Source organism: Lynx canadensis, chromosome A1 (genome assembly GCF_007474595.2).
Source record: "Lynx canadensis isolate LIC74 chromosome A1, mLynCan4.pri.v2, whole genome shotgun sequence".
Lineage (NCBI taxonomy): Eukaryota > Metazoa > Chordata > Mammalia > Carnivora > Felidae > Lynx > Lynx canadensis.
In genome coordinates this window covers 135,192,115-135,336,293 of record NC_044303.2, presented here as the reverse complement: position 1 = coordinate 135,336,293, position 144,179 = coordinate 135,192,115, and the positions used below count along the sequence as shown (strand labels likewise).

The following is a 144,179-nucleotide window of genomic DNA, read 5'->3' as shown; positions in this document are numbered from 1 at the left end:
GGTTGCTAGAAAGAGTGACTGGTGCTTGTACTTTCTTTTTGGTGTTGGACAAGAATATCCTCGGAGTAGCAGTTCTCTTTCATCACAAAACAATGTCGGGTAACATTCAGAAAAAACACAAAATGAGTTCTCTAAGAACGCTAAGGATCTCACAACCAGGGTAGGGAAGGGGAGAGGACGTGTGTGGGGAGAGGCATTTGTTCAGAAGAAGGCCAGACACATGGCTTCTGTGTGTTCCAGAATCGAGTCAGTAATGTGAGTAGAGTGTGCTCCTGAAGGGCAGAGGGGATTTCTTCAGCCACAGTGGTTATAGAAGGCTGATTTGATGGTTTATTTTATTATAAATCAAGATAGTTCTCATTTTCGAGAGGAAAAGACAATCTTATATTTGGTTAAAGTGGAGAGCAAATTAGGGAAATAAAGTAAAATTCAACAGTATCGCTTATCTCTTTGCTCTTATGAAGCATTCCATCTGGCTCCTAGACTTGAATGAGAAAAAAAGAGATTTAATAGTAATAGCTAACATTTATTGAATGGCTACTTGGTTCCGGGTGCTATGTGATGCCATTTATGTATCAGCTCATTTAATCCTTACAAACTTTACTAAATAGGTCCCCATTTTTTTAAAGATTTCATTTTATTTTTTAAATGTTTTTATTTATTTTTTTTTAGAAAGAGAGAGAGACAGAGCAAGTGGGAGAGGGGCAGAGAGTGAGAGGGAGACAAAGAATCTGCAGCCGGCTCCAGGCTCTGAGCTGTCAGCAGAGAGCCCCACGCGGGGCTCGAACTCACAAGCCGTGAGATCATGACCTGAGCTGAAGTCGAACGCTCAACCGACTGAACCACCCAGGCGCCGTAAGATTTTATTTTTTAAGTAATCTCTACACCCAGGGAGGGGCTCGAACTCACAACCCAGAGCTCGAGAGTCTCATGTTCCACCGACTGAGCCAGACAAGGACCCCACGTATGCTTTTATTATATGCCTTTTTCAAATGGGGAAGGGGCTGCGTGGAAAGAGTCTACTTTGTTCTCCAGAAGATTTGCTTCGCTGTCACATGACCCCCATGATTAGACTCTGACCTGTCCTGTCCTTTGTTTCAGCCACCGTTTCCACCGCTTTTATGAGACTAATAACCTTATGTTTGGGAAGCTTCAACTGCGGGGACCCTTAAGCTCTAGCCGAGGCAGATTTGTGGATTCCCTCTCAGTGTTGTCACCCCCTAACTGTCGTGGATCCAGGTGTGTTGTTTGGGCACTTGTAACGGTCTCTGCTGCCAGCGCCACCCTGCGGTGCTCCCAGGCCTGGTCACCTGTGTGCTGCCAGGGACACCCGCGTGCAGGTCAAGAAGCCAAGGGGTGGAAGTTGCTGAGGTCTGCGTGGGTCCTGTGCTTCTTCAGCTCTTGTGATCATTGTTGAAAATGTCGGCAGCACATCATATTTCAGTCACTTCCCGTTCTTCCACTTATTGGCTGTGTGATCTGGGCAAGGTATTCAACTAACCATCACTTTCCCTACCTTTCACATGAGGATGAAAATGGTACGTCCCTCGTAGCGTTGTGTGGTTAAGTACGTAACCGTAAAGCACTTAGAATAATGCTTGGCACGTAGCAAGTGCTCAGTCGGTGTTTGTTGATTACTACTTCCCGAGCTTCCTCAGTGTTTGTGGGGGATACTGGGTGGGTTCAGGCACTAGAATCAATTCATGACTTAGGAACTGTAGATAATTATATGCAAGAACAGGTTGTCGCGTGGTGACAGAGCAAGACTGCCAGGTAACTATTTTACGAGTAAAGTACCTTGGGCTGCAACTTAAGTTTCTTTATCAATCAGGAAGGAGAACAAAAGCGACGACAGACAGCACTGTAAGGAGAGCCTGGTACCTCTGATTTACGTGTGATGAAGGTTGTCATAGTGCTGATCAGAGTGAAGTCTCTTGCCTGGGTACTTCTAAAAAGGTCAACTCTTGGATCCTGCTGATTCAGAAGCCCTGGGAATTTCTTTCTTCTCTGCGTCTCTCTCTTGATGCCTCTGTCTGTCTGTCTATATCTTTCTCTCTCTTTTAAACAAGTACCCTGGCTGATTGTTAGGTGCTTGAAAGTTTGGTCGTCATTCGTCCAAGGATTAAGAAATGGCATCTCACCAGGTTCAAAGTAGTCATGCAGCTGGGCAAAAGCAAGCCTGAGCCTTGAAGTTTGACAAAACGATCCCAATTCCTGGGCCTTCAGGACATCAATTGACCAGAAAGATAATAACAAACTGGCCCTGTGGGACATTTATTGAGTAAAGAGCATTGATCATCTTATGATCCCACCTTGCCTGATACCAGCTCTGTAGGACACCCAATGATCAAGGGACATGGGGCTTAACAATAGCTGAGTAACAATGGCTTAATCTCCTCTCAAAACTCATCCCGTTAACAACAAGAATTACAGGCAACAGCAACACTGTCATCCACATTACTAGAGCCCAAATAAAACCCTGAAACGTGAGATACGGGGACAAAAAGAAGATGGAAACTTGGTAAATGACTTAGTAAAACAGTATAGGGTCGAAACTAAAGGTCTACAGAGGAAGAACTAAATCAAGTCAATTCACCTCTAGGACTCTGGAAAGCCATCAAAATTGGAGATACCAGGTATTATAAAAAATGGGAAAAGATTGGGTGGGAAAGGCTGAAAAAAGATGTGGGGGCTAATAACAAAATATTAGCAGAACAAACCTGTTTTTAAATAGATATATTAACCAGGAAGCTTCTTTCTCTCTCTCTCTCTCTCTCTCTCTCACACACACACACACACACACACACACACACACACACACACACATAGTTCTTTTTTCTCGCCCTCTCAGCTCACAGGAACCACAAGCCATGTGGCGTCCTTTTTGGGATCCCCTGGATTCCAAATAACTACCCTACCCACTTTTCCTGGAAACTATTAGAGGATGTACTGACCAAAAGAGGGTATAAACTAAGAAGGAGGAAGACAGGCTTTTAGGAAACAGGAGATCCACACAGGAAGGAGACGAAGGGAATTCCCTGGATGATAGCATGGGGAAGTCCCTGCACAACAGCTGTGCAACAAGAACAGAGAACAGCCAGCCCAAAGCGGAGCAGGAGAACAGAGGACTCTGGGAGGAATGTCTCCAGGGAGGGGTATTGAAACTTACAGTTATCTGAGGGGTTTGGGGATATGAGAAAAGGTATTGAAAGCCATGGTGCACAGCTACAGAGACACATGGAAAGATTTTGCCATTGATTAAAAAAAAAAAACTAAGCAAATAAAAAATTAGGTAATAATTAACTTCAGGAAACACAAAAAGTTATACAGTCTAGGGAATGTAAATAGTGTATATTATTTGGCTTAGAAGTGAATAGTCATCAAAAAATGAAAACACTGAGTATGAATTTAACCAACAATTATGATTATAATTATATTGAAAGAATATGAAGAGTGAAAATGCTCATTGTGAGAATTATGTAGATTTTCCAAAATTAAAAACCAAGAGATAGAATTATATGAATATCATTTAGAACTATAGTAGTAAATATCCAAAGACACACCCTCAGAGAGTTAAAAGTAGATGCTTGTGAGGAGTAGGACAATGAGGAGAAAGAGAGTGTGAGAGGGAGAGTTAGGAATCTGCTGCTTTTTTTTTCCAAGACTCTAAACTCTAAACTTTTATTATAAACTTTCTTGAAGCAGAATACCATAATATTAAATGTACTAATGCCAGAGAAAAACTGTTGAAGTTCAAATTCTAATGCCACTGCTAAGTAGCATGGTGACCTTGAGAAAGTTACTTATGATCTATGTGCCTCCGTTTTCACATCAGTACAATGGGACTGACATGACGCAGGGGGGTTGAGAATTAAGTAAGATAACGCTTGTAAAGTACCTAGTACAATTCTGGCATTCAACAACACACCCTATCCATTATCATTTCACTCTTTAAGTGACATTCATGTCTTACTTTGATAAGAAAAAAAAAATTTTTTACAAGCAGATAAGACACACAGAGATTCTTGACAAGGGAGTTTGGGAAAGTCTTTCTAGCCACCCCGACACTTCACCCCTACTGCATCCTGATTCACCATGCCAAAAAAGGAGAGTCCATGGGTTGTGCTTCCTGTGAGCTGACAGGGAAAAAGGAATGCCATGTTTGTGCACGTGCGTGTGTTTGTGGGTGAGAAAGAATGAAGCTTCCTGGTTAATGTGCCTGCTTCAAAACAGGTTTGTTTCACTAACGTGTTGTCATTAGCCTTCCTCTCCTAAGTCTTCACGTGTGTAGAAACATGCCCTCTCCTAGAGAGTAGGAAGGAGAACAGTCTGGCAACTCCCGATGAATTCACTCAGGCCCCGGCATAGTCCCGCCGTTCGCCTGTGGTGGGCATGTGCAATTCACAGGCCTGGGACAGTGGGGTTTCTGGTGGTGCTGTCTCTCCACTTGTCTAGCTGGGGAAAATGACAAGTGAAGATTGGAGATAGGCCGAGCTCGGGGTTGTTTTCCTGACTGCTGCTAAATCAAAACAGCTAATTGGTACCTTTTGCAGCTCACTCTAGGTGCAATTGGCTGAAAATCAACCATAATAGCTGATACAGCTGGAACTTCATTTTGTTTCTCCTGGAGAGGTCTGTCTGCAGGGCTCTTATTAGGAGCAAATAGCATCTGCTGACTCACTCTGCTCTGAAGTTTTTCAGGCCCGCACCCCCCCACCCCCTTAAGGCTGTCCTCCTGGGGACCCATCACACTGCAGGTGTCTGGAGAACAGCTTCTCTTACTCACTACGCCCTGCAAAGAGGTTCGTTGACGTCCATGAAATGCCACCTTTCACAAAACTCTTGTCAGCGCTGACCACTGGAACGGAGATAACTTCTCACTTCTTCCTGCCCAGGCTTGGAACTGTGGGCCCTCCTCCCTCCCCACCCCCAGCTCCTCAGCCTGGCTCCTCACCTTTCCTGAACTTATCCTTGATTTAAATGGGCCCATTCTTTTTTTTATCTCTTCAGCATTTCATGTTTAGGTTTAATATGTCCTAGCTTGTCCATGTCTTAGATTGTGAATGCCCAAGGGTCAAGGACTTGAATCTCTGCAATTCTCTCCTTTGGGCAGTTGACACGGCAGGAAGGTGCTTCTGTAGCTGCTTTTGTAAATGGGGAGAAGTGGAAAACTTTGAAGCTCAAAGAGTGTTTAGAAGAGTAAGACAAAGTACCTGACTTTTGGGTAAGAGAACATGAAGACCGAGGTCAGGGACCAAGTGGCATTGTGCATTTGGGCTCTTTGCAGTGCCTCCATGCATGTTGAGAAATTCTCATCAAATAAGGCATCAGGCCGGAGCTGCTGAACCCCTTGGGGGGACAGGTCAGGCTTGGCTACTTGCTGGCCTTCAGCAAGTCCCTCGTGTCTCTGTCCTTAGATATCCTTCCAAAAACGTTCCAAGACCAATGGCCAGCTGTAGAGGGTGAGATCAGCTTGAGGAGTGTTTCTGAGGGCCCCTGAGCATGGAGGGTTTAAACCTCAGCAGTGTCATGATTTGGCAAGTAGAAGAGAGAGGGGAAAGAAGTGGAGATTAACTCAAAGGTCGATAGAAGTGGGGTTGCATGTGTGGCTTCAGCCAGGGAAGCTGGGACACCAAGCCAGAGGAAGGCTGGATGGGGCATGGGAACTGAGGACTCCTCCTTTCTGCCATAGAAATCCAGAGCAGAAGTTCCTGATGCGCCATCGTATGTCCAGACGAGCAGTAGACACTCCCTTATAGCTCATCAACTGGAGGGGCACAAGGAGCAGCCTTCTGATCCCTGCTGTCTTCGTCTTTCCATAGCTGCTGTAACAAATGACAATAAAGGTAGTTATCTCACAGTTCCGGGGGTCAGATCACAAACAGCTCTACAGTCAAGGGAGAACTGCCTTCAGGAAAACCTGGTGGAGAACCCATTCCCTTGCCTTTTCCTGTAAAGCCATCCTGCCTCTTTGGCTTGGGACCCCGCCTGCCCATTTCTCTGACCTCTGCTTTGTCCTATCTTCTTTTTGACTGTGGTTCTTCTGACTCCCTCCCTCGTATGAGGACCCTTGTGACCACGTTGCGCCTCTCCCCCAAGTCATTCATGCTAACCTTCCTATCTCAGGAGCCTTAATTTAATCACACCTGGGAAGTCCCTTTTACCAAGGAAGGTAAGTATATTCAGAGGTCCTGGATGATGGAGTAGAAATCTCTATTATGTCACCACACTCCCCAGGGAAGCTCATTCCCTTCGTTAACTAATTTTTTTTTACAGTGGTAAAACCATGACCCTCTACCAATATAAAACAGACATGTCATAGATGTTATTTAACTCACTAATTAATTAAGGAGCTGGTCACATGACACAACTGTTGCAAAGATTAATTAAAAACCCATACAATAAGGACTCCTGAGTGGCTCACTTGGTTAAGCATCTGATGCTTGATTTCAGCTCAGGTCATGATCTCATGGTGCGTGAGGTCAAGACCCACACTAGGCTCTGTGCTGACAGTGCGGAGCCTGCTTGGGATTCTGTCTCTTCCTCTCTCTCTTAGTCCCTCCCTTGCTCTCTCTCTCTCTCAAAATAAATAAACTTAAAAAAAAACCACAGAATATACATAGGCCCTCAGGAATCCTGAAATGAATTTAATCAATTGATATAAAGTTGTCAATATAGAACAATAATTGAGTACATCTCCTCATAATCTGCCTGTACATTCTTTCTACGAAGAAAATGGTTTGTATCACTATTTGTATTCTACAATTGACAAGAGTTGTGGTTTCATTGAAAGGCAGAGATAACCCAGTGTACTATCCCAGATACCCAATCACCTTTTTTTTGCCCATTTCCATCTTTCCCACTGTTTCCTGACACCTCCTATGACTGAAAAATTCCCTGTAATCCTCAAAGAAACATGGGGCAACCCCAGATAAGACTTGAAACACCCATGGTGTGGCATCAGCACCTCCCGCCTCCCAGCTGCATAGAACTTCTACTGTCTTCCCACCCTTCTGAAATGCCTCTGTTCTCCCCACCCTTGTGTCACTAAGCCACCTCATGGACAGGCATTTACAATGGCCCAGTACACTCTTGAGCGAATGTAAAACAAACAGGACTTCAAGTATTGTAAATCGAATGCAATAAAGTTGAAAGTGTAGGCAACAGGTTTCACCCTAGTCAGAACTACCTAGAAGATTTTTTTTTTTTTTTTCTGAGTGCAGTGCTGGGATGCAACCTTAAACCTACTGAATCAGCATTTCTGTGGGTGGGCTTGAGCCCTGATAGTCTATAAATCTCCCTGGATGATTTTCCTGTGAATTCTTATGCGAATCACTGATGTGGAGCTCTGCTAGTTAAAGTGCTGTCCGGACACCAGGGCATAAGGAGCTAGAAGTTCATTAGATGTCTCGGGCCTCACCTAGACTTTCTGAATCAAACCCTACAGATTAACACACTGTTAGGTATTTTGTATGTAGGTTAAAGTTCCAAGAACACTGGTGTTGACCAATGGTTCTCAAACTTTAGCCAAGCATGAGAATCACCCAGATGGCTTATTATAACATTGATTGCTGGGTCCCATCCCCAGAATTTCCAATTTGGTAAGTCTCAGTGGGGTCCAAGGATGTGACTTTCTTACAAGTTCCTGGGGAAACACATTTCGAGAACCACTTATATAGAGCATGAAAAAGTTCTGAGGAGGCATCGCTTCTTCTAGGCAAACCACACCATGTTCTTGGCTTATCTATTCCGTTGAGCTAGTTGGTTCTCCGAGCAAATAAATGAATTCACATACCCCAAACTCTTCAGGGTGACCCTAGAAATTGTTGCAAAGCCAGGCAGGGAGATGGTCCTAAGAGCAGGAATGTACAGAATGAGTCTTGGGCAGAATTTACTCACCTTCCCCTTGAAAGTCCTTCGATGTCCGTCATTCTTTAGGTTTTCTTGGAAGTAGAAAGCCAATGTCTTCTTTCCCCTCAGGCTATAGTGTAGGAATGACTCCACTTACATCGCAGTTACCTTAGCATTTTAAAAACATTTCTTCGTTCCTTCCTTCTTTCCTTTCTTCCTTTCCTCCCTTCCTTCCTTCCTTCCTCCCTTCCTTCCTTCCATCCGTCCTTCCTTCCTCCTTCCCCCCTCTCTTCCCTCTGCTCCACTTCTCTCTTTTTCCTCTCTTTTGCTTTTTTGCCCACCAGAGAGTCCTAGTTACATCAGAATGGCTTGCAATTAACTGCCACCTTGTCCTGTGGCAATCTCTTTTAAAATTTTCCTGATCCAAACCTCTTTCCTGGGATAACAGCAGCCATAAGTCTCATTTTATAGATGTGGCGTCTACGGCTAAGTTACCTGCCCAAAGTTACTTAGCAAGTTGGTGCTAAGGCCTGGTCACTACCCTCAAACGCCCCTAAGGGCTTTTCAACAAATAAGCCATCCATTCAGGCTTGCTTGCTCCAGCTGTCCTCCTGGGAGAAAATGTCACTGAGGTAAGTGGAGGAGCCTGGAGTGTTGCTTGCAGAAGTGGGCAAGGAGGAATGGGATTCTGCATGCTTCCAGGCAGGAGCCCACGGCTGCCCCTGGCGTCTGTCTAGCAGCCCCCAGGGAAGTGGAATGTTAAGGCTGAGAGAGAGTGAGTGGGGAACTCCAATGATACGGGGGCCTGTTGGTGGGTCCCAGCCCAGTGACTGCTTCCCAGAGAGCCTGGTAATAGGTGGGTAGCCCAAGGATTTCACTGCCATCAGTCGTGCGTGTTTCCTTTATCCCTTCCTTCTTCCTCACAGGGCTTACCTAAGGGAACCTTCTCAGGGTGGTTAGGAGGATAAAGGCTTTCTTCCAGCTGCCCCGGAGAGTTAAAATGTAAACGTGTCGGCCTGGTTCTCCGTTTCTTTTCCCCCTCTCGTTCATTTGGTCTGCTTGCCTTCTCCCACCTGCTGGCTGCTTCCTCGGATCCTCCCCTTACAGGGGCCTCTCTTTTCCCCTTGGCCTGATCTAGCCCTCTTGTAATATTGTGTTGGCTAGAACAACTTTTGATAAATGCTCTGAGTAATGGCTCTTTGTATGACTCTTCCTCCTTGGTACATCTTCACTACTCCACAGAGATGTCTTCTCCGTGTGATTGTTTCTTATCGATGCCACAGTCCCTGGCCACTCTCTGCATGCCAGGCACTGAGCTAAGTTTGTTTGTTTGTTTTGTTTTTTTAAATTTTTAAAAAAAATTTTTACCTTTATTTTTAAGAGACAGAGAGAGAGCACAAGCGGGGGAGGGGCAGAGAGAGGAGACACAGAATCCAAGCAGGCTCCAGGCTCCGAGCTGTCAGTACAGAGCCCGACACGGGGCTCGAACTCACAAACCGTGAGATCATGACCTGAACCGAAATCTGACGCTCAACCGACTGAGCCACCCAGCCACCCCCGTTGGTTTTGTTTTTTAAATTTTGTTAATATCTATTTTTGAAGGAGAGAGAGAGAGAGAGAGAGAGAGAGCGTGAGCAAGGAGGGGCAGAGAGAGAGGAAGACACAGAATCCAAAGCAGGTTCCAGGCTCCGAGCTGTTAGCACAGAGCCCAGTGTGGGGCTCGAACCCACAAGCTGTGAGATCATGACCCGAGCCGAAGTCACATACTCAACCAACTGAGCCACCCAGGTGCCCCACTGAGCTGTTTTTTACATAGGTTTATTTGTTTCCATTTAATTCTCCTAACACTGCATGAAACAGGTATTATTATTGAACCCATTTCACAGATGAAGAAGAAATCAGAGGGGTCACAGAGAGTTTAAGTGACAGTTTTTTAGTAAATGTGTTATGTTCCAGAATGTTATAGCAGATTCCCATTGAGGAGGTCCTAAGGGTAGGTTACTCCCAAACTTTCATGTGGTCAGTCCCCATACTGTGAGCTTCAGGTAGAGGGATGACAGAAAAGGAGCTATTCTGAGTTATCTGTTGGCAAGGTGAGTAGGTTATAGGGAAGGCCATACCATGTGTGGGGAACAAGCACAAGACACAGTGCCACAGGCCTCTCGTCAACCCCAGATGTGTCTTGTTTAGTAAAATGCAATGGTTGAGCTATATTACTTCCAAGAATGTGTCCAACTATGAAAGCCTAAAATATACAAAAGCTTTAGAAAAGTAGAAGTCCCGTTTGATCTTAGCTGCTCCCCTTTTGTGTTTGTAAACAGGGAGTCCAGCCTTCCTGTGGACTAGTAGACCAGTGAGGCTTATGACCTTGAGTGACGCAGAGGGTGTGGCTGATCATTCTCTGCCATGAGGGGAGTATCCAATGGCAGAAAGGAAAATTTAGCTGAAATGGTTTGCTAACACTCTACTCAACTAAATTCCTGTTTTATAGTCCTGCAGACAGGGATGCTTAAAGCTCTTACCTCTACGTGCCTTCTCTCTTTGCTATGGTCCAAACTGGGAAAACATGTTTCACATCCAAAGCCTTGAGAGCTGCCCTCTAATCAGGGATTTACAAAGTGTGAGCCCGATCCTGTGGCCAAGTGCCATTTCCTATCTCCTGGAAACTGGGTTCTTCTGGAAATGGAGGTAGCATTGGAAAGAAGCTATGATGGGGAGAATGTGGAAAAAAGAAATCATAGAAAGCATGGGGGCTTCTTCTCTACCCAAAGCTTGGCTCCAAATAGCTGGGAAGCTCTTGAACCGGGTGAGAATGGCATATTCTAATGGGAACTGTGAGCTAAGAGGAAGCAACCTGAGTCATCATCTTTCCGTCTGACTTCAAAACCTTCTTTGGAGAGAGACAAAGATGTCCAGAGGAAGGCTGAGGCTAAAGAAGGAGAAGGAAAAGAAATTTAATTTGGAGATAGCGTGTACATTTCCATCACCTAGCTCAGGTAGCATGGCTCCTGTGCTCAGGATGCCCAGACAATAGGTGAATTGTCTGTGATCCCAGTGAGAGGCTAGAGATCTAAGCTGGTGTCAGCTTGAACCCTACTCAGTCTAGTAGTTACGCCAATGATCCATTACTCAGGGGCAGGGAATGAAATGAAAGCTCTGTTGCTACTTTCCTTACACCCCACTTGTTTAACAGAGGGCCATGGTAGAAAATATCCCAAACTAGAAGTCAGATGACCAGGGTCCTTGGCCAGGCACTATCATGCATTAGCAATGTGATCCTGGCCATCCTGCCTCGTCTCTCTGAGCCTGTGCATGCTCGTTTGTGAAGTGTAGATTGTTGTACCCATTCCTCCTACCTCGTATCAGGTAGTTATGAGGTTGAACTTGAAAGGCTGAATATTAAACACTGAGAGAATGAGTATGGTAGTGTCTTAGGATTAGTGGCTTCCAAAAAACAATAAACGTTTATTGTAGTATGTCAGAAATTTGGGGGGAGTTAAGCTGAGTGGCTCAGGTTTGAGAATTCTCAGGAATTTGCAGTCAATATAGCTTCCAGGGCTGTGTCATCTGAGGTTTGACTAGGGCTTGAGGATTTGGTTCTCAGACAGTGTCCTCACATGGCTGGCAAGTTGTTGCTGGCTTTTTTTTTTTTTTTTTTTTTTTTTTTTTTTTGACAGGAGGCCTTAGTTCTTCACCATATGGACCTCTCAGGGCTACTTGAATGTTCTCGGGACATCCAGCATGTTTCCCCCAGTGCAGACTTCCCCTGGTTACATGGGTCAGCCAGATTCAGTGTGGAAGGGACTACCTAGGACCATAAATACCAGGGGTCAAGAATCCCTGGAACCATCATGGAGGCCATTCCGTAAGCTGGCTACTGCCATTGTCATCAGCTTTATCACTGAGAATATTGCTGTAAGGTGGAACTTTTCCAGCTTACGTGTTGACTTTGGCTAAAATTCAGGCTTTCTTTCAGCACAGCATTTCTTTCTGTTCACTGAACTTATGACTCCAAAATGTATTATTTATTTATTTATTTTTCAAAATGTATTTTTTAAAGGCCATTTCGAGAGCAGGGGCGAGTAGGGAGGCAATGCAAATTATGGGAAAGAAAAGGCAAGGAAGTATCGTGGATACTTAAAAAGAGCAATGACTAAGGAAGGATTGGGTAAAGGGGCTCAGAAAAGTTTCAGGAATGCTAAGTCAATATTGTCTTTGCGAGCCTTCACTGTGCCTACCCTTGAGACAAAGCAGTAACAGAACCAACCTTAACCAATAGTTTCAAATTTCCACCTCAGCAAACCTGTGATTAGTTCTGCCAACAAAAGGCAAATGCAGGCTTGACTTCTCGTGGTGTGTCCAGCGCAGGCTCCGTAAGCGGTCAGCCATCATGGAAATGGTTGGCAAAAGTGGCCAAATCAGAAAAGAAAGCGTTAGGTTCAGCGACCTCCCTTCTGCTCTGAGAATTGCATGGTTTTTTTTCACAATAGTGAAATACAATCAAATCTTGACGGGGGCGCCTGGGTGGCTCAGTCAGTTAAGCATCTGACTGCGGCTCAGGTCATGATTTCACAGCTTGTGAGTTCGAGCCCCGCGTCGGGCTCTGTGCTGACAGCTCGGAGACTGGAGCCCGCTTCGGATTCTGTGTCTCCCTCTTTCTCTCTGTCCCTCCCCTGCTCACACTCTGTCTCTCTCTCTCTCTCTCTCTCAAAAAATAAACAATAAAAAAAAATTTTTTTTAATCTTGATGGAATTTCTCAAAGGTTTCCTTTCACTTTTTGTGTCTCAATCAAAATTAAAAAAAAAATAAAAAGTCAAAAAAGAATGCTCCTTATATTTATAGGTATTTTTTTAAACTTAATAAATGAATTTCACAGGTATTTATATGATACCACTAATGTGCCCGAGGCCTTTGTGAGAGTGGGGAGGGGGCACAGTGAAGAGAGAATTAAAAACACTGCCTTCAGGAAATGTATGGTGTGTGTGGGAATGACAGAGGATTAAACGAAAAGAGCTGAAAGGGACTATGAAGCCACAGGGGCAAACACCATTCACTGGCTGACCCAGGAGTCAGTCTAGTACCTTCTCCTTGCCCACCTTCCACTATAGATTAAGAAGTGACGTACTCTCTTTCCTGGCCTCACTGGAAGCTGGGAATGCCCACATAACCCAGTCTTGGCCAAGGAGATATAAAGTCTGCTGAAGGCATTTAGGAAAGTTTCCTTTCCTTTATAAAAGGGACCCAGTGTAAGAAGAGGACTCATTCCTTCCTCTCCTTCCTGCCTTGAATGTGGATCTAATGGCTAATATGGAGGAGTTATCTTGTGACCATGAAGCATCAAAGGTGAGGCCAAAAAAACTATATGTAAAGCATGAAAGGAACCTCAGTCATGGATGGCATTGTTGTATCACCAAACTGACCCCAACTGCCTGCCTCCAGATTTCTAGTAATATTTGTTTCATCATTTTTTTTTAACATTTATTCATTTTTGAGAAAGAGAAAGAGAGTGTTAGTGGGAGAGAGGCAGAGGAGACACAGAATCCGAAGCAAGCTCCAGGCTCTGAGCAGTCTGCCCAGAGCCCAAGACGAGGCTCGAATTCATGGACTATGAGATTATGACCAGAGCTGAAGTTGGACGCCCAACCAACTGAGCCACCCAGGCGCCCCTCTGATAATATTTATTGAAGCCACTTTTTAGGTGGCTTTTCTCATATTTGAAAATTATTCCTAACTGAAATGGAAGATAGAACTTAAGGCCAAATGAGAGTGTTAGAAAGTAAATGTAATGAAAAATCAGTGAGAAGGAGTGGAGAGTAAAGAGAGGGCTGGTTAGAGGAATCGGAGTCCATGGGGAGCACTTGGATAGGTGGAAATGTAGCTCAGGGATGAAGAATGGCATTCTAGAATGGATGCACTGAAATCTGTTTACTGTTGTCACCAAATCTGTATCTTTGAGGACGAGGTTGTTGTGAGTCCCTGTTCCCTAAGATGTGACACATGGCTAAAGACATTTCATATAATTGAAGATAATACAGGCTTCTCGTGTCTGAACACAGGCTCTGGCCTGAGGTAGACATGGTTTTGGGTCCCAGCTGTATCACAAACTGGCTGCATGAGTTTTTAACATTCTATACAGCCTTGTTAAAGCTTCAGCTTCCTCATCTGTAAACTCCAGGCAAAAAAAATTAAGTAAGGTAACACAAATATGGCACATAGAGCTCAGTGCAAAGCAGTCAAGACAATGAGTGGCAGTTATTATCATTACTGTGACCAGATATTATATTGTCCTTCTTTACATGCCATCATAGGGATGCTTTCTTTTTTTTTTTTCAATATATGAAGTTTATGGTCAAATTGGTTTCCATACAACACCCAGTGCTCATCCCAAAATGTGCCCTCCTCAATACCCATCACCCACCCTCCCCTCCCTCCCACCCCCCATCAACCCTCAGTTTGTTCTCAGTTTTTAAGAGTCTCTTATGCTTTGTCTCTCTCCCACTCTAACCTCTTTTTTTTTTCCTTCCCCTCCCCCAAGGGTTTCTGCTAAGTTTCTCAGGATCCACATAAGAGTGAAAACATATGGTATCTGTCTTTCTCTGTATGGCTTATTTCACTTAGCATCACACTCTCCAGTTCTGTCCACGTTGCTACAAAGGGCCATGTTTCATTCTTTCTCATGGCCACGTAGTACTCCATTGTGTATATAAACCACAATTTCTTTATCCATTCATCAGTTGATGGACATTTAGGCTCTTTCCATAATTTGGCTATTGTTGAGAGTGCTGCTATAAACATTGGGGTACAAGTGCCCCTATGCGTCAGTACTCCTGTATCCCTGGGTAAATTCCTAGCAGTGCTACTGCTGGGTCATAGGGTAGGTCTATTTTTAATTTTTTGAGGAACCTCCACACTGTTTTCCAGAGTGGCTGTACCAATTTGCATTCCCACCAACAGTGCAAGAGGTTCCCATTTCTCCACATCCTCTCCAGCATCTATAGTCTCCTGATTTGTTCATTTTGGCCACTCTGACTGGCGTGAGGTGATATCTGAATGTGGTTTTGATTTGTATTTCCCTGATGAGAAGCGACATTGAGCATCTTTTCATGTGCCTGTTGGCCATCCGGATGTCTTCTTTAGAGAAGTGTCTGTTCATGTTTTCTACCCATTTCTTCACTGGGCTATTTGTTTTTCATGTGTGGAGTTTGGTGAGCTCTTTATAGATTTTGGATACTAGCCCTTTGTCCAATATGTCATTTGCAAATATCTTTTCCCATTCTGTTGGTTGCCTTTTAGTTTTGTTGGTTGTTTCCTTTGCTGTGCAGAAGCTTTTTATCTTCATAAGGTCCCAGTTGTTCATTTTTGCTTTTAATTCCCTTGCCTTTGGGGATGTGTCAAGTAAGAAATGGCTACGGCTGAGGTCAGAGAGGTCTTTTCCTGCTTTCTCCTCTAGGGTTTTGATGGTTTCCCGTCTCACATTCAGGTCCTTTATCCATTTTGAGTTTATTTTTGTGAATGGTGTGAGAAAGTGGTCTAGTTTCAATCTTCTGCATGTTGCTGTCCAGTTATCCCAGCACCATTTGTTAAAGAGACTGTCTTTTTTCCATTGGATGTTCTTTCCTGCTTTGTCAAAGATTAGTTGGCCAAACGTTTGTGGGTTTAGTTCTGGGGTTTCTATTCTATTCCACTGGTCTATGTGTCTGTTTTTGTGCCAATACCATGCTGTCTTGATGATGACAGCTTTGTAGTAGAGGCTAAAGTCTGGGATTGTGATGCCTCCTGCTTTGGTCTTCTTCTTCAAAATTACTTTCACTATTCGGGGCCTTTTGTGGTTATAGAGATGCTTTCTTAACCCTCTGGAACCTGAATGTTCCATCTATCAAATAAGAATGTCATCTCTCACCCTTTCAAAGTAACACCAGCATTCTTCCCGGAGCTAGAACAAATAATCCTAAAATTTGTATGGAACCAGAAAAGACCCCAAACAGCCAAAGCAATCTTGAAAAAGAAAACCAAAGCAGGAGGCATCATAATCCTGGACTTCAAGCTATACTACAAAGCTGTAATCATCAAGACAGTATGGTACTGGTATAAGAACAGACACTCAGATCAATGGAACAGAATAGAGAACCCAGAAATGGACCCACAAACGTATGGCCAACTAATCTTTGACAAAGCAGGAAAGACTATCCAATGCAATAAAGACATTCTCTTCAGCAAGTGGTGCTGGGAAAACTGGAGAGCGACATGCAGAAGAATGAACACAAAAATAAACTCAAAGTGGATGAAAGACCTCAATGTAAGACAAGAAGCCATCAAAATCCTCGAGGACAAAGCAGGCGAAAACCTCTTTGATCTTGCCCGCAGCAATTTCTTACTCAACATGTTTCCGGAGGCAAGGGAAACAAAAGCAAAAATGAACTACTGGGACCTCATCAAAATAAAAAGCTTCTGCACAGCAAAGGAAACAATCAGCAAAACCAAAAGGCAACTGACAGAATGGGAGAAGATATTTGCAAATGACATATCAGATAAAGGGTTAGTATCCAAAATCTACAAAGAACTTATCAAACTTAACACCCAAAAAACAAACCATCCAGTGAAGAAATGGGCAAAAGACATGAATAGACACTTCTCCAAAGAAGGCATCCAGATGGCCAACCAACACATGAAAAAGTGCTCAACATCACTCATCATCAGGGAAATACAAATCAAAACCACAATGAGATACCACCTTACATCTGTCAGAATGGTTAACATTAATAACTCAGGCCACAACAAATGTTGGCGAGGATGTGAAGAGAGAGGATCTCTTTTGCATTGTTGGTGGGAATGCAAGCTGGTGCAGCCACTCTGGAAAACAGTATGGAGGTTTCTCAAAAAACTAAAAATAGAACTACCCTATGACCCAGCAATTGCACTACTAGGCATTTATCCAAGGGATACAGGTGTGCTGTTTCGAAGGGACACATGCACCCCAATGTTTATAGCAGCACTGTCAACAATAGCCACAGTATGGAAAGAGCCCAAATGTCCATCGATGGATGAATGGATAAAGAAGATGTGGTATATATATGCAATGGAGTATTACTCAGCAATCAAAAAGAATGAAATCTTGCTATTTGCAACCATGTAGATGGAACTGGAGGTTATTATGCTAAGTGAAATCAGAGAAAGACAAAAGTCATATGACTTCACTCATATGAGGACTTTAAGAGACAAAACAGATGAACATAAGGGAAGGGAAACAAAAATAATATAAAAACAGGGAGGGGGACTAAACAAAAGAGACTCATAAATATGGAGAAGAAACTGAGGGTTGCTGGAGGGGTTGTGGGAGGGGGGATGGGCTAAATGGGTAAGGGGCATTAAGGAATCTACTGAAAGCATTGCTTCACTATATACTAACTAATTTGGATGTATATTTTACAAAATAAAAAAATAAAGTTAAATTTAAAAAAAAGGATGTCATCTCTCAAAGGTGCATTAAATATTCATGAAGGTCCTTGTGAAATTGTGTGAAGCAATTTTGCCTATATATAACATGAAATTTTATTTTATTTTATTTTATTTAGTCCTTTAAATACACTTTTGAGCTAAAAAATCACTATGTGATTTTTTTTTCCCCAGCAGAGGATATAAGAATTAGACAAGCAGACAAAGATCAAGTCTTTAAACAATGACCTTTACATTCAGTGAATGTTTCAGGGTTGCTATAGTCCGAAGTAAACTGTCTCAGATATTAACAGTTTCTAAAGGAGTTTGGACCTCAAGGCATGCTCTGGAAAATTCTGGGTCATGAAGTTGTCTCTTTTAGTAAGACTTTCTTGTATTGTATCCGGTGTTCACTGTTAACAAAAGATGAAGGATATATGGGGAGATTGAGAGTAGGAAAAAGATGCCAAGTCAAGAAGAAACCTGGAAGCTGCCATCTGAATGTGCTTTTGAATTCTTGAAAACTCTCCAAGGGTTTCCAGATGATGGTTACTCAGGTAAGTGATTGAACTCTCTGAGCATTAACATGAACAAACGCATACATTTTCTCACCTCCACGCATTTCTTCCTGCTTCAAACTGGGTGCCTTTCAAAATTTTCCCCTCCTTTATCCATGGTATTTCTTAAAAGCCTGTATGACACCCCCAATCAAAATGTACTACTTTTGTTCTCCCTTAGATACTTGCTTTTCACATTTCAAAATCCCACAGGTATTCCATGCTCCCTGAAGGAAAATAAATAGATTAAAGAAGACAAGAGATAAAACACCAAAGGCAGTATCCCTCAAAGAATTGATAAATTCGGCTTCATTAAAATAAAAAACTTCTGCTCTGCAGAAGACATTATCAAGAAAATACAAAGGGAAGTCACAGACTGGGAGAAAATATTTGCAGAAGACATGTTTGATAAAAGATTATTATCTGAAATATACAAAGAACCCTTAAAACTCACCAATAAGAAAGCAACCCAACTAAGAATGAAGCCAAAAACCTTACAGACGTCTCACCAGAGGAGATATACAGATGGCAAGGGAGCATGTGAAAAGATGTCCCACGTCATATGTCATCTGGAAAATGCAGATGAAGGCAACAATGAGATGCCACTACATATCTGGTAGAAAGGCTGTTTCCGACTGCCAGCGGTTATGCTGGAGCTGACTCAAAACTCAACTTGCTGTATTTTCACTTATTTCGCAAGCTGGTTGTTCTACACGGCTGTTATTAAAAATTGAAGGATACAAACTTAAAATCAGATAAATTATATCTTAGGTAACAATGAAATCATATAAACTTATAACCAAATAAATATCCAACACTCATCACTTCCCCAATGTTTTACTATATGTTATTGTATGTGACCTTGAGGGCATTTTTCATGTGGAGTATCCGTATGGTGACAATGCTCTGTATTAGTGTGCTGCTTTGCATATCTTCCCTATTCCACATTCAGTGACATTTGGGAGAGCTGATGGTTGAATATTTTCCATCATACCCTGCTGACCTACCCTTACTTCTAGCCTCAGTTTCTCTGAACTGGGGAGGGGTGGGATATGTTTTGGAATTCTGTTGAGGTTCGATAGCCACTTCATTCCCCAAGACACCTTTCCTTCTAACGCCTTTAATCATAGGCTGGTCAGAACCTCCTTCTACCCTATCCTGTCCTCAAAAATTTTTACCGAAATTCTTCAAAAGTTCTACGTATTGATGAAGGCTCTCTCCCCGAACCCTGCCCCCACCACCTCTCCAAGGAAAAGGCCAGAATACTTGGACTTCCAAAGATTCAGGGGTGTTGATGAGCTAAAATGTATCATTGGCATCTATCTTTGAGAGATGAAGTAAAAAAAAAAAAATAAAGGTGACGTTAAAGATGAACTGAAACTAGGAAATCCCATAGGAGAATGATGAACAGAAAGTAGCTGCCTGTGGAGGCGGGCTCCAAACCAGACCAAGCTGACGACTAGATAAGAGGAGGCAGTGTCTGGTTCCCATAGCTTTGAGACCTGCCTCCGCCACAGATGTCACAAGGACCTCTTGAAAAGTTGCATTAACTTTCATTTTGCACTAACGTTTATTCCCCATGTGCCAAAAGTAATGTTAATTGGCAAAAGAGATTTACCACTGAGATTCTGGCCTGGAACAGTCTAGGGAATGAGCTGTGGTCTGCAATTTTGTTGGCCTTTCCTCTTGAAGAGCTTTGCAGATCAACTTTTTCAGGCATGTTAAGGTGAGTGCTGCCCAAGGGTGCTAGGAAATGGACAGGTACCATGAACAGGGTTTTAGAGCCAAGCCAAAGGACCTCCTTTCTAGATGAGCACCAGGCTTCTGCCACAGTTTGAATAAGAAAGCACTGTATGGAATAGTTCTCAGACGTTTTTAAATCAAGAACATTGTGTAAGAGCTACTGTGGTTTTTACAAAGGTCCCGTAGGCAGATTCCTCTCAAGTATTATCTGGACAAGGCAGATGCTTAACTCACAATGAACTACAAGTTCCTCTTATTGGAGCATTAAGTCTATGAAACCATAGCGTGGTTCTTTTTTTGCTTGGCTGATAGGAAGCTCTGTTTTCCTTTAATTATTGGAACTTTCCTTAGACATGATTTGTTTTCATTCTTAATAACTTCTCCCTTCTCCTCCTCCTTCACTACTTGTTTTGTGTCTATTTTATGTTGGCCTTTTTTTTTTATCTTGTCATACTTGTATTTGTTATATGTTAAATGTTATAGAATATTTTTAAAGGATAATTACATAATAGAACAGCCAATGGATCAGTGAAGTTAGCGTGTTGGATTATGGGTAATGCAATGTGGGTACCTACGATCTAATGAAAGTAAAACAATAAAATATTTTTTTGGAAGTCATTAAGGTTGTAAATAAATACTTTAGAAGTTAAGTAACTCATTTTCAATGGTCTACCGTATGTCCAGCCCAATGCTAAGAATGATAGTAAATCGTAAGTTGTAGATACAGTTTACTGAGAATCTAATTTTATTGGATGGGGAAGTCTTACCAACAATTATAATTATTAGCTTCCATTAATAGATGCCAGCCATGTTCCAGGTGCATTCTAGACATTATCTTATTTACTCTACACCCTCGAGATTCTATTTCAGAAGGTCAGTTTTCCTATTAAATCGCTACCTACAGGCGGAACTGAGAGTTTCTAATCCAGAATAAAAGGAAAAGGTGTAACTGCATGCACTTCATGTCTGATGCCAGGCAGAAGCCAGTGAGGCCGTGACATATGCCCATGAATGGAGGACAGCAGCCTGCCTGGAGAGAGGAAAGTATGAGGTCAGCTGATGGAACCACAAATGGGGACATTCAATTCTGGAGGAGAACTGGGAACGAAGATAATGCCTGTGACAGCACTTAAGGAAAAAGCAAAACCACTTCACCTTAAAAGTGATTGTGCTAAGAGGCACTGTGGCCTTGCCCACAAAAATAGTAGCTCTCCTGAAGGCTGGAGAGGAGTGTTAAGGGCTGAAAACCCTAGCCCCCATTGTGATATTTGGAGATGTGTTGCAGACTGAGTCTCGAGTTCTCTCTTGTCCAGCAAGAGAGCGGACACAGAATTGAATAGGGGAGTGCGGTAGGGTCCCCACCCTAAGGAGAGGAGAAAAAACCCCAAACCCTCAAGGCAACCGGGCTATATGCGTAGGTGACAACATCCCTCACAACCTTGTAACATGAGACCACTTCATCAGACTGCATGTTTGTGTGTTACCATATAGGGGAGACAAAGAAATAGAAAATGTATTAAAAAAAAACCCATGCCACATGGCGTTTAGGGCTCACTTCTTTGGGTACAAACCCAGCTGAGCCGAGTTGGCAGGAATAAAGTTGCTTCCTGGAAAGAAAAGCCTCGGTGTCACGACTCTCTGTGTAAGAATCCTGCTACAAGAGAGCCTAATGTCCAGGAGGAGACAAGAGTCCCAAACCGGGCTTTCATCTCCATATTTATTGAGCTCACAAGATGTTACCCACATGGCGAACTTGAGGAAAACAAGATCTTACACACGTGAACGTGGAGAAAAACAATCAGACAGTAATCATTAACTTGTGTGTGTAAGAAGCAAAGGGTCAGGGTGGGGGGGGGGGGGTTGGAGTGGAGTTTGTGATCAAGGTAGATTGGCGCCAGGTGGAGGGTAATTTCCTGCAGGTGATGTAACAAGTTACTCCTCATCCCATTATAGTATCTCACTCGCTAACCTCAGGCGCTTTCGCCCCATGGTGGCGGCTTTCTGCCCCAAGCTTTTTTCTAACCCGTTTATGTAAGTATAAGGAATTCTTGAACCTATGTCCCCACAGAGATGGACTTTTGGGAGGTAATTAGGGTCAGAAGAAGTAGGGAGATACTCAGGTAGGTGTCCTTTATGTAGAGAGACACCTCAGCTTTTGCTCCCTATACCCACGCACACACGCACGCACACACGCATGCGTGCAGGTCCAACAGAGGTCGTTAGAGCATGTAACAGACAGAGGCTGCCTGCAAGCCAGGAGAGGAGGCTTCGTCGGAAGCCTACCTTGCCAGCCTCTTGATCTTGGATTTCCCAGACTCTGGAATGGTAAGAAATACACTTTTATTCTCTTATTTATAAGCTACCCCAGTTATGGTGTTTTGTGATGACAGCCAGAATGAAGACAGGGAGTTTTTCTAAACTAGGTAAGGTTTCAGGTATCTCCTTTCTGAACCTTTGCCCAACTCCTCACTCTGGCCTCCTGTAACTTACTGTTCATTCCTCTCCACTACATTTCTTACCACGATGATAGAGTTTGCTTTCACTAGCAGCAGACTGAGATCTTTGATGGCAGCCACCTGTCTTCTTGGTCATTGGGCTTCCAGAAAGCCCAGTGTCCTGAATAAAATAGGCACTCAATAAAGTTTGTCAAATAAATCAGGAAGCCCTAGTTAGACCTCTCATCCTCGGCAGTGCAAGGAAACAGATCATCACCATGCCAGCAAAACCTATTTAAAGCCCTAAACCACGTGTTACTGGGCCTCTCATAAGATGACAGAAAATCGGAAGTAAAGTGACCAACACATTTTCTCCAGTGTGATGAAGTTATCCATACTTTTTGGTCTGGAAAGGCTTGGACTATAAATCACTGAAACCTGAAATAAACTCGTAAATAAATTGATTCCAGTAGGTTAGTCATAGAACGTATGGTATATTTTCCAGTCAAAACCATAATTCTCATGAGCAGTCTTGGTGATGAATGGAGCGGTCCTGTAACTTTGCTCTTAAGGTGATGACGGTTGGTAGTTGGAGGTTGATTGTCCTGTTCTCGTATTATAGGCCAGACCTCTACATGTGTCAAGCTAGGTGTAGCTTTAGAATTTTTTTATTTAACAACAAGCTAAGTCTGAGGTCATGCTTCAGACAGTTGTGATTGAGTGCTACACAAAGCAGAGAGAATTTCTAAATTTCCTTCTGGAGAGCAAATGCACGTAAGCATGTTGGTGATTACTCATTTATCCCCCTTCCCTGCAAAGCCTTAGTAGTTCTCTGGGGAGCTGATTTATGACAGCAGTATCAAGCTGGAGAGAACAAAGTTCTCTTGTTCTTCTATCTGAAGTTTAGATGGTTATCAATTGTATCTGTTTACACGTAAACGAATACACCAGGATTCTTCTACTGTTTTAGTTTTATTGAGATATAATTGACACATGGCACTGTATAAATTTAAGGTCTACAGCATGTTTTGACTTACATATATTATGAAACAATCGCCACAGTCAGTTTAGTTAACATGCATCATCTGATAAAAATACAAGAAAGGGGCGTCTAGGTGGCTCAGTCCTTTGAGCGTCTGACTCCTGATTTCAGCCCAGGTCATGATCCCAGGGTGGTGGGTTGGGGCCTTGCTTGAGGCTCCCCACTGAGCATGGAGCCTGGGTAGGTTTCTCTCCCACTTCCCCTTCCTCTCCCCCTCCCCCATGCTCTCTCTCAAATATATTATATATAGATAATATATTTTTCCTTGTGATTTAATCTTAGGATTTGTTCTTAGGATTTATTCTTCTAACAACTTTGAAATATACCATACCTTGTTAACTCCAGCCATCACATTGTACATTACAATGTGTAATTACATTACAGTACTTGTTTATTTTATAACTGAAAGTTTGTAACTTTTGACTACCTCACCCAGTCATCCCCCGCCCCTTCTCTAATAACCTTTCAACAAGTGTGAGGTGATTTTGTGGTTTTGATTTGTATTTCCCTAATGACTAGAAATGTTGAACATCTTTTCACGTACCTATTGGCCATTCATAGATCTCATTTTGGAAAAAATGTCTATTAGGTCTTTTGTACATTTTCAGTTAGATTAATGTTGTTTTGCTATTGAGTTGTGTGGGTTTTTTTAATATATATTTGGATATTAACTGCTTATCAGGTATATAGTTTGTAAATCTTTTTTCCCATTTCATACTCTGTGTTTTCTTTTGTTGACTTTCTTTTGCTCTGCAGAAGCTTTTTAGTTTGATATAGTCCCCTTGTTTACCTTTGGTTTTGTTGCTTATGCTTCAGGGGTCATATCCAAAAACCACTGCCAAGACCATGTCAAGGAGCTTTTTTCCTGTTTTCTTCTAGGTTTCTGATGGTTTTCAGTCTTAAAATTTAAATATTGAATCCATTTTGAGTTAATTTTTGAGTGATGTAAGATAGGGGTCTGGTTTCATTCTTTTACACATGAATATCGAATTTTCCCACCACCATTTATTGAAGATACTGTCTCTTCTCCATTGAGAGTCCTTGGCTCCCTTAGGGTTCTTTGTGGGCTTTCATTTCTGTTCTATTGATCTATTTTCCTTTGTGCCAATACCATCATATTTTGATTACTGTATCTTTATAGCATAACTTGAAAGAGGAAATGTAACATCTCCCACTTTGTTCTTTTTCAGGAGTACTTTGTCTATTCAGGGTCTTTTGTGGTTCCACATAAATTTTAGGATTTTTTTTTCCATTCCTATAAAAATACCTTTGGAATGTTGATAGGAATTGCATTGAATCTATACATAGCTTTTGATAGTATTAATTCTTTCAATCCATGAACACTGATAGCTTTGCGTTTATTTTTATCTTCTTTGCTTTCTTTCATCAATGACTTGTAGTTTTTAGACAGAGTTTATTCACCTCCTTGGTTAAGTTTATTCCTAAGTATTTTATTGTTTTTGATACTTTTGTAAATAGAATTGGTTTCCTTATTTCTTGTAAGGACAATCTGTTGTTAGTATATAGAAAAGCTGCTGAATTGTGAATGTTAATTTTATATCCTGCAATTTTACTGAAATCATTGAGGAGATAGAGCAATTTTTTGGTGGAGTCTTTAGGATTTTCTTCATGTAAAATCATGTCATCTGCAAATGTAGGCAATCTGACTTCTTTTCCAATTCTGATTGGAAGTTCTCTGGCAAGGACTTCCAGTATTATGTTGAATGAAAGTGGTGAGACTGGGCATCCTTGTTTTGTTCTTGATCTTAGAGGAAGAACTTTGTACATTTCATCATTGAATATGATGCTAGCTGTGGGTTTATCATTTATGACCTTTATTTATGTTGAGAGATACTTTGTTAAGAGTTGTTGATCATGAATGGATGTTGAATTTGGTCGAATGCTTTTTCTGTGTCTGTTGAGATGATAAGTTTTTTTGTTCTATTAATGTGTATTTCACATCGATTGATACATATGTTGAACATTCCTTGCATCCTAGGTATAAATCCCACATTATCATGGTGAATGATCCTTTTAATTACTGCTGAATTTGGTATACTAGTATTATATTGAGAATTTTTGTGTCTATATTCATCTGAAATGTTGATTTGTAGTTGTCTTTCTTGGTAGTGGGCTTTCTAGCTTCGGTAGAAGGCTAATGCTAGCTTTATTTTTTTTTTTAATTTTTTTTTAATGTTTATTTTTGAGAGGGAAAGAGAGAGAGACAGAGTGTGAGTGGGGGAGGGGCAGAGAGAGAGGGAGACACAGAATCTGAAGCAGGCTCCAGGCTCTGAGGTGTCAGCACAGAGCACGACATGGGGCTCAAACTGATGAACCATGAAATCATGACCTGAGCCAAAGTCAGGTGCTTAAGCAACCAACTGAGCCACCCAGGTGCCCTGGCTCTTGCTGGATTTTTAAAATGAGTTTGGGAGTGTTCCTTCCTCTTCATTTTTTTGGGAGAGTTGGAGGATTAACGTTAATTCTTTAAATAGTTGTAATATTCACTAGGGAATTTATCTGGACCTGGGCTTTTCTCTATTGGGAGATACTGATTCAGTCTCTTTACCAGTAATTTTGGTTTTTCTTTTTTTTTTCTTTTTGTTTATTTTTGAGAGAGAAAGAGAGAGATCATGTGTACACACAGGGGAGGGGCAGAGAGAGAGGGAAATATGGAATCCAAACAAGGCTCCAAGCTCTAAGCTGTCCTCACAGAGCCGACATGGGGCTTGAACTTGCCAACCGCGAGATCATGACCTGAGCCAAAGTCGACACTTACCTGACTGAACCAACCAGGCACCCCTATTAATAATTTGGTTTATTCAAACATTGTATTTTTTCCTGATTCAGTCTAGGTAGTTTGTATGTTTCTAAGAAATTTGACCTTTCTTTTTCTTCTAAGTTGTCAGTTTCTGCACAGAAGGTGCCCTGGATGCAAGCTGGGGGATGCTGGGGCTCCCACTGCAGAGGGTGCCCTGGCAGGTGAAGCTTATAGGGGCATAGATAGGGCATTCTGAGGCACTCTACCTGGAGGCACCCTGGCAGAGGAGCTGTAGCCAAAGCAGGCACAGGCCAGAGGTTTCTAGGTGCTTCATGAGGGGGTTGCCCTAGTGGGGCAAGCAGGCATGGGCTGTGAGGTCCTTGGGTGCTGTATACTGGGAGTGCCCTGGCACATTGTCTGGAGCTAAAGTTGTAGAGGTCTAGAGTGTTCGAGTATGCCTTGAGTCTGTGTCTTTGGCAAGATGGCTGGAGCTGTGGTGAGCACTGACCGTGGGTGTCCTGATGTACACCACCCTGGGGCCACTTTGGTGGAACAGCTGGGTCTGGTGAGCGCTAGGAGCTGGGGGCTCCTGGAGACAGTAGGCTGGGTAGGGCTCCTGAACCCTCCCCCTGTCTTTGATATTAAAGTGGAAGGGGAGTGTAAACTGTGGCATTTCCCAGTTCCACTGACCCAAAGAGAGTTTCAGCAGCTCCTCCGCTGTTTGGCAGGGTTTTAGGGCTGGATCTTTTATATTCTCCTTCTTTTAAACCACGGCTTTTGGAGGAGATGAGTTCAGGATCTTCCTACCTTACCACCTTGGACTGGAACTCTCCCTTTACCATTTCTTGTAAGGCTCTTTCAGGGTGATGAACTCCTTTAACTTTTGTGTGTCCAGAAATCTCTATCTTCCCTTCAATTTTGTATGATGTTCATGGTTGCAGTTTTTTTCCTTTTAGCACTTTGAAAATATTATGGCACTCCCTCTGAGTTGCAAAGTTTCTGCTGAAAAATCAGCTAATAGCTTTATATGAATTTGCTTGTATGTAACTAATTGGTTTTCTCTTACTGCTTTTAAGATTCTCTCTTTAATTTTTGACTTGGTTTCATCTTGTTTGGAGCTCTCTGTGGTTCCTCAGTCTAGATGTCTATTTCCTTCCCCACATTGGGGATGTTTTCCGCTATTTCTTCAAATTAGAACATAAACTGAGAGTGAGAGTGAAGGGATGGATATGTATGTGTGTGTGTGTGTATGTGTGTGTGTGTGTGTGTGTGTGTGTGTGTATATATATATATATATATATATATATATATATATATATATTCCAAGCTTTTTGTTGGTTACCATTTGCTTGAAATATATATTTTTGTCTCTTCACTCACAGTTTATGTTAAAATTAAAGGTTATGTTAAAGTTAAAATGTGTGTCTTGTAGGCAACATCTTATTGGATCTATTTTTTAAAAATTGATTCACCTGTTTCATGTCTTTTTATTGGCAAATTTAATCCTTTTATGTTTAAAGTAATTATTGATAAGTAAGGACTTACTACTGGGGTTTTTGTTATAGTGATTGAACATTTCTATACAGTGCTTATCATGATGTGTGTACTCTTAATCCCCTTTATTATATCACCCCTCCCCCAACCTACCTCCGCTTTGGTAAACATCAGTTTCATCTCTATAGTTAAGAGTCTGTTTTTGGTTCGTCTCTTTTTTCTTCATTTGTTTTGTTTCTTAAATTCCACAGATGAGTGAAACCATACAGTTTTTATCTTGCTCAGACTCATTTCACTTAGCTTTCTATCTAGATCTCTCCATGTTGTTGCAAATGGCAAGATTTCTTTCTTTTTTATGATTAATGTTTCATTGTATATCTGTGTGTGTGTGTGTGTGTGTGTGTGTGTGTGTGTGTGTGTGAGTGAGTGTGTATCTATCTGGGCACTTGGGCTACTTGCATAATTTGGCTATTGTGAATAATACTGTAATGAACAGAGGAGTGCATATATGGTTTTGAATTAGTGTTTTTGTATTCTTTGGGTACATATCAATTAGTGGAATTGTTGAATCATGTGGTAATTTTATTTTTAATTTTTTGAGGAACCTCCAGACCATATTCCACAGTGACTGCACCAGTTTGCATTCCCATGAAAGTGTAAGAGGTTCCTTTTTCTCCACATCCTCACCGATACTTGTTTTTTTGTTTTTAGTTCAGTCATTCTGACATGTGTGAGCTGATAGCTTATTGTGGTTTTGATTTGCATTTCCCTGTTGATTAGTGATATTGAACATCTTTTCATGCATCTGTTGGCCATCTGTATGTCTTCTTTGGAGGCATGGTCTTCTGTTCATTTTTAATTGGATTATTTGGTTTATTGGTGTTGAGTTGTACAAGTTCTTAAATATTTTGGATGCTAATGCTTGGATGTGTCATTTGCAAATAGCTTTTCCCATTCAGTAAGTTGTCTTTGAGTTTTGTTGATTGTTTCCTTTGCAGGGGGTTTTAATTTGATGTGGTCCCAATAGTTTATTTTCACTTTTGTTTCCCTTGCCTCAGGAGACATACCTAGATAAACGTTGCTGTGGCTGTGTCAGAGAAATTACTGCCTGTGCTCTCTTAGAGAATTTTTATGATTTCAGGTCTCAAATTGAGGTCCCTAATTCATTTTGAGTTTATATTTGTGTGTGGTATAAGAAAGTGGTCCAATTTCATTCTTTTGCATATAGCTGTCCAGTTTTCCCAACCCCACTGTTAAAGATACTGCCTTGTTCTTGTTCCTATTGTATATTCTTGTCTCCTTTGTCAAAGATTAATTGATCTTATAATTTTGGGTTTATTTCTGTGCCTCTATTCTGTTCCATCGATCACTGTGTCTACTTTTGTGCCAGTACCATACTGTTTGTATTATTATATCTTTGTAGTACCTCTAGAAATCTGAGATTGTGATACCTCCTGTTTTGTTCTTCTTTTTCAAGATTGTTTTGGTTATTTGGGGTATTTTATGGTTCCAGACGAATTTTAGGATTGTTTGTTCTAGTTCTGTGAAAAATGTTGTTGGTGTTTTGATAGGGTTTGCATTCAATCTATAGATTGCTTTGGGTTGTTTGGACATTTTAACAATATTTCTTCTTCCAGTTTGCGAGCATGTAACATCTTTCTATTTGTGGCATCTTCAGTTCTTTTTATCAGTGTTTTTCAGTTTTCATAGTATAGGTCTTTTACCTCCTTGGTTAAGTTTCTGTATGAGTGTTGTTTCTTGTCCAATTGTATATGGGATTGTTTTCTTAATTTATTTTTCTGCTACTTTATTATTAGTGTATAGAAATTTAATGGATTTCTGTTACTGATTTTCTATCCTGCAATCTTACTGAGTTTATCAGTTCTAATAGTTTTTGTTGAAGTCTTTAGGGTTTTCTATATACAGTAGCATGTTATCTGCAAAGAGTGAACGTTTTATGTCTTCCTTAACAATTTGGAAGCCTTTTATTTCTTGTCAGCTTGCTGTGGGTAGGACTTCCAACACTATATTGAATACAAGTAGTGAGAGTGGACATCCTTGTCTTCTTCCTGACCTTAAGGGAAAAGCTTTCAGTTTTTCACCATTGAGGATAATGATGGCTGTGGGTTTTTCATAGATGGCCTTTATCATATTGAGGTATGTAACCTCTAAACCTGTTTCGTTGAGGGTTTGTATCATGAGTGAATGTTGTACTTTGTCAAATGCTTTTTCTGCATCTATTGAAACAATCATATGGCTTTTGTTTTTTCCTTATTGATGTGATTTGTCACATTGATTGATTTGAGCATATTTAGCCTCCCTTGCATTCTGGGAATGAATCCTACTTGATCGTGGTGAATAGTTTCTTTAATGTATTGTTGGATTTGGTTTGCTAATATTTTATTGAAGATTTTTGCATCTATGTTCATCGGAATTACTGGCTTCTAGTTCTCTCTTTTTTTGTGGTGTCTTTATCTCATTTTGGCTTCAATGAAATAGTGGTCTCATAGAATCAATTTGGAAGCTCTCCTTCCACTTCAATTTTTAGAATAGCTTGAGAAGAATAGGTATTTACCTGTCTTTATTTATTATTACTAACCTTTTTAGAAGGGTGAGGGGACTGAGGGAGAGGAAGAGGATCCCAATTTGATTTCACGCTCAGTGCAGAGCCTGATGTGGGCTTGATCCCACAACCCTGGGCTCATGACCTGAGCTGACATCAAGAATTGGACACTCAAAACTGACTGAGCCACCCAGGTGCCCCAATAATTAATCGTCTTTAGATATTTGGTAGAATACACCTGTGAAGACTTCTGGTCCTGGACTTTGTGTGTTGGGAGTTTTTTGATTATTGATCCAATTTTATTGCTGGTAATCATTCTGTTCAAATTTTCTCTTTACTCCTGCTTCAGTTTTGGTAGGTTGCATGTTTCTAGGAATTTATCCATTTCTTCTAGGTTGTCAGTTGTCCTATAATTTTTCATAATATTTTCTTATAACCTTTACATTTCTGTGGTGTCGGTTGTTCTCTTCTTTGATTTCTGATTTTGAATACTCTTTATTTTTTTAATGACAATGGGTAAAGATTTATCAATTTTGTTGATCTTTTCAGAGAACCTACTATTTACCATTTCTATTTTTTTTTTAGTTCCTGTTTTGTTTTTTTTTTTCTGCTCTAATTTTATTTTTTTTCTTCTGGTGTTGGATTTTGTTTTGTTTTTCTTTTCTAGATCCTCTAGGTATAAGGATAAGTTGTTTGAGATTATTCTTCTTGAGTAGGCCTGTATTTCTTCTTTAAACTGTTCTCTTAGACCAGCTTTTTCACTGCATCCCAGAAATAGTGGACCATTGGGTTTGCAGTTTCGTTTGTCTCCATGTGTTTTTTGATGTCTTCCATGATTTTGTGATTGACCCATTTATGGTTTAGTAGCATGTTATTTAACCTCTACATATTGGTGTTCTTTCCAGGTTTTTTTCTTGTGGTTGATTTCTAGCTTCATAGCGTTGTGGTCAGAAAAGATGCATGGTCTGACTTCATTCTTTTTTGCTTTTGTCGAGACTTGTCTTGTGGCCTAATTTGTAATCTCTTCTGGGGAATGTTCCTTGTGTACTTGAAAAGAATATGCATTGTACCATTTCAGGATGGAATGTTCTGAATATCGGTTAGATCCATCTGGTCATTCAAAGGCACTGTTGCCTTGTTGATTTCCTGTTTAGATGATCTAAATGGATTTACTATTTGATGGATGTAGACTGTTAACATTCCCTACTATTACTGTATCACTATCGATTACTTTCTTTATGTTTATTATTAGCTGCTTTATGTATTTGGGTACTTCCATGTTGGGTGCATAAATGTTTACAATTGTTATATCTTCTTGTTGGATTGTTCCCTTTATGATTATATAGTGTCCTTCTTTGTCTCTTGTTACAGTCTATTTTAAACCAGTTGTGTTTGTTATAAGTACTGTTACTTTTTTTTCTCTTCCATTTGCATGATAAATGCTTTTCCATCCCTTTACTTTCAATCTGTATGCGTTTTTAGGTCTGAAATGAATCTCTTGAAAGGAGCCTATAGATGAGTCATCTTTTTTTTTTTTTTTTTTAATCCATCCTGTTACTCCATGTCTTTTGGAGCATTTAATCCATTTATATTCAAATTAATTATTTATAAGTATGTAATTACTGGTTTTTTTGTTTCTAGTATTGTTATTTTTGTAGTTCTTCTCTGTTCCTTTCTCATGTTTTGCTCTCTTTCTTTAGTGATATACTTGGATTCGTTTCTGTTTTTGCATATTACTCTTTTTGATTGGTTACAGTTAGATTTATGTATAACATCTGCTTAAAGCAGTCTATATTAAATTGATGGTTGCTTAAGCTTAAACCCATTCTAAAACCACCAAGTTTTTACTCCTCTGTCTGCTCCATATATTAAGTATGTGGTGTCATAGTTTATATTTTTTTATTTTGTGAATCCCTTGATTGATTTTGTTTTTGTAGATACAGGTAATTTTACCATTTTTGTGCTTCCTACTTGTCTTAATCCTACTAATGACCTTTTCTTTCCACTCAAAACTTCCCCAGTAACATTTCTTGTTGGGCTGGTTTAGGGGTCATGAATTCCTTTAACTTTTGTTTGTCTGGGAAACTTTTTCTTTCCTTCTGTTCTTAATGATAGCCTTGCTGTAAAGTGTATTCATGGTTGCAGGGTTTTGTTTGTTTTTTTTTGTTTGTTTCATCAGTTTGAATATATTATGTCACTTCCTTCTGGCTTACAAAGTTTCTACTAAAAAATCAGCTTACCACCTTCTGGGGTTTCCCTTCTATGTAACTATTTTCTTTTCCCTTATTGCTTTAAAAATTCTCTTTATCACTACTTTTTGCCATTTTAATTACTGTGTGTTTTGGTGTAGACCTCCCTGGGTTGATTTTATTAGGGGCTCTCTGTGCATCCTCAATCCATATTTCTGCTTCCTTCTCCAAATTTGGGAAGTTTTTAGCTATTATTTCTTCAAATAAATTAAAAAAAATTTTTTTTTACATTTATTTTTGAGAGACAGAATGAGACAGAGCGCAAGCAGGGTAGGTGAGAGAGAGGGAGACGTAGAATCATAGAATCTGAAGCAAGCTCCAGGCTCTGAACTGTCAGCACAGAGCCCGATGCGAGGCTTGAACCCACAAACCATGAGATCATGACCTGAGCCGAAGCCAGACCCTTAAGTGACTGAGCCACCCACGTGCCCCATCTTCAAATAAATTTTCTGCTCCTCTTTCTTTCCTCCTCCTGGGATCCCTATAATAAGAATGTTATTATGCTCGGTGGTGTCACTGAGTTCCTTTAGGCTATTTTCATTTTTCACTATTTTTTTCTCTATCCTGTGGAAGTTGATTGCCTTCCATTACTGTGTCCTCCTAGTCACTGATCCATTCTTTGGCTTTCTCTAGTTTACTCTTTCTTACATCTAGTGTATTTTTAATTTCAGTTACTGCATTCTTCATCTCTTATTGGTTCTTTGTGTTTTCTATCTGTTTGCTGAGGATCTCGCTGAGGTCCTCCACTCTGTTCTTAGGTCCAGTGAATATCTTTATGACAATCAGTATAAATTGTCTATCAGGCATATTACTAATCTCTGTCTCATTTAGCTCTCTTGCTGTGATTTTTTTCCTATTTCATTTGGGACATATTCCTCTGTCTCCTCATTTTGTCTAACTCTCTTTATCTGTTTCTATGTGTTAGAAAAGTCAGCTACATCTCCTACTTTTGAAAGTAGTGGCCTTATGGGGTGCCTGGGTGGCGCAGTCGGTTAAGCGTCCGACTTCAGCCAGGTCACGATCTCGCGGTACGGGAGTTCGAGCCCTGAGTCAGGCTCTGGGCTGATGGCTCAGAGCCTGGAGCCTGTTTCCGATTCTGTGTCTCCCTCTCTCTCTGCCCCTCCCCCGTTCATGCTCTGTCTCTCTCTGTCCCAAAAATAAATAAAAACGTTGAAAAAAAAATTAAAAAAAAAAAAAAGAAAGTAGTGGCCTTATAAAGAAGAGTTCCTGTAATGCCCTGAAATGCAATGTCCCTAATCGCCAGAATCTGGTGCTTTAGGGGTGTCTCCTGTTTGCGTTGCATGCACTCTAATGTGGCTGAACCACTTTTTCCTTTATTCCAGTCATATGCAACAGCCCACTTTGTTATGGGCAGGGTTTGGTTCCTTTGTTGTTAGTGGGCTAGTCTGGGGCCACGTTGGCCTTGAGTTGTGTCAAATCGGCCATTTGCCAGAGATGGAGTAGCATGTTTTCCCTTGAGATGCTTTTGTTGGTAGGCAGGCCCTGCAGTCACATCAGATGCATGCCACCATTCCACTGCTGGGGCTGCATTTGGACTGGTGTGTGTGGTTTTATTCCCTTCTCCCCAGAGTAGGAGTCACTTTGTAGTGGTTTTGACCCCTGTTGGGGCTGTTGGCACCGCCAGGCTTGTGACACTGCTTTGGATGGGCTTCAGCCACGGGTGCACTGGAGGGGGGAAGGTTTGCAGGAGAACTTGGGAGCAGAGTGGCAGTGTTAGCAAGGTTTGCCCAGGTCTGCTATGGGAGGGGACCTGGACCAAAACCCTGGCTGCAGGGGTCATGGCTGCAGGAGAATGGCAGTGCAGGGCACTATTAACAAGCTAGGTTAAGAGTGTTGATGTTGCACTGGTTCCTGTAGATGTCCGTGTATCTAGGCTGGGAGGTGGGGTAGAAGAAGCTCTTTTGTTTTTGGAGAAGGCTCCCAATGATCCCTGCCCCCTCCAGCACACGTTCTCAGATTAGTTAACACAACTTCCTTTCCTACATCCTGGTTGTCAAACTGTTGTTTCTATGTTGTACTTCATGAAGACTGTTTGTTGTGCTATGTCTTGAAGGGCAGGGACTCAGTTTCCTCTCACCCCTCAGCTGTCCTAGAGCCGAGACTGCAGAATTTTAAAGTTCCTTGTGTTAAGTCTGCGGATGGTAAGAAATCCCGCATGTTGGCCCCTCTAGTTTTCAAAGCCAAATGTTACAGGGATTTGTTTTCCCTGTGCAGGCTCCTCGTGCCTAGGCCCCCTGGGGCAAGTGTTTTTTTTTGTTTCTCTTCCCTGCATCCACAATGCCCTTTCCTTCTGTGGACAGTCTCATGGCTCCTTTTAGCTCCCGATGGTGTCTCTGCCCTTCCTACCCGCTTCAACTTGGCCTCATCTCTACATGGGAGCTGTGGAGAGTCTGTTCTGCCAGTGTCCACTTTTTTTTCTAGGTTATTTACACTGATGTGGGCATTATGTATTTGTATCCATTGGATGATATGAGCATAGGATCTTCCTACTCTGCCATCTTCCCAGGGAGTTTCTTGTGAAATTACTACAGGTTTTTCCCAAGTTACCTTGAGGTTTACATAAAATATCTTAAAATTAACACTGCTTTATTTTAAACTAATAACAACTTCAATAGAATTCCTAAGCTTTATACTGTTAGTTCTTCTTCCCCTCACATTTTAAGTTATTGATGTTACAGTTTACATATTTTTTTTTAATTTTGTGCAATAACAGACTTTTGTACTTAGGGTTACTTTTTTGTATTTGTTTTTTAACTTTTAAATTAGAATTATAAGTGAATTACAACCATTACCATATTATGGAATCTAACTTTGACTATGTTTTTACCATTACCAGTAGGTTTTACACTGCTTTCTTAGATTTTTATGTGTTAAATAACATCCCTTTATTTCCACTCAAAAAACTCCATTAGCATTTTTTAATGTTTATTTTTGAGAGAGAGAGAGAGAGAGAGAGAGAGAGAGCGCGCGCGCAAGCGAGCCCAGCAGGGGTAGAGAGAGAGAGGGAGACCCAGAATCTGTAGTAGGCTCTGAATTTGTGCTTATAGCTCAGAGCCTGATGCAGGGCTTGAACTCACAAACTGCAAGATCGTGACCTGAACCAAAGTTGGATGCTTAACTGATTGAGCCCCCCGGTGCCCCTAGCATTTCTTGTAAGGCAAGTCTATTGGTGTTGAATTCCTTCAGCTTTTGTTTCGGAAAGTCTTTATCCCTCCTCCATTTCTAAAGGACAGCTTTGTTAGGTACAGTGTTCTTGGTTGGCAGGTTTTTCCTTTCAATATTTTGAATATGTCATCACATTATCTCCTGTCTAGAAAAATTTCTGTTTAGAGAACTGCTGATAGACTTAATGGGGGCTCCCTTGTCATTCTTTTCCTGCTTTTAAAATTCTTTGTCTTTGACTTTTGACAATCTAATTATAATGTATCTTAATGTAACCCTATTTGGCTTCAAACTTTTTGTGGTATTTTTGCCTCTTGGATGTGAATGTTTGTTTCTCTCCTTATTTTGGGAGAGTTTTCAGCCATTATTCCTTTAAATATCCCTTTTGTCATTTGCCTTGTCCCTCTGGAATTCCCATGAGAGTAATGTTTCTTTGTTTTTAAAGGTTCTGTAGGCTTTCTTCACTCTTCTTGGTTCCTTTTTCTCTTGGTTCCTCTGACCGGTTAATTTCAAATGTCTTACATTTTAGATTGCTGATTATTTCTTCATAGTTGGGTCTGCTTTTGAAGCTCTTTGTTGAATTCTTCAGTTGAGTAATTATATTTTTCCACTGTAGGATTTCTGTTGGATTTTTTTTTTGATGGTTTCTATTTATTTGTTGAACTTCTCACTTTGTTCATGCATTATTTTCCTAATTTCATTTAGTAGTCTACGCATTCTTGTAATTCATTAAATTTCTTTAAGAGGATTATTGTGAATTCTTTGACAGTTCGTACATCTCCAATTCTTTAGGGTGAGTTATTAGAGTTTTATTAGTCTCCTTTGGTGGGGTCATATTTACCTAACTTTTGATGATCTTTGATTTCTTACATTTGTATCTACACATTTGAGCGAGTGTTTTCCTCTTCCGGACTTCGCTGGTTCCCTTTGGCAAAGACAGATTTTGACAAGCCAGTTGAGTTTGGGTTCTGGGACATGGCTGCCAGTAACGTTCTTGGGCAGATGGGGTCTGGTATTAGGGTCTATTTTGGGGTGAGGCAACTGTTCAAGCTCTGAGGTCATCAGGAGGAGTGGGAGGGATGGTATGACACTGAGAACAGTTGTACAGGACTGCTGTTTTGGTTCCGTGCCCAAGTTAGGCTACAGGATGGGCCCCGGAGTTGCCTGGATTTTTTGGTCAGGCTTATTCTACAGTTGGATTGGGTACTCTACTCAGAAGTTGGTGGGGCTGTGAATTGGTTTCCCTGGCCTGGCAGAGCAATAGGATCGGTCCCAGGGCCTGTTTGGCTCATTGTTTGGGGATCCAAATTAGGCAAGCATGCACACTGAATATCCTGGTCAGGCGGGGCCCTGGTGTTGTTCTATAGACATAGAAAGCCATGAGTTACGCTCTCTGTGCAAGTCCAACTGTAAGCAAGGCTCTTGGATGGGTTATGCAGCCCCTGATGTGTTTTGGTAAGGTTCTCTGGTCAGGCAGGCTGAAGACTGTATACACCAGAAAGACGGTATATGAATTAATTTTTCTGCCTAGTGCAGTGGGAGGAGGAAGTCCAAGGCCACTAAAACTCTTTGTGGTCTTGATTTACGTTGACCTATGCCCCTCGATCCCAATCACAACCCTGACTTTGCTCTGAGGGTGATCAGCTTAACTTGCCTATCTCCTGGCTTGAATGATGCTGGATTATACAGCCTCCAGATGTTCTCATCAGCTCTTCCTTTCAGATGGGGCTGAGGGTCATGCTCTTCAGTGGATGGGGCTATGACTTAGCCTTTCTGCCTCGGCATAGGCAGACCAGACTTCAGAGCTGGTGAGACCTCTTGTTTGAGAACTCTAATCAGGCAGACTTGCACCCTGTCGAGTACCTTGGTCAGACTACACTCCTGGCTTGGTTTTGCAAAACTGCTGGTTGGGAATGACTACTTGGGCTCTACTGGTAGGAATCTGGTCTGCCAACATCCAAGTGCTGGTTGATGGAATCCCCTCCCCTTTTCTCTGTTATGATTAGATTCCCAGTGTTTACGTCCTGTAGAATCCCCTGTGATCCCTATGGGACAGAACCCGAATAGCGGCTCTCAAGAACTGCCCCCAGTGCTGCAGGGCTGGATGTCACCCCTGGGCTCTCTTTTTCCACTGGAAGACCTGTAGGCTCAGGGGAGATCTCTTGACATGCTGTGGCACTGGCCTAGGGGAAGGGCACTGTGGTCAGAAGGTAGCTGTTCCTCTTACCCTGGTAATGCAGTCTATCTTGTTCTCTGCGGTACTTGGGGTGCTTTAGCATTCTAGGATTCTTTCAGTGCTGTTTTGTTCATGAATAGTTGTTAGTTGTGACGGGGAGCAAAATCAGGAATGACATATGTCCCGATCTTGGTTATGTCACTTGCTGATAATAGCATTTCACACCTGTTAGAATAGTAATCTCATTGTGATTTTGACTTATTTCCCTAATGATTGGTGATATTGACCACCTTTTCATGTGCCTTCAGTCATTCATTTGTCTTCTTAGAAAAAAATTTCTATTCAGGTCCTCTGCCTATCTTTAAATTGGATTATTTGGGTTCTTTTTGCTATTAAGTTTTATGAGTTCTTTACATATTTTGGACATTAATCCATTCCTTCTCATATACATAGATTGCAAACATTTTCTCCTATTCTGGAAATTGTCTTTTCACTTGGTTGATAGTTTCCTTTGCTATGAAGAAGCTTTTTAGTTTGACGTAGTCCCATGTTTATTTTTTACTTCGTTGCTTGCGCTTTAGATGTCCTATCCAAAAATGTATTGCCAAGACCCATGTCAGGCAGCTTTTTCCTGTTTTCTTCTAGATGTTTCATGGCCTCCAGTCTTACATGTAAGTCTTTATAAAATTCTTATTTTTAGGCAGACTTTAAGGGAGAAGTTCAGAAGAAAAGTTTTTAATGTGTTGAGACGGTGTCAGTTACAACATGACTGTAGTCTTGGCACGTCCTAGAGGATTTGGTAGGCCACGTTCTCTGACTCAGTGCTTCATGCTTTGGAGAGTCGGTGTCATTTCCCAGTATGCTCACCTTCACATTATTGAGAACTTAACTTCCTACTTGGAGTCACCTGAAGTGTAACCTTAAGACTTCAGGTAAATGGACCCAAATTTTGCTAATGCATTCTTGGCCATGGTCACTGGCAACACAAGGGGCCAGTTCTCAATAAACTTCAGTGATCTGCAGTCACCATTTATGTTGTGGGTTAACGGAAAACCAGGGGATTGAATAGTCTCAGTCTACTAAATCACACCACAGGCTCTGGGGCTCCTTCTAGAGCCTATTTATTTATTTATTTTTTTTTTCAACGTTTATTTATTTATTTTTGGGACAGAGAGAGACAGAGCATGAACGGGGGAGGGGCAGAGAGAGAGGGAGACACAGAATCGGAAACAGGCTCCAGGCTCTGAGCCATCAGCCCAGAGCCCGACGCGGGGCTCGAACTCACGGGCCGCGAGATCGTGACCTGGCTGAAGTCGGACGCTTAACCGACTGCGCCACCCAGGCGCCCCCTAGAGCCTATTTAGACTCACAACTTTATTTTACAGATAAGGAGTTAGAGGCCTACACAGGTGAACTGAGTTGACCAAGTTCCCACAGCTAATTAAAGACCGAAGACAAGACTAGATCTCCTAAACTGAAAATCAGTCTATTTTCTGTATAGACCCTATGCTATGAATGTAAACTATATCATAAAGTAAAAATATGTTTCTGTCACTCAATAATAGTAGTGGCTTCTAATGAAAATACTGGTAGTACTATTTCGACAATCAGGTGATGTTAACTAGTGATTCTCACACTTGAGTTTGCATTAAAGTCAGAGAACTGGGGCACCTGGGTGGCTCTATCGGTTAAGCGCCCACCTTTGGCTCAGGTCATCATCTCATGGTTCCTGAGTTCAAGCTGTATGTTGGGCCCTGCGCTGACAGCTCAAAGCCTGGAGCCTGCTTAGGATTCTGTGTCTCCTTCGCTCTCTGCCCCTCCCCCACTCGCACTCTTTCTCTGTTTCTCAAAAATAAACATTGAAAAAAACCTTTTTTAAATTGGAGAACTTGTGGAAAAAGGTTGCTGGGCCTACTCTCCGTTAGTAGTTTGAGGGTGAGAACCTCGAATTTGCACTTGGGACAGGTTTCCAAGTAGTGCTGATGATAATGCTGTTGGTCAGGAACCTCTGGTGGAAAGCAAATCTTTGCCGTTTCCTGCCATTCGTTACTGGTCCCTTGTGCACTGTCCACCAGTGGAAACCACATCTTCAGCGCCTCATCAGGAAGAGTGACCCGTAAACTTTTCTTTGAACTTCCTAGCATTTCCCATTGGAAGGCTGTGACAGCGTGAAGAACTTTGGCTTGAGTCACACGGCTTAGTGTTCCACTCTGCTCTAATTGTTACATGATTGGAGTAAATCATGTAACATGTCTCCTTCAGTTTCTGATCGTAGGATGGAAAGCTTGTCTTCAAACTCACAATTGTGGAAGGATTATATGAGATGATGCATATACAGTATTGAATGGAACTTACATGGTTTATCAATCAAATGTCAGCCAGGAAAAAAAAATTACAGCTGTGATAGGAAGAATTGAATGACGAGAATAGGTTACTCACATGGTGGAAGGTCTCAGAAACCAGACAGGTGGGGGTGAGAGAATCCTGAGGACTAGCAATAGCCGATAGCTGCCACCACCCCTGGGGCCAGACTAAAAATGGCAGGAGGCACTGAGGCTCTATGTAACTCAGAAGCCAGAGGCTTCTTCTGAGAGGCAGAGCATCCTGGGGCCCCTCAAACCTTGGTCGGGAGGGTTGATCTGGCAAGAGTTAGTGCCGTGGGAGGACTCAGGACCTAGAAGCCAGATGACAAAAGACCCTGGGAATGTAGTTCTCTGGGATATGGAACCGAGCAGGGGAAAAGCAGGAAGGGAATCAGAGTTCCTGCCATACTCTGTTAGTCATTGTTGCCATGACTGTATTTACGTGCCCTTCTCATTTCCATTACTAGACCACGCCTCCATGTCCAGGACCCTTGCTGTGCCTACATGGTGAATGAGTGCCATATACATGCAAAGTGGCATCGCTGTAAATTCACTCAGCAATAAAAACAAATAGGAAAGGTATTGCAGATTAAGAATGGTCTGTATGTATTCACTAGATGCTACAATGAGAAACCTCACTCTGGAGTGCAGCTTTGCTCCCTAAGCCTCACGCCACATCCTGTGTCACACTTAGGCTTGTTGAACAGTGCCTCAGGCTGTCCTTGTCCTGTGGGTGTTCAATATATGCAGACTGCAGAATAGAGACAAAACCAGCAGGCGTAACAAAGTGGGATGGATGGATGGGGAAAGAATTGAGGGACAGTGGCCATTATAGCAAGAACATGCTTTGCAATGATATCACATCACCTAGAGGTATCTTCTTTTCATCATTGAGAATATGGTGAAACTACGCCAGTAACACTAACCTATCATTCCTGTGAAGTGGTGTCTTGCGATAATGTGGTAATAGGATAAAAACGGAGGTGGGAAGCCCTGGGAACAGCAGTGACATTTGTTAACCAGAAGAGCAAGAGAGCAATTTTAGAAACGCTTCTTAGGTGATCACTGAAACTTCAAACCATAACTTCAGTTTCAAAACAACCTTTATTCTGTTTGAAGACCTAATACAATGCATCAAAGCAACTTAAAACAACAAGACATAGCTCCATTGAATCTATAGCTTGAACAAAATGTCAAGGAGGCACACTCCCCCCGCCCCCCCCACCCCCGTTGCCTTGTAAAGGCAAAATTACAACTGACCATGACATCCTCCCTCTCGTCAAAAGACCAACTTTATTTTAACAATGTCATATAAACAGATTTGTAAAAACATTGAACAGATCGTAGCTTTAAAAAATACACACATATAAATGAGTTTTTTTTGTTTTGCTTTTTTTTTTTAATTTTTTTTCTTTTTTTTTTTTTTTCTTTTTTTTAATAGCAGCATCCTGGGCAGCTAATGCTATCTCATGGTGACAAGTTTAACCTTAAGTTGAATAGTGTTTCCAATGAACCCAATTCTGTTCCCTTGCTACTCATAATACTAATATTTTATACAACTAGATTTTTAAAAAGTGGGAATTTGGTATTTTCAAACTTTGTCCCATGTGAGGCATTGTGCTTTAAACTGCCCCTTTCTTAAAAGGCCCTGAACTCAGATTTCAGGGTCTGTTCTCCAACTACTTGGATACCATGCATAGCAAAAGCACAGGTGTTAAAACCAGCAGAGTTTTTCTCCCATTAAGGAACATCAGTAGGACTCCCAAACACGTCACTAGTTCATAACCAGCTATATGACAAAGCAATTGATTCCCCACAGTGACAGCTCACATAAACACATTGTGACTCGACACACCGAAAATGAGGATTTCCAAGTTAAGTGAGTCATCCAGACCAGCTCCCCCAAAGGAGTAACTTTTAAAAGCAGAAAAAAAGCCAAAGAATTATGAACTTCTCACTTCACTTGCAAAGTTTTCACCTTTTTAAGACAAAGCAACTTCAAAGGAAAAAAAAACAACAAACCACCCATACACATACACAAGAATTGTACTAGACATTTGCTTGTTATGTACTTGAACTCGACGACTGTGGATCTGTTGTGGCTGAAAGGTGTACTGGAAACAGTCCATGCACATATACATATATACATATATCAAGGGCCGTGAACTTGTCAGATGTTGCAAACACATGCTTTTTGCCTTTTCACACGGTTCTGAATTTTCTTCCGTGTGTACGATCAGGTCCCGGTGCTCCCACTTGTACAGCCCTATCCCAGCCTCTCTGCAGCTAGCTTAGCGTCTGGCTTTTATCTTTAGGATGCTACACTGGGTGGGGAGAATCAATGCATGCATAAAAGCATGTTATCAGGAATGCCTCTGCTGTATCCATTCATACTCACGAGCCACTCAGTGTTATTAGGAGAAGACTGAACGCAAAGAGCCCTTCTGCTCAAACATCTATAAGGACGAATGTGGTGGGTATGCCACACGCAATTAAAAAGGCGTTTGGCAGAGATGTAACATCACAGATCTAGTGAGTTACGACATAACAGGGAATGATGAATCCTGCCTCTGCTGTTCAAAGAGAAACTTTCCTCTTGCATTTATGTTTGCGAAACGCAAAAATAAGGCAGGTGCCTGAATACCATGCCACCTCGCCAGAGTGTTGAACCAGAAACATTTAACAAAACTTGGCATGAAACATTCCATCTTCAATCTTGTATTTCAGATAGTAAATGAAAATTCTACCTAACAGCATACGTGGATGTGCTATCAAAAAAACCCCACCAAAATGCTAGTTGATAAACCACTCTTAATTAGTCGTCAGACTTGTGTGTGAAGGGGAAGGGTGTTTTTAAAGTTGACACTTACAGACTACACCCAGGGGGATCCTCAGTTGTGTGATGAGAGGGAGGCGGTCAGATCAGTACAGTCAAGTGTGAAGGCTGACAGTCTGGCCGTAAGACTGACTATTGCTCTTGGTATGGATAGCATCATAGCATCATGTAAAGAAGAAAAAAATACATTCTACAGTTGATGAAGTCAGCGGCTAGACTGATTATTTTCAGAAGAATTTTTAAAAGGAACAACACTGAAAACCAAAACAAAAACCCCTCCCCAGTGTCAGAAAGCAAGCTGTGGCTGAACCACTCCCGGGAAAGGAAAACTGTGATTTTTTTAAGATCCTGTTTGACCCTACCCGGAAAGGGACCGTCACACTGATCCTGTGCTGCTCCCCCAACAAATGGACAGTTTCCGTGGAACAGAATGGACTTTGCGTATGTCAGTCAGGGAGAGAGACCTCTCCCTCTTGCCCAGAATTGGAAAGAACACTCTAAAACCTCTTCCTTTCCCCACAGTGACGTGTAACACACACAGTGACTCTGATGAATGAGAAGCACTGTCAGGATTCCTGAAGCGGCCAGGACCTTAACGAGCTCGACACAGCCCAACGCGGTAACTGTGAGGATCCTGTTTATTTGCTTTATGATCTCAATTGAATGGAAAGCTAGGAAAATAACACATGGGCGGATTGAAAATAGTTTTTCAGATCATGCTTCTTCCAAAATGAAGGTTTATGGTTGCAATGGGTAGTCTAACGTTGGAGAGACACATGGTCTAAATGCAGCGATGATACCTTGAAAACAGTGGTCCAAACAAAGGCGGACAGTGCCCCAGGAGGCTCCCTTTCTTCCTAAGAACTAGATGCTCTGACCTGCTCCATGGCGTTAGCGTTCCAGTAGGTCTTGTACTTGTAATTAATGTGTAATAACTCGCAGATCCAAGTGGGAAAAGAGTGAAGTAGTTACTCATTTCTCTGTAATCAGGAGAAAGTGCAAACCATCCTAGCCCTCCCTCCCCCCACCTGTACATCCCTTTGCTACCTCTCCCCCCCACCCCCACCCCAGATTCAAGAAGTTCACAATTCTTAATGAAGCACACATTACCTGGTACCGTATTTTAAGAGTTTTGAAACAACATTGTTGAACTCAGCAATACTTTGTCATATTCATATATCTTTCTCTTTTTTTTATTGAATAAAGCAGCTTTGAAGCTTATCAGGCACTGCCCAACAAAACATTTAGTCCACAAAAATCTGTTATGAACTTTTTAACCTTGGGCTAACAGCCAAGTACTCTGTACAAGAAAAAGTGTAAAATAATTCATAGTTTTAATTCTGAAGCCATTTTTGTTTTTTTTCTTTTTTTTTTTTTTTTTACTGGCATCCTGTACACATTTCTTCTTTAAAAAAAAAAAAAATCACAAAATGAATATTAACAAAAAAAAAATTAGGGACAATAATATTTTCAGGCAACAAAAATTGGGATGGGGTAAGCTTATTCTGAAGGTACATTTAAAACTGAGAACAATGAAAATTAAGAATTGCATAGCACTGTGAATTTAGTCTTCAGGAAAACAAAACAGAAGCTATTTGGTATTGATACAAATCCATCTATTTGATAGTTAGTCATCCATTGTTATGTACATATTTTATATAATGAATGTCCTTTAAAGTCCGGTTTTCCAAGCTCCATTTTTCTGTTGGCGTGGTGGTTTTTAAAGTTTAAAGGAAACACTTTCTGGCATTCAGCTACACCAGAATTTCCTCTGAACGTACGTGAGCGGACGTTCTCCCAAAACGTCTCTGGTGAGCCGAAGTGCCTTTCTGCTACATACCGTTCATTTGTTAGAAAATGAAATAATCCACAGTGCGATGTGTCTGGGTCCACCGTGCACAGCCCATACCCAGGCTGAAGCAGCCTGGCTCGAGCGTCCCCAGGCCAGGGCTCTTGAGCCCGTCCACCCTCTGGTCTACAAGGTCCCAACTTTGAGCTGGTAAAGCTTCAAAAAGCATTAACAAGCACCATGGTTAAAGGCCTCTTTGTCCCTGCACGCAGAGATTTTTGCATTTCTTTTTCTCTTTGTGTCGTGTGTCCTTGTGGCTTTAAATTAAACCAAAAAATAAAAAATAAAAAAAAAAAAATTTAAAAAAAAGGACAAGGACTCCAGAAACGTGTGGTCCTGGCACAGTGCTAGGCTGCGTATCTTCCCCTCTACTTTTTTGTCGAAAGCTCGAGTCCCATCTGAAGGCAGATGGCTGCATTTCCTCAGCTCAATTACAGGTCAGGCTGGAGAGGAGCCCTGTGCTTTCCAGAGGCCTCGGGGTGGTTGAGCTCCAGGAGAAGGATCAGAGGACAAGTGCTTCATCGCCTCTGCTGTGCATATACCGGGTAGGCTAGTGTGACGTTGAGGGAGTCGTTGTGCTGCACGAGGGAGGTGTGTTGGTAATGTAGCACCAGCTCTTTCAGGGAGCTGTACAGGTTATAGGGCTCGGCAAAGCCATAGCCAGTTGCCGTTTTGTTGATGACACAGTGCTTCACTTCGCCATCCACCCTGCAGAGGACAGAGAGAGAGAACAGGGTTTTCAGAAAAGGGTCCTCGTGAAAAAGTACCCTCTGCGGGCCTTGCTCCAGGAAGGGAACACTCCCGGGGGAGCTACGGGCTTGGGCTGCTACCTCAGCTTCCCTGAGCCACTGTATTCTCATCTTGAAGGTGGCAGACGTGTCACAGGGTGACTTTGAGAAACGAGATCGGGTAGAGGACACGCGCACTACCATCACCGACAGCCCTGCCATGCGAGCAGGGCTCTACGGTTAGCACAGGCGTGAACTGCATTCTTGCAGACCAGCCTCTCACGTTGCATTTATCCTCAACTCTCTCCCTCCTGTTCAGTAGGAATATTTCTCCGGTTAAATGGAGGGAGATGGCTGGGTGCAATTTTCAGAACCTTTCCTTCCCAGAGGACACTCGCTTTTCTTAACTCATAGTGATCCGAAACTTAGTGTTCATAGTATTCCCCAAACACATGGGACATAAAAGGAAAACGCGCCACATGCCAGAAAGCTCTTCTCTTGGGTACACTGATCTCAAGGCCAATGACCTCTCTCTCTAGCTGTTGGGCCCCGTTCCTGGTGCAGACTTGACCTGCGGGTGGAGCTCTCTTGTGAATTCCCTCATATTCTAATGCCATTAACCTTGGGAAGTAAAACAAAAAACCCCCCGTGTTGCTACTTCCTTTTTAAAGATGAGAAGATCGAGACTGCTCATGATGAGATGAAGTAGTTGGTGAACTGAGACCCAAACCCCAGTCTTTGAACTCAACAGCAGGTTTCTATGCTTCTGCCTAGACCTGAAAAATGTTGTATCTTTTTTACTTCCTACTCTAGGTTATGGCACTGTGAGGTTCTTCGAAGCTTGGTTGGCTGAATGAATGAAACACGTCTGCAGCTGTCTGACAGGAGAGAAAGATACGTACACTACCGAGCAGGCATAGCAGCCCTGTTTACTGCTTTCCCGGACCAGGAAGGTGCCATCTCGCTTCCCCCGGAGTAGGTTTTCAGCCTTGTTTCTGTTGCTGCTGCCGACATTCCATGTCTTCTCGTCGTGGTGCGGCAAATCCTCATCATCCTCCACCAGCGAGTATTGGCTAAGGAGGCAGGAGAGAAAGGTTGGACATGAAGCCCTGGGAGAGGTCACCTCTCCCACCGAGCCCGTCAGGCCAGCCACCGCGGCTCTGACTCAGGCGGCACTTGGCCGTGGAGCTCAGCCTTCCATGTGACCGCCCTGGACAAAGAGCCCCAGTAGTAAGAGTCTTCCTCTTTGTAAGTCAGGAGCTACATGTGCGCAGCTGGGCAGAGGGGAAGGTATCAAACGATCCTGTTTGTCCAGTTCAGATCAGGAAACCGACTGACTAGGAGGACTGCCAGTTTCTCATGTAATTCAAACAAAACCCAGCCTTAAGCTTTAGAGATACACTGAACAGAATTGTGTCCTTTTTTTTCCTCCCGACTGTTCCAGAAACCCACTGGGGATTTTTACAGGTTTGGGGCCTTCCTTCTAGACAGAGTCACTCAATTGCACTGTGGGTAAAAACTAACTCTGCATCCTTCACTAAACTTTCCTTTTTTGTAACATTCTGGATAATGCGATGTGGTTTACAGAAGATGTTCCAAACTCCGTGAAGTTCCTCCCTTGGTCTGCAAACAAAGCAAGTCACGAGTTCTCTTACCGTGAAGACCCCCCCACCCCCGCCAGCCCCCGGGAAGCCTCCCACCTACGGTGAGTACTCACTCTTCGGTGTTCTCATTGCCCAGCCACTCGTTCAGCTTCTTCTGCCGAACACCTTTCTGAGTCAACCACCTGGAAGACAGAAAAGGAAAATGCATTAATCATGGATCCTTGGTTTGGGCAACGGCCGGTCATTTGCTCCCAGGGTTCTGCCTCAAGGACTTACATCAAGTATTGGTCTCTTGTCTTTCTCAGCTGAATGAGGTCTGGTTTAATGCTGTTCATGCGCTTGTCAATCTCCCGATACTCAGCTGCCTGTTTCTTCAAGTCCTCCTCCAGTCGTCTTCTACTGTCCACAATTTCGCTGATGCGAGACTTCAACTTTTCATAATTATGCATAATCCTATAGGCAAGAGTAAGGCATCGGTCATGACCTGCTTCACCACAATGGTTTCCCACAGCTTATAGAAAGTCAGAAAGAATGCTTTCTCGTGCTGCCATTTTTAAAAATTATTCAAAGGGCAGAAAGCAAGATCATCTTTCAACAGTTCTGGAGGATTTGCATTATTATCTTGAGCACAGGGACAACCCTCATGGTTCACCAACCTTTGTATTTCTTTCTCATTGCCTTCCCGTTTAAATTTTTCTATGTATTCTTTGCTGTACCGTTCTTGGCTTTGGCACTGCTCTTCAAATATTTTTATGGTTTCATTAAATGCTTCAATAGCTGTTCTTTTCATCTGGATTTCCTACAACACAATGTTTAATAAGACAATGTCATACCTTTCACAGAACGGATAATTTGTTATTGTGAGACACTGCCGGGACATTTGATGGTATTCCTGTCTAGCATGGAAGGGACTGTGTTAGCAAGGAAGGCCTCTAATTCATAAAACCCATTAAAATAGTATCACAGAAGCACACATTTCCTTTGGGAATTTTCCCAGTCTATGAAAGCAGACTGCCTAACAATTTCCTATAGTTTTCATTTTAAAAGCCATTCCCCTTTATCAGCAATTTAAGGAATCCATGTTGCCTTCTACTCCCTCTGGTGGTTCTAGATACATCATAGCCTAGAGAAGATTACCTCTCCAGGAAAACATTGTCATAAATGGAGCTTCTATACTTTTTTTTATTAAAGGGCATCAAAAAGTTAAATCTTCATTTTGGAGGTCAGACAAGTTTGTGGAACTTTGAGTTGTTACGTCAAATCCACTTGAAACTCCCAGCGACCTCTGCAATTATCATCACGAGAACTTCTCATTCTGACACTTACGAGCTTCATTTAAAAGGTTTATTAGAGATGCTATGAATATTAAACAATGATCTGCAAATACATGATCTTTCTCCACACTTGATGAGCAAAACCTCAACTTTACTTTCTTTTTCCTAAACCGAACTGACACATGTTCGATTCTAGTAACTAAGAGTTCTGAGATTTTAATTTGATTTTAGCAAAAAACTCACCTGGGAAGTACGGGTATAATCTTCATATAATCTATCATATTCCCGACTTTTTTCTTGAAATTGAGTGTTATATTCATGTAATTTTTTCCCTACAGCTTCAATATTATCTTCTTTGACAACTTGATCCTGGAAGAATGAGAGATGGGAAGAGAGAAAACTTCAGTTCATCGGCTATGCAGTCCAGTAACTGGCCATTCTCAAACTGTAATTTTGTGACCACAGGTATAAAGTTTTTGAAATTTTATTACATGCAATTCACCTGCTTCACAATGTTTTCTAAAGATTTGAAAGTGTCTTGTCTAAACATTGTAATGTGAGCATTTCAGTTTTGAATACCTGTTGGTATTTGGATACTGGATAAAGTAATTTCACGTCCAGTTTGGGATTATACTGAGCTAGGGACTCATTCCGGTAGTGGTTTATTAGTTCAACCACAGAGTTGAAGGTTAGTGGGTCAGAGAAGCCATATTTCCCATCTCGGTGAAATATTTTGATTAACTTGTTATTTCCTCCTTTCCTGTAAACACAAAATAAAGGGCATTATTACAATCTTCTTTAGAAATGTGTTCCAGTGTCTACTTACACACCTCAAGCGTTGCTATGTTCCCGGACTCACCTTAGTGTAAGAGTATAATCACCATGCATTTTAGTAGATGCGTCTCGTACCAAAAAGGTCCCATCAGCTGTATCTCGAAGTTTTTCATTCACTTCTTCCCTGAAACGAAAAGGACACAGGACAAAGCTCACCTTGAGGATTTTAAAACAGGCTTCATTTTTAGAGTTTTAGCTTCACAGCAAAATTAAGCACCAACTATGTAGAGAGCCTCTATCTCCCCACCCCTTTGTTAAGTGCATTTTCTGATTATATGTATTGTTTATATAGAAATGTAATAAATTTCATCTCATTACAAACTGGGAGCTGAAAGAAAAAAAAAACAAAACAAAAAACCTTTCATTACTGGTCTATCAGTGGTCCAAACACACTAATCACTGGCCAATGAGCTCACAAAGTCATGATCCTGAAAAGGACTCCTTTCTCCCCTTCAGAAAAAAAAAAAAAAAAAAAAAAAAAACTACGAATAAACAGGCCTTTTTCATATGTACAAGATACTAACATTAATTCTTACACTTCTGCCTAACAGAAAGCGACCCTGGACCCTCCCTTAAGGCGGTGGGCCACCTCACCCTGGTGCTTTCCTGACCTCTCTGTCAATAATGAAACTTCTCGAGTATTTAATTTCCTGTGGCATCCAGCACCCAACAGTTCCCCAGTGCTCAGGGACTTCTCTGGTCTTCTTTGGAAGACAACCAACTATGCTTCATGCTTATGTTGGAGGATATCCTAAAAATGGAACTCAGCAAGCTGGTGTGTTTCTTTCTCTAAAACCAGAGCTCTGTCTCTAGCGAAAACTCCAGAGTTTGTGGAGCCTTACCTTGAGATATCTCCCCAGTACCATTCAGCATCTTGTAAGGACATATTGTTATTCATACCGTTGTTGGCTACAGTAGTGGGTTTGGGTGGTTTAGGAGGCAATGCTGTAGATTAAAGAGAAACAAAAAGTTGTTTGCGATCCCAACTACGGTGGAAGGTTGCAAAGAGAACCAAGTTTCTTTACAATACTATGAAATACAGCAGTAATTCACAACTCCATGAAACATGATCGTTTGCTTTAAAAAAAAAAAAAGCATCTCTCAGAGCATGGATCAAAAAGAAAAGGAAGTGAAAAAGAGCGAACGGCTTAGAGATGAACAAATAAACCCGGCTGGCCATGTGAGTGTATTTCAGAGTAAATCCTGAGTCCCGGCATTCTGCTTCTAGGCTCTAGTTATATTAAAGTTTCAGGCCTGATCAAATCCATCTAAAATAGGAAACCATGAACATATGAGCAGGAGGAATCACATGGGTTGGCTTTAATTTCCTCCTCTTATTTAATTATAAAAGACAAATTTGGTTTCTGTCCTCCACAAATGCTGTTGCTGTAAGAAAAAAGCTCATCTACAGCAATATGTTTTAAGAGGAGGAATTGGGTTTCTCTAATCTTAGTATTTCAGGCCCTCTTTTGCCAAAAGCCACTTTAAGAAACTCATCTGTGACCTAAATCTCTTTAGCATTCATGTTAATATTCTAGTGGATAGATTGTGCTCTATATGCCAAGACTGATTAAAAACCATATCCCTCTTCCTCAATGTCAAGTGTTTCTGAATTTCTTAATTGGGAGCAGGGCTAATACGGGAAGAAAATTTGGGAAGCAAAATAAGGCTAGGATTTGTAAGTGAAGTCTAAGTCGTTAAGTTTTAAAGGACAGTATTTCATGCAAAAATTATTTCAGGAGTCTATCAAGAACATTGTATAAGGACTAGGATGAAATAAGGGCAAGCCAACTCCTTTTCTCAATATAGTGTCTCAATATAAGAGTAGGCAAAGTCTCAGCGTCTGATTTAGAATAGTTTCAGGTCACCTACAACTGAGTTGTAATCACTGCTACATTCTACACGCCTTCTAAAGTACCAAGTGTTATCACTGCAAAGTACCACTGTTTCCATCCACTGTCAAAAGAGAAAAGCAGCACAAAGGACGCATCATTTTAATTAAAGGAACAGTATGAAAGATACACAACAATACAACACAAATACCAAAGGACCTCGATTAACAAAAGACACCAGTGAAAAACTGGAATTCAATTCATATCTATTCAAGTAAGAAAAAAAACCATTTACCAACAGACAGCCTGATCTGCTTGCTTCCACAGGCAAACGATTTAATGTCCAAGCTATGATCAAACTAATTTTTATTAAGTTACAACAAATTAGTAAAAAATAGAAAACTCAAGAGGATCGGTTTACAGTAGTTGTCAATCTCCCCCCTCCCCAAAAATCCGCAAAATTAACTAGCTTTCTAAAAGAATACTGCAGTGTTACCTGGTGGATCCATTTCTATATAAAACATCAAGTCTGTGCCACAATTTATATCTGTCTTAGCATATTCTAAATCCAGGTCTTCCATATTCCAAACAGTGTTGTACATTTGTGCGAGAGTTTCCTTGGCTGAGCTCAGTTATAAGAAAAGAGTCCGGCTTTCTTTGTAATGGTGTCTTGGAATTCATTTTAAAACCTATAAGGGGCTGCACTGTAACCTATTACATCACACACCCCAGCCAATCAAGTCAGAAAAATGTCACCAGACCACTCCTGCTCCATCATTTCTCTTCTAGATCCAGTCTTAACACAATCCCAGCCTCAGGAAGAACCCACATTTCATAGAACTGCAATGTATACATGCTCATCGTTTCAAAAAGGTGTTTAATTTGACTCTTCTCCTCCAGCACTGAGTTCTCTAATTCCTTTTTTATTACTCCTTGCAGCATGGTACGCTCCGCTGTTGGCAGGTTGACAAAAGCTGATATGCTGCAGCCCGGAGCTTTTTTTTTTTTTTTCCCCCCTAGTGCATCTGGGTTTATGGAGAGCCTGGTCATGCCTTGGTTTAAAAATCTTACAAATGCATCAGAATGGTATATTTAAGGTATATTTTACAGTCCTTAAATGCCTCCTGTATATATTAAAAGCAGAAGGGATCAAGAACTCAGGATGTTTAATTTCATTCCTGCATAACTCACTGACAACTCAGAACTTAAACACTGTTACAAACGTACCACATTAGAAAGCACAATTTAAAGAAAAATCTCCTTCTACCAAACATACTAAAGTTAACACCAGCCACTAGGGAATAATAATGCAACATCTCAACAGGAATGAAGATCTGCCTATTACCAGCACACATTTAATGTTACTGTCTAACAAGACTAGTCCAGGTGAGTTACGCCTTCCAAAAAGAAAGGGGCCATATATATCAAGAATGCAGAGCAGAGGTAGGGTTATGTTTGCAAACTATCTGTCACTGATAAACCCATCCTCCGACTTCTTGTGCTAATACTGCTTGAGGGGAGAGTGATGTAATCACTTTTGGTTGTTCGCCCCCCCCCCCCCATCTCAAATGCCTTACCCTGGGGACTATTATTCCTGGTTAGCAATATTTAATGTAAAGAAATCAATTCCTCTATAAATCTATTAATTTCAGTTCTCTACAGCCATTCTGCATATAGTCTTCCCATCCTCACTAGAGCTTAATGTACATTTCCATTATAAACCACCTCTTTACATTTACATTATTATGAAGAGGTGAGGAGGAAAAGCCCCCATCCCCAATTAGTAGCTGATTGAAAAAAACTATAGTGGGCTTGTGATCAATGCACTTATGTATGTCACATATTTGTGTGACCATTTAAAGAACACAGAACCCCTTAAAATTTATTGTTAGACCCTCTATCAAATTTAGAATCATATAAAATAGTAGAGCAAAGGCACGTCATTTCACCGAGCACTCTGCTTGAATCCTGTCTAGCTGGACTTATTGTCCCATTGATGAGGAAGGCAGTCTCAACCTATCCCCTCCCGCGGACGGCCCGGGCCACTTTTCTATTCCTAAATTCAAAATCACACGCACAAAAATGGTCCAAGTGGTTGGGATATGTCCTCGACTGAGGGTCAGAAAAAATTTTTGACTTTAATAAAAACGTGTTTTCTCTGCCCCAGGAGGAGTCCCGCCAGCAGCTGTGGACAGGCTAACAGCCCAGAGGGCTACCCCATGTCTTTGGGAGCACTTGGTGCAAACCAGTCCTGCTGCTGGATCCCATGTGGCAAACCGACCAGGGGAGGAGGGGAGGGAGACAGGTGATTTTCCACGTCTCTCCAAAGCCTGGCCGGGCACCAACTTCCAGCCAAGCACTTTGTAATTACCTCCTTGCCCGTTTCCAGCCTAAAGCCCATCTTTTCCGCACACTGTGCCCCTCCAGGAAAGGGGGGAGTGTCTCCGCTAATCTCTTATCTGCCCTCCCCAGACAGCACTTCGTCTCACTGACACACCCGCAAAGACAAACTACAGAGGGGAACCTGGCACACAAGCACAAAAGCAGGGCAGCGGCGAGGGGGGTACAAGTTAAAGGCAACTTACTTTGCAGGTTATGCATGTCTGCAGTTTCCCGCGGCCAGGCCGGTCTCCGACAATGCGAACGCCGCCCCCGGCTCTCCCCGCCGCCCCCACGGTGGCGCCCACTCCGCGGCAGCGCTCCCGCCCGCCGAGCGCAGGGGCGGCGGCGGCGGCGCGGGACCCTCGGGCTCGCGCGGCGCGACACGGACGTCGGGACGGGACCGCCGCAGCAGCGCCGCTCACCGCCCGCTCCCCATGGACACAGCCACTGGCTGCCGGTGGTGCCGTACGCGGGAGGGAGAAAGCCCCGGCGCTCGCACGTCTCGCAGATAAAGATCACGGCTTCATGATTAACTTGGGCAGGTTCAAATATTTGCTGAGCTAGGGATTTCGGGTGGGGGAGGGGAGCCCAAGTCAAAGTCAAAGTTGTCATCGGCTAACAAGTGGCCACTGCCAGCCCAACTTGCTCATTTTCGCCAAGGAAATGAGAAGGCCATTGTGAGGGGACCTAAAATAGTCTCTCTAACTGGCTGCGGCAGCGCGCGGGGCTCAAGTGGCCACAGTGAAGCGAGGCACTATGCACGGCCAAACACAGGAAGTGGCTGAGCTAGTTCAGCAAAAATAGAATCAAAGCCTTGCTTGTAAAGGCCTGAACCTCTCCGAACAGCCCAGAACACCGTGCCTTGCTCGTGTCCACCTCCTCCCACACAACAGCACAGACAGCCCCGCAGGTGTAAGAGGAAAGCCCTACGGAGGAACTGAGCAGGGGTACAGGGTTGAAAAAAACGTTTGATCCTGGGAGGAGAGTTTGGTGGGGAAGACGTAGATCCCATACGCTCCACGACCTCGTGAAGAGGAGCAGAAAAACCTCACTCTGCGAGCTACTTTTATGAAGCCAATTTCCACTCACGTTTAACTGGCCCTAGAAGTGTCTGGTAATTAAAAGTTGTGTCTGCATGCAGTTCATGGGACTGCTAAATGGAGCAAAGGAGAGGGCGAGGAGTCCATGAGCCTTTCCAGAGGATCTGTGTCCTTTGAGAAAGTGCTAATGGACCACACTAAAATTTGACCTAAGAAAATTTTCGCTCTGCATCAGCATAGATGGATGGCTTTACTAATATCCCAAGAACCTTAACAATGGAAAATCACAGAATCACTAACTTTAAAACCAGAAAGTAATCCAAAGACCACTTCGAGCAAATCCCTCATGCTACACACACACACACACACACACACACACACACACACACACACACAAGATCCTGATCCAGGGGGATCGAAGGGGTTTGCACAAGATCAAAGCTCCGGGGCCACAACCTAGCCTTCTGACATTCAGTCCTAAACTCCTTTTTCTCCACCCACTGGCCCTGTCTTTACTTCCCTCTGCCAGATAAAGTTAAAATTAACAAGTGAAACTTAAGTTAATGTCTTAAAGGCCACATGTGAAAAAATTCACACCTATAATAAAACTGACTTTTTCTGTTCTCTATTTTTAGCTTATTTAAAGGTTTAAAAAAAAAAACACAACACCTTCTAGTTCTCTTCGAGGCAACAAGGATCTATCTGTAAGACCCTCAGACTCTGTACAGGAAGGGAACCCCAGGGTCATATGCAGAGAGTGCTAAAGGAAGATCTAGGTGGGGACCATAAAGTCCACATAGGCAAGGGGTCTTTACAAACTTGCCTTTGGTGTGACTGATAAAGCATGAAAAACCTACTTGCCAGTGGGAAGAAAAGAGTCTATAAGTGAATCTTGCAGCTCCCGCCTGCTGATCACAGGGACGTAAGGCGAGTTCAGAGAAAACCTTTGCATCCTGAGCTGCAGAAATCTTCTCCTACTTTTAAAAATAGTCTCTCTAAAGCTAGAAACCTTGGAAACACCGGTCTCTTAAGCATCTGTCTAAATTTACATGATGTTCCATGTCAAAACTTCCCCAAGATTAAAATATTGACTAGTCCAACAGTATTCTGTCACAGAACACTGGCCACTAGAAAGCCTAACAGCTTCGACTTGGAGAGATTTGAAAACTCTGCTTCTAATGTCTCACGATATGTCCAATCCTCTACCACAGAGGTTCTATTACATTACTGAAAGTGTGAGCTGAGTTTTTTCCCCCGTTCAATTTCAGTCTTTGAAAAGTCATGGGCGAGACACATACTGCTTCTTTATTAGCTTAAAAAGGGAGCCCTCTGCTGGTAGAACAGAATCAGTAACTTCTCCTTGGGAGAACATGATCAACTTTCTGTGTACTGTATTTCATTCATCTCCCACTATGTCCAAAGTATCACACCAACATAGGATTCACTTACAAATAACTAATAAATGGAACACACAGATGTTATAACAGCTTAGGAAATGTTTTTCACTTTCTTCAAGCCCTTTTTAAATTTTTTTCAATGTTTATTTTTTAGAGAGAGAGAGAGAGAGAGGGAGGGAGAGGAAGGGAGGGGCAGAGAAAGAGGGAGACACAGATTCCAAAGCAGGCTCCAGGCTCTGACTTGTCACCACAGAGCCCGACGTGGGGCTGGAACCCACAAACTGTGAGATCATGACCTGAGCCGAAGTCGGACGCTCAACCGACTGAGCCACCAAGGTGCCCCTTCTTTAAGCCCTTTTTTAAAAAAACTTGTATTTTAATGCCAACATTTATTGGAGACCCAAAGACTCAGCCACACTGGAAAACTTACACATGTAACTGAAAACGAACTTTACCTTGTAGAGTCTTCAAAACACTATGTCTTACTACTTTTCCTTTCCTCAAAGTTTTGTAAAACTCATTTCAGAGGCAAAAAGAGGCCACATTTCATTTCTCAGCAGGTGTGATCTTGTCAGGATAAATATCCTTAATCATTAAAATACGTTTGAAAGAATACACTGAACACTATCTCCCATGTGCACATCGCCATCAGACAGTGACTATCCCACAACCAGCTTGCACCCTGCACAACTTCTTTAAAAAAAAAATGCAGTGAGAAGGAAAAAATAAACGAACCCAAATCTTCGTTTAAGGGTTAAATGAATACCTCCCTTCATAATTTTAACTTAACACGAATTAGGACAGAAGAGCCTTTCAGTATGATGCAAATTCTTTACTCCATATCCAGTGCTCTTAATGACCCTGCACTAAGGAAAACGTCCATTTGAACTTCTAAATAAATCCAGATTTACATAGGCTACATTCTACGAAATGTATAAAAGGTGGGACCGTTGCTCAGCAGAATAAAGCACTCCTTCCCTCTCAGATGCTATCCTTGGAGAGAAAGAGAAGACAGCACTGTGAAAACAAAAGTTGACCTTTACCCCACCAATATATACACCCTGAAATGGGTTTCTTTTTCAGAGCACAAACAAAACTTCCTATTTCATGATAAAACCTAGTATGGCTTGCCTCTCTGTTTATTCCAACCCATCTAAATATATGAAGTTTTTTCAAGGTTTCATTTCTCACCTTTGAAACAACCCTCTAATGTCAGACCACATTTTAAACCCAATAAAAAATAAATCAGAGAAAAGTAAAACTCTTTGAAAGTCATTTCCCTCTACCTTAGTGCTTGCTTTAGTCTTGGTTGAAAACCAAGCCCAGTGCATTTAAAACGAGATTTATGAATCAGGCTCTTCAGGATGAATGTTTTGCAATGCGCCAGTGGTTAAACATTAACTCTGACAGGTGTAGAAGGGGCAGGAGGGAAAAAGAGTCATTTATTTTCCACTCTGGGCTTGAGGGTGCAATATTAGACTTCAATTATGCTGCATTAATATTTCTGAATATATCCATGAAATCTGAAATATGTAAATACACTTATAATGGGTTTCATTCAAAGGCACCCTGTGTTAAATGGTCCCAATTTTACCCTAGCTGCCCTATAGAAAGCTGCTTTAGCTACCTAAATATTAGTAGGGTAAACATAACACGTAATGATTCAAGAAAACCTGCTGTTCAGCTTTAGGTATTTTTAAGACTTTTAGTAACAAAGGGAACAGCAGACTATCAAAGTTGTGAGAACTTACTCTCTGTTCCACCTTTCAAACCTTAGTTTCCCTCCAAACATAGGGAAGATCCTTGCTTCAGTTTTGCTGGATGCATTCAATGAGTGGGTGTGCCAAAGCGTGTTGAAAGTTGGTTAGTTTATCAAAACGTTTTTACAAATTTTATTATGCTGTGCTTCGTTCTATGCTAGGAGGAGCTCAACAGGAGAAGCAGCCTTTGCCCTTGAGGAATGTAGCTGAGCAGATGAAAAGAACAGGAAGCACCACAGAAAAGTGAAGTTTAAGAAGACAAGGTGTTAAGGGCATAGACCTATTTGAACGGGTTTACACTGCACACCCAGCAGGGAGAGACCTACTTGTGAAATGAAGTGGATGGGACTGCTGGGGGCGGGGCGGGGGGGGGGGGGGCCTGTGTTCAGTTGTGCGTTCTGTGCACTGCATAAGGGCATGTGGCAGGGGTTGCTGGTACTGAAATCCAGGCCCCTCTACTCACCAAGCCGCACACAGTGGAAAGGGCATCATACTAAATAAGGTACCTTCCTCCCGCCAAGCAGTGCAGCCATGGAGCAGCAAATGCCAAGGGAGAGGGTGTCTTTTGCAGATTAACAGTGAAGCCCAGGCAGGTACCTGGAGGCCTGGCTCTGCTGGCTGGGAATGGGGGCTCAGTGGACAGAAGGGCATGACAGGACTCGGGAGCTGGGGCTGCAGAATGGGGGTGGGGGGGAGGTGCTCTGAGAGGTCCTTAAAAACCAGAGCTGGGCCACAGGAGAGATAGGCTGTAGGGTGGTGAGCAGCAGTACGTATCACCTCATTTACATCTCACAATGACCCCAAGAGAGAGGCATTATTCCCATTTCACAGACTAGAAAACAGTTTGGAATGGCTAACTTACTTGAGAGGAACTTGGCAAATGAGTAGCAAGAGCTGAGTCAAAGCAGATCTATTTGACTCACTGTTCTTACCAGTGCAAGGCGGACGGAGCGATTCTGAGTTTTAGCCCCAAAAGCTATAACAACCGCCGTGGGGCTCCCCACTATATGGGGACCCATAGAAGCCAGTATCATCTATCTTTAGTTTCTTTCTTACTGGAAACCTCAGAGGACTTGGGACTAGACACTAAAAGCGGTCCCATTGCTCATGAAGCTTCCCAAAACCCAGGAAGCAGGTGCAGCACCAAGCAGCAGGCTGGGGTCCAGGACTAGGTCCCCCCTGCAGACCTAGCTTGGGCACACGCTGCTTGGGTAGCACCAGGGAGAGCTCTCAACCTCTGGGGGCGCTTCACTTTCCTACTGAGCAAATGAAGCGTTGGACTATGCCTTTGACTCTAAAATGATGCTTTCCACGACACTGTCATTGAAAACATTTACTACCTCGGGGCGCCTGGGTGGCTCGGTCGGTTAAGCGGCCGAATTCTGCTCAAGTCATGATCTCGCGGTCTGTGAGTTCAAGCCCCGCGTCGGGCTCTGTGCTGACAGCTCAGAGCCTGGAGCCTGTTTCAGATTCTGTGTCTCCCTCTCTCTGACCCTCCCCCGTTCATGCTCTGTCTCTCTCTGTCTCAAAAAAATAAATAAACGTTAAAAAAAAAAATTTAAAAAAACCCAAACATTTACTACCTCTTCAAATCTGGTGTATCCAGCCATTATTTTTGTACTTTGCAACTTACTTTGATTAAACCTCTGAACCTCGTCGAATTGGAATACTATTTCCTCTTCCCCTTTTCAAACTCTAGCAATTCTTCCAAGCCCATTTCAAGTCCTATTTTTTTCTACAAGCCTTTTCAGTCTACTCAGTTACCCTACCAAGTACCCATCACATTTCTAACATTCTTTTTATATTCAGAGTAAGCACCCTAGAGCCTAGCACTTAGATACTGTGTGCTAATGGTCTTATAGGAATTGACACATTGCCTCAGTCATCATCAGTTTTGCCTATCACCTCAAGTTTTACCAGGTAAAAACTACAAAAGATGCCTATCTATTACATGATAGCCTTGCTTCCCTGTCTCCCCCGCTAAAATCATTCAAGTACTTCGTTCTTTTTTTTTTTTTTTTTATGATTATTTTTATTTTTGAGAGAGAGAGTGCAAGCAAGGGAGGGCAGAGAGAGGGAGACACAGAATCCGAAGCAGGCTCCAGACTCTGAGTTGTCAGCAGAGAACCTGACGCGGGGCTCAAACTCATGAACCTTGAGATCATGACCCAAGCTGATGTTGGATGCTTAATCAACTGAGCCACCCAGGCTCCCCTCCAAGCACTTATTTCTATTCACAACAATAAAGGCAGTTCAAATGAATGATTTAAGACTGTTCAATGGAGATGCACTGGTGTTGCGTTTCCAGACCCCTCTGGTAACAGCACACGCTGGGGCAATGATGAAGGACTCGAGGAAAATGTCGGATTCCCACCAGGCCTAAGAAATCATTTCTCTAACCAAGAGTGCCCTGCCAATCATTTGCAGCAAAGCCACCCCTGAATACAAAGGTGTTTCAGGACGACGTTCTTCCTGAAGTAGGTGGTGTGTTTCCACAAGTGAGGGACACTGAAGCCTCTGTTTCATTCCAAAGGGCCTACACATTCCTTACAATAGCTGAGAGATACCACACAAAGGGAAAAATAGCTCAGATTAGGGTTTAGAGATTACTTGGGTTCAATTTTCTTGAAGAGGCTGCATGAATATTGGGATGGTCTCGGAAACATTCAGTGCAGTGTTCATCATTCAACAGCGCTGATAGAACGAACCCGCCTGGGAAACTGGCACACCACTTTCTTGGAAGAATGTACCAGGGTCTATGACACAGCAGGCGGTCCGAAGCGCGCATAACGAAAATGGATGAACATGAATGCTTTCTTCGGTGGAATCGCGCTGAAACGGATAAGGACGTTTAACCAGCTTACACCAGACTAATTAAACTCCACCCGTGACTCTCTCAGGTATGTAGGAGATACTCTTAAGATACTCCGGTTAAATTCACTGGTGGGTATCTATCAAACCTTGTCTGGCTGTTAGCTTTCCTACCTCCCCGTGTCCAGAGGGGCAGGCACTGAGAAGAGCGGCACCACCTCTGGCCCTTTCTACAAGCGGGACTCAGCTGTCCCTCCTCTGAGACAAACCTCCACATGTACACCATGGGCCAGGAGGGAGTGGGAGAGCACAGCCCCGCCCGTTGGCCCAGGGTCCTGTTTTGTTGTTACTAGTCTTCTCCATTCCCCGCCCATGTGTTTAGTCTGGGGTGGGGACTAGTCAATAAAGGACTCAAGTGCCATGTTTCACACCTGCCCCCTGTCCCCGCATCACAGGGTACCTTTAACAACCGACCACGGACTCTTTCATACTGAGCCAAAAGGCAGCCTCTGAACACCAACAAAGAGTTCCCAAATCCATTAACAAGTGCCCCAAGTAGTTACATGAGATGAACCTTCTGGCCACCCCCTGGGCTAAAGTCCTTGGCTATTGTTGACACACTGCTCTGATGCCATTCACCTACAATTCAGAGTATCCCCACTGAACATCCTGCTTGTTGTGATCTGGAACATTTGGAACATACCACACTTGCCCTATATACTATTTCCGCTGCCTCTCTTACCTTTGGATACCATATTTTGAGCCTGCCCACAGCAGCCCTTCCAAATACTTGCCTCGTGAGTGGTTACCTATGCCATCCTTCAATCCTCACATCCTTCAATCCTTCAAGCCTAAGCCCTGCCTCTCGCAATCTGCACCATCCCACTGCGAACAACCAAGCCTGGCTATTTAACACCTATAAAAGCACAACTTAATTTCCCCTTGCTTAATTAACAATGATCAGTGGGTCCCTATGCCTGTTTATCCAGAGACAAATTTGGTAGTTTGTATGAGTTACCTATAACGAAGAGTAAATGCATGGTGTTTTATTTTAACTCTGGGCGTAAATTAAGATACAAGCCACATTTTGACTGGTCCTGAAACTTCACTTACTGGACCTGAATCGTTATGCTAAATGACCAGCTTCTGTTGGCTAACTTCTAATCAGTATACGGCAAAGGAAGGTTGTTTAGACTTTCCACAGAAGAAAAATACATCAGTTTAAATTAAATCCACTGCTAACATGGTCTACATTTCCTGCTTTGTTAAATGGCTAATTGAATGCCAGCCTGCTTTCAAAGAAGTGTCTGGCTTGCTCAAACTTGCTGCAGTGAACACCCTGGTTTCATACTGCTTGCATTATTGAAAATGTTTATTTTGACAGACATTGCTCAGCATACCTGCTTCCAAAACACACATTCCAAAATACTTGAAATTATATAGTAATTATAAATCCCCTACTTTAGAAGTATTAGAAAGAAAAACAAGAATGTCAACAACTAAAACAAGCCCCGTAATTTATGCAACAACGGGAGGCATCAAAGCTGACGGGAAGGGGGAGCACTCCCAGCAACCCTCGTCTAAGACGGAGGTCATCTAAAATCCAGACACTGAAATCCAGATAACATTTACCATATAGGATACCACTCAGCCATTGTGTCTCTAAATCCCAAGGCAAAACGTTATGGATCTCGTTCTATAAGAAACTTCTGTTACTCCACAGGGGTTCTAAAGCCACCATTTTTCAGGCTCTAAAAAACGAACCACGAGAAAACTTGAGAAATCCAAAAGGCATTACCTGGTGCAGGCTGTCGTTCATTCCACTCGGTCGAGATTAAAATTTCTATAACTTTTATGAGGTGTTCAGTATTCTCAGAGCTACAAAAACAGAGAGCTTGATTAGAAACATTTTTTTCTCAACAACGAACTCATCTTCATTTCTACACATTCAAGTCAACGTGTCTGGTGTAAATGTGCCCATGAATCTGTGAGCGAGTATCTTCAGAGTAAGGTTAATGATCAATCGATCCCCTTAGGACTGTCCCCATCACCCCAAAATACATGCTTCTCTCCTTTCGCCTTACCTGGCTGCTGGGAATCTGAAAAGCAGAGGGCTGAAAAGTTCAGAGAGTACTCTTGCATTCAGAAGATTCTTGCTGGAGATTTGAGAGAGCTTGAAGAAATGTTTTAGCAAATACTGAAGCGTAAGCCAATACTGATGAGGTATGTTAGGTGCCCTAATGAGCTTCTTCAACAGCTGGATATATTCTTCAGGGCTTTGTACTTCTAAAGAGTTTAAAAAGAAAAAAAAAAAAGAAAGAAAGAAGCGAAAAAGAGTAAGAGACTCTAGATCTCAGTAGCTCAACACCTAGAACGTTCTTCTGCTCTAGCTACAGAAGAACAAGTCCTTTAAAACAAAGTCATCAGGAGCAGCAGACAGCACGTTTGTTCTCATCACAAAAGGCTTTGTGAGAAAGGAGAAATCTCAAGTCAAATGGAAATGCAAGAAACTTTTGGTGTAAAAAACCACAAGAGGATGAGGGTGTGCTGGCAGAGATCTGCCCTCTATTGAGCAGCTCTCAGTGTGATTGGCTAATTCAGAGGAGCATCAGATAAGTATCACACGGTTTAACTTTGAAGGTTCCGAACCACAATTTCCTGTCCCCAGAGCACTTGAACTGAGCATTAGGCTCCTAAGCCTGAGAGCCCTCCTCTCTCAACACATTTTGTAATGGCCCCTCAAGGAAAGAACATCGCTAGTCAACGGTCCTAGTCCCTGGTTCCCTGAATCCCAAGATGGCATTTGGAACACTGTGGCCTTCAGTGACGTAGTGAACTTTGTTAGTACTGATAAAAGGTTAACAATTAGCCATTTCAACATGTGGACAGCCTTCCTAAGCAAACGAGGGTCTGGGTCTTCCATTGGACGCCCGGGTAAGGGAGGGAATTTGTGCCAAAGGAGAGGGTGTCAGGGAAGCGGCAGATTCCTACTAATATTTTCCAAAACAGCTCTCTTTACAGGCAGCGTTTCATAGAGTTTACATGCGCATCCACATCTCACTGTATGTTCAATGAGGTTTTCAGAACAGAAAACAAACCTTGGGCTAAATAAAGCATCTCACTGTAAACGGCTACTGGAATGACAGGATTCGGTAAGTCCATAAGATAGCGTTTGAAAGCGTCTCCTAAAACTTGCACATCGATCATTTCCAAGTCCACGGAGGCGGCATCTAGGACAGAAACATTTTAAAACGCATTTCAAACATTGTATGCATCGGCAGGGCCAATTTTCTGTATGTGTGACTAAACTGTGACACATGAAAAGTAAGCAGTTATGAGGACAGATGTAAAAGACTTCAGTGGTTATCAGCAGGGTTTCTCACAGGGGTTGCTCCTGGCATTTCAAACAGAACAATTTTTCTTTGTGGAAGTCCGCCCCTTAAGTTATAAGCATTTAGCATGATGGCCTCTCCCCAGGATGCCAGGGGCACAGGCCCAGACTCTGGGTTGACAACAACAGAAAAACAATGTTCCATTATAAGCTGAATTCATATGCTGAAGCCCTAACTCCCACTATCTCAGAAGGTGTATTTCAAGATAGGGCCTTTATTTATTTATTTTTTTTTAAAGTTTATTTTTATCTGTTTTGACAGAGAGCAAGCGGGGGAGGGGCAGCGAGGGGGGAGAGAGAGAATCCCAAGCAGGCTCCACAATGTCAGTGCAGAGCCCGATGCGGGGCTTGAACTCACAAACCCTGCGATCATGACCTGAGCTGAAGTTGGACACTTAGCCGACTGAGCCACCCATGTGCCTTCAGACGAGCCTTTAAAGAGGTGGTTTTGTTAAAATGAAGCCATTAGGGATGAGCCCGGGAGGGGCGGAGAGAGAGAGAGAGAAAGAATCCCAAACAGGCTCCACACTGTCAGTACAGAGCCTGACGCGGGGCTTGAACTTTCAAACTGCAAGATCATGTCCTGAGCTGGAGTCGGACGCTTAACTGACTGAGCCACCCAGGTGCCCCTGGTATCCTTGTAAGAAGAGCAAATTTGGACACACAGAGATGCCAGGAGTACATGCACGGAGGGAATGCGGTGTGAGGACACAGTGAGAAGGTGGCCATCTGTACACCAGGGAGAGAGGCCTCAGAGGAAACCAAACCGGCCTTGATCTGGGACTTCTAGTCTCAAGAACAGTGAGAAGACAGGTTTGTGTCTGAAGCCACCCAGTCTGTGGAAGGTTGTCATGGAAGCCCTGGCAAACTAAAGTAGCCCCGCAAATATTTCCAAATACCTTCTGGAGGGTGCTTCTGCTCTGAGAAGAGTTCTGTCTAGGGATGGCTAATCAGAGTAAATGCTTCCTAAAACCTCCACAGGAAAGCATAAAATGCACATCCATTAAATTTCCTAAATTTTGAGTTGCTAAATACTACATCTCACAATTAATATATATTTAGCTCAACAGAGTGTCTGAACAAACAGTAAGATACACAGAATTTTAACAGTCAATCTCAAGAATAGTCATAAAAATATTTATAACATTTTTAGAACGCTCCCCCCAATTCTGACAGAGTATTCTGATTAGGATATGACTCATCTAATCTGTGGGCACTGAACTAGCTCAGAACAAAGAGAAGACAAGCACATCTGTCCAGTAAATTCCTCAGCTGGAAAAGAGGTCAGGCAATCAATAATGGGGTGATACTAACTCAAACCACTCTGAGTACTCAGGGTAGAAAAAGGTACCATGTCCAGCAGAAAGAGGGGATGCTGGGGCAGGATGGACCACAGGCATCTAGATCTGAGGAGAACCATCTAGCTGCTGCTGAAGGACTGCACACCCAGTGACATGACGGCTACCTTGAGGAAGAGTGTGTGGAGATGTGTGTACTCAATGGGCAAAAGGTAAGCTGATGAGCAAAATGCTACATTTTTCAACAGCTTTATTAATTGTGGTGTTAAAAAGAAGTTGGAAAAGGGCGCTGCTGGAAGTGAAAATAACACTTCTGGTAATTCCAATTTTAACGGTTAGAAATGTGTGAGACATGATCAAGAACTAACATAACCTGGTGATTGACTGGATTAGGTTGTGGCCTCGGAGAGAATGAGGAATCCATTCAGTCCAAGGTGTTCGAGCTGGAGGAGAAGGTGGTGTCCTGGAGAGCCATGAAGGGAGTGTGATACTATCAATCACTCCGGGTTGAAACTGAAGTTACCTAAGGTCTTTAGACACATCGTTATCATAGACCCAACACGCCCCACTATGTAGGCAGAATTGACAAAAGAATCACGCAACACCAATGAAGCTAAGAAAATTCCATCTGGTAGAAAATGTGGTAGGGGAAATGGAGGAAAAGAATTATTAATCTCAGGAAGTGGAGAGGTAAAGGCTTATATCACTTAAGTGTCCAACAGAGAACCACCTGCGGACTTACCGCATCTCTAACAAGGGTGGCAGAGACAATATTACGTCTTTGCATAAAGGATCCACATTAGAAGGAACGCAACTACTAGAAATTGTGTGCGCATCACTCGAGGAACATTCCACAGACTCTGTCCAATTCACAAGCTGCTGGACCCCATAACCTTCACACCCTGTACACTTCATTTACTAGGTCTCTTTGCCCAGAAAATGAAAATTACTTAATTTGCTCATCATAAAGAATGCAATACCATTTGCCGAGGGCTATAAGATAGTAAGATGTTCAGGATTCTGCAGGGCCCTCCCTCAAGGGAGGGCCACGTCTCTTCCATGACACTTCCCAGATGGTATGGTAATTAAATGTCTCCCTGCTAGACTGAGAGCACCTCAAGGTCATGGGCTGTGGCTCTTTCCTGCTCTTCCTGCTCCCCTCAGGGCCCAGCACATAGGACGTGCTTGCTCAATGTTTGTGGACTGAGCTATAAAAAACCTTAGAGTAATGTTAATTCTCCTAAGACCTTCCTGAACACATGAGATGTATTCCAAAGAGCATTTTATAGCCTTTGAACAAAATCATCTTATTTCAAGTCTTGGGAATAGTCATTGGATAAGCTCACCTTATGTCAAATCCACTAGAGTTGATGACATAGATTTTATTTTCTGTTACTGTAGCTTCTAAGGCTCCTTGGAGCTTCTATGATTCTGCAAATCCCCTTTTCTGCATTATAACCATCCTAACAAGCTCTTCTAAGAGCCACAGGCATCGGTCACGTGATGACTTTTGTGGTGAGCTACGCGAGAACTACACCATCTTTGGGTCTGGGATGGGAGAGTTGACATCCCTCTGCAACCTCCCTTTTCACTGAGTCTGCTCAGGACAGGTAACTAGTAAGCTCTCTAGCATTTCAGCCTTCCTCCCAATGGAATGGAGTGCCCTTCCCAGCTCATCTCTCCCTTAACTTAGTAGTTCTCAGTTGGGGTTTTGAATTGTTGCCTCACCTGAATTCCCAAGAGATATCTGGCCATATCTGGAGACATTTTTGATTGTTACAACTTGGGGACAACGCTACTGGCATCTAGTGAGTAGTGGACAGGTGCGCTGGGGCTAAAAAAGCCTGATTTTTTTTTTTTTTAAATGCGGTATAATTAACATATAACCTTATATATGTTGTTATTAACAACAACATAATGATTTGATATTTGTTTACGTTACAAAATGATCATTCACAGAAAGTCTAATTAACATCCATCACCATAGTTACAGGGTTTTTCATGAGAACTTTTATTATTTAAAAGAAATTTTTTTAGTGTTTATTTTTGAGGAAGAGAGAGAGAGAGAAAGAGTGTGAGCAGGGGAGGGGCAGAGAGAGAGGGAGACACAAACTCCGAAGCAGGCTCCAGGCTCTGAGTTGGCAGCACAGAGCCCGATGTGGGGCTTGAACCCACGAGCCAAAGTCGGATGCTTAACGGAATGAGCCACCCAGGCGTCCCTGTTAGGAGAAGTTTTAAAGAAAAGGTGTGCTTCAGGATGAGGCACCTGCCGAGGTGGTTCAGTCAGTTCAGCATCTGACTTTTAGCTCAGGTCATGATCTTCTAGTTCCTGAGTTCCAGCCCCACATCAGGCATTCTGCTATCAGCACAGAGCCTGCTTTAGATCCTGTGTCTCCCTCTCTCGCCTCTCCCCATCCCCAGCTTGAGGGCACGCTCTCTCTCTCAAAAACAAATAAAAACATTTAAAAAAAGAAAAGAAAAGAGGGGCGCCTGGATGGCACAGTCAGTTGAGCATCCGACTTCAGCTCAGCTCAATCTCATGGTCCATGAGTTGGGGCCCCACATCGGGCTCTGTGGTGACAGCTCAGAGCCTGGAGCCTGCTTCGGATTCTGTGTCTCCCTCTCTCTCTCTGCCCCTCCTCCACTCGTGCTGTCTCTCTCTCTGCCTCTCAAAAATAAAGAAAACTAATAAAATTTTTTTTTAAAAAGAAAAGACCTGCTTCAGGTTAAGAGAAACCAAAACAATCAGGAGAAAATTCAAATGAGAACAACAAAGAAACAATTCACTGTGGGTCAATACAGTGAGAAAAAAAAAGAGTAGAGATCTTTGAGTTGGAACAATTTGGGTGTAAGTCAGAGTTCTGCCATCAGCAATAACTAATATCACAAGGGTAATATGTAGATGAAATAAAATAACTTAGTAAGTACTAATAAAAGTGGGATGTTGTCCTTCACATCTATCCTTTTCAGACACTGGTAATTCACAAGTTTGGTTAAAAGCCATGAATTCCAGGGGCGCCTGGCTGGCTCAGTCGGTTGAGCGTCCGACTTTGGCTCAGGTCATGATCTTACAGTTCATGAGTTCAAGCCCCACGTCCGGCTCTGTGCTGACAGCTCGGAGCCTGGAGCCTGTTTCAGATTCTGGGTCTCCCTCTCTCTCTGGCCCTCCCCCACTCATGCTCTGTCTCTCTCTCTGTCAAAAATAAAATAAACATTAAAAAAAAAAGCCATGTTTTCTCTCTCTCTCTCTCTCTTTTTAGTGTAAGTGATTACCCTGAGCTTCCTACAAGGTATTACAATATTTTTATGGACTGAAAAATCCTCAAGCTATAAAAAGTCCGAGGATCTACTCCTAAATTTAGATAATGTTTACGCCTTCTCTTCTCACAAATTCACTTTTATCAGTCACACAGAATCCAAAGGAAACCAGTTTTCTACCTGTGTCATTTGCTCTCAAGTGGGGCAGAAAAGCTGCCTGTCAAAACATACTGTTGACGTAATTTTGGTTAGGTATTCCATCTCAGAGGTGAGGTGAAGGTTTTTTTCTTAGCCTAGCCTGCATCATCTGTATTCAGTCACATTGAAAAGCTTAACCACTATTTCTCAAATAACTCTCATTTCATTGGTCTCTGATGTCTAAACATTTCCTGTGACTGTTGTTCAGTTTGACCAATTTTCTGACCAAAACATGTATCTCAACTCCAACCGGCTAAGGACAAAATTCACTGTTTCTTTCCCACTCTGGTCAGGCTGTAAGAAATAAAGGTACGTCTTTCACCTACAGCTTTCTGCCAGTCAGCTCGTGATGACCCAGTCTGGGGGTGAGGCAGGATTTGCAGCTGTCAGGGGACATGCCCTGCATGTGCGTGACTCTGGTTGCCATGCACAAAATAAAAATGAAAGTTTGAAAAAATTATTTTCAAACTTCAAACATCTGGGTGGTGCATTTCAAATGAAACTATTTACTGACAGAGATAGAATCTTCGTTTTTCCCAGAAACATCTTTTCTAGAAACTTTCATGAGCTGCCTCATTTGAAAGGTGCTCAACTTCAGAGTTTTTCATTTACTACATGCTCTGCACAAGTGTATGTCTCAAAGATCTTCCTCCCCAACAGGGTTTCATTCTTTCGGGTTCCTAAATCCAAATTCGGTGAAATGATGTGAGGCAGAAAATTATTTTTCTAAAAAAAAATTCTGAGAGGGAATGAAGGATCGGAGGGATTCTACAAGTTGATACAGAAGATGATTTGCCAGAATGATGGCCAGTGAATTTATTCACATTTATAGTTTTATTCGGTTTGGCAAAGGAGAGAGGGAACAAAGAGTAACGCCACCATTGGTTGAATTAATTGATGTCCTTTAACCAGTGGTGTGCAGGCGCTGGCCTGCTCATCGCCAACTACGCTCAATTCTTTCCAAGTTGGAGTTTAGTGATAACATGTTGGCAGCCTGAAACCAACCGCAGCGGGCATATTTACACCACGGAAGTGGGCAACTAGTACAAACCAGGGTTCCCCCACCTCCCTGAGAGGGGTTTACCAGCACACCATTGAATATAACAGTATCATGATGTTACTTAATATAAACATGGTATGAAAAAGCAAATAAGCATTTGGAAGGAAGGAAAGAAGGCCAAAAAGAAAAAAAAAGGGGGGGAGAGGAAAATGGAAAAGGTCAGAAGAGACATTTGTTAAATGACACAGGCTTATAAATATTTTTTAAGCTGATCCAGATGAATCAGATGTAGCCAAATGCATGGTCAGAGAAAAGATGGTGGATACGCAGAGCCAGAGAAATCCCAAGAGGGTGTTTTTCTCCTCTGCAATTCCTGCAGGGCCCAGAGGCTCTTAGCTGTGATGACAGCCAATATGCCTGCAGGCAGGCACACACACCCCAACTCAGGAGACAAACATCAAAGGTCAGCACTGGTTTGGGCTGTTACCATAATAGGGCAGAGGGAACCGTGTGTGATTTCTGAGCTTCCTTCAAACTCAGAAGGCTGCATGATCGAGTTCAAGTGTTTTTGTGTGCTTTACCTGAAACAGAAAGGTAAGAACCGTGTCTCCCATTTGTCTTTCTAGCTCCATGACACTCACCACAATCAAGAAGCTGTCGTAATTCTGCTGGGTTGCTGGAGCTCTGTGTTCTGTATAAAGTTGAACATTCCAGACCTAAGACACAAAACAGACTGAGCATGCAAAACACAGCTCTCTGGAGAACCTGTGGGCCGGCTGCCAGAACGACATTCCAGTTTCCAGCTCCTATCTATTCTAGATGCATGTACCAAATATTCTTGGAAGTTAACTCCTGCTATTAATCGTAGCTGGCATGTCAATACTTTTGGTGAAGTCGTCTGGCCACGAAGGAGCAAGTTAATTATATTTATTAAATTGTGGAGAATTTAATAGTTTCCATACAGTAACTACATGTTAATATGGAGTCAGGAATCAGACCAAGGCTGTTTCCCCAGGACACAGCAACAAAGAGCTTATGTGTCTAGCACAAGTTGGCGAGAAGCTTATTTAACAAATGCCCAACGGACAAGTATAAATTGTAATACCCATGAAATAAGGACATAACAAATTAACTGATTCCCTCTATCAGCCAATTACCTTTCTTTTCAATGGCTTCCACTAGCTTCACAAGAAGAGGCGGAGCGATGTCAGGAGGGGCAAACTGCTCAGCAAGATCTGGCAGAGCCAAAGCTGCGAATGAACAGAATCCTACAATTAGATTATGTTTAGGTGGGGGCAAGCAAATGCATTAGACAACAACAAAGAAAACCGAAATACAGAACAGGTTAGTTCTACCAGCAAACTCAGGCCTGAGCAAGATGGCGCCCTGTGCTGGGCCCTGCACTTCAGAGAGCTCCTCTCTCGGCCTCTTCCAGCCGTGCCTCTTCCTGCAGTTTAAGTTTTGGGGGCCCAAGGGCAAGGCCTACTTCTCTCCTGGGACACACTCAGAATACTTAGCTAGAATCAGGGAATTCCCTGCCCAATTAGCTTCTCAAGGCCTCTTCCCCAGGTCCATCCTCCCTGGGGCAGACCTCCCTGCTGGGGTGTGCCCCTGGGCCTGAGGCAGTTGGGTTGGGGGCTGGGGGCTGGGTGGGAAGGACTCAGGGTAGGATGGAATGTGGATGTGCCAGAGCCCCCGCAGTTCAGGGCAAGACTAGGTTGGGTGAGTGGTCAGCTCTCCCCAGATCACCACACTCCGTGGCAGAACTGAAACCCGAGAACTGGCCACCTGGCCATTATGAAGCAACAACTTCATAATGTCCAGGTAGGAGGATGGACCAGCTTTTACTCAACTGTTCATTAACATGACTTAGAACTTTAAAATATTCAGACACAGGGCATTTGCAAATGATCACTGGCCACATGACATTAATTCCAAATTAAGCCCCTGTGCACTTGCTACCGAAGCCTTGGTTTGCTCACATGTATTTTGGTTGGTTAGTATCTTCAGAAATGTGATGTTTTCACAAACTGTTTTTCCATGCTTTATTTATATATTTTACCATTCCTGGTGATTCAAGAAGAAACTAACTGGATAACACACCAATAATGGCCTTGAACATTACATTAATAACTGTATTCTCACTCCAAAAATACACGAAACCATTTTAAGTAAAAATATTCATCTCATAATATACCAGAAGAGGGAGCTAAATATATTCACCTTATTTTTCTCAAACTGCAAAATACACGTAAATGACAGTCTATATAAAAATACCTACAGGTGCAACCTTTTTATTAGCCTCCAACATGTAACTTTTTAGACACTTAAGGTTCATCACTGCACCCTCTTTTCTAGGAATAAATCGTTTATATAACTTAAGAAAGATTAAATATTTATAATTTTGTTTCAGGGAGATTTTAGTGGCATGATTATTATACGGCGTTTATTATGCTAAGCAAATTTCTAATGAAGCCCATCTTTCTAATACCAAGAATCATCACAGAACAAGAAACTCAAAACACATAAATCAAGTAAAATTATTTTCGATGCTGCGCTCAGAGGGGGACGTATGATTTATGTCGTTTTACAAACCCTAAACCCTGCAGTGTAAGAGCCTGTTAGACTCCAATATGCCCTGGGTCAGACACATGTGGTCTTGCCACTAACCTCTACTGGCCATTTAAGTACTTGGGATAAAAGGAAAAGAGCTAAATTATGGAAGAAAATCCCACAGCAGCCCTGTCCAGTCAAACTTTCTGGGAATGATGGAAATGTTCTATTAGCTGTGCTATCCGAAAAAGCAGAGACCAGCCAACCAGCCACATGTGGCTAGTGAGCACTTGAGATGTAGCCACTGCAGCTGAATAAATGAATTTTTTAAAATTGATTTAAATATGGCTAGCGGCCACCATGTTAGAGAGCAGGGTCCTGTATGTCCTGAGCACGGACATATTTGTCAAGAGCAAATGAAAGATTGCTGAGTTGGCTTTGTGCAACTAAGACCCTACCATAAAGCCATGCCTGGGGACAGGACATCTGGGCATAGGGCTAAGCGACATCTGTACTCAGAGCACGAAAAGTCTGTCACAGCTTCCCAGGTGACTCCGTGCTACTGCAACATCACTTAAACATGTTATGGACTTCCTAAAGGCAGGACAGACAGGCCACTGACCTTCTAGACCGTTACTAGGCACAGGGCTGAGTGGGAACTTCATCTCTCCTGTGTTCCCTGTACCTACCGGAGCCTATACATCACGTGGAGAACCTGCTAAGAAGAAAGATTCCCAGGTACGACCATAAACCCCCAGAATCAGAAAATCCAGGAATGGAGCTACTAATCTAGTTTGGAGTAGTGCTAAGTTTTAGGACATGCTATTATGATAAGCAAATTCATGTGGGTAACCCCCTGAAAAAAACCCATCAGTGACATCCCCCAAATCTCCAAATGTTAAAATGTCAGTATATTTGAGAAGCACCGAGAATACAAATGTCTTGCAAGTTTCATGTGGTCTTTTTCATCAAAAGTATTGTAAAATAAAAAACGATACACTATCAAATAAAAGAGCATACCATTTCATTCTCTCTGATGAACTATAAACTACTTCCTTTTGCCTCAGAAAATTTATCAACTCACAAAAATGTCCTCCCCCATAAATGCCTTCTATGCTGAACCAAGTGATATGTATCATCCCAACAGCACATGTAACAGAGGCAAACCTAAAGATAGAAATGATGTCGAGAAATATCAGTAAGAATTCACTGTAGTGTTTCTCCTTGGCCTTCTCAAACTTCCAGTTCTCACTTATTAGCACACGCCAAGATGTAAGAAGCTAAAGATTAACTAGTAAATACACAATCCCACATAGCCATGCAACACTCGCCTGGCTCTGTCCCCGCCCTCTTAAGTTACTTAGGCCCTTTTTTTTTTTTTTTAATTAAAAAAAAATCTTTAAAGTTGGCACCTGAAAATGGAATTACTTAATAAAGGTTTATCTCCTTCCAGAATCTTATCAACACAATCATTTCTGCAGGCAAATTTGAAAGTTAAATTAACTGATAATTAAAGATTTCACCTAATTGCGATTCAAATATGCACCCGGCAGTTGTTAGATTCCTGGGTTGGCAAATACGACATATAAAAGGGTTTCCATCTATTTGTTCACTTTGGCTTGAAGAAGAAAAAAGGAAAAAAAGGAAAAACCTTCTTTCTTTAGTCCTTTCAAGGTTTCTTTGGCAAAAAAAAAAAAAAAAAAAAAAAAAAAAAAAAATGGTAGTTTGCCATCAGTATCCCGAGCTACAAAATATCATGTGTTTCCCTCATAAACTGTTACTTCAAGGTTTTGAAAAGCACCGTGATAGCCATTGGGTACCTATAACAATTCTGGAACTTTTCTCAAGGAGCACACCACAATATGAAGAACAAAACTAGATGCATATATAAGGAGTATGGGCAGTCTTCTTATAATAGAGTTAGTGAATTTCCCACTGGGTTTTTAATATTGCTAAAAGCTGTATTACTCAAATGTCTGAATCACTGATCCATTGCTGATTAAGCCTTTGCAATGGGAGTTTTAAAAGATAAATTTTATATGGAGAGACCCTATTTTTTAAATAACAATTCAAGGATTTCCTATTCTCTAGTACAATATCTGTGATTCAATCCGTTTCCCCTTAAAAATATTTAAACATAGGGAATGTGAAGTCCTACCCAAGAAGCTTTTCAAGTTCACATTTTCTCCTACGGGTAAGAGGATCAATCAACATCAAAAATCTAAAAAAGTATTCTAAAGCAAACTATTAATTATTTCAACAATCCTAAAATCAATGATTCCTCTAATTTTATTAAGTACACAAGGTCGGTATTTCCTTTTCCATTACATTCCATTTTAAGAAATTCTAACAGGAAACTATAATTGCGAGGCATTGCCAAATTTGGCAAGTTGTTTTCTGAAAGGTGCATGATAAAGCACCACGTTATATACAACAACAGACTAAAACATAGTGGGACTAAAAAAGAAAAAAATACAGAATATACAGATCATCTACAAAACACAAAATCACACAGCATGATCCTCATGAAGGTGATATATACATTTTTATTAGGTCTTATCATTCACACAAATTTTAACTGAATTAGGAATGCTTTTTGGCTCTGAAGCCTGCTGTAGCCAGTGTGTTAAGTCTGAGCCAAGCCCACTCTTAAGAATCTGGGTGAATTCACAGATTCCCCTGTGATAGTCCAACACCAGTTTTTGACTGAGTGGAATCATTTTCCATCAAAAGAAATCAGTATTACTTAAGGAGAAAGGAGACAAGAAAGAACAGTAGAAGGGTCCAGAAGTGGTGAAGCAAGACATATATTGTTTCATAAGAGGAATCAAGTCTTCAACACCGATACAAATACCAATGAATTAGGTGTCCCCGGTTGTAGAAAGAATTTTTTGATGACACCTCAGATGCTGCATTTTCCATTAGTTCTATTTTTCTACCTTAACCCTGGTGACAGCCAATCACATGGAACAGAAGGGAGCCTTCTTTCCAAACTCAGACCCTTCCCAAACCACTAACCCGGACAGGCCCGAACAGTCCTTGGGCACCAGTGGTGTGTGGGAGACAGTGGCATTCCTCACATTAAATGGTGCCAACACAGCTACAAAGTGCAAGATGAAACCAGCACACAGCTGCACCTTTTGGAGGCGGTCTCCATAAAAAAAGATATTTCAGAGTCAGTGCCTGGCAGGGACGAATGGAAAGTTTAAGCTGAAATTCTGGGACTCCAGAGACCGCCCAAGCCAAGTATTTCATTACTTGATGGAAGTAGCTTGGAAGTACATGAAAAACTGCCACTTACCTTTTAAAATGTCATACAAATACACAGAAAAGAAAGTATATGTGCCAGGCATGGATCAATATTAAATCAAGATGTGTGGCGATTAACTGTTGTTGAGTCAAAACTTTATTTCTGTCTGAAGGAACTTCTCTTATTGTTTCAAACGAAAAATGTACATTCTGGTGGGCAAAATCTGAAACTTTATAAAAACTAAAAGCAAAAAACCAACATGGGTTCCTCAACTTTGGAACGCACCTGTTGAATGAGAAGTAATACAATTATGAAAAGCACACGTTTAAAGCCAAAGAGACTTGGGGTTTAATCGCGGGTATGCCACTTACTTACTGAATGTATTCTTGGGCATGTTAATTAACTTGAACCTCAGTTTTTTCATGTGTAAAATGGGCATAATTAAGAAGGTAATAAGGATTAAATGAATAATATAAATAAACATGGTAGGCACAGTGCCTAGTATGTAGAAAGCACAAACTAATGGTTAGGTGTTATTAATTTAGAATTATTTATGTAATCTTTTTCACTACTAATAGATTTTCTATTGTAATGGCAAATTTTAAGACCAGACACTATTATAACGGAGACAGAATTTTCAATACTTTTTTTAAGGTGGCAAACTAGAAACATTTTGACAGAGTAGATATTTGCATTTTGCCTTTCTTTCACTGTAGCGTATGAACAGTATCTTTTCAGCAGTCGTATCTAAAATACCACATTATTTTCAATATGTTGCACTTTCTCCCCTATTTGAGTTATACTTCAGTTTTCTGAACATAAATGAAAAATGAAGTTGGAATGGTACTGAACTTGGGGGAAATAGGAACTTTTTTTTGAGGAGGGAGGAAAAAAAAGGATGGACAAAGAAAAAAGGAAGAGCAAGTCGATGTGGAAATAAATCTCCAGCCATAGCTACATTATTTTCAGAGATAACTAGTCAGGGGGAATTAAAAGACTTGTCAACACATTTAAACAGTAAGTTTGCAAATCTTTTCAGATACTCTAAACTAATTAGTCTTTAATATCTTTGTCTTTTCCCACTTATCCCTTCTGCTCCACAGCTTAAAAACAAATGAAAGGGATTGGAGTTCTCTGCCCATTTAGTTTTATTTCTTGACCACAGCCTCATATAGGAAACAAACAGCACTCAAAGATCTTATTAAACCTAAGAAGACATTACAGTTTTGCTTTGGATGGCCTTAGCTAAAAATTCAGAGGTAAGAGATCACTGAAATGCAAGATTATACTTAATCTTTGACAGGCTAGCCTAATTAATTGTGATTGTTATCCCCTAGAGTCTGGTTTAAAGATTACAATTTATAGAAATTGTATATTTCTATACAATCTATAGTGTATAGAAAAAACTAAAATACTGGTCAGGAGGTAAATGAGGAAGAAAGGAACTCCTGTTTTTGTACCCCTGAAAATAATTTATAGGTGAGTCCCTGGGAGTTCCGGGACTAATGACTTATAAAAGAAGTTGGTCTTTTGGTCTGTTGGCTTAGAAAGATTTCATGTGAAGTGTGACTGAAAAGCCCCAAAAGGGAAGGAGAGAAAACAAAACCATATAACACACCACAAGGGGTACTGACCATTCGCTGAATACTAGGGAACATCAATTAGGAGCCATATTCCCACCAAGACATGGCATTCATTTTTTTATTCATAGCCATCCAAAGACGCAATGGTCCTTATTATCCCCACTCAAAAGACAAGGAACTTGAGCCTTAAAGAAATTGAGTCATTTGGTCAAGGTCGCCAAGCTCCTAAGCAGTGTCTTGAAGTTCAGTTTGTACCTGTTTTTCTCCCCCAGAGCCTACAAGTCCCAGTTGAGGACAGAACCCTGTGAGAAGTTTCCCAGAATTTCCAGCAAGTCTCCTGAATTTAAAAGGAGACTGCGATCGTGAATGGTGTTGCATAACGCACAGATATGTAATGTTCGATCCTGCAGGCGAGGAGCCCCGACACTTGCTGGTGCGCTCAAGTACACTTATCCTAGCAACACCAGTTTCGGCACTTCCCCCAAATAAGCTAGGGGGCACCTTCTCCCTCACTAGATAATATTTTGAAATGCAGGTAATTAACACCAGAAAGAGAAAGCAAAGAGAGTCCCTTTAGTGAGGAGAGAGGCAGTGGCTCCAGGGAACCTGCAGAGGCACTCACTTCTCTCTCGTTTGTGTCTGGTAATAGATTTCACAGTCAAACATATAAAATACCATGTTAAAAAAGCAGGGTCTTCCAATGTAGTCCGAGAAGCCCCCACCTCTCCAGAATTAAAGATCCTCTGATCAGGAGAGCACAGAAGTGAAAGAGAAACTGTAAAGATTTACTTTCCTGGGGAAAGGAGAGAGCTGAAAGAAGCTTCTTGATCCAGGCTGGTCCCTCACTAACTGTGCAGAAGAGGGCTGCTGGAGGTCCGAGGCGTAAGTGCCAAAGGAGGGAGGAGCTGCCACAGAGGCAAAGTAGTCCAGCCGGGTGGCACCAGCTTCCTCACAAAGCCTGGATGGAAACCAGAGGAAAGAACCACCAGACTCCATTCTAATGACGACAGAAAGAGCTGGGCTTTTTCTCTGACATTTGAAAACATACCAAAAAGTTGAAAGAATTGTACGGTGAGTGCCCACGTAGCCTCCTCCTAGATTCTACAAGCAACATTTAACTAATCTGTCGTATTACCTATTGATTCATCAATCCACCTTTCTTTCTGGGAAGCATTTCAAAGTAGGTGGCAGAAATCAGTTGCTGTGGACTGAACTGCATGGAGCACCCTCTCCCCTCATCAGTGTGATAAAGCCTTAACTACCATGAACCAGTATTTGGAGATGGGATTTTTGAGAATTAAGTTTAGATGAGGTCATGAGGGTGGGACCATCATGATGGGATTAGTGTCCTTCTAAGACTCCAAAAAGCTTCCTCTTTCTCTCCGGCCCTAGGAGAGAGTAGGAAGAGAGGCCAACTGCCTACAAGTCAGGAAACAGCCCTCACTAGAACCCAACCATGGTGGCCCCCGGAACTCAGACTTTCAGCCACCTGGACTGAGATGAACAAATAAAGGCCTCTTGTTCAAGCCATTCAGTCTATGGTATTTTGTCATAGCGGCCCAAGCTGACCAAAACATCAATACACTACACCCAAAGGAAGCAAGGAAACCTTAGGTCTAGGAAAAAAAAAAAAAAAAAAAAAATCAGTGGCAAAGGCTAATTCCAGAGAGTTAGTAAATATCTTCTGAGTGTCAGAATATTCACAAGGGCACATGCTTCCTAAATTTTACTGAGCATACTAAAAGCCCAATTCAGATAGATCTGCGTGGGCTTCAGGATTCTGCATATCCGACAAGCTCCCAGGTAAGGCCCATGCTGCTGGCCCTCAGAACACACTTTGAGCAGCAAGGATGAGCCCACCAGTCCCAGAGAGAAAATCCAGATCACGGTGGGAGAGTGAATCCCAACAGCTAATGTTCCATACTTGATACTTATTACCAACACGCCCTGGGCTTCAAGGCTGGTTTTATACCAGATCCCAGGAGCCCAGCATCTAAACATGTGTCGGACAGATGACAGGACTAACTCAGAGCTTCTAGCTGTCAAATCTAATTAGAGCTGATATCATACCTAATTACACATCCAAAGAGAGACTAGCAGTAGAGGCTCTGCTGCTCTGTGTGCCTGGGCACTGCTTCGTGTGGGGAGAGGGGTAATGTGGGTCACGACTTGACAAAGTCCCGCAGTAAATTCAGGCCAAGAACTAAGAAGTACCCACCTCCCCTGACGTCCCCAAGAAAGCTTTTCCTAACTGGTCACGTTCAAGAGGACTCAGGTGTTCAGATTGTGGTTGGAGGAGAGGAATAGGAAGTATTCCTACAACCACTACTATAAGCCCCACTACTGCTACTACTTCTACTACTGATAGTACTTGTGTACTTAACACTTAGTTTTGGAAATTGTGCTCAGGGCTTTGTGGGGTTTATCTCATTTAACCTGCACAACCTTGTAAAGGATTATAACCGTCCCCATTTTACAGAGGAGGAAAGTGAGGCTAAGAAAAATTAAGCACTTTTTTTGTGCCAGTAGTAAGTGGTAAAGGAATGATTTTATAGAACAAATCGACTTCAAAGCCAGCAGTAACCACTCCAGGCATCTCAGGTGCCTCCTCAGGCAGACACACTGCAGGACTCCATTCTGGGGGTTACAAAGCCCTGAGCAGAGAACAAAGATGGAAAAGCACTCGTCAAGAGAAGACACACACAGTGACAACCCCTGGTGACAAGAGGTGGCATGGGTTCAACTTGAGCTTGGGCTGGCAGGCCAGCATCTCGCCATCACCTCTGCTCTATCAGGATTGAACCCTTGCCAGTTCACTCAGCCAGGCTAAATATTTTGAGGACAGCATTTATTAAATATTTTCTCATAAGGCTAAACTAAGCACATTCTTCCCCAAGGATGTAATGGGTTTTATTGAGCTAAATATAGTTGGCTAACATATCACTTTCGGCAAGGTAGAGATGGACCATAAAGAGCCCAGCAAATAATTTACAAATACACATACATTGTCTCAGGGGGATGCAAAAAGAAACGGATGAGCCGTCCATGGGATTGCGAAGAAAAAGAAAATAAAGCAAAAAAGAAAAGGGGCCCGAAAGTACTGGACGGAAAATTCCTTATCAGCTATTGCAGAAAAATTACATAAGAACATGTCCATTTGGACAGACTAGTTCAATTAAACATATTTTTAAAAATCACTGATACATAAAACCAAGTTATCCATTTATAATAAGGCAATTGGTAACAAATTTTAACAGTAAACACAACCCTTAATAATCATGAGCAACTGGAATTAAAAAAATAAAATAAAGCAATATCCTTTCACTACCTCAAATGTGATTAATTCTGGGGGGCTAATACGTTCCCCTATTTCACAATATACTATGATCACTGGTAAAATGATTATTCACCTCTCAACTACAGAAATTCATGGACTTACGTTGGCTGTGACTTTCCTTTTAAGGGTAACAATTTTAGATGGGTCAATCTGGGCAGCAGTTGGACCATACCATCACGTTCTCAAAAAAGCCAGGACAATACATAGTCCTATATGCTACAGAGACTTATTTTTGCCAGACCCATCTACCTTGTTTTAAAGACTGTGATATACAGGAGACCCTACAGACAGAAGCAAAATATAAAATGCGTTATCAATTACAGAAAGAAATCGGACCATGTTCCTACAAAGATTCTCAGAAACTAAACAAAACATATAGATGGGTAATACATGAGGAGTGGGCCTATTTTATAATTGCTTAAAACAGGGGGATTAAGGGGACCACGTCAAATACACGAAGAGCAAAACAGTCAAACAAAAGAAGCGACATCAAAAATTAGGCTGGCCCCAGATACGAAACTATTCCATCAGTAATTCTAATGAACCCCTGAGGTTCTTGATAGAAAATACACTGTAACAGTCTGTAGATTTCACACTGCTGAAACTTCTCAGGCACAGTCCGCATGGTAAAGAAAATGTGGGCTGCCTATACCGGAAGTCACTGTGATGTTGTTAATGAAAAAGTACCCCTGGAAGATGGACGCCCCGGAGGGACTAGCAATCCCTGACCACAAAGGGGTGTTCCTTTCTGCATTCTGGTCTCAGAGCCACCTCTGTCCTAACTACCGTGACGACCTGTGCTCTGTTTCTCTGGGAAGCCACTTGTATCTTCCGTTGGAAGGGAAGTGATAGGGCCTGAACCATGGGATGAAGTTTTGTACATTTTGTTCTATCAGATCAGGCCTCAGTAACTTTATGAATTATGAGCTGTCAACTTTTTTTCATCTGCTATAGAATATGCTTCTTAGAAATCGGCGCTATAAATAACACAACAGATGTTTTTTGCTGGCTTCAACAGGAGCTTGGGTAATTTTTTTAAAAGGGGCTAGAAGTTAAGCGAATTAAGCCAAAAGGATGTACTAGGTTTCCCCCTGTTGGTCACTCTTTGCATTATCCTTTTGAAGTCCCAGATTCATTGTAGCCCATAAAATAGTTTTTGGGGCCATTTCATGTAACCTATTGAAGAAATCAGAAAGGGTTTTATAACATACTGCATCCTTTCTGTGGCTTCTTCTGTCTCAAAAAAGACTATTAGGTCCTATGCTGGATTGTTACTCGATGACATCAAAACAATTGAAAAGCTACTGTGCAGCAGCAGACAGCGGGTGCAGACATGAGTTCTAGATGGCTCTATCAATAATAGGTCGGGAACTCGGAGGATAACATTTAATAGCTCTGGGCCTTCAACTGCATATCAGTGAAGTGATAAGGTTTAGCTAAAGAATTCTAAAACAACTTTTGGTTCTTAAATTCTGTAGTTGGAAGACAAAAGTTGAGGTAATCATTGGGCCAACATAAAATCACTGAATTACATTTCAACATGAATTGCTTTAACAATAATTCTATTCTTGGGGCATCTGGGTGGCTCGGTCAGTTAAGCGTCCAAGGTCAGCTCAGGTCACATGATCTCACAGTTTGTGAGTTCAAGCCCCACACTGGGCTCGTTACTGCCAGCTTGTCAGAGCAGAGCCCTCTTTGGATCCTCTGTCCCCCTCTCTCTGCCCATCCTCCACTTGTGCTCTCTCAAAAAATAAATAAGTATCAAAACAATAAAAATAGCTCTATTCTCTTCAGCCGTTATGTTATTGCATGGCTGGCAAAACTTCCAGAGGAAGGCTGGACTTCATGCAAAAAGTTACTTCAAGTAAGGGGAGGGAGGGGAAATAAATTAAATGAGTTAAATTAAAAGAATGGAAAAATGTCAAAACTGAATTAGATTTCATTCGGCTACCTTAACCTGTAATTTCTGACACACGATGGGGGAAATTTTTTTGAAGCAGTCTTTTCGAATGAGATACAACCTTGCACTTGGTCATTTCTCCCATTTCTTTGCAGGTGGATCTAACAGAAGGACAATGGACTACATGCTCTTAAATGCATCCCAAAGTCCAGACCCGCTACAAATCCGAGCATGCAGTTTCACCTAGGTGTCTTTGTAGCACGGTTGGGAGGGACGGGGGTAGAGACTCAGAAATTCAGAGCAACATAAAAGTCAGGCCAAGAGAAGGAAGGAGGGAGAGCGGAGGGTGAACAGTCACTGGCCTAGATACGGTTCTAGTCACTTAGCTTATTTCCATCAGTCACGCTAACAACCTTGTGAAGGACATCAGTCTTGTTTCACATGTGGCAAAGTCTGAGAGGTTAGGCGACTGCAGCAAAATCACTTGGTCAGGGTTTGGCAGATCAGATACCAACAACCCACGTCTGTCTGCACCTAAGGGCAGTGCTCTTTCCACTTCAACCTTTGTTCTACAGGGAGGTATTTCTCCTGTGTTCCTTCTCCTGAGTTTCTGAATTAAGTTGCTTGTAAATGCAGCCCCTTTTAACATTTTGGCATTTCTGACCAACGCGTGCTGGGCTCTAAGAGATAGCAGGGAGGGTCCACGCAAAAGTGGCTCATGATCTACACAGTCAGTGAGTACAAATATCCATGATAAAACACATAAAGGGGTTAATCATAAATAATGATACTCATGGGAAAGTGCTCCATTTCCTAAAACCTAGATCTCTGTAAGTTTATCCATTTCCTTCTGAGGGGATTTGGCATTCAGTCACTTGGAAAATGACATGCTCTCGAAAATGCAGTAGTAAGAAATAATCTCAAATCAAACAAGACCGGAAATAATACACCAAGGCCTGCCTTTCACATTTGAGGCTGTCATTACCAACATGCTAATAATAATGGCTAACACTTACGATGCACTTAACATGTGCCAGGTCCTGTGCTAAACTGCTTTAATGAAATTATCGCATTTGGGGGCAGGCTGTCTCATCACTTCCATTTTGCAGAGGTGAACTGAGGCTCAGAGATGGTAAGTGATTTGTCCAGGCTCACATGGCTATACCAGTCAGAGCCAGGACTTAACTGACAGGGGTTATCTAGTTTAGACATAAAGGTTGCTCCCTTCCAAGGGATCTTTATTTAGTAGTGGAGTGTCCTCTCACCGAGTTCCTTTAGGGCATATAGTTTCCTTAAAGACTACATCTTTTTTTGGTCCAGCCCAGTGCACTACCCTGGCAACTGGGACTGCTAAGAGCCAGACAACAAAGTTAGAAAAAGAAGACTTCTCTAGGTAAAGAACACAGGTGGAAAGCAGAGAGCTCAAGAAGGGCCACTCAGGCTCCTTGACTGACCCATTTCTGTATTTACTATATTCTTCCAATTCTAGAACATTCTACAAGATGTTGAGCATATCTGATCTACACCTACTAAATGAGGGCAGAACTTGTCAGGGAGAGGGACAACCGACCTTCTCAAACCCGTGAAAACCACAGAGTGGTACCAACCATTTCCATGGTCCTGTGTTCTATCAGATGATTGTTCATTTTGAAAGAAAAGGCAAAAACACACATGAAAGGAAATCCAACGAAATTTATGGGAACAGTCACCAAGTACAATTTACCCCAGAAATGATGGGGTCCAAATATAAGCCATATATGTAATATAAAATCTTCTAAGGGCCACATTACCGGTAAAAATAAATGAGAGAAAATGTAATCTTTTATTTAACTCTGTTTATCCAAACTATTATCATTTCAACATACAATCAATATAAAGGTTATTAACGAGGTATTTTACATTCTTTACCTCTTCTTTTACACTCCTCGCACATCTTGATTCAGACCGGTCACATTTCAATGGCTCAGTGTGACTGTGGCATGTGACTAGTCAATGTCTCCTGGACAGCACTGCCCTAGAAGACACAGCCTTTCGTTTTCCCTCAGCGTGCTGCCGTCTGCTGACCACAGCCGACAAAAGGTTCCATTATCAAGGAAAGGCTGCCAGAGTCCAGCTATTAAGTGAGACAATCTAAGGTCTGCTTAGGTTCACATCTTGACAGTATGATCCTCAATCATTTCATTTATAAGATTAGTGATCATTAACATGTCCAATATTAGCTACCAGACAAATGAACATGAAAGGGATGGAAGGGCAGCCATGTCTACTGAGGACTGGAGGCAGAGGCAGAAGGAGGTGCCTGAGGGTGCCCTGCCTATTTTTAAAGCACAGCATCTTCAAATTCAAGGCCTTGAATACAGCCATCTTTCCGAAACACGCAATTTTACCAATCTGTTCTTACAAAAACTTGGCAACTATCGCTCGACTGTGTTAACCATACAAAGCACGTTCCGGGATTCAAACTCTTGCTACAAAGGCAGCATGGCACGGGGCTGTGGACAAGGTTGGAGCAGCTTAAGTGGCATCCCATTCTGTCAAATACCGTCTCTCCCGCGACAGGTGCTTGTGCTGTTTGCTCCCAGTCTTAAAACGTGACTCCTTCCAAGTAATGGAATGTGAAGCTTAAACCCAGCTAATAACTGACACTTCTATGGGGGGCGGGGAGGAAGGAGTTTCACAGCTCACATATCTGCTTCCCTTTTGGACCCCAGAAGAGAAAACTCGTTCCTTTAAAAAGTCAAAGCTGCTATTGTTCTCCCCAAATGTAAAATGTTTTAGAAGTGGCAGAAGCTGGAAGTGGGCAGCGGTTCCCAGCTCAGATTAGATGATAACATTATAAAAAGTATAAAGGCACTGAATCAAATATCATTATCCAGGAAAGGCAACAAGAATGGAGATTGACACTGTGCTCCTCAGACCTCGGGGCTTCTTCCAGGAGGAGGCCTCAGTCTGAAGGCAGTGGGGGTCACCACGCCTGAATTTCAAAGGCGATGTTTACAAGAGTCTGCCCTTATCAGACACTTGACATTTTGACAGAGTTTATCAAGTGAACATGGCTCTTGAGGTGTCAATTTTAATGGTTTTAGCACTTGACTATGCAGGTCAAACCTTGGTATAATGTGCTACTTGATGATGATACCCAGGAAATTGGGTCTCGGGAGGAAGTATGCGGTCTGTAACAGTGTGTCCACGCTGCCTGCATTGAACAGCTAAAAAAAGATTAATTTTAGATGCAAACCAATGTTTGAAGAAGGGGGCTCAAGATCACCATGAGAATGTAAACTCTGGAAACTCACTCATGGAATTCATCGCACACCCACTGCACCAGCACGCAGAGGATGTGATCAGTGAATACAGGTTGTCTGAATGCATGGATAAAGGAGTCCATTACTCCCAAAATGTTCAAGAATTCTTGGTCTAAGAGAACAATTTGAAGATGAAACTTACGACAGACTATGACCCATGTGAGATTCTTAATTAAGAGAGCTTACTGAGTTTAGTTAATACACATGAAAGCACAGGGGCACCTGGGTGGCTCAGTCAGTTAAGCGTCTGACTTTGACTCAGGTCATGATCTCATGGTTTGTGGGTTCGAGCCCTCCATGGGGCTCCATCCCTCCATGGGGCTCCATCCTGGCAGCGCAGAGCTTGCCTGGGGATTCTCTCTCTCTTTCTCTCTCAAAATAAATAAATAAATGTAAAAAAAAAAAAAAAACTTTAATGAAAGAACAATCACTTTGGAAGTAGTGATGCTACATTCAGATGCTGTTTCTTTGCCCCTCAGTGGTTCGGTGTCTCTAGAGCACACATGTAGGGCAGGGATGTTCATTACTGCACCCTGTGCTTGGTGGCGTGCCTGACACAGGGAAGTTTTTTCATGAATGTTGGTTGGGACTCCTCTAAGTGGAATCTTTCTGGACCTTAGTTTTCTTGGATATAAGCTATATGGACTGAGTTATCATTTCTAAGATCCTTTCCAGTACTCTATGAATACTGTGAATTGAACTTGCTGTCTGAAAATAATTGAGCATCCGCGTTATGTATTTCTGCCAGCAATACTGAATATAAGCCCTGAAAAAAATGTATCATCGAGATTTTAACACCCAGAAGTGGCAGCCCTTTCCTTACCCAGTACTTGAATATGGTATATGAATAATTCAGGGATTACTGACGAACAAAAAAGTATCAGGGGGTTGGAAAAATCAAAAACCAAAACAAAAACCCCAAATAACAGACCATGTACACTGAATGTCTGAACATGTTAATTAATCTGTTCCACAGGAATTGTTTAACCAAGTAAGAAGAACACCGTTTTATAGGACAGATGAAAAATTATTAGCAGAACAGAATAATTTCAAGTGTAGTACGTACCTTTTCCCCATCCTCGTGACTGTATTATTCCTTGTGGAGACTTTCCAACAGATAGTAAGCCAAAGGCATAAAGGGACCACTGGAGAATCACTAAAGGTTAGCCCCATGTTAATAAGGGTCACTCCTTCATAGTTATATCTGCCTTTCAGCAGGCTCTTTGGTAGACTGGACAAAGGGGGGTGAAATTTGTGGGAAGAGGCAGCTTCTTTCATCCAGCTGCCATATTTCATTGAGTTATGAACTCCTTTATACTTGTTCCTATTATTCAAAATGCTGAAGTGGGAAAACAACCCGAAGTAAAGGTAAGTGACTGGGCAATGGAGCTCTCACTTCTGGTTCTCCCACCTCAGACTGTGGCCCGAGCAGCATCCTACGTCCCTTATGGAAAACCTCACAGCAGTGGGCAAAGGGGCCCCCATAAAGCACACTGTCGCTCCCTCTTGTGACCACGCCCTGAAGAGGAGGCCCTCTACCACAGACCCGCACAGGGGGTACCCTGACCCTGGCTTGGTGGGTCACCACACTACAACTGGCCACGTGAATGCATGGACCTCCTTCAAGAGAGCCAGACCTAGTATCAAGTGAAGAACAGGAGACTTCTCTTGAGCACCTCCATTTTCCTTTCCCAAACCTTTTTCCCAATGGGGCAATATTCTTTCTCTATCATCTCACACCCTTACTAATCCTCCTCCCCGATCCATGAGATTGCTCAGCGCCTCATGGCCTCTCTGGTTTCCCCCAGGCTCAAAAACCAGCCTCTTACAGAAGGCTGATCACGGTGAAATGGGAATAACCAGCAACATTTCATGTGTTATCATTCCAGAGGTATATGGTTGATTTTAATAGGGTCTCTAGCCACATTCTTCTAATCGTAGAATTCCAGGCGTAATCTTCTCTGAAGACATACACCCACATATATGGTTCCTTAGTATTGTGCTGTAAATGAGTCATTAGAATAGGTCTAAGTTCATTAAAATGCTCTGCTCAGTGGTAGATTTTGCAAACCTGAGACCAGATGATCATTTAGGACACCAACCGTGCTCACTGTCTGTGCTTCAACAACAATCAACTTCATACTGCCACGATAAAATTAAGAAATATTACAATAATACCTTATGTCTGTAGCACTTAAAAGATTACAAAATGCTTTCATGCCTTTTTTTTTTCTGACCCTCAAAATAGAGGGGGAAAAAAACCCCAAAAAAAACACACACAAAAAACAACAACTAGTCAAAGAGAAAAGCAGAGGTGGTGACCAAGGTAGAAAAAGACACAGGTTAACAAATAAGTTCAGGCTGTTTTCATTAAAGAACAGGAAAACATCCAGTTGGGGTCATCAAAGTTGCTTTGAACCATGTCTTATTTTGAATAAACACATACTTGATTTTAAAGATTTCTGTGAATACGCCCTTATGAATTCTGTGTCCGCCCCCCTATTCCCCACTTGCAACCAGGTGCTTCAGAAAAAAAAATAAAAACCACACCAGAAAGGCACTCGGTTACCACGCCTGCAAAGCCCATGTCTTTGTGGTTTTTAAAGATGTTATCAGTATTTTATGTGAAATGCCTTGCAGAATGAAGTCCCAAGCAATCACCGCTTCTCAGGAATTGTGCGAAGCGTAAATAATATTCCAAATGACATAACAACACTTATGCATGTGCATATTACAATCTCTCTATTACAAGCTTTAATGGGAAGAGATACCAGTTCCAAAGACGAATTGTTTCACTGTTTCACACTGACAGGCAGTGGGTTTCACTTCTGCCCTCTGATCCCCTCCCAAGAAGATCAGTCAACTAGGATCTTAAAAGAATACTACAAAAGAAGTGAAGCCACCAATCAAAATAAAGGTAAGGTTCACTGTTTTTCCCAACACCACTGTCTTCATAAAATTACTAGCCCATTTTCCCTAAGGACCATTTTACAGAGCATGGCTTCCAGTCAACGCTTGGTCCCTAAGGCAGGCCCATGAAGAAGTAGCTAACAAGTGACATTTGGTTACCAGCCCCTTGCTGAAATAGATGGTGTGTGGCTGAATGAGAGGCTGACGGAGATAAAGATGCTATTCACGTACAGCTTGGTCAAGAATGAATCCTGCCAAAGACCCCAGAGAAGCCCTGAATTCACCATTTGTTCCCGTACAATACTAACTTCCCTCTATCGGCAAGAGAGGGTTATTTCTTCCACATGTGTGGCATGGAAAAATCTTTACCTGACAAAAATTTCCAAGGACCAAAAAGTGAGTACTTTGCAAATTAGGGGATGAAACAATTCTCCTTAGATAACTTTAGAAAATTAGATGCTGTTAAATTTTATCACTCATTTAAAAATCTCAGAAGTTAAGCTCTGTGAAGCTTCTGGAGCAACCCAGTGACTGACTAATGCTGCAGGCCAATCCAGAGTTACATCCCCTGAAAGATTTCTCTCCCCAGCAATTACAGCTTCGGAGCAGCATCAAGTCCATTCATGGTACAAATCGTGGCCTGATCCATGTCAACTGGGGACAAAGGCAAGATAAAGATTTCAAGGCTACTCAGTGGAAAATTTAGGAATAAGATTCCAGAACCTCAGAAAACCTTGATTTAACTTACAATACTACTTAATTTGCCTCTATGGGGGAAAAAAAAAAAAAGACTGTGCTCAGGCAATCAACTTCCCTGTATTATATAAAGTTTTAAGACCTAAAAAGAAACAAGATTATGGGTACGAACAATAGCTAAGCACTTCCAAGGAGGGCTTCTCTTCAACCACATTGAAATTGTCAAAAGTAAGTTGCCAACGGTGACTAAAGAAAACTCATTAGTCCATTCAGGCCAGCTCCAAGAGAAGGGACTTGACTGTACAAAACGAATAAACATCTACACAGTTCACATTTAGATTTGGGATGCAGGATCATTCTTTAGTCCCCAACAAATTTCTCCTGGTCTAACTTTCCATTTGCTAACAGTGCCAGAAGAATAGAGTTCACAGAGCTACCAGCTGACGTTTGCTCAAACATGGACTGTGCAACTGATCTGTAGAATATTCAAGCGTGCAGGCTCACATTATGACCAAATGGCAAACATTTAAAAATGACTCAAGACTCTGGAAAGGTTATAAAAATACCAAAAAAAAAAAAAAAAAAAAAAAAAAGAAGAAGAAGAAAGAAAGAAAGAAAAAAAATAAAGGGATTCATGGGAAGATAAAATGTAGATATTTAATAGCTCCTGGAATGGATATAGGTGGGTTCATTGTTTTCAGTAATTCCTCTGACTAAATAGACTTTCCACCTGCTTAGTCAAGTGCTGAGAGAATAGGACTACAGTGATATATGTAAGAAGCATGCATTTCATTGACCATAAACGACTCTAATAAGGCAAATGTGTGCAGCTGGAATTAACCTGTATCACATTTCACCAATCTCCCATCTCCCTGTAGATATTTGCAAACACCTCTCTAAGTCCCAGCTGCTTTTAGTTAATAGCTGATGTGGAGAGCATCTTGCCGAACTTTCCAGACCATCATTTCATGAAAAAGGAGGATTCTGAACCTTTTTAAAAATAAGGATCAGATCAATTTATTTTCAAGTCAAACGTATGACCCAAAGATAAATTTAAGTTTAGCTCTTTTAAAAAAAAGAGTAATACTTCACATTGAATGTGCTCCTGAGGCCAGAGGAAATGTTCTTTCCTTTCCTAAAATTTCTAGCCAAGTTCTAACAAACCCAGTTTCTTCCCAAGAATATTTGTTTTCTATTTCTCCGAGTCTAGTGTAAAAGGGCTGGAACCTTTCACAAGACAGAATCATTCCATTTGCTAGCTGGCTCTTTCTCCGAGTCCAGCTCCAATCCTATGGGACACGTAAATCCTCAACTGAAATGTAGGGTAAGTGTCAAGAAACATACTTGGAAACTGGGAAACCACCGTTCAAAGCACAAACACAAAGACAGCAGTGAAGACCCACTTTAAATTAAAACTCTAGCAAGCAGAAATACCACTAATCGTTAATTCTTTAGCCAAAAAATAAAACACATTCAAGGAAAAAAGTATGCAAATTATTACTAATGGGGGAACAGTAATGCAGATTAATCATTAGTATTGCTTGGAAGGAGGGACAAGGTAAATAAATATACATATACGCTGACTTACTTAAGCCGGACATATAGCTCATTTCTCTCATTAAATACTGTGTCAGGCAGTATCTGGAGTAAAATACAAAACTGGGAGCAACAAAAAGGAAGAGAAGGCAGGAGGAGGCAGCTTTCACAGCTACTGTGCTGTGCAGGCAGCTGCCACTGGATGGCAGTGGGGTGTCACACAGGTAGGTTGCTAAGTGCTGGGATGGGTCACTCAACACTCCAGGTTCTGCGCTCGCAACTCAAAGCCTCAGGAAATAAAAAGAAGCTCCTCTCCACAAACAAGGTTGGGGACTTCTGGCTTCGGGGTCTGCAAACCCTCATTCTGATCATCACCAAGTGCCTTGAAAAACACCAATTTACTGTCAGAGTATGGCAGGGAGGACTGAAATAAATTAAATTCTAATTCTAAATAACATCTAGGATTCTGAAATTCAGAGAACGAACACACACTCCACACATACACTCCCTCCGGTTTACTATTGAAACATCATCATCCCAAGCCCAGGACAGCAAATTGAAACCACATTTTATTCTACTTTTTCTTGTTAGCTTGATGGCTTCACCACACTTTTAAATGCTACACACTCTCCTCCCTCTCCCTTGGCATTTGATCCTTTTTTTTTTTTTTTTTTTTTTTTTTTGGTGAAATCAGTAATCTCACCAGTGACAAGCTTTGCTTTCACTAAGTACATCTGCCAACTTAAACAGCATCTCCTACGGCAACGGGATAATGAAAGACACATGTAGGTACTTGCCCATCATTAGACACCAACTCCTCAAGTCGGCCTGAAATTGGGCCTGTAATTCTGTTGATCGTTGGGCTCAGGACAGCTGTAAAGAGTGGTCTAAGATAGTCTGGATCTGAGTCTCAGCCGCGAGTGAAAGATGCAAGCAGCCGACCTTTCTCATCTGTGCGGGACTCACCGTGAGGCAAGTCCCAGCTCTTGGGTTCAATGGGGGAGATGTGAAGGATTGCTCAACACTTGGCAAATGGTGAGGTCTCAAGACATTAAATCGTGAGTTCTGCCTCATTCCTGCTAGTTGAACTGGAGGCAGTGTTTTCAAGCCCAAACTTATGATCCAACCAGAACATCTCCAAGGTCGGCCATTCCTTCCGCACACAGCCAAGGCTCCACCAGCTCCCAACCAGGGCGGGGCCTGCAGATCTAATCTGAGTCCTTCCACGGAGGACACGCAGTTCACTCCTTTCTCCCTCTCTCTCCACAGTGTCCACTGGGCATTTTCCTCTATGGATACTGACAGATTCTATTATAAAACCTACAAAGTCTGAAGAATGGACTAACAAAAAGGCTGGAAGATTTGAAAGGAAGGACCTGTAGTTCTAGTTCACCTCCCGCCTTTCTGCATCCCCCAACCCCAACCTGGAGACTGACTTAAGCCCCTTTTTATGCACTTCCTTTGGGAGTCCATCAGTGGCTCACAAATGTCGGGCCCCCTTACTTCTACTCAACAAGTAAAAACCTAGAGGGCCATTGGGCCTCATAAAGACATGCTCATTATTCAAATTATTACTTTTTTTTTTTTATTTATTTTTGGGACAGAGAGAGACAGAGCATGAACGGGGGAGGGGCAGAGAGAGAGGGAGACACAGAATCAGAAACAGGCTCCAGGCTCTGAGCCATCAGCCCAGAGCCCGACGCGGGGCTCGAACTCACGGACTTTTTTTTTTTTTTAACATAACAGTACATTGAAAAACTGACTCAGGAACCGTTGACATCTTTCATCTTCTAAACCAAGAATCTCTGAGTCATCTTATGCACAGCACGGCAATGAGAGATGTGTTGCAAAGGTTCTATGAAGAATACATTTCCCCTCTACATTAAATAGCTATTTTAAAATCAAATCTAGAATGCAGGAATTTTACCTTCCATAAGGACAAAGGCAACGTTAGACAACAGGACCCCTGCATTACCTACTTAAAAGAAGCTCTTTGGCAAAAAATAGATAAAATAAAAAGTAAATCCAATGGTAGTTTAAATGGAATCCTTATCTGAAAGCAATAGTGGTAACCCATGGCATGTGACTAGGTTCTGAAGATAAATCTTTAATAGCTAAGAGTTGATTATTGTGTCAGGAAATTAATCATTTCCCTCACTTCCCTCCTCCCTTGGGGAGTCCCAAGGCAACAAGCTGTTGGAGCACCAGGTTAATTTTAGTAATATGCATATAAGGTAATCACATATACACTTTTGATTTAAAAGGGCCTTTTAGGATATGAATTAGGTCTCCTTTAGCTCAGTGGCTCTGGTAAGCACATTTTGAAAATGAGTGACTAACTTCCAAAACTCCAAGAGAGTCAATTCAAACTCCCAGAGCAGCACAGAAGTCTGGGGATACGGAAGATCTAACAAAACTTTCCTAGCATGGCTAAATATCAACACAGGAAGTCTCCAACTTATATAGGGATTAGGTTTCCAAAGCTCATTTCTGAGTTGATTGTCCAAAACTCAGAACGCAGGAATATCATAAAGGGTGGTCAGGTCCCCAGATCAGACCGCCCAAGTCTATTTCACAGAAGTTATTTTGAATAACTACACTGGTGATGACTACAAATGGGCTTATTTCATCAGTGACATTATGGGCAATAAAAATTTTAGTATGTAAATATGGAAACCTAAGGCACTTAAGATAATTTCTGTATCTAAGTATGTCAAGACCCATGGGAGTAACCCAATCCACCTCCCTTTGCGAATGATGTCAGAGCCAAGAGGGCAGGCAGAGCAGTGGGAAATACAAGGGCTAGGAGGAAGGGAACACAGGAGGTATGGCAATGCAAGGAGAGCAACAAGGGGTGGGGGTGGGGGGTTCCCCTCGCCTTCCTATCCTCTGCTGGGGTCTGTCACTGAGATCCCAGACCCTGTGGGAGGTACCCACTTCCCTCCTCCTGCTCCAGACAATCTGAGAAGGGGGCAACACAGCCCCAGCAACCTGAGAAAGGGCAGTGATGCAAAAGGAGGAGGGCGCGGTAACGGTGAAGGAAGGTGCCTTGTCCTGTTTCCAAGGTACACTGTTGCTCACCCGGCTGCAGCCGGAGCTCAGCTCACACACTCTGCTTCCCTCCACCAGGGTTTGAGCTTCAGAGATAATAGTGAAGATACCCTATTCACTATGTTGACCCCCACATCCAGCCCAGTTAAGTGGCATACAGTAAGAATGTAACAAATGACTGTGAGTAGGGGTGCCCAAGGAACTGCTTCCAAATCTCCAGGGCAACAACGTCAGGACACTGGCCTATTCACCCATGTATTGACTCACAAGTACTCTATCGACTGCCTTCCATGTGGAATGTTCAAATAATGGCCCAACTGAGGAAGGATCTGTGTTAACTTTTCTTCCTAGGAATTCCCATTCAGAGTACTTGAAATGCTTGGTAAGTGACACCTATAAACACCTATTAAAACGTAGCTTTATGGGAGGTTAAATCATTCTTGTGCTAGCCCAGCAACAGGAGCTACAGAGGGCAGCAGTATTCCCAGAATGGTCTGTTGAACTAACCGATGTCATTGGGGGGGGGGGGGGGGGGGGACAAAACGGTTTAGTTATGAAATCCAACTGCCCAGTACAATATTCTGAAGTGAGAGGGTACATAATCTGTCTGGGCAACATTTAAAAGGCCCAATGTGTCTGCTTTTATGGAAACACACTACAAAAAGACCAAGGAGAGATACCACAATACACAGTTGATGGATGAGAGAATTTAAAAGGGGAGAAGAGCTGGGTAGTTGAAAAAAGCAGAAATTGAAGAGAGAGCCAAGTTTCACATGCACCTAATTCTACTCTTCTTTAATGTTATGAATAAAACCAACCAGAACAGGAAAATGACTCTGAATTTTAAATAGTGAGTAAGCATATATTCCTTTTCCTAAGGAAGAGACAAAAATAGAAGAGAAAGAAGGTATCATTACTGGTAAATGGGCAGGTCTTTGCAGAAGGAAATGACACAGACTGATTATAACAATGCACTTCAACTTTCCTACATAAAATGCTCATGATTTAAAACTTCTGACAACGTTCACAAAGCTACCTTTCCTCCTCTATCTCAACTCTTCAAATTACACCGCGGGCACCAGGTACGAGCCTCCTGCAGACAGCCACAGAAATCTGCTGGAAAATATAAATATATTTTACTTACCTCAGAAAGCATTTCTTGATTTATTATGGACTCAGTCCGACCACTCTTGTGTTTGGTTTTTGCTTTTATCGTGCCTACTCATTTAAATTCACCAATATGTTGCTTTATAACAGTTTATATATTTTCTTTTCACACATATATAGGTGTACTATATAAAAATTAAAGCAAATAACATATGGTTCTCCCCATTTTCCTTATATTACCTCTTCCTTTAGCTGATAGAGTACTAAGTTCCCAGGGCAAAATCGGGGGAGGGTTGCCGAAACAATTAATTTGGGGAATATGTAATGCCACCAAAGGGTATTAAATAATTATTTGGGAAGTAGCTAACATCAAAAGGCTTAAAATTCCAAATATGAGTAGACATGTGAGCAAAAAATAAGGACACAATACAGGGAGAGCGGTGGCTTTATTCCTAAGTTTGGTAGGATATATACCAACACATACATACACACACACAGTCACAAATAAAACACTAATTTATGTAGGTGTTAATTTTCTCAAGATTTGAATGAAGCGTGTTTAGATATTTGGGATATGGAGGAAAGGTGGATTTAAGATGATACAGCATTAACAATAAAAAAAACTCTACTGCGCTACCATTTTATATTTGTATCCAAGTATTCTTAATAACTGAATTTATGTATCAATCTTAATAGTGGGGAATGATTTATTAAAAACATCTTCCAGAGACGCCTGGGCAGCTCAACGGGTTAAGCGTCCAACGTCGGCTCAGGTCATGATCCCACGGTTTGTGAGTTTGAGCCCCACGTTGGGCTCTTTGCTGATAGCTCAGAGTTTGGAGCCTGCTTCAAGTTCTGTGCCTCCCTCTCTCTCTGCCCCTCCCCTGCTCATGGTCTGTCTATTTCTCTCTCTTTCTCTCTCAAAAATGAATAAACATTAAAAAAAAAAACAAAACATGTTCCGAGTTTGTAGACATTTGAGACTTTTCAAAAAAATCACCTTTTATTATTTTATTATTATTATTATTATTATTACTATTACTATTATTATTATTATCAATGCACCTTTAAGATGTTCAAAGACTATGGGGAGATGGCATCACTCAGGGCAGTGCTCTCTGTCTAGTGTTCATGATCTAGAAAAACAGATCCTGGCACCAAGGCACAGAAGGCCAATGTCTCCAAGCCCATCCCATTTTGGTTGGACAGGAAATGATGGATTTCAAAGGCTGGAGTGAAGCAAAGACCAAATTAACAATAAAGTTAGAAAAATGGTTTCAAAATCAAACCTCCAAATTTGTCTAATTAAACATGCATGTATCCATTAATAGTCCATTAAAGTGGAATTCTGACCATCTCTAAACTATGCTTTTAAGAAAGGGATCATGAGAGCAGCACACCTCCTCTCCATCAATATCTACTATGATTTAATGAGACAAGGTATGAAAAAAAGAAAGCACAGAGTAAGAATTCCTCATCAAATCACACGCTTTCAAATATCTCAGCTAAAAGCACCATCAAAGTAATTCCGTTCTGGTCACACCCACTATCTGTTAGATGGGCAAACATCTTTTAGTTTTACTTCTTTTTTTAACCAATAGGTGGCAATCTTTATTGCCAAGACTATTTAAGCAAAACCTTCAGTGTAGAAAGATTGTTTTTCCTCCCTCCTGTCAAGACTCAGAACGTCATTTACCAATGAGCTATCTAATAAATGATTATTAATCATAAAGGCGAAATAGTTGTGATTTATTACATTACTGTAATTTTGGCTTGGTAAGAAAAAAAAAAAAGACGATTTTTTCAATTAAGAAACATACCGAACAGAGGGAGCAAAAATGACACTTTTTTCCTGGGTATGGTTTTGACAGTGTTATTACACCAAAGGAAGGCAGATAATAAGTACAGAATACACCCAAATGGTATATAGGTCATGAAGACGCATAATGTAAAAAGAATACAGGAATTGACCAGAGTACATCTTCTAGGGGACCAGACTTGTTAAGCACACATGAAGACACCGTTGTAAGGAAGAGAGCACTATGCCAGCACACAGGTGTTTGGCGAAAGCACTGCCCCTTTCCTTGGAAGCAAAGACAAGGTTCAAGAATGAGTCTCAGAAAACTGGTCAGTGCCACAGCCAGGGCTGTGTAGCTTCTGTCATTTCTGCTGTCATTTAACCTCATTTCTTCTTGGGATAGCCACAAAGAAGATACAGAAGAATCATTTCATAAATTTCCAGATGTTTAAATCGGCTCGAGGTCCTTATTTCCTGTGGCTAAACAATTCCAATTCTTCTCCTTCCCTTCAGATCTAAACACATCACTTAATTTCAAGAACTTTTGTGTGCATGCCAAACGCGTTTTTAAAATTTTTGAATGGTATCAACGACTTGCTGATTTTTGCCAAATACTAGGTTGTTAATACTCTAATTTTTTAGGGGCTTGGTTGTGGCCACGATGCCTCACCAAAATCCTCTGCTTGGCGGAGCATCATTAAATTCTATTTTACAGATGAGAAAACCAAAGTGAAGTATGTTACCATCTTTACGACACACGGCAAATTAGTCTCAGTAATTAGGACTAACGGTTGGCCAAGGGCATTGTTCAAAGCCCAGCCTGTTCATAAGTGTTCTAACATAAGCAAGAACAATGAAAAATGACGTTGAACGAAAAAGTGCAATGGTTGCTTCGGTGAGCCTACAACATTAGTAACAAACTCCTTCTCCTATACATCTTCCAAATGCCCACAAACACCCAAACTTACAGGACATTCCAAACTCAACCAGCTTGAAATCAATGAAGAAAGAAAGCATATTTATCAGAAGTCCTAAACTTTCCCACAGGTGCAACCACTGTTAAACAGATCCACTTACAGTACAATAATTATGAAATAGGAATTTGCTCATGTACAAAAGTAGTTCACAATCTTCCTCAAAACAGGAGGCAGCCTCTTTGGAATAGGACACAAAGAGAGTTAGAAAGACCCATCACGTATTGTGTGCTAGGTTCTTTTAGGATGCTGAAATGTATTTCTTCCTTTTGAAGACAGCAGCTGAGACTCAGAGAACCAACCCGAAGTGAGTGATTTGGATGCCTGATTTAATCCGGCAATTAACTGTGAGTCACTTCACCCCTGGTTTGTCCCTTCAATAACAAAAATAATTCCTCATGCCAAACGGATGCAGGGAAGTTGATTAAACTATACACTGCTTTGGGTTTCTTTAGAAATTGTCTATAAAACCCATGGGGTGTGCTAGTCAACAAAACATTACACAACTGGAAATGAGGTTCAGTTAAAGCTGTTATTTCTTACCTCTAGTCCCACTGACTGCCACATGAGATCTGAGTTCAAAGAGGTACGTTTTTCTAATGCCTAGGCTGTCTTACGACTAGTATTAGAAAACAAAGGGAGAAAACTTGGAATTAAGATGGATCTGACCAGTCAACTATTCAGTGAACGGCGGCATTAATACATTCTGCCTGACCTACAATTATGGTTACAGCAAATACTCTTCACCCCACCGCAGAAATTTAACTTGGTGCTCGATATGAAATATGCAGTCAAAAGACAAGTTTTCACAAGGGCCACTGAGTGAGCTTAATAATCCAATTAAAAGAAATACATCCTCAAGTCTTTAATTAAGACCCATTTAAGTAAGAAACTTTCAACTCGTGCTTTCGGCTAAGTCCCACTGAATGAAAGAACAGAATTTCCTCCTCCCCTTAGTCCTGCATCCAATGCAAATGCACTCCTTGCGACTGTGTTTCAGGCTCAAATTCTTGTTTTTCTTGTACCTAACTAGAAGAAAAAAATCAAGTCAAATTCTTTCAATTTTAAAAGGTTTCTATGTATAAATAAAAGATCACCAAGGATCAGTGATTAACAGAATTTCGGTTTGCTCCTGATAAAGCTTTGGTTTGCATATACACATCTGTCAAATCCGCAGGAATGTCATCTTAGTAAGATATAATTAATGCAGCCACACAACACTCCAAATTAATGCTTTAATTTAAACTACAGCTGTTTAATCTTCTCATTGTAAGAGACCAGAATAACTAATGCTCGATTCTAGAGGAGCAGGAAGTAAACAAGAGTAAAAGGAAACTGAAGTTACTCAATTGTCCATGAAGCTTAAGGAACCATTTTATGCAGTTTCAATTAAATAGTCCCTTGTCACTCTGGTCCACGTGACTGGTGAATGGCAGATGTCTCGGAATCTGAAATCCCAAAGCTAACTTGTCTCTGCCCCTGAGCCACCGAAATTAACTAAGCACTTGCTTTATGTTTACAGTCCTGGGCCGGGACCTAGTCCCCAGGTAGCTTCTTTTTGTTTAGCCAACTACACTGCCTCTAAAGACAAAGAAAGGCTGCGACTGGACACCTTTGTCTTCCACAGCTGTTCACCCATATTCTCTTCAGTGAACATTTTGAGGAGGAAAGAAAGGTAGGACCACTGGTACAAATTCCCAGTGGGGCCCCCAGGCTACCTCTCTCCTCCACTGTGAAGGGACATCAGTGACGTGTGTAGACAAGTTTGCAACAAACTAGAGGACCTCCGGAATTCAGGCTGAAATGGTTTATTCAGCTACAGCTGTGAGAGAACAGAACTTGGAGCTTCCTAACTCCGCCCTCTTTCAATTCACTGAAACTTCCTTTGAAAAATGTTCTAGGTTATGACCTCCACATAGATGATTCTTCCCAGAGATGAATTTTCTCTGAGGGAAATCCTCTCAGCTAGTCGGAGACCGTAAGAGAGGACACGTTTTTTAAAACAGGAAACACAACATCAAAACCTTTCTAAGTTTTATGTGTCTAATCATAGCAGCAAACAAATCTTTTCTTCATCAAAATTTAACCGAGAGCCCAGGTTTTACATGCCTATGAAAGGTTCAAAAATAACAATTCTTCTGATACCAAGAACAGAAACACAAGTGTGTTTCAAATAACACAGAGGCAAAGGCCTCAAAATGGGCCTTCCTCTTTCATCGTGGCCTTTTGTAAAAATTGCGACAGTGCACCAGTGGGAATTCTGGCAGGAAAAAAGTCCCATCAGAGACTGGCTTTTTGTTTTAAGAAAAAAAAAAAAACAAAAAAAACATGCTTATGCTGAAAATTCTTGCTTTTTCCATTATGTGGTGTCTGGGGGAGGGTGGGAAGAGGAAGGCTTCTTTCTATATCTGTAGAGCACTGTAATTTAAAATGAGTCATGTAAAACATAAATGAAAATGTTAACCTCTCAGACGGGGGTCAGCAAATTATATTCCTGCTTAGATCCATTTTTTCTCTGGCTAGCTTGACTAATCCCAAGCCAGGGGCTTTCCCTATAGACATACTCCAACGTACCTAGAAAACTGAGGGTTAAGTCTGAAAAATGGCAGGCTTGAGGAGGAGGCCTCAAGGCCTTAAGGATTGAGAAATCCTTGGCCACAGCTCAGCCTTGGGCTATCCCTACACTACCCCTCAGCCCCAGATCCCTCCCATTTCACAGCAGTGAATTTTCCCAAACAGGTATAGAGAGGAGACCCTGACTCCTATGAGGGGTAGAATTATTTGTCTTTGTGTCACCTCCCGCTTAACCTCTCCCTCCTGGACCGGTCCTGGGAAAGCATCTGCGTGTCTGTCTACCCACAGAAGACTTCTCTTTCTGGGCATGTCCCTGCCTCAAATCCATCTTGACGGTTTAACGGGATCACCCAGCATCGAAAACTTTTCTTCTGCCTTCATACATCACGAGTGGGACAGGAACCCAAATGTGACTGCTGTGCTCTCTGAGCAAGACTCAACATGGGGTCACGTGGAGAAGTGCGGACGCCTGATCCCCTGTCCAGCCTCACCTGCTCTTAGTCAGCGCTGCTCTCTTCTTGAAGATTAAACTTTTACTAAGTCAAGCAATTAAAGCACCAACATTCTTCTAGATTGTAATTGCTATAAACGAGTCCAGGTCTAGGTTCAAACACTGATAACGTACTAATAGCACAATACTTTCACCTGGATGGAATGAGGTCATTGCTTTAACTTGCAGTATTTCAGAGTCTTCCCTCTTTATTGTAAGAAAACTTTTAAAGAAATTGATGATTTTGTACGAAGAGTCTCAACTAAGTCTCCGGTTTGATATACGGTTCACGTACATGATCTTGATGGAAACAAGATACTGGCTAATCAAGCATTTTTTTAAGACTTTTTTTTAACGTTTATTTTTGAGAGAGAGCGTGAATGGGGGAGGGGCAAAGAGAGAGGGAGACACAGCATCCGAAGCAGGCTCCAGGCTCCGAGCCGTCAGCACAGAGCCTGACGTGGGGCTCGAACTCACGAACAGTGGGACCATGACCTGAGCCAAAGCTGGACACCCAACGGACTGAGCCACCCAGGCGCCACTAATCAAGCATTTTTAATACCTATATCTTGAAGATTTTTAAATTAGTTCGAGGGTAACTGAAAATGACCAAGGATTATAGAGATGTGAGACCCTATCTAAAGAGTCCAACACATAGGCCACTTCTTCCTAATATTCACTTAATATTCGCTTCCAGAATCAGTGATAGGTTTCATATGACATAGCCTCTGGGTAAGTTAATGCTGCTGGAGGTTCCTTTCTTTATCCGTTCCACTTTGAGGGTGGGAAACAGTGTGATGTTGGAAAGCACACGGAAGTCAGAGTCGGCATGCAAATCCCAGCTCTCTACTATTTACTAGTGTTTGCTTCTGGGCATGATTCTTTCTCTTAGCCTCAACCTGAAAAGTGGAATAAGTGAGGTAATGTGGGCAGTGCACACTGCATGGGTGCCTGGCTCAAAGCAAGGGCTCAATGCATGCCAGCAAACTTTAAGAATCATGGTGAAGAAATTTCAAACTTTTCATCCCAGGGGTAAAACATGTCATCTTACACGTGTTTAAGAAAAAGGCAGAAACCAGATGCAACAAACTAAAAAGGGTAATATGAAAAAATTGCAAAGGCAACCTTTTTAGCAAATCAAAAATTCATGTCATCATTTAGTGACATGCCTGTAAATGAAAGGTCCTGAATAAGGCAACGAAATTAATCAGAGCCTACAATGCGTGTGCCTAAAACATTAAATATCAACTCACTGGGATAGATTTCTGGGAAAAGGCTAAACCAATCAGTAATGATCTCTTCAACTTCTATAAGCAAAGGATTTTTGCCTTCATTTTAAGAAGCTTTGGTTGCTGTAACTATTAACTCCCAGCCTTCTTCATTTCCTTCTCTTAGCAAATTATACGTTAAATGTGAGACAACATAATTTGGAGATTACAAACTACATTTGCTGGGATATAAAATTTGAAACGTTTCAAAATGTGAACTAAACTTAACATCTGAGGCTGGCTAAAGATGGTCCCCTAGAGATTACTTGAATCAAGAGATTCTTAAGCAAAAGCTTCAGTTATATTTCAAACGTGTTCTAGAAAATGGATTGCATGGGGGATACCTGTGAGGTGGGAGGGACAGTGTTTTGTATTTTGGGACAAAAAGATGATTGTAAAGCTGTCCCCATCCTTTTTCAGAGTATATGAAAGGCAACTAGTCCTACAGCCAGACCATAACTAACACTACCCCCGCACCCCCAAAATGTTTTTTCACCCTTAGAGCTAAAAATACTCAAAATACTAACTAAAGGATGGAACAGCAAAGTTGGAATTCGCCAAAAAGCAGCTAAGGGGATAAAATTGTTATGTGATTAGACAAATTCCCTTATTCGACCACGCTACCATTGGATAGGCAGAGGTCTTGGGGTCTGCTACACAGGCTCCGGAAGCCAACACGAGTAAACATTCGGTGCATCTTATGAAACTTGTCCTGAATGCGGGCCACAGTTAGACGATTCCATTCGCAGAAGAGTTGGATCGATGTGGTCTGACAGGAAACGGAGTTTCAACCTAAACAACCATGAATTTTATGCTCCAATGTTTAAACTTCCTCTCAATGTTAAAGCTGACCGGGTTTCTCAAGTTTCCCTTCTGGGGAAGATTAGACCACAAATGACAGTTACAATATAACCGTACATGTAACTACAAGCATCTGATGGCTAGGGGAGTAGCAGGCTACAACTAACTTTCAATCCTTTCAAGCTGATTTTAGTGAAATTAGCAAACTCAATCACAAAGGAATATTTGCATGATTGAATCAACAGCGCCTTGTCTTTTTTGCCTTATACACTGTGCCATCAGACATGTTTATATATAGCATTATATACACTGTTCGATATGTTACCCCATTTTATAAATATATAATGTCATATATATGTAAAAAACATTTTGAGAGGCGCTAGTCAAGTGAGTGAGAACTTAAAAGTTAATATTTTAACCATTTACATCCCACAGATTCCAACACGACTTTAATGGCCTCCTCCCAGCCTCCTGTTCTGATGAGGTTCTTCTGCCGAAAGGGAGAGTAACTCACACAACTGCTTCATTGTCTTTAGTTTTTCTTGGGTCTGTTTCCTGCAAGTGGAAAAACCTGGTTGTTCAACTCATCGCCTGATACCAGGTCACGTCATCATGTCACGGGTCCCTGGCAAGCCAGGGGATCATCTTTGGCTCAGGGGTGCCCGCCTGGCCGATGGGCCGTGTCCAGAAATGTAGCCTCGTCACAGAGCACAGACATCCCACCCGAGGGGCCTTCGGCGGTATGGTAGAGCTGCTTAAGCACAGTGGGGCACCAGGCGGATGGTCTGGGGTCAAATCCCAACTCCTCCACTAGCTGTGTGAGCTTGGGCTATCATTTAATTCAACTTTAATTTCTTTTCCTTTACAACAGGTATAATAATAAGGCCAATGTCCCAGAATTCCTATGAAAAGTAACAATTTAACGTAGTAAAATGTTATTAGCACAGCACCTGACGCAGAACTTGCATTTGCTGAACACACAAATATAGGTACGTATAAATCCACACTTCTAGATTTGTGTGTGTATACACAGGTACCTATGTATGCTTATACATGTATTTCCTTAAATTTTCACACAAGGTAAGTATCTTCCCCACGGCAATAATATTTTCACACTGTCTCTGTAGTCTGCGTTTGGGAACATGCACTTTATTTCTAGGTATTTGGAAAATACACCCCTGACAGTTTTATCCTTTGGGTAACTGTTCTTCCAGGTAATCAACCTCTGCCTTTCTCATTACAAAGTTTAAATGAAGAGCAATGTGTAGGTCCTCCCATGTGAGACGAGAAGTTTCGTGTATGTTTCTGAGCTCTTGCTGACAGGATAAAGAGTGTCTGTCAATTGCCTTTCCATGTGAAATACAAGGAAGCAACACCCTAAATTCTCAAGCTGCCATCTTTGTCCTCAAAACTCTACTGACAGCAAACTACAATCTTTTGGCACGTACAGCTACAAAGGAGGAGGAAGCCTGGTACTTAACTAGATATTGTGACTAGAGGCTTTAATGTTTTTACATTTAAAACTTTTTTTTTTTTTTTTGGCCAAAATGTATCCAGAAGAGGCCTTCCACTGATTTCATACCAACAATGTGGAGAACACTTTCAAATGTGCACACATGCATGCAAGGTTATTTTTATTATGTTGCTCTTTTTCGCTTGATAGGATTTCCTGTTTATCAGCACCTGCAATTATCATGTTATATCTCCTTTCTATGCATCCATCATCTTTCTCCCTCATTTTTCTTTTTCTTTGGATGCCAGAAGAGCTGTATCTGCATTTCTTCTTTACGACACTAAATCTCTTTTCAACTGCGTTAATTCTACTCCTAATGGTCTCCCATATGGATTTTAATGTACTATCACATTTTTAATTTCTTTACGATCACTTTTTATGGTTTCACTTCCATTTCATCCATCCCATCGTTTTTTGTTATTTTTTTTTTCAACTCATGAACATCTAACTGCTTTCTGCCCCTCTTTCATCAGGGCCGTGTCATTCTGAAGCAATAAATCATTGCTGGAGGTCTGTTCTTTCTTCCAGTCTTCTATTTGATCTCCCCTTTCCTTTATGGAGCAACCCTGTTGATCAGGCTAAGCTATGTTTCTCCTGTTTCGTGATCACGAAGCAAGGAGAAATCTACCCAGGCCTGGTGTTTACTCTGAGCTACTCCTGATCCACTGGGCGCTGGCTTCAGAACTGGAGTCGCCTGTCCGGTTGAGATGAACAGTTCCCAGGCCAATTCCCAGTGTGGTTTTCGTTCCAATGTCATTTCCCTGGCCTGAAGGAAAACCTTCTTCTGCCTTCACTGCCTGGCTTCCTGAGGTGCTGAATGATGGAGAACTCGATCGGAGAGCTCAAACCCTCAGTCAACGCAGGTCTTTCTAACTCTTTCCCACCTTGGACACTTTACTTTTGTGGAGGGACAATGGCAGGATGTAACAGTAATACCCCTGTCCCAAGATCCCAGCTTCGCCCCATTCTTTGCGGAGCTAGGACCTCTCCCACTACATAAGAAAGCACCTTCGGGTGACATGAGAAAGAGGACGGGAAGGGCACTCTAGGGACAGATGCCTGAGCTCCTTGTGAATTACAGGTGGGGGGAGGGGGGAGCACATGGCCCCACCCAGCTATTTACAGGGGGCCAGGACTTACTCTCTGCTTTGAAACCCAGTTCTGTTTAGTTTACAGTAGCCATTTCTCATTTTTATAAAACTCCAAGTGATTTTCTTAGGAACTCTAGTGAGAAGTCTCAAGAGGCTGTGTCCAGACCACCTGGCAGACACACCTTTGTAAATCAGGAAACTTGCACATGTTTTCAAGTATAAAGACATGAGTCCAAATAAAAGCATCCAAGAAGTTTTGCTGGCACTCATTGCCTCGGAGAGACTATCTCTATGCAAGATCACATGGTCCTTTTAAACACCCAGAAATAGGGGCGCCTGGGTGGCTCGGTCGGTTAAGCGTCTGAACTTCGGCTCAGGTCACGATCTTGCGGTCCGTGAGTTCGAGCCCCGCGTCGGGCTCTGTGCTGACCGCTCGGAGCCTGGAGCCTGTTTCAGATTCTGTGTCTCCCTCTCTCTGACCCTCCCCTGTTCATGCTCTGTCTCTCTCTGTCTCAAAAATAAATAAACGTTAAAAAATAAAAATAAAATAAACACCCAGAAATAAAATTCACCTGTGCCTTTCACGTGCTCTCACCTACCCTCCTGTCCTTGGGATTCTGGAAACAGAAACACAATGTTTATGTGAGAAACTTGGCGAGGACTGACTGACTTTCCTGAGAAATAAAGCTTGACATTCAAAGGAATTCAGTCATTAGCCAGACTTTAAAATGGCGTTTACTGCTAACTGTGACACAACTTAGGTTTTAAGACTTCAGATTCATTTGAGTCCACTTGGAATTTCCTGTACTTCTGGATTTCAAGCAGCCAGCATCCATATGCCAAAACACCTAATTCTTATGCTGGACACACTCAGCTTTTTGGCTTTTAAACAGGTAATAACCAGCCTGTGCTCCATTTCAATCAAAATGATATAATTGTAAGTGAGAAAGAAGAAAATTTCAAATTCAGGTAAACACCTGAAACAGACATAAACTTCTTCCAAAATAACAGATATGGAAGTGAAACCATTTAACCATGGCACATAACTTTGGAGTATCTGATCAAGGTTTATTTCTTCCCCCATGAAAACTGCATATACACACATAGACCCAAAACTTTGTCTTGGTTTCCTGGCCTCATCAGTCTCCTTGTGATGCAACCCTTGAATGTATTTAAGAGACATAAGAAAATGTTGTGAGTTGTATGTAAAACAAAGGTAATTTGTTGTGTGGCTGTATGAATGTAACAGCCAGTGAAACTTAACTGATAAAACAAACATAATTGAAGACCACCCAAAAAGCTGCAACTATCTGGTTTCTTCAGTTACTGATAACTTCACAAAGGACTGCTTACCCAGAACCACACAAGGGCTTGCTGGAGTGTTTCTGAACCCTCTGAATGCTCCTTCTATGGAGCCCCCTCCTTTCTAAATATTTGCACAGTCCCCTGAGCTTTACCTTCTTAATCGGGAAAATAATGGTCAGAATGCAATCTGTGCAGGGTGGATACAAGAATCAAATGAAAAATATCTCTGACATGTCTAGCAAAACGCCTGGCAAACAGTAAGTCTGCAAACTTTTCAGGTACTTTTTTTTATAACAAAGTCTTGATGATATTTGTTAATTTAAGGTACATTTTGAAAAAGGCATTTTCCACATTTAAATACAACCATGGGGAAAGTGTGGTACAATGACAATAATATATACTTTTGATATGTCCTAACCAAATGCACTAAATCTCACTCCTTGGTACTCAGTAGATACTCAATATTATTTAGCAATAAAGTCTTTTTGCTCTAACCTTTCTGAATCTTTCTCCTTCAAAAAATAGGAAATTTATTTTTTGGCTACCTAAAAAAGCAAGTCAGCAACGTTGTGAAATACTTTCAAATTATAAAGTAATGATACAAATATTCAACTATGTTTCTACCATTAGGACACAGGGATGGAAAGATCTATTTCAAATGAACTGTTCACTGATAAAGACGCAACATTCTTAAACATTAAAAATTATTTTAAAAAATAGGATAAAAATAAACCCAGAGGTGTTGAATGCGGATTCACAATAGATGATCTTACTCACAACTTTAAGTAATTTTGAAAAACGAATTTTCCAAGAACCAATAGCAAATGGGAACCAGTGCGAGGGCTCCTCGCTTTGGCAATGGTACCGTGTGCCGAGTCTGAGTTGTGGCGCCATATGGCAGCTTCCTTCCTCAGGATAAAGCTTGTAGCATGAGGATGACCCCAACAATCTGGCTGACTTTACAATGCAGCCTTGCCCAACGCCTGTGCTCATGTGTTGCCTCTTGGGCACATATTCTAATACTTCCATCACATAAATTTGAAGAGCTCTGAAGAAACAAATCTTCCTAATTGGAATAGACAAATGTTAACACCATCACCCTCTCTACCTGCCTTGGAAAACTTAACAAAAAACCCACTAGACAAATACTTAAGAACTCTGAGCGCCTATCATGTCAACACATTGAATTACAACACACAGACACAGCGCAAGGGAGGCATTCCATGAGTGTCTCTTAATTCACTCATGAACTACAATATGTCACAATGGGAGTCACAAACTAATTTAGATGTCAGCCATTCCTCAGTGACCACCAACAGAGGGAGAGCGTAAGTTCTCACACTGGTGAAATATATCTTAAGATCATACAGTGCACAGTTTTGCAAAAACAAAAACAAAAACAAAAACAAAAACACCCTTGGTATCAATGTGGCACTTTCATTAGCAATAATCCCATCTGATTTCCTGGCCCAACCTCCATATCAGATCTTGCAGGGGGGTCACAGGAGCACATGTGCCCAATCATCCCAGCTTGGGTTTCCATCCAAGTCCCTTCGCCATTTACCCTTCTTCTGGATTCTGGGCTGAAGTACTAATGAACGACTACTAGTGACAACTTAAGTTTTCTGGGTTTTGTTTCTCCAGCAATTCTTATGAGTAGGAATGGAGAAAGTTTTACTGACCAAGTGTCAATATGAGGTTAAAGCAAAAATACAGCCAAAACTCAGAAGAGACAGTATCTACTTTTTTTTTTTTAACATTTGTTTTTGAGAGAGAGAGAGAGAGAGAAAGACAGAGTTTGAGTGGGGGAGGAGCAGAGAGAGAGAGATGGACACCGAATCCGAAGCAGGGTCCAGGTTCTGAGCTGTCAGCACAGAGCCCCACGGGAGGCTCGGACTCACAGATCGGGAGATCATGACTTGAGCCAAGTTGGAAGCTCAACTGACTGAGCCACCCAGGTACCCAGAGACAGTATCTACTTCTTATTTTTACATCTAGACAACACTAGGATGGGGAGGGGCTCAGGAGGAGGAGGAGGAGGAGGAGGAGGAGGGGGAGGAGGAGGAGGAGGAGGAGGAGGAAGAAGAAGAAGAAGAAGAAGAAAGGGAGGGAGGGAGGGGGGAGGAGGAGGAGGGGAGGAGGAGGGGGAGGACGGGGAGGAGGAGGAAGAAGAAGAAGGGAGGGAGGGAAAGAGAGAGGGAGAGAGAGAGAGAGAGATAGAGGGAGGGAGGGGGAGGAGCAGGAAGGGGAGGAGAGGGTGGAGGAGGAGGGATGAGGAGGAGGAAGAAGAAGAAGGGAGGGAGGGAGGGAGGGAGGGAGAGGGAGGGGGAGGAAGAGGAGGGAGAGGAGGAGGAGGGAGGGGGAGGAGGAAGAAGGGGAGGAGGAGGAAAGGGCAGGGAGAGGAAGAAGGATTAAGGAATTTAGAGGAAGCAAAGTAGAGTGGAATTTCTGACTCTAATAATGTATCATAGAGATTTATATTTCACTTACACCAACATCTTTACTATCTTGGATATCACATTTGATCATCAAATTACCAACAGTCTCCTACAATACAGTGTAATAAATTCACAGTCAGAACTTCAGTATGCCTCAAACTGTGACGGGATAGATGAATCCATAGGCACCGCATAATACAAGCTATCAACTGAAAATAGATGAACAGATGAATGCAAATACCTCCAAGCAAGAAGTATCCAGAAAAGGTATTCCTGAAAGTGACAGCCATGCTTTCGATGGCAGAAAGCCACTGGGACAAAGTTGTGCATACATAATTAAACAGGAAGATCTGCTGCTTGTTTTTGTTTTCAAGTGCAAAGTTCTATTTTATCAGAACATTTTAACAATGTAGAGTGCATGGAATTATCATAGTAAAAACAAAATACTGTGGTCATTTATAGAAATTAGTAAGTAAGAATAACACATTTATAAAGTATTCTGACAGTTATCTTGTTGAACTTGACATTTTAGGGATTATACCCAAGAAATGAAAATAAAGCCAACTTCTAGTGCACCTTGACCTTCTCTATTTAGATTAGTTTCAATGAAAGCCTAAGAACTGTTTTGGTACTCAATGCTATAAAACTGACCAAGACCTCGAAACATTAGATATAATCCATCATGCAATTATGCCTCTCGTTTCCAGCCATCACACCAAGTTATTTTTCCCCCTACCTCAGCCTTCAAACCAATTTTGTGTCATTCCTCATGGAAATGTGTTTGCAACGAAGATACACATACAAACAACAGTCAGCTGTACTGCTAACATCTGTTTTACAAAGAAAAACATGGGTATGTGTATGGCATCACATATTTGCTATTCTTTCTTGCCAGAGATACAAAATTCTCCCCTTTCTGGATGCTACTTAGCAGATGCAAGGCACCATTTGTTGTTAAACTTAGTAATTTCAATTATTTTCTCAAACCCTGACTTTGGGAAGAAGTATTTATTAATCAGCATTTCTCCTGTCTTCGACAAAGATGCGTTCACCTAGAAACCAGAAAGATTGACCTCAAAGTTATCAAAGAATCTACTGACGACTAAATGCAAAAGGCAACATTTTCGCAAGACAGAGTTCTATTTTTATGATAAAGAAAATTTCATTAGAGCATCACCATTAGCTGGGTGGCTAGGACACAGAAGAGGCTCACTCCACTTGACAAAGATCCTGTTTGAGGCAGAGGTGTGGAGGCTTTGTTTAGGTTGTACAGATAGGGACACTGGACGTTTTACCCATGTTGGAAAAAAGAGCACATAATGAAATGTCGATAGCCAGAACCCTTGAGGAAATCATCTGAACATATATCTCACCTAAGAAAGTATCACTTCCGTACCAAAGCTCTGTGATTCTACATGACACAGGTCATGGTAACACGGCAGAAATCTTTTCCTCAAATAATGTCTTATCTGTAACCTTGAACTTAACTGTCCTGGAAAAGAGAAAACAGAGCCCTTCTGGTCAAATAAGAGACTGGAAGAAGGAGGGAGGAATGTCTTCCTCTCTGTGTGGGGATACCAAGGGATGCTCCCTACTCATCTGCCATCAGGGTTTGCCTAGAGCTCCGAACGAACATGGCCAGCCAGCTCCCAGCAGAACTTTTCTGGTAAAAAGCAGCCAAGGTGAGAAGCTTTTCTCTGTCAATTTTCTTCTCAAGGATATGGAAATTGTTCATTGGGATTACTCTCCTTTCTCTTCACATTTCTGGGGAGACAAATAACTAAATTTCAAATTCACAGGAAAAATGTCTTAAAAGTCAAGAATCTAGCAAAAAAGAACAGCAGTGCTGACACTCAAGAGGGGAGAACTATAATATGTAACTTAACACAGGAGTAATATATTCTGGGATTGTAAGAGAAGTGGTCAGGCACATCTGATCTTATCAGAAATAATTAGCATATTTGTTTTCTCCGGACCTAGTCTCCAATCAATTCTATTGATGATATCCTTTGGAAATGTATTTAATTTCATACTAAAACACAGAGGTCAAACACTTAAATTTTTACACGTGGCTAAAAATCTCTAGCATGCTGACTAAACTTTCCAGTTGGTCAGAAGTCAGACGCAGAGCTCTACAGCCTTCACCTTCAAATACCCTCTAACCAGCCTTGCTTTCTCACACAAGCAGCATGGACAAAGCCGGGTGGGCAGTCAGCACCAAAAGTCGGATGTCTTACCCCACCATTCAGGGGACATCAGCAGGACGATGCTCTGACCTCACAGCCAAGTCTCACTTAAGTAGGAAAACAGGTGCAGAAAGTTACGACAAGGTCTAATCGCAACTGAAACAGAATTCATAAAGGCAGGGCTTTGTGAAGCAAAGCCGACTGCTTTCACGGGTACTATCTGGGGGAGTAACAGCAGTAAGTTATGACCACGAGTCTCAGCAAAGGTGTGCAACTTGGGATCAGGTCGCTATCTTCTGTGACCTCCGTACAGTATAGTCAATTTATGTGATTTATTACAGCCTTGCCTTCTAGATGGCGAATGACAACCACGGAGGGGCACTCAGATGCTGAGTGTGATAAATGTAAAAATAACATGGCTGGGGGAACCTTGAAAGCAAAGACAAGTTAGAAGCTTTTTGCCTTTTCTGTTTAGAAAGAGTTTTGATCAAAATTTAAAATCGGTCCTACCAAATGTATGCTTCATGTTTTATATGTGGAACCAGCTGGCCCCTGGGACTCACGGTCAGGGTCCGCAATGGGGGTGGTAAGGGTGTGTGGATGGGGGATAGAGGTGGGTACAAACTTGGACCCCTAAGTGACCTCGAAAGTGAGCTGATTCCAATGTTTGTTCTATTCAAACTAACACGGTCACTAGTTTGTAGAGTAGACTAGATTCTAGTTTGTCCCTAGGATCTCACTAGTCTAAATATTCTACGTGACCGTGACTTTATAATTAAAGAATCGCAAAATGCGGTTTCAAGAAATAGCCCCGCGGCACGGTTTACTTACGTAAGAAAGGAATACGTTTTCATTCCTCTATCCCTACATCTCCACCTCCACCATTTCTTGGTGTACAAAGAAGTGGGGACCATGGCTGGATGGGGCTGTGTGTTCAGGGATGGAATGCCAGTGTCTGAAGAGCCTAACGCAGAAGGAGCCAGTGTAGTCTTTCAACAGCATGGTGCCCCCAAGGACCACGTGACACCCATTTTGCACACCCTTCACCTGTTCACAAGGGAGTTGTCTCCGAAGGTCAAATAGGGCTTGACTGCGTTGTGGGCAAGTGTAATGGGACACTCTCGTTGGCAATTTTAGCCCCCACGCAAAGGGAAGCAGGTGAAAGCAGGGGAAAGGGAATAAAATCTGTGCCTGAAGACACTTGCTGCTTTTGACACATGTTCTCATCACTTTGCTTAAGTGGCTGACAGTACCCACTATCAGCTTAACACACTTCCCACTAGCAGAGCTACCTATCCCAAGCCCTGGAGTATTAAATAACAGCTTTGGAGACATGGCATGCAACGGTCACGGCCAAGGCTGCAAGGTTCCTCAGATGTGAATGGTGTGAAAGAACAAAGAAACTGTGATTTCTAAAAACAGGATGGGCTGTCACAGCCTTGTGTGCCTGTGTAGAACATACAAAGCACATGGCTCCTTTCAAGTCACCTGGGATGTGAAACAGCTAGATGATGAACCTCGGAAGCAAGCCTTTATCCACTTACTGAGAACCTACTGCACTGTTCTAGATGCTTGGGATAATGGAGGGACAACCAAGACCCTCGCCCTCATGGAGCCTACAGTCTACCAGAGGGAACAGATGATAAAATATCAACATGGTAAGTAAATGCTTTGTGAAAGCAGAGGGGCATGTCGCCACGTGAAGTAAGGAGAGCAGAGCCAGCCTCCGTGAGATTTGAGCCAAGAGCTGACAGTAGGTCACCCAAGAGCTGCCCAAGCAGAGGGAAGGAAGCAGAGTCCTGAGGTAGGAGGAGGAAGGCCAGGGTATCAGAAGGCATGCTATCCCTCTCAAATCTAGATGCCGATTTTCATCACTATTTTCTGGCACAAAACAGGGATGCAATTCATGGTGAATGAATGACTCGAAGTCCAATCAACACAACAATGTGCAATTCACACATTTAATTCAATCCACGGGTTGGGCTTCCTCAGACACTGTACGCAAAATGTACTGGTGGAAGATTTATCAGATTTTCAAAGGAATTTCAAAAGCTAACCTTCACACCTTTATTTCCAGGAACATTCACGGAAAGTGGAAAAGTGGGTTCTATTATGTAAGAAGGAATCCCTCACACAAAGTCTACCTTTGGCCAAAGCTCAATGACAACTTTCTTTTAAGAAGAGACAGGGCACCTGGGTGGCTCAGTCAGTTAGGCATCCAACTCTTAATCTCGACTGAGGTCGTGGGATCGAGCTCTGACTGGACAGCATAGAGCTCTCTTGGGATTCTCTCTCTCTCTCTGTCCCTTCTTCACTTGCATGCACAAGCTCGCTCACACTCTCCCTCTCAAAATAAACTTTAAAAAAAATTTTTAAAGGGGGCCAGGGTGGCTCAATCAGTAAGCATCCAACTTCAGCTAAGGTCATCGTCTCAGGGTTTGTGGGTTCGAGCCCCACATTGGGTTCTATGCTGACAGCTCAGAGCCTGGAGTCTGCTTCAGGTTCTGTGACTCCCTCTCTCTCTGCTCCTCCCCTGCTTGCACTCTCTCTCTCTCTCTCTCACCCCCAAAAAAGAAAAAGAAAAAGAAATAAAAATAAAAATAAACATTAAAAAAATAAAAAGAGAGTACGTTGCAAGAGCAGGAGACAAGAACCACACAATTAGTAGGCAGGCAGGCGTGAGCACCTTCTATCTATCCCATTCCCATTACGGGGTGTGCCAACTCCCCACGGCACACTATCTCAACAGGAGGACTGCATTTGATCCTCAGACCTCAGGGGTAACCTTCAAAATAAAATAAAGACAGTCAAACACGAAAAACAGGTTAAATCAAGTTAGGAGAGGGGAATAAAAGGGAAAAAGGGCTAAAGAATTCAATGACAGCAAGAAAAGAACTATCCTCTCTGTCTGTCCCACAATCTGTCACTGCAGAGCCTTCCAAGTAAACATACACGTGGGCAAAAAGAAAGTGAATCCCATAGTTGTCCTTACAACTACTTTCCTTGTCAATGTGACATGCAACTACTAGGAGCTACTGAATTCTTACTTCATAGCAGTCATATATATGTAAATGAGACTAGAAGGTTCCATTTCTGGAAAATCTACAGTTTAGTACCAAAGCCCCCTCACAATATCCCATTTCAACTGCCTATTCAATCTTTCAGTTACTCCTAAAGACTCATTTATATTTAGGCCAGCTCTTTCTAATATCTGAATGCACAATGTCATGGTTTCTTTCTTAAATTCTGCTAAAAATTTCATTTAGTCCACTTTCCATGTAGTAAAAAGAAAAAAGGAAAAAGCTGTTAAAAATCTCTATTGTCACCGCATCAGATGAGAAAGCAAGCATTATAAAATAGGTTCGGGCTTAAAAAGAGAAAATCACTTTGCTTATAATGAAAAGTTATACCTAATGGCAGTTTTCAAATGCAATTTTGCTTAGAAATTATTTTTACAGAATCTTGTGTCACTAATCTCAACACGGTATCCCTTTTTCCACCTTTTAAATTATCTTCTCTGGTAATCCAACACAGATACTTGTAGGATTCTGTAATCTTTTGTATTCTGGGACAAATTAAATAATTTTTCCTTTTGAATTTTTTTTAACTCAAAAAATAAACAAATTAAAAATATGTAATTTGGTGGGGGGGGGGAACCCAATTGCACGTATACTCTCTATCTGCTAAATGAAACACAATGGTTGACAAAACCATATATACATATGCAGAGTCAATGTTTTATGTTTTTGTTGCACAAAAAATTAACTTTTGCTTTGGAACTGTATAGTAGAAGACATTATCTGGACATGATTTATAAAGTACGGTATAATGTTCATCAAACAAGTATCCCTGTTGGGTCGGGCAGGGGAGGAAAGAGCACATCCCTTCAGGTATCCCTATGCAGTTACCCTTGACTTTTAAAAATATTCCCTATCCTATTGCTACCCAATGTTAAAAAGCAGCTATTTATCCTTGCATTCTGCTCCTTTATTCTTGTTACCTCATTCATATGTGCTAGAATAAGCCAACGTTCAAGAAGGCATGATTGTATCAGAATCCCTTCCAGAAAGACACTGTAATGCCACAGGCAGTTTTACTCAACATGCAACCATGGCAAATGGGCCCACCTGTTTTAAACATACCTTGCCAAACCTTTCTCAGTCTGAGAAAAAAAAAAAAATTACGTAGGGGAAAGAAAAAAAAGAAAGAAAGAACAAAAAGCTTGAAATTTACCGATGAAGAAATGAGTATTTAACAAAGGTGATAACAGCAAAACGGAGCAAAGGGCTAGTCTTTGTGTGAAAACGAACAGAAGAAAAATCTTAAACGACCAGCTGTGCACAAAGCTAGAATGTGGACCATCTCCAGGATCAAGGAGTGGTTTTTGAATTAAGGTGGTTTCCATTTAAGAAAAGTATTCAGTAAGTTTTTTCTTCTCATGAGGGCCAAGCACCGTAGAGGCATTAATGCTACAAATGACACTGCTGATGAAGGAAGGGAACTCCCTCTACACCTAGACTGAGTACAGGATTAGGTTTCAGCTGCAGCCACGGTGTTTCTGGAGAGGAAACCCAGAGGTAGATACCAGGTTATAAAAACAATGGTTTCTTCTCTCCTGAGTTCTGGGGTCACTTTATTACTTTCTACATTTCTCCATACCAATCAAATTAACGTTACATCTACTGACGTTAGACTTACCCTCTTCTTTCCTTAAAGGATTATTTATATGTATTACGAGCAATTAAAGAATAAGGATGCAAGAGATGTTTAATTCAATGGCAACTATAAAAACAGGGTTTCAAGACAGTGACCAAGTTCTCATACACCATCTCCGTCTTTTGACAACTCCCTACCCCACAAACACAAATTTCCAGTCTTGTAATGGTTGACCCAGTTTTTATGTACCATATATAAATTGAGGTAAGGTTGTCAAAGTAAGTTTCTGCTCAGAGCACACTACAGTCTGAAGCAAATCGTAGGCTTTTCCTTAAAAAAAAAAAAGGGGGAGGGGGAGCGGGGGTGCACCACGAAGCAATCGCTCATTAACACTGACCTTGTTGTTGCTCACTGTCTGCTTCAGCTTTTGAAGAACCTGGTGCAACAGGAAGGGGTCGAGGTGGTCGGGGCTTTGGTGTGGGAGGCGAGATTTTTTTCCTTCCAATATATTCAACGTAAGTTCCTGGAAAGTCCCCTCTTTCCCCCGTGGTTTCATTATAACCATTTAACCAGCCAATTTCTTCAGGCCTGGCTTCCTGTCCGTCACTGAATCCAAGAGCTACTAAAGACCCTTTATTCACAGTCAATACATCGCCCAAGTGCAAGTCAATATCTTCTTCTCTTTCTTTTTTGTAATCATACAGCGCCCGGTACTGGTAGCCCTCGGCACTCATGGTTGCAAACCTGTCACCATGCAACAGACGTCTCGTTACACACTGCAGTCTGATTTTACGTTTCTATGGAAAGCGAATTCAGAGAGTATGTTAAGATTCCTAATATGTGTCCAGCAGAGGACAAAGGACAACTCTCCAAAGGTTTAAGAGGAGAGGTGACTGGATGTCCGGCTGTCCATCTGTCCTCCATCAATGGTGTGACTGAAGACAGAGTGCCACTTCCTCTGCGGCCCGCAGTCCTCCCACTGGCTTCCTTTTCAGCAACTCATCAACACTTGGCCTCCAGGCTGACTCTCACAGCGAGGCCCAATCCTTTCTGACACTCTTGTCACACTGTCCATCTGGCGTCTGATTTTACTGTTGCACTCCACACGCGAGCTTCACCTAGCAAAGGAAAAACAAGGCTTATGAATGAACATCACACTTTGCCATCTGTGTGAATTTGAATTTCTACTTCCATTCAACAAGTATTTAATCAATTTGGCATACATGCACAGGCCGTTGTGCTATTGCTCAACATGATACATACAACAAAGATTAGTAAGAACACCAGGCAGGGGTGGGAGGTGTGCTGGCATGTGGCAGTGTCTCAGAGATAAGAAGGGTAAACAAGGAACCATAACACTAGGTCAGTACCCTAAGACAGGCAGAGACTAAGTGCTATTGGGTTCGATGAGGGAGGGACCACATCTAACTGCAGGGATCTGAAGACAGAATGGAATGTGTAGCATGATCTTAGGTACAGATGTGACTAAGCAAATGTCATATTCTGGGAAGAGCTAGAACAGGCAGTCCAATCCATCTGAAGCCAAAGAGGGAACACTGGATCTGGATTAGGAAGATAGGTAGGGGTTATATGACATGATGCATGCCTGCACTGAGTTTGTGAGTCATGTGGTCCAATTTAGGACGCCACTGAAAATGCGTGGAGAGAGGGGAGCAGCAAGGTCAGAGATGCACTTAAAGAATCTCAATCTAGTAACAGCGACTAGGACAGATTGGCATAGGGATAGAAGAGGTGAGGAAAGGTGTCAACTGTGTTCTGCAGTGGTCTGGGCAAAAGGGTCCTGAGGGCATGAACCAAGGTGGCAGCAGAAGGTATGGAAAGGAGAAGAATGAAATAACAGACGCTGCCGAAGAAGCCTGAGTGGATGCGGCGATGCTCAAATGTGGGTCAGGACAGCAGCAAAAGGCCTGAACCTGAGTTCGTTAAAAGAATTTAGCCACGGGTATCAGGCAAAGGGAAGCCAAGAGGACTGACAGGCTTACAGATGCAAGGACGGTGGGAGGCAGGGGAAAACCTGGTCTGGGACTCTAAGACAGGGAACATGCTACAGATCTGGTGATCAGCTGCAAATAAGGCAAGCCTGAACTCAGTGGAATGGAGGAACTCACAAGGAAAAATATTAAAGGTTAAAAAATGATGCAAGGATCAAACACTGGGGTTCGCTGAACACACCTGAAAAAGCAAAGTCAAGCTTTGGACACAAACCCTATGTGCGGGAAATAATAAATTAGAGGGTTTTGGTGGGAAAAGCGAATCCCTGAGACCAAATCCCACAGGGGCCTCCAGCAGGGAGGAAAGTGAGGCAAGGCCAGGTAACCTGGGCTCTGCCCATCACCGCATCATCACTGGCTTTTGAGAAAGCAGACCCCAGTCTAGAGGTATTGAGGATACTAACTAGAATTTGAGGAGTTAAAGAACTGAAGAGAAAGCAGAGATGGTTGTGGGAAATCACCCTGGAAAGACAGCCCCAGTGTCGGGGAAAACGAGCAGTTGCAAGCTTTTCTCTTTTTTTAACATAGTGGAGGCAGAGGGATTCCAGACTCTCGAGAGGGAAAGTCAGCAAGGGGCCTGCCTGCCAATAGAACAGGGTGTCCATGTACACGCTTTGCACCCTAGTTGTTTCTCAATGCTATCTTTATTACAAAGAGTAAAAGCAACCTAAAGGTTTCAGTTAAGCTGGCCAAGTCACAAAGCCATCCGCGACAGCCACAGAATATCAGTGTTCTATATCAAAGACAGCTTGATAACGTTTTAACGAGTGGGGCCACTTTAGATGTTTAGTATTAAAGGAACTCATCGGCGTATGCATCTTAAGAAGTAAGATCTAATCGCAGACAGTAATGCTGGCATTCAGAAGCATAAAGCATTCAACTTTACACGGTTATAGAGCCTCTTAGCCATAGTACAGTAACACTCTTAGGAGAGTTAAAATTAAAAGAAGTAAAAAACAAACACTGGAAACCTTTGCAGAGTAAGAATATTAATTTGAGATAGATATTCTACTTTGTGTTTCAGTCATCGGATTAAAAAAAATTAAAGCAACCATCAGGGTGTAGGAGAAAAATAAACTATATTATGTTTGAAGACAACCTCTCCTTTTGATAGATCCAGGATCAAATTAAATATTCACTGCAGAAAATCACACAAAAATGTAGAACTAGCAAATTTCGTTTTTAGTACTAATGTACTCTGTACAAATGAGACACAGAACTCTAAAGAACATGAAAATTTACATATCCCTAAATGCCTGGAAACCAGGCAACATGCCTAAGAATAATTTAATTCCTCCAAATCTGCCTTGAAATTTTTGTTAGCTTTTCCTGGCAATGTAGGTCTTTATGGAAAGAAAAAAAAAAAAAAAAACCATCTTCAACTAGTAGGTTGGAGAGATCTTCCCACCAGCTGCTGCCTATGGCTTCCTCTATTTCAACAACCCAGTGGGCCAGTTTGGTGAGATTCTTCACAGAATGGCGAGTATTTTATGCTCCCTCTCTTCCTCCCTTTCTCTCTCCCTCCCGCCCTGTCTCTCTTAATCACTCTCTCCCCCACACAGTCCTCAGCAGCCACCAGGCCCCCCATCACAGCACACCTCTGTAGATATGCATGTTCCTCAACAGCAGAGGCCACACTAAGAGGCTCCACGTGTGGTCAAGGTTTTGCAAACCTGAAAATTATACTAATGTTGGCCTGAGGCTAAATCTGTGCAAAGAGGAAAAAAACCCTGAGGAACGTGATGACCTCAAGAAGGCCAGACCTGAGAGTTAGCAATTCCCACCCAGGTGCCAGAGACCCATATATCTCTACAAATTCCCGTCCCTCAATGTTTGTAAGGAGAACCTGACTTTCCCTGTTAGAAGAATCCTGCGCAGAATTCTGGGCTCTCATTGGATTAAAAAAAAAAAAAAAAACAACAAAACAAAAACAAAACAAAAAAAAAAGCCACATCTTCTATGACGCTAAGATTATAAGAACACACCATTCCTGTCTTCTGGGACTCAACAATGCCAAGGGCACGAAGATCAATCAAAACAATTCAAGGTTGGCCAAGATTCAGTGCCAACAAAGTGGTTGGAGAGCAACCTTGTAAGAGAAGAGGGAGAGCTGACTAGTCATGTGGGTGGGGACTGGATAGTGTCCTGTCCCTATCCTGTCTTGGCCAGGGAGAAGAGGCAGGCTCTTCTACCCTGCTGCACAATACACAATTTCTCCCGATGGCCATCCCATTTCAATGACGGTCACTGTCATATTGGTCATCACGGGCATCATCTAACACTACTGGAAGCTGTATGTATGCTAATCTATCCAATCTTTTTCCTCTTCCTCCTTATCTAATACCTACTGGGAGCTCTGTGTGTATTAACTCATTCAATCAGAATCATCTAACGCTTAATGGGATCTATACGCGCCCCAGCATGTTGGGTCAATACTCAGCATAACCCTGAGGCAGCACTATCAATATTCTCATTTTGCAGAGGAGGAAACTGAGATAACAAAGAATTTAGTACCTTGGCCATGGTAACACTGATCAACTGATGGGAGGAATCACAAGTCACCTTCAAGTACTTTAGCTCCAGGTCTACCACTTTTAACACCACGAAAACCTACTGCCCAAATTCAACTTGCTTTGATGACAAAAGACAGCCCTGGTCGGTCCATGGGGTTAATGATGCAGATTCCTTGCCTGCATACTCTGGCCCTCCAGATTAACCTTGAATGTCTGCTTTCTATTTACTCTCTGTGACAGTGGCCCTACTGATAGTGTCTGTGGCTCTTTCACAAACACACCTGCCAAAAAAAGCCACTACAACCTGGCAGCAGTCCCATCAAGTTCAGGACCCAGTATCTTAGACAATGCAAATTTTCTTCCAAAGAGACTTCAGTAAAATGCATCCTTGCCAAAGAAGTCTATAAACTATGAATAAAAGAATACTGGGCACATCACTTCTGGAAGGCTGCCCACTTCTGGAATCCTGCCCACTTCTGCTCTAAGAGCTTCAACTACTGCCACCTGTACCCCTCTTGGAATCTATGTCCCCTACCGCTGTCCCAGGCCCCTGACTACACAATTTCTAACAACTCAGCTCCTCCTGAGGGGGGATATGGGAAACATTAAACCATAGTCACAAGAGCTATCATATCTTGACAACTGGCAAGTTTTTTGTTTTTCGTTTTTCCCTTACCCTCAAATTCTCCCCAGGACTGCAGAAAACTCAGCAGCCTGAGGCACCGGCATTGCCTGTGTAACATAACCCTCCTAAGATCAATTTGGAGCCCAAACTACCCAGATTGACCAGATACATGTTGCCAAGATTCACAAGATTATGGCTCTAATCTCCTTGGCTATGTTCACCTGTCCAATGAACTATTTCCACCTAGATCCAACATAATTGTTAACATAGTAAAGGTTTTATATGTGAAAAATATCTACCATCCATAAATTAATGTTTTCAAATAAGTAATGCAGTTTTCTAATCTGGGCTCTAAGCTACTGCACATGTAAATTACTGTAAAAGGTATAAAGAAATCCCATCAACAAATAACAAGCTTACTCATATAACATCACATGTAATAGTTCAAAATTTCTTTAACAGTAATTATTGTGCTCCAGTCTTTCAATCTTTTCAAAGATTGCCTGTCACACCATTTATCAGAAGTGTATTTTCTCTCTTTGCTAAGATACTGATCTATTCTTATTCTGTGCCTCAAAATAAAGTTGTGTCTGATGTCTGACAATCAGCAATCCATGACTTCTTAATGTTCAAATGCCTCAATGTAAATTTTCAATTTAACACTCTAATCTGCAGGCATTCTGGCAGAGAACCAAACAAAATTCTTTGCAAAGTGCTCTGACTTTGTGTTGACTTACTCCCCTTTTACAAAGGACAAGGATTTAGCAAACTTAATGGGAGGAAGGAATATAAGATATATTAAAATCACTTCAAATAAATCAAGAATATACTCTAATCATACAATTCTATCCTGTGGTTAAATTAGCAGTTTGGCACTGGGTCCCAGCACACATTGGATGTTCAGATGCATAGGCTCAGATGCAAAGGCCATGGAGTGTTCATGGACCCCGACCCCCACTCCCCTACATTCCATTTCTCTGTCCTCCCGGTGCTAGGTCTGAGTCTAGGGCAAGCTCCCAACCTAAATTAAGAAATTATTTAAAAAGCTTTCCACCTTTCAAGTATAGTGTTCTGGAAATCATAAAAATCAAAGCCAGAGCAAAGTTAAATTGAACCTAAATCAATAGTCATCAAACACCCCCATTTATTTTCAAACCAACCAGAACGTGCTGATGATCGCAACCCTCAGGGCTGAGTCCCTACTGTGGGCAAGCAGGGTGTTTAGATGAAGACTCCTGCCTGCAAGCCCGTTTGGCACCCGAGGAGCAGTGAGGCTAGGAGGGGTACAGGACAGTACAGGGGTACTAGGTGAAATAACCAGGAGGCAGGACTCTGCAGAAAACCAAGTGATGACACAGAGCCGGAGCACCTGAGGAGGGGCAGAGAACAGAGACCCAGGTCCAGCTGGAGTCATCACCAGGAGGCTGGCAGAAAGATGCCGATGCTCCTCCAGCAGCTTCTGAGGGGCCTCAGAAACATATGCCATCACCCGGGAAAGGCCAGGGGGGTGACTATTCTGGTTCTCTGCCTCATCACGGTGAACAGGTACTGAGGAAAAGGCCCTGGAACGAAGAGGACTAAGGAAGATGATCTGAACTGGCTCCTCTTGTGAAAATGCAGCGCTATTTTGCAAAAGTCTTAGCAAGAAGATTAGTATAAGCACTGAGCTTCAGACGCGGGCAGCTGTCCCCATCACTGTCTGGATTTTTAACCTTGGGCAAGTTACTCAGATCTCTCCGTGGCACAATTTTATCATCTATGAGGCAGATACAATAAGCAAACCTGCACCTTACAGGGTTACTAGGACGATTAAATGAAATTACATCTATAAAGTGCTAAGCTCTGTGCTGGATAATTAGAGCTTAATACAATTAACACCAACGTAGTGTTTACTATGGATCAGGCACAGCTCTTAAGAGTTTCATATATACCAACTCATTTAACCCTTACAACTTCCTAGATACAATTTGTATCCCCATTTTACTGATGAGAAAACAAGCACAGAAAACTTAGATAATCTGCCTGACGTTACATAGCTAGTAAACTGCGGCTATGTTATCACTGATATCATTATTATTATGGCTACTAGTATTCAACATCCCTTACTTCCAATTATACATTTCCTACCTGAAAGAGGAAAATTTGCTAGGAATTTGTGTGTGTGTGTGTGTGTTGCCTCTAAATGCTTGCAAACCCTTGTAAATGCATCCTGAAGTTAGCCAAAATAAAAGTCTGCTGTCTCCTTAACTTCTTTTCAGACAGACACATAAAGGCAGCAGGTGGACTTTGCCCACCTAGTTCTCTCCCCGCCTGAGGGAGAGGGTGGTTCTGGAGAGACCAGGGAGGGGCCAAGACTTCTCCAACAGGATATGGTGATCTAGCTGCCCTCAAAGAGAAAAGATGACAGGCACTAACACAGTCCTCCAGGGACTAAAGGGAGCTGCGTCCTTAGGTTGCAGCCCTCGCTCCTCTCAGGGTCTGGACCACCGGGGTCCAGCCAGGGAGGGGAGGGGCAAGGCATGCCTGTCCAGGGACCTCGCTTTATTAACTCACTCTGCACAGTGCTGGAGTCTTCTCACACTTTGCCCAAACTCCTGTGATTTCAGTACTTTCTGGGGTGATCCTTAACCTGAAAACTATTTTCACTTCAGGTGCCTGTGGGTATGTATTTTATTTACTTTAAGGAGGACAATGCTGGGAAGATAAAATCTCCAAAGATGTTTTTATAGCAGGATTTTTTTCTTCAGCAAAAGCTATGCTAAGCTCATTGTACCCTTTCAAAAAAAAAAAAAAAAACAAAAAACAAAAAACCCTAACATAAGCCAAACAGACAAGTTTATGAGTAATTATGTAGTCTATTTTTCAGCTCATTTGGCATAATGTACATGAAATGGCCTTTAATTGCCATTCTTTTAGGCAAGTAATTCCAATAAGAGCGTTGGCAGAAGCATAACAAGAAATCACATTAGGATATAGGTGGAAGAGACAGAGAAAAAAAGCAATAAATAATACCTATATTTCAAAAATTACTTACAACCTAAGTCTTTTATTAATAGTTGCTACACAATTTATATTGTGCCTTCTAAGGCAAAAAGCTAAATTGATAAGCCATTCCCTCCACTGATAAGCAACCTCATTTTCTAACAGCTTTACTAAGAGGCTCCATTCTCTTGCCTTCTCTGGAAAATCCCTGTGTCCTCCAAAACAGGGAGATCTGTGGGGAGCCTATTTAAAATGTGTAACGTACAGAAAAAAACAGTTCTCATTTTCTTCTGCATGGTGTATGCCCCACAGGTGAGAGAATTAAAAGCAAAACTCTAAATGCAACCATTATCTCAGCTTTCTATGATCTAACCTAACCATTAAATCACTTTCTTTGAATCTGCTCCTTCACCATCGCTTTATTCAATAAAACGCATTTTGAAAATCACAAAATGCAAACACAATAAAAGGTGAACTGAAATTCTTCCTGTTTTAATGAGCATATGGACAATCTTTCAGAGTGGATGCCTTTTTAGAACCTGATCCCTGAACTATATAAGAAAAAAAGGAGATTTTGACCAACACACTAATTTAAAAATCACACGCCATTCACAGAAGAATTTAATTAAAGGTATGGTCACACGTTTAACAACACAAGATTTGGGTAGGTAGGTGGTATATCTTTGCATTGAAGATACAAAGCCCTTCAGAAATCAGCTTAGATACAATTGGCATTTCCAGAAGATAAACGCATACTACCAGAATCACTACCAACAACCAAAATATGTGGTAACTGTAACTTATTATACCACTTCATTCCTCCAAACCAACTTTATGCTGTGGGGATTTCCTGATCTTGATAAATTAAACAAAAAATAGCTAAGAAAAGACAATATAATTAACCAATGGGAAGGGAAGTGCTTTTTCACACTATCGGCATCATACGTGAGAAAAGACACAGTGATAAACATCATTTTACAAAAAGCAGATAAAACAGCAGATAGCCAGTGTGCACCAGAGTTCTGTTATGCAACTGACAAGAACAGGTCCCAAAACAAGATGGAAGTTAGAAAGCAAATGCACATAGCACTTTGAAAGCCAGTTTGAGATACACAGAACTTCCTTCCAATCATAAAAACCCGTACATTGTTATGGAAAAGTATGACTATCTACTACCTGTCTACAACTAGCATATAAAAGCTGAAGAGGCCAGCAGTGACATAACCCAACAATTCTGTAAGGCAGGTAGGTCTCCTCCACTGACCTTTCCAGTTTAAACCTTGATTCTGAACCAAACACACCTTCTAGAACTTTACAGGGACCCTCCCCCCAAAAAAAGAATTACTCTTAAGGTATTTTCTTTGTAACAACCAAAAAACACTTGCTTCCCAAAGTTTAAGCAACTTTTGTTTCTAAGAAGCTATCCTCTGAGTTTTAACTGTTAATTTCAAGAAAGGTGAAATGTATTAAGGAACTGTGGGGGGGGGTGCTTTTATTTTTCTTTTTTAAGATTAATATTTGTGGCCTTCTGTGCAGAATTCCCCAAATCCCCAATTATTTGCACCCTGAAGATCCTTTATTCTGAGAGCATACCTCAGAAATAAACATGTCTACTCCGATCTTTTCTAGCTTACCTACCCATTTTTAAAGTGGAAAACGTAACCCAAGCTAATGAAACATTAAAATGCAATTCCACATAAATGCCTAGGTCAATAAGCTTGGTGAAAGTCCCGCCTAACAACTAAAACTTGAACCTCCTTACGCTGAAATGACAATCTTAGGCTGCACTCAAAACCCGGAACTGTTTTATCCAGTCGTACTTCGCACTGAATGACAAAGAGAAAAAGAAGAGAACAGGAAAAGAAAAAAAGAAAAAAACCAACCCCGTACCGCTTCCAAAGTCAACCCTCCCCCCCCCCCCAATAAAGAGTAAACTCATACTCAGACACCAACAGTGCTGCAGCTCCACCAGGGATTAACGGTGGAAGGGAGACCTTTTCCATGTTAACAGCACTCAGGGAAGCCTAAGAATTTCCCCCAATCCAGTTCACACACATTCTGCATTCAACATGTAACAGCCATTCCACTCACACCCTTCTAGTTCATGCTCCAATTCAGGTTACCAAAGTATGTATCGGTACTGGAGTGCCTGGCCTGAGCTTTCCAGTTCTCTTTGTCTTGCGATCTGCGGGGCAGTTTCTGCTCTTGGGAAGTGAGTGTTAGAGCAGCGGTTGCCAGATAATTCCCCCACGATATTTTAGCTCGGGCTTGCCACACTCTCTTGCTCTCCCTAGCCGGCTCCATATTGCTGGGCAGGTCCCTCCACTCTCGCTCCGCGCTACAAAAAGCTGGATTTCCGGGCTGTTGGAGGACCCGGTTAAATATGCCTCCAACAACCTGTCCAGGCCCGGCCGGCACTAAACGCCGTTAGGGCCCCAGCGACCAGCCGCCCCGAGGCGCACTTCCCCCACCCCGGAAGAGGAGGAAGACAAACTTCGGAGGGCGGGGGCTCGGGGCGAGCTCCGGGGACCACCGCCGCCCCACCCGCTCGGGGGAAGGGCCCGAGCAGCTACCCTGGCTGCAGCCGAAGGACGCGGGGGAAGGCTTCGCTCCTTCCCGCTAACTCAAAGGCAACGGTTTGGGCGCTCTGTGAAGGACCCCGGAAAACTGCAAGGCGACAGCAAGGACCCTCAGAAGTGTGCGGTAACGGAGGGGTGGAGACCAGCCCGAGATCGCCTGCAACTCAGGGGACGAATGCGCCCGGCGGCGTGCAGCTAGAGCCAGCTCGGAAGAGGACCGAGGAAACGGGAGCTCTGAGGCGGCCGGGAGCACGCAAAACGCTGGCCATGAGCCGGAGATGCCGGCGGCCAGCCCGCTCTCCCCCGGCTCTGCTCTGCAGGAGAAGCGGCTGCTGGTGACAGGAAGAGAACGGCGGCAGCCGCGCGCGCACGCACTGCCTCCCCCTCCCGGGCACACACACCCGGACCCGCTGCCGCCGCCTACCTCCCCTGCCGGCCGGCTTCCTTCCTCTGCGGGGCCCAGGCTGCAGCGGCGGCCTCCGACGCGCCTCCGACCCGGCCTCGACCCGCCAGCCGTTCCCGATTCGAGCGCGGCGCCTCCAACCCGCTAGCCCGCAGCCCTCGTCGCGGACGCCGCTTCCTCCAACTCCGCTCCAGCTGCTCGCGACTCCTCTCCGTCAGCCAGCAGCTCCAGCGCCCGGCGCCGGCCCCGCCTCCGGCCCGGCCCAGCGCGCCCCGCCCCCGAGCCCGCGCCAACCAGCGCGCACGTCTCCGCCCCTCTCCGCTGGCGCCGCGCCCTCGGCCGCCGCCACTCACCGTGCCGGCCCTGGAGCTGGGCGGCCGGAGGGGCGGAGCTCCGGCTCTGCGGACCCTTCCTGCCGCCGGGCCGGCCTTCCGCCCCCGGCCGCGGGGATGCCCCGGGCGGCCGGGCCCCGCGCTAGGTCCGCGGCGGAGCGCTCTGGATCTGCGCCAGGCCGCGGCACAGCCAGCTGCCGGTGTCTCCGGGACCAGAGGCGGTGGGGCCGGGAGAGGTGGGGGATGATTTCAGACGTAACAGGCTGCGTCTCTAATCGGAGGGTCTGGAGCCGACCCCTATCCTCCTTCGAGCCCCCAGCGCCCCAGCGGAGTGCCAAGGGCGGGGAGGATTCGGATTCCTGGGCTCGCCAAGGCGGGGAGGCCCTGCAATTCCCGGCCTCGCCAGCACAGCCTCGGGAGTGGGCGGAAAAACCACGCTATCCGCGTGGCGTCCCGGGGTGAAGGAAGGGTGAAGGGGTGAGCCGGAGAGGCTAGCGCCCGCAAGCTGCCACGAGCTCCAGCAGCCTGGCACCGCCGCCGCTGGGAGCCAGGCGGGCCCGCGACTGGGGAAGAGAGTTTTATGAAGAGGGCGCACGCTAACTGATCCCTTCCAGCCTTGACATGACGGAGCAAATGTAGGTCGCTCTGGCGGACCACGGCCCCTCGGGTAGGGAGTGGAGGCTCACATGAAATTATACTGTCTCTTAAATGTTAGTTTTCAAATGCAGATTTTTCCACTAAGAATGATTACTTAGTTGCTGAAGAAAAATCTGATGTCGGTTCAGACCTTCCCAGGACGGGTGAGATGGAATGCCAGCAACTTGTGTTCTGCTCTTTACTATTAAACCGTGGAGGAGTCCGCTTTTTAAACATCTATTCGCAGATCCCTCTTTTCAGCAGTTTTGAGATCTGCACGCGCCCAGCCTGCTTGCCCTAAAGCCCTTTTACAGCTCTTTGCCAATTCCCTTCCAAGGTTTTTCCTTTTTTTTCTTTTCTTTTCTTTCTTTTTTTTTTTTTTTTTTTTTTTTTTTACCATCACTTAAGACTTGTGTCAAACTTTGAATTTGATGGTTTATTCCTTGGGTGTTGGAAGTAGAGGACATCCTGAAATTGACTGAGTATCCTCAGAAAATAAAATCATTTTGAAAGGTGACTCACACTCTAATGGAAAGAGTTTCTTCTGTTTTAGGTTTCAGGTACTGACCTATTATTCCAACATGTCTCTTAAAGTGGAGATAGAGAAGTAGAGAAATACCTACATGTTTAAGAATCCACTTTACCGAAACTTTACCAAGCGATATCCTTTCCACCTACTCTATGAAATGATGGGCTTCATCTATTGTTTGCCCGAGCGTGGTAAATGAAATGAGGTGTCTCAGCCTGGAGTAGAATTACCTTGACCCCGTCCAATAAACTGAGCTCTAAGTGCTGTGATATTTGCACTATTTCCTTTAGGCTTGGGTCTGAAGAAACCATACCAGCTACCCTCTCCTTTTGTACACGATGAGTTCCTGGAAAGGGACTTACATACTGTTACAATGGGGTTCTATCCCCTCAAACCTAAAAAAGCATGAAATCCTTAAATTGAGCTTCCTCGTTTTTAGGTGGTCTTTAGCAATTTATGTTGTATATTCTTTCATTTTTTCCATCCTATGGAACACACAGCATTAAGTCCCATGGGAGGAAAATTATGCTTTTCTTCGATAAGCTGAATAATTTCAGTCTTTGTTTCCTCTGTATTGATACCTGCCCCCCATAGCACTAACATTAGTTTTTTTATTTTCATTTTCCATTGATGTCTATGAAATAACAAAAAGCAACAAAACAGTAGTAATCAAACTTAAACTTTTTCCTAAATAAAATCTTACCTGGACTCCAGAAATGTAACTGTTACAAGAAGCCTTGTGGTGAGGTCAAGGGAACTTCTAGGCCTTTGGACAAGGCAGGTTATTATCTCCTGGGGATGGGTTGGAAATGCAAATTCTCTGTCCTTACTGCATCACAAATGCTGGGGGGTGGAGCCTACCAATCTGTTTAAATAAGCCTTCCAAGTCTTCAGTGCACACTAGGGGTTGAGAGCCTTTGCTCTAGGCCTAGGGCAGCTGGGAACACAGACGGAAAACCACTGCACTGAAATGCTCAAATGGGCACAGAAACACCACTGTTCAATCAGTAGCAGCCAAACTGTTGGCTGCCAGGTGGTGCCACTACTGAGGAGCTCAAAATGTCAGAAGATGTACAGTTTCCCAAAGGAAGATGGGTATGATGTGCACAACTGGTGATGGTCAAGGGGGTTTGGAAGTCAGACCTAACAGAGACAAGGACCCACAGCACCCTGAAAGGCTTTCAGTGGCCACAGCAAGCCACTTTGGGGAAGAAGTGTCCTCCCCAAAGAAGACTGGTCAGATATCCTCATTGGCCCCCATCACTCCAACTACTGCAGTGATGTGAATGCTAGAACACAATTCCTTTAGACTCAAAACCCAATGATGTGGTTTAGAGTTCAAACAACAAAAGTACAAATGCCTTAGAGCCTTACTTCGCAAAGAGAGGTGCACAGACCAACAGCATTGGCACCATCTAGGAGCTGGTTAGATATGCAGTGTCCCGGGCCCCATCCCAGGACTCTTGAATCACAGTCTGCGTTTTAATGAAATCCCCAGGTGACTGATGTACAATTTAAAGTTTGCAATGTTCCGTCTTAGCAGGGGTCCTCAGTTTTGGCTATGGCACTTATCATTGGCTGGGGAGCTTATAAAAATCCCAGTGCCTGGTCAGCAGCCCAGAGAGATTATATCAAAACTTCTGTGGGTAGAACAGAGGCATCCGTGGCCTCTATAGTTCCTCACGTGTATCCACTGTGAAGCCAGGGTTAAGAACCACTGCTCTGGGGGATCCAGGTAGGAAAGGTACCATCAGGAAGGCCAGCTGGCAGAGACTGGAGCACAAATGGCTGGTCTTACAGGAAGCAGCTGGTAGTAGCATTTAGCTGATCGTCACCACATGGGAATGTGAGCCCAAATTTACCAAACCTTCCAATTTTCAGAGAGGAGCTGGAAACCCAGACTTTTATGGGCCATTTCTTAATGACTAAATGCTGGCAATTAATTCAACATTTTTTGAAACCTGGGTTAGGCCACATAAGTGTGATGACCACTGGTCGATGGTTTTATGATGCCTTACATCATAAAATTAAGTGGACCTCAACAACAACAAAAAGGACACCCAAGAGGACAACTAGCTTGTTGGAATCTCAAATTGCTGGTCTAAAGGCCTCTGTATTTCCAATCTTCTGTTCTCCATGGCACCAAACACTGCAGGCATTCAATAGCTGAGAGATGGTAACGGGTGAGAAATGAGCACCACCAAACACTAAGGAGTTTTGCCTAATAATTTTATTTTTCCTCTTTCCTGCCCTGATAATGGAAATTCTAGGGGGAAGGGGGGGTGCGGCAATCAGTCCCTGTATTACTTAGCTTAAGATTTTTCACTTTTGTGAATGACTAGGTTAAACACAGGTTAAGGGAAACAAGAAAAAAATGGATGGAATGCTTCCTAGCAGAGTGAAAATTCTTAAGGCCACCAATACTGTACTTCTCAGTCTGGTGTTTCTGAGCCTGAACAAGCTGTTAACCATGTTGAAGTCCTACAAAGAGTGACGACTTTCCAAGTGTACCCCAGAGAACGTGTCAGATCATAATCGCTCATACATACCCTGAGTTCTCTGCTCACAATCTATTCTCTGGACATCCCTGTCTAATCTTTTAGTGTCTGAATCCTCATCAACTGTTGAGGATAAGACTCGACAAATCTGGGACGCCTGGGTGGCGCAGTCGGTTAAGCGTCCGACTTCAGCCAGGTCACGATCTCGCGGTCTGTGAGTTCGAGGCCCGCGTCAGGCTCCGGGCTGATGGCTCGGAGCCTGGAGCCTGTTTCCGATTCTGTGTCTCCCTCTCTCTCTGCCCCTCCCCCGTTCATGCTCTGTCTCTCTCTGTCCCAAAAATAAATAAACGTTGAAAAAAAAATTTATAAAAAAAAAGACTCGACAAATCAACCAGTATGAGATACAAGTGAATAAGCCACCTGTGCAGTAGTTTTCAGCCACATTCTACCCAATGGCTGCCCTCAAAGTCCCTTGAAATAAGAAGCTGTACTTCAAAAAGTTACAACACAGTAACCTCAGTTGAGGTGATAAAATGTGAAACATAGAAGCAAATGTTTGTGTAGCTATTTTCTTGAATGCAAGGGCCACGTTTTATTTTGGGGTAACTCCAGCAGCTCATGGACTTACTGGTACAGAGAGGGTACTCAGTAAGGGAGAAAAGCCTGGAAGTTGAAAGGAAACTCAATATAAATTCTTAGATTTGTGACCTTTAGAGCAATCGTGTGCAAGCACTCTCCAGAAAGAGCCTCTGAGAGTCGGAAGAAGTCAAGCCAGATTCAGGGACAGAGCAACAGGGCCAACAGGATGCCAGTCTACAACTGGTGCTAAAACACCAGCAGGCATGGGGCAACTGGAAAACCACGTCCACGGAAAAATGAACTTGGGTGCTGATATCCCACCATATAAGAAATTGCCTGGAAATGAATCATAGACCTAAACATCTAAGAGCAGACACTACGAAACTCCTAAAAGAAAATATAGGTTTAGAAGAAAAGATTTCTTAAAAAATTAGGACACAGCTATGAAAGAAAAAAAATCAAAATCAAACTGAACTTCATCAAAACTGCAAAGTTTTGCTCTTCAAATGACACTGTTGTGAAAATAAGAAGCCACATCTTGGGAAACACATTTGCTGTTAAACATATATCCAACAAAGGACTTGTATTAGAATACACTAGGAGGGGCGCCTCGGTGGCTCAGTTGGTTAAGCGTCCAACTCTTGATTTCGGCTCAGGTCATGATCTCACGGTTTGTGAGTTCAAGCCCCACGTTGGGCTCTGTACTGACAGCATGGAGCCTGCTTGGGATTCTCTGTCTCCCTCTCACTCTGCCCCTCCCCCACTCACAATCAATCTCTCTCTCTCTCTCTCTCTCTCTCAAAAGTAAAATAAATAAACATTTAAGGAATACGTTAGGAAATCTCACAACACAGTAACAAAAAAGCAAACAAACAACAGCTTTTAAAAATGAACAAAAGCAGGGTGCCTGGGTGGGTCAGTCAGTTAAGCATCCGACTCTTAGTTTCGGCTCAGGTCATGATCTCAGGGTTCATGAGTTCAATCCCTGTAACAGGCTCTGTGCTGACAGTGCAGAGCCTGCTTGGGATCCTCCCTCCTTCTGTCTGCCCCTCCCCTGCTCATGCTCTCTTTCTCACTAAAAAATAAATAAAATAAAGATTTTTAAAAAATGGACAAAAGAGGGGCACCCGGGTGGCTCTGGTTAAGCATCTGACTTCAGCTCAGGTCATGATCTCACAGTTCGTGGATTTGAGCCCCACAATGGGCTCTGTGCTGACAGCTCAGAGCCTGGAGTTGCTTCAGATTCTGTGTCTCCCTCTCTCACTGCCCCTCCCCCACTCAGCTCTGCCACTCTCAAAAATAAAGAAAAACATTAAAAAAAAATTGTTTTAATGGACAAAAGATTTAAACACTTTACCAAAGAAGATATGTGCATGGCAAATAAACTCATGTATAGAAGCTAAACATCTTTAATTATTAGAGAAATACAAATTAAAACCACAGTGAGAAGTGACTCAAATAGAAACTTGCATGCCAATGTTCACAACAGCATTGTTCACAAGAGCCAAAAGCTGGAAACAGCCAAGTGTTCAGCAATTAATGAATGGAGGTACAAAAATGGTAAATCCAGGGGCACCTGGGTGGCTCAGTCATTTAAGCAACTGACTTTGGCTCAGGTCATGATCTCACGGTCTGTGGGTTCGAGCTCAGCATCAGGCTCTGTACTGTCATAACAACTTGGAGCCTGGAACCTGCTTCAGATTCTGTGTCTCCCTCCCTCTCTGTCCCTCCCTGGCTCATGCTCTGTCTCTCCTCCTCTCTCTCAAAAAATAACATTAAAAAAAAAAAAAATCTTTTACCAAGCTTACAGGACACTTAGCCTTCAGCTTTCTGAGCTAACATCACATTCCAGGTTTGCCTCTTAGAAACTAAAACTTAATCACCTTGTTTAGACTTGGGTGATACAAGATTTTCTGCATCACCATTTACAGACTATCTCTCTCTCTCTCTCTCTCTCTCTCTCTCACACACATACACACACACACAAACACACTGCTACATCATGTGTTAATTGTTAATTCTGATTTCTTTCTCAGAGGATCACCTTTTCCCAACCTTCTGGAGCCACCTTACTCCAATACAAGCAACCCACTTAGATCCATCAGCATGTGTCAGTTGAGCTAAGAAAACAATTCTGAAACATTCTACCATCTATTTTTTTATTTGAAAATGAGCTTGCATTTGAAAAGTGCCAAGTGTAAATACAATAAGAAGCAAGCAAATAAACTATATTTCTTGGTGATTGAAATAACTGGAAATTTAACCCATATTGATTATATTCCACACCCAAGTTTGGAGCCCTGGCACAAATTGTTAGGGTGCTGTTACAGCTGTCTGGGTAAAAGGATTTGCTTAAATATGCTCATGTTGGCCCTGCCAGCATAAAAATTAAGGGCAAAGTCACACCGACAGATAATGAGCCCTTTATCAAGGAAACTGTGTTGGACAATCTCTCTGCTCAGAAAGAATTTTTCAAAAGAAACCCTAGCCTTTGTTCCCTCCACTGGAGGAGATCCAGAACTGTCAGAGCTTCTGACGGAACCTAGCCCGAGTATTCAGACAGCCTCGGAGAATAAAGGAAACACATTACCCTCAGCCTCCCCAATCTAGCTCCAATCACACAGCCTTTTCTCTGGGTCTTGCCAAGCTGTGTATGCAAAGGAAACACTTTAGATCAGGTAAGGCTGTCTTCTGACAGTACCCATTTTTCTAAAATTGGTTAGTCGTATTTTAACACTCAAAATCCTTGGTGGGTGGATGTATCATAATGCTAACAAGCACTTCCTTTCTCCAGTTATGAATAAAATGCATCCTGAAGGAACGACTACTCATAATTTAGGATGTTTTGCAGTGTATCGGTTTCTTTAAGCACTCATGTCTTCTGTTTTCTGCTTTAAGGGAGCTGTGTTTACGACGGCTTTTATATTGGATTTCAATGTTTCAAGAGGGCTTGCACCAAAAAAAAAAAAAAAAAAAAAAAAAAAAAAAAGAGGGCTTGCACATGAACTGTTCTGTGAAATGCACTGGCTCTGGGTTGTGGGTACAGCACGTGTCGTGACTGCCATCTTACAGATGGACAGACAGACTGAGAAAGGCTTTGTGATTTGACCCGGTCCCATCCATGATGAGCACCAGAACCAAATCTCCACTGGGGCCCTTTTGCCTTGAGGCAGCCCCTGCTGCCTCACTGTTCACTGATACCTTCCTGCTTTCCTGTCACGGTGCCCCTTATCCTGAATTTGTGATGTGCTACTTCAAGCCAACTTTCAGCCTAACCATTGTGATTATCAACTAATCTATTGGTGACCACCGATCACAGAGAAACTCTGATGATTTGGGCTCATCAATAGAGAATTTCAGACCTTTGGGACCTCCCTGGTCTCTCTCTTTAGGGAATCCTGAATTAGAAAGCTGCCTAGTGCCTTATGCCTCTAGCTTACCTCTCCCATTTTCAGATAAGGACACTGAGTCCTAGAGAGGTTAGATAACTGTCTCTGAGTTACCAATGTAGTTGATGCTCCAAGTCACCAGCTGCTGAGTGACAGACAGCATCACGACAAGTACCTAAGCCTCCTCCAGTCGGCCACACTGTTGTAGCTTATGGTCTCACTGGCACCATCCTGGTTTAGCTGGGGCCTGGTAAATACTGGCCAAATGTAACAGGTACTGTGGAGTTACTAAAGAAAAGATTTACGACTTTTATGCATGCTTGTGGGTCTGTCAACAATGCCCTTGTAAAAGATTACTAAACTTGTGCATAATTGAGGCACCCTGCCACTTGAAAAACAGGGGAAACTATGCAGGCTGATGATGCAATCTAAGGCAAAACAACCTGAAATTGCTAAAAAATAATTGACTGCGCAGTTCTGTGGCGAAGGAGCTGGCAATTCCGGCTATTTTTGTTTGTTTTTAATCGTGGAATGCAAAGGGAGAAAAGAATACACGTCTGTTCCCAAGCCATTTCCCTCACAACGAATGTCAGCACACACACTGACACCCGTGCCCACCAATACCTCCTTGCTACAATCCACGCTGGACCCCATTAAAACTGTATCCTAATGTTCTCATTCGGGGGAATGTTCCCTCACCAGTCCCTGCATGATACTAACAAGCTAGTGGTACTAAATCTGAAAAACTCACTCTCTTCCCTAACACGAGGCTCAGCCCTTTGACAGAGGTGGTTATGACACGCTTTTTTCTTACTCGTTCTTTCTTGGAAGGGGGTTCAGAAGCCTCCGGGCTTCCCAATAGGCTACCACGCGGAAAGCTACAGGACGATTTATGTTTTACATTCAAAGCCTATCACGCAAGTGAGGGCTAGAGCCGCAAGTTTGAGGCAGGCTAAACTGATGTGCTTTTGCTCTGGTAAGAAGCTTTGAATAGATCTTTGACTGTCCACCAGTGGAAACTTCATGAACAGGAAAGTTTCCTTACAAGGATATGTCTTTACTCACCTGGCATTGAGTGGCTCTTGCCCCATTACCACCTCCCTGCAGAAGAGGCCGCTGGGCCAAGCTCATTGACAGGAAAATACAGTGCCGAAACACAAAATGAAGCTGATGAGGGGGAGAATAATATAGTTAACGGCACTTATTATAAAGTGAGCACTGGTTCAAGTGCTTTACACATCTGAACGCATTTGGTCACCACCGCCACCCTATGAGGTACCTGTAGTATCATTTCTCTCATTTTACAGATGAGGTAACTGTGGCCTGAAAAGGTTGGGTAGGTGGCAGAGCTGAGCTTTGAACTCAAGCAACTTGGTTCCAGACTGCATTGCTAAAGCAGGGGTGTGAAAACTACACCTGCAGGCCAATTCCAGCCATCAGCTATTTTTGTAAATAAGTTCTCTTGTCGATGGCTGTTTTCACACTACCATGGCAGTGTTAGTGGTTGTGACAGGGACTATACGGCCCACAAGGCCTAAAATATTTACTCTCTGGCTCTTGATAAAAAAAAAGTGGGCTGACCTTTGCTCTGAATTATACCTGGGGAAGAAGAAAAGACTGTCCATCTCACACCTTTTAAAGATACAAATACATCTGAAGGCTGTTGTTATAGAGGCTAACAATTTAATATCTGGAAGACAGTGTAGCATCGAATTCTTTCCTATGTGTTTTAAAGATGAGAAAATGGAAGTCTGGGACATGACGAAATTAGCCCTAGGTTACACGGAGCGGTAACAGCAGAAAAAGGTCTACAATCTGAATCCCCACCACACAGTTCTGCTGCGTTTGAGATAACACCTCAACTACCAGTTAACCCCTTAGCAGAAATCAGGTGAAAATGAGTGGAGAACAAGAATTATAGGTACCGTCCAGCAGATAGAGAAGGAAGTTAAAGGTAAGTATAGAGGGTCCAAAAGGGGGAAAACGCAGTCCTTGCTGATGAGAACAAGGGCACCCAAAGCAAACTGTACCCACTTCACAAACTTGTCAAGAGCCAGTCCCAGCCTGCCTGCACTCCCAGCCCCTGACTCCTCTCTCAACTAACGGAGATTGTCTATTGGACACTCTAGATTCGTTTATAAACATTATTAACCATGTTATTTCTTTAGCCCTAACTAGATTATACATTTATGTCTTGAGGGAAATTCCAAAGGTCATGACCTCACAAAGTATAGAGTCTGCAAAGAAGGCCACACCCTGCGAAGTCAGAATGGAAATACCAGCCGGATTATTTCCTAGTGGGTTTTCAATACCCACCCATGAGATAGCTCCTGGAAGATCTTTATTTATGATCACTTTCATCACCAGTAATGTGCACAGCCCTCATCTTATCTTGGAGCTTCAAAAGAATACACTGTCAAAACCAGCTTCTTCATGACTTCTCTTCTAGCAAGTTCTCCTCCATCTCTTAGGAAACAAAGTACATATTTTCCCAAACGCAACTGAAATCTGAATCCTGCTACTTCTATTTGAGCTTTGGGGAGTCTCAATGTTAATCAGATACTAATGAGAATCAAAGGAGCTAGGATTTGTTATGTAATTTTTCCACCTAAAGAAATGCAAATGATATTTAAAATCAGTGTAACATCAGAGCTAGTAGTGCACGGCTTTGGTGAGTCAGCTGGAAAACTTCCTAGTCCAAATAATATACAAATACAAGTCTCCTAGCATTCCTCCCTAGCCAATATAAGGCTTTAGAAATTTTGGAGACTTCAGATTCCATAGTAACAGCAGTCTAGAAAGACGGGATACTTTATAAAATTATCAACCTGCTTAGAATTGTTTTCAGTTAGAGCTTGTGGTTTGCACATTTTAATTTACTCAACTGGGATGTCATGGCAAACCTGTGCTTTTCCAGGACTTGCAACCCTAGTCCTACCACAATTACTGAGGACTATCACTGAGAGCATCCAGTGCAGCCAGAGTTAAGTGGGGTAAACGAATCAATGTGGGCTGATCATAACCTTTCCTTCAGATCCTACTTCCTGGCCACAGGTAATTGGTCCAGAGCAGGATACCTGGCGCATTTGGCCAATGAGTTCCTTCCTCAGGATTCTGGAGTTTGTAATGACAGTCAGGATAGCCTCCCTTGAAGTCTGAGCTCAGAAGCTCTGTAAACCTATCAGAAGCTATCAGCTGCCAGTTCTTGTATGTTGACAGCAGAAGTGATGGAAGCTGGTTTGTGAGGAGACAGAAGAAGGAAGGACAAAGCAGATAGGCAGAGAGCCAGAACTGAGGAGAGATACCATAAAGTCATGAGTTCATGATTTTAATTTTTCTTGGAACCTGGCTGCAAATTTATCTTTGTATTCCAAGTGATACTTTTATAGCCCTACAATAAAATGTTCTTTTAATTTAAGCTTCTTGGAGTGAGGTTTCTGTCATTCGGCACCAAACATCTCAAGGGATCTGCAACATGAAAAATGTTAATGAGAAGATGGAAAGGAGACAACTTTGCTAGGAAAATGTGTGTATTTAGTAGGAAGGCTTATTTACGCGTCAGTAAGCTTCTTCAAGTTACCATCCAAGGCAGATCAATCAAGCCAATGACTTGAATTTAGTGTTTAGTATTTTTCTGTTGTTGTTGTTATTGTTGGTTTCAATACATAATAAACAGCAAGGATTTGTGGGTGACACCTTGAAGTCCTAGAGAAAGGAGAAGTAAAGCACAAGATGAAATGAAGGCCGACTCCACCTGCCAAAACTGAAGCCTGGCCATCACTCTAACCACGTCTGGTTCTGGTCCTTGCTGCAACAAATAGCACGGTTATGCAGCCTGCTGTATAGGCAGAACCCTGTTAACCCGTCTCTCTCTTTTCCCCTACACTGAGTCCATGATTTCAGCACTCCCCAACCCCAGAGGTTTAAACAAACAGAAATCTCTCATATTTACCCATCTCTTTTCATCTCCATGGTTGCTACCCCACCCTCCCACCCCCCCACCCCCCCTCCCCAAACTTGCACCATTCAGCAGTCACTGAACTAGTCTCCCTTCTGAGGGGAGACCTAGCTTTGCAAACTCCAGGGTTCTGGCCACAGGATGCTTTCTGCATGTAAATCTGATGATGGCCTTCACTTCCCCCTAAACACACAGAGTACACATCTTCTCTTTTAAACATCTTGTGGCTTCCCAGGGCCGGAGGGTCATGATTTCCCATCAAATCATCTGGAAGCTTTGAAAACAAAAAATGAAACACAAAACAAAAAAAAACCTGATGCTTGGGTCTCCGTTCCAGTTCAGATTTAATTTTCTGGAGTGGGATTCTCTTACCAGTGTTTCTAAAATGCTCCCCAGGTTTTTCTGATGAGCACCCAGCGTTGCAAAAAATGTGTAGGTATACAGGCTGACATCCTTAATGTGGGCGGTGCAGTCTCGTCCCTGCTTACTCTTCTTCCCTCTTCCTATACCACATCCCCGTCCTGTGTCCTCCAGTCACGCTGGCCTTCTTTCAGTTCCTCAAAATCACCACGCTCCTTCCTGCCCGGGTGTAGGGACTCTGAGCAGGTTTTTGGGACACAGTCTCCTTTTTCTCCAGACCTGCACTTTGTACCACACCTCCCTAGGGAAGGCTGCCTTGGGCTCCCTGATTAGGTCAACTCCCCGCTCTGGACTCATCAAACACTTCTTTTACAGCACCAGTCACAGTGTAGCTTTACAGGATGTGTCATTCTGTGAATAATGTTCGTTTCCCCCAGTAGACTATCAACTCCGTGTGGGCAGGGGCCACGTTAGCTTTGCTCACCACTGCGTCTGCAGTCCCCAGCCTATACCAGGAAGAGAAGGCCTTCTTTATATGGGCATAAGGACCAAGGAAGAGAAGGGTGACAGTTCCTGAGAGCAGGCTGTGGAAATGAAAATTCTACACACAGATTTTTTTTGTGACAAATGTAGCAGCAACTTCAAAGGGAAACCCAAGTCTTGAGTGGAAAGGACAGGACTATATGCCAAGGGGCATGTGGTTGATGACGGGTTGGAGGATGGGGAGGGTGGGGTGTGAAAAAGTCTCAGGACAGGAGGTCTGGAGGAGAAGCCTCTGACCCTTCCATGTCTGGTCTTCCAGTTTATTTCTCTAAACTTCTGCTGCTCAAGCAGCATGGCCTGAAAACAGAAAAGAACATACGCCCAGCAGTCCTGTGGGGTCACTGGAGTGGACTGCAGGCTTGTTTGGGTGGCAGACAGAGAAATCACCCAAATGGACATCTAGTTTGGTGGTTAGACTTGAAGCAGACTCCCCAGTTTCAAATTCCTGTAGGGAGCTCTGCTGTGTAACCTTAGAACAAGTTACTTATGTTCTCTATGTTTCTGTGTCCAGCTTCTGTGTCCAGACTGTAGCACAGGGACCCTAACAGAACATACCTCACAGCAGGTATAGAAGATTTTATAATCTCTTTAGCCTGGTAGTTACAAATGTAATGGATTCTAGCTAATACAATCACAAATTCCAGCTCGCAACCCTTCTTCAGCCATTGTTTTCATAATTTTATTGCTACTCTAAGAACTCTCTGAGGTTCCCTATTTTTGCTTCTGTTGGCAGATGTGCAGTAGACGGCCTGGTAGTTCCATGTCCTTAGCCGCTGTGGCACACAGCCTCCAACCTGCAAGCCCAACTTTGTACTATCAAGTGAGAAAAAGCTACCAGTTTCCGAATAAAACCTAAGGGCGGCACACGTATGATTTCTGAATTTTCAATACGTCATAATCACGCTAGTCACACGGAATTGGGAGGAATGATGGTTCATTTTACGTGTCAGCTGGACTGGGCCATGGGGTCCCATCCAATCAGTGAGGACCTGACCAGAACAAAAAGGCTGACTCTCCCACCAGTAAGAGGGAATTTCCTCCTGCCTGACCACCCTGAGCTGAGATGCTATCTTTTTCCTGCTTTGGACTCAAACTAAAAACGCTGGCCCTTCCTGAGGCTTTTGGACTGGAACAAGACTATTGGTTCTCCTGTTCTCAGGCTTTTGGACTCAGATTGGAACTAAACCATCAGGTCTCCTGGGGTTTCCAACTTGTCAACAGCAAATCTTGGGATGTGTCAGCCTCCAATATCACATGAGCGAATTCCTTAGAATAAACGTTTTTCAGTGTGTGTGTGTGTGTGTGTGTTTATTCTATTTGTTCTCTGGAGATCCCTGACCAAAGAGAAAGAACTTAGGAGAAAGCCTTTTCTCCCTTAGTAAATTTGGGAGGCCAAATGCATGACTTTTTTTCTTGCTAACTAATATTCAGAGGATTTAACACAAATACTCAGCATTGTGAACATGAGTCACTCACTATTCAGTGCGGTGGGAAACAAAAGGGGAATTAACATGTATGAAGTACTCCTTATAAGCTAGTTGCTTCCACAAATGGCTCTTCGATGAATTAAAGCAGTATCTACTGACCTAAGAAATTAGCTTAAGAAAAGGTCCCAGACATTAGTTCTATGATTTGTCTTTCCCAATAAATATGGAATTTACTAAATTGGAAAAGCCTCTTACACAGCCCAGACACAGGCTAAGGCAACAGCCTTCTCTTGCTTAAGGAAACTATAGAAACTTCAAAGGAGAAGGTGTGATTTCTTTCCTTGTTAAGTAACTGAATGGTAGTGTTAAAAATGCCATTCTTTCTGACAAACTGCATCTTTGTGATGCAGAAGAGGTGGCTTGATATTCAGCCTTCAAGACCCACAACAGCTAGGATGACTGTTTTAGCATATCACAGTACCACATGTGGTCACCCCCTGAACATACAATAGGACCCTGTCCCAGATTTAGGCCGGCTCAGGGACATCTCCATTTCCTCACAGGCCTTTTGTAAACCACAGGAAGCCTTCCAGACTCAGCAATGCCCCTGATGTAAAACTACAAGATTTTGGTGGAAGACATGAGAAAAGGTTCAGAAAATTAGTTTTTCTGACCTGTATCTGAAGAGAGCCACTTGGGAGTCTTATGGCTGGCACCATCTTTCTGAGATTTTCCGTGTCTGCCCAATGGAGTGGGTAGAAAGGACAAGAAGGACCAGTGTCTCACTTACCTCAGCCTCATATATAAAAAGACCTGAACGTCACTGACCCTGCAATTTTTGATACACTCATAACTGAACAGTGACCGGCAAAAATGTTTTATAATGGAAAAGATGCAATGGCTAGAATTTTACAAATAGAGACTCTACCTCTATTGTTTAGTTTAAGTCACTTAACTTCTCAGTGCCTCAGCTGTAAAACTGGAGTGGGGTGAGGAGGTCTGGGAAGGTGTGGGGGAGGGTGGGACCACACGATTTCTCAGACTCCCTGACCTTTAAAAATCCACGTTTTTCTGTTATCTCCATATTAGAGTGGTGTTATTGGCATGCTAACCCTTTTAACTTAACAAAGGTAAGAATTTGTTGGCCACAAAGTACCTTCTTCATTTGGATGGCAGGGTTCTGAGCTAGTCAACCCTCTGTTTAGTTTAACAAACATTGTGGAGTATCTGCCAAAACAGAGAACCATGCTACCTTCTGGATGTACAAAATGAACTCACAAACTTGTGGGGTCTTAAGGAGGATCCAGATTCCTGGTCGAAGATAATATACACTAAACTGTTATTCTTAAAGAGAAACACAAAACCACACGTAGGGCAGTTTAGGAATGTCTGTGCTATTCCTTCTACAAAAGGGGTCATATTAGCAAGGCATTTGTAACCAACTGAGTCTTGCAGCAGTCATGTTCTGTCATGTCAGAGGCTAGGGTGGAAAAGGCTTCTGCCTGGTTCTTTCGGGACAATCATTGTGGCAGAAGCCATTTACCAGGGGGCAAGTCTGACTACCCTGAGGCCGCCACGCTGATGGAAGTGCTCTGTTACCTACCACTGCTGAGGTCCCATGGGACTCTTCAACTGTGGGGCTGTGAGAAAGCTCCGGGGAGCCTCCGATGACAGCAGCCTCGGGAGTATCTGACCTGCCCACACTTAGCTCTTCCTGAATTTCCAGCCCACAAGACGGTGAGCAGAATAAAGTGGTGTTTGCTGCTCTCGGTTTGGAGTAATTTGTTATGCAGCGAGAGTAACCAGAACATTATCCTCACCAAAGTTACTCTCGAGATAATTAATCCAAAATCATGGTTACCACAGAAACACTTACATTACAATAAATTTTCCAGTGGATATACAGTCCATGCTTCCTGAGAGAAACAACAATGGCACATGCCACCTAAAACCTTCACGAATGGAGTCATGCAATGTTCTAAAATACCTTTTTTTTTTTTTTCCTTTTTTTTAAGTACAGCCTTGAAAAGTAGCCTGTTTGCTCAAACTAGGAACACATGCACGGAACATTATATTCTAAAAAAACAAAAATTTAAGAAATTTGAAACCAAGATGACCCTTTATTGTCATTTTTTTTTTTTTTTTTTTTTTTTTTTTTTTTGTAAAACCGAGATGACCCTTGAATAACAACTACAGTTGTACTATTTCACATTATCAGTGCTCCTCAGGACAACTGAATTTTTTGTTTTTGTTTGAAAAAAAAAAAGTCACTCTGAGTCTTTATTTACTCTAACCACAGTGAAACACATTCTGGCCTGGTGATCAGAGGAAAAATACAGAAAGATAAGAATAGACTCCCTGCCTCTCAACCTTCCAGCTATATTTCATGGCGCACAATCCTCCGATCAGGAATTTGCAGGCATTTTCAACACCATCAAGATTCAAGTACTCTAACTCAAGGGGGGAGTGAAGCATGAGCCATCTCCTAAAAATGAGAGCTTCATGACTTTGACAGACCTGAAGCCTGTTGGAGGATGCAGCTTTCAGTCACTGCAGAAAATAGCTCCATTTCAACAGGTGACAATTTAAGGCCCCACCAAGTGGAGCAGCTAGCGGCTGACCTTGCCTCTTCATTTTGGTTTCTCTATTTGCAAAGTTGCAATTATACTCCTGACCCATCTTAACAGACACTTTGTCAGCTGGGGGGGAGAACGCAAACAGGTTTTAAAAAAAATTCTGAGAATTAAAGACACTAAGTCAGCTTTGCCAAAATAGTAGCTTTGAGAATAAACTTTTTTTCACCTTGGCCATGTGTGCCTGTGCTACTGCCTCCCTTCTGTCATCTGAATTTTAACATATTCACTCTAAAGGTACAATAAGTACAGGTGTGAGGATAGGGGGAGGTGTCAGCAAATAAACATAAAACTGGAGGTCCTTTTGTGTTTGAAACTAATGAATAGAACAAGTGGGGAGACATCTATTTTCACGGTTGCATATCACCACAGGTGATATGTCAAGTCCCATGTGGAAAAAATACAAACGACAACCCAGAAAATAAGGGGTTATCTACATAAACAAATTCACAGTAAGGTGCTCCTTTATCTTATTTATTTAGTTATTTAAAAAAAGTTTTTAATGTTTATTTTTTTT

At 42.5% G+C, this 144,179-nt stretch overlaps 1 protein-coding gene across 4 annotated transcripts; it reads right to left on the bottom strand.

Moving 5' to 3' along the window:
• Positions 1–40,935: 40,935 nt before the first annotated feature.
• On the bottom strand, positions 40,936–126,886 carry PIK3R1 (phosphoinositide-3-kinase regulatory subunit 1). 4 transcript variants are annotated; one of them, XM_030322287.1, is made up of 16 exons: positions 126,800–126,886; positions 116,062–116,782; positions 70,500–70,592; positions 69,984–70,058; positions 63,296–63,427; positions 62,282–62,483; positions 61,996–62,075; positions 49,818–49,920; positions 49,001–49,099; positions 48,721–48,901; positions 48,385–48,510; positions 47,524–47,666; positions 47,144–47,320; positions 46,981–47,049; positions 46,166–46,336; positions 40,936–45,243 (listed from the first exon to the last, which is right to left on the bottom strand). In XM_030322287.1, exons 2-16 carry the CDS (start codon positions 116,396–116,398, stop codon positions 45,054–45,056), a joined length of 2,178 nt encoding a protein of 725 aa, XP_030178147.1. In that variant the 5' UTR covers positions 116,399–116,782; positions 126,800–126,886; the 3' UTR covers positions 40,936–45,053. The 4 variants fall into 4 exon arrangements, with proteins under 4 accessions (XP_030178147.1, XP_030178158.1, XP_030178156.1 ...); XM_030322291.1 differs by lacking the exons at positions 40,936–45,243; positions 46,166–46,336 and adding an exon at positions 46,350–46,886; XM_030322298.1 differs by lacking the exons at positions 61,996–62,075; positions 62,282–62,483; positions 63,296–63,427; ... (2 more) ...; positions 116,062–116,782; positions 126,800–126,886 and adding an exon at positions 53,393–53,467.
• Positions 126,887–144,179: the final 17,293 nt, after the last annotated feature.

Coding starts and splice junctions, on each gene's coding strand:
- PIK3R1 (XM_030322287.1), bottom strand. CDS start 116,398: ATGAGTGCCGAGGGCTACCAGTACCGGGCGCTGTATGATTACAAAAAA. Junction 62,076..62,281: donor TTCAGATTCCCAGCAGCCAG/GTAAGGCGAAAG, acceptor CTGTTTTTGTAG/CTCTGAGAATACTGAACACC. Junction 45,244..46,165: donor TGCTATGCCTGCTCGGTAGT/GTACGTATCTTT, acceptor TGTCCTCTGCAG/GGTGGATGGCGAAGTGAAGC.